This window comes from Takifugu rubripes, chromosome 21 (assembly GCF_901000725.2).
Source record: "Takifugu rubripes chromosome 21, fTakRub1.2, whole genome shotgun sequence".
NCBI classification, from domain to species: Eukaryota; Metazoa; Chordata; class Actinopteri; order Tetraodontiformes; family Tetraodontidae; genus Takifugu; species Takifugu rubripes.
Window position 1 is genome coordinate 17439751 of NC_042305.1, and position 134499 is coordinate 17574249.

At 44.6% G+C, this 134499-nt stretch overlaps 15 protein-coding genes, 1 long non-coding RNA gene and 1 other non-coding gene across 35 annotated transcripts in view; 12 read left to right on the forward strand and 5 right to left on the reverse strand.

Moving 5' to 3' along the window:
* Positions 1-3912: 3912 nt before the first annotated feature.
* Positions 3913-8007, forward strand: cdk7 (cyclin-dependent kinase 7). The gene is made up of 12 exons (XM_003975045.3): positions 3913-4052; positions 4255-4314; positions 4397-4430; positions 4527-4594; positions 4682-4750; positions 5460-5570; positions 5650-5768; positions 5935-6034; positions 6127-6213; positions 6295-6444; positions 6553-6691; positions 7574-8007. The coding sequence occupies exons 1-12, from the start codon at positions 3987-3989 to the stop codon at positions 7603-7605; spliced, it is 1035 nt and encodes a 344-aa protein (XP_003975094.1). The 5' UTR covers positions 3913-3986; the 3' UTR covers positions 7606-8007.
* A 1797-nt stretch (positions 8008-9804) lies between these two features.
* serinc5 (serine incorporator 5) lies at positions 9805-24405 on the forward strand. Its single transcript, XM_003975044.3, has 12 exons — positions 9805-10004; positions 17444-17611; positions 19008-19186; positions 19293-19375; positions 19535-19628; positions 20001-20212; positions 20298-20390; positions 21126-21249; positions 21823-21892; positions 22046-22082; positions 22475-22619; positions 22899-24405. The coding sequence occupies exons 1-12, from the start codon at positions 9978-9980 to the stop codon at positions 23041-23043; spliced, it is 1377 nt and encodes a 458-aa protein (XP_003975093.1). The 5' UTR covers positions 9805-9977; the 3' UTR covers positions 23044-24405.
* On the reverse strand, positions 24398-30972 carry thbs4a (thrombospondin 4a). Its single transcript, XM_011615880.2, has 23 exons — positions 30714-30972; positions 29941-30138; positions 29612-29859; positions 29444-29546; positions 29277-29368; positions 28936-28987; positions 28646-28848; positions 28399-28536; positions 28242-28322; positions 28013-28165; positions 27802-27906; positions 27619-27726; positions 27366-27525; positions 26507-26625; positions 26392-26444; positions 26229-26313; positions 26053-26149; positions 25799-25977; positions 25663-25711; positions 25350-25546; positions 25074-25246; positions 24855-24994; positions 24398-24779 (listed from the first exon to the last, which is right to left on the reverse strand). Exons 1-23 carry the CDS (start codon positions 30793-30795, stop codon positions 24736-24738), a joined length of 2859 nt encoding a protein of 952 aa, XP_011614182.2. The 5' UTR covers positions 30796-30972; the 3' UTR covers positions 24398-24735.
* A 414-nt stretch (positions 30973-31386) lies between these two features.
* Positions 31387-35930, forward strand: mtx3 (metaxin 3). Of its 4 annotated transcripts, XM_003975141.3 has the most exons (10): positions 31387-31513; positions 32268-32337; positions 32459-32535; positions 32623-32715; positions 32789-32971; positions 33431-33507; positions 33688-33845; positions 34022-34110; positions 34256-35673; positions 35758-35930. In XM_003975141.3, the coding sequence occupies exons 1-9, from the start codon at positions 31397-31399 to the stop codon at positions 34349-34351; spliced, it is 960 nt and encodes a 319-aa protein (XP_003975190.2). In that variant the 5' UTR covers positions 31387-31396; the 3' UTR covers positions 34352-35673; positions 35758-35930. The 4 variants fall into 4 exon arrangements, with proteins under 4 accessions (XP_003975190.2, XP_011614179.2, XP_011614181.2 ...); XM_011615877.2 differs by lacking the exon at positions 35758-35930 and having other exon boundaries at positions 34022-34145; positions 34256-35425; XM_029829180.1 differs by lacking the exons at positions 31387-31513; positions 35758-35930 and adding an exon at positions 31520-31809 and having other exon boundaries at positions 34256-35425.
* Positions 35931-36248: 318 nt separating this feature from the next.
* cmya5 (cardiomyopathy associated 5) lies at positions 36249-44468 on the reverse strand. Its single transcript, XM_029829179.1, has 14 exons — positions 44200-44468; positions 42882-43521; positions 40144-42729; positions 39153-39248; positions 38862-39080; positions 38770-38792; positions 38463-38584; positions 38263-38397; positions 38027-38173; positions 37755-37902; positions 37538-37671; positions 37328-37445; positions 37084-37260; positions 36249-36994 (listed from the first exon to the last, which is right to left on the reverse strand). The coding sequence occupies exons 1-14, from the start codon at positions 44304-44306 to the stop codon at positions 36742-36744; spliced, it is 4905 nt and encodes a 1634-aa protein (XP_029685039.1). The 5' UTR covers positions 44307-44468; the 3' UTR covers positions 36249-36741.
* A 634-nt stretch (positions 44469-45102) lies between these two features.
* tent2 (terminal nucleotidyltransferase 2) lies at positions 45103-50075 on the reverse strand. 4 transcript variants are annotated; one of them, XM_029830134.1, is made up of 14 exons: positions 49997-50075; positions 49543-49680; positions 49166-49276; positions 48647-48875; positions 48286-48561; positions 48140-48197; positions 47893-47959; positions 47740-47816; positions 47533-47661; positions 47410-47453; positions 47167-47303; positions 46499-46590; positions 46329-46408; positions 45103-46241 (listed from the first exon to the last, which is right to left on the reverse strand). In XM_029830134.1, exons 2-14 carry the CDS (start codon positions 49644-49646, stop codon positions 46155-46157), a joined length of 1491 nt encoding a protein of 496 aa, XP_029685994.1. In that variant the 5' UTR covers positions 49647-49680; positions 49997-50075; the 3' UTR covers positions 45103-46154. The 4 variants fall into 4 exon arrangements, with proteins under 4 accessions (XP_029685994.1, XP_029685995.1, XP_029685993.1 ...); XM_029830135.1 differs by lacking the exon at positions 49997-50075 and having other exon boundaries at positions 48286-48374; positions 48447-48561; positions 49543-49989; XM_029830133.1 differs by lacking the exon at positions 49997-50075 and having other exon boundaries at positions 47575-47661; positions 49543-49989.
* Positions 50076-50773: 698 nt separating this feature from the next.
* On the forward strand, positions 50774-67103 carry homer1b (homer scaffold protein 1b). Of its 4 annotated transcripts, XM_029829329.1 has the most exons (10): positions 50774-50995; positions 51136-51544; positions 55590-55746; positions 56802-56933; positions 58189-58281; positions 59826-59974; positions 64029-64185; positions 64275-64385; positions 64468-64548; positions 64668-67103. In XM_029829329.1, exons 2-10 carry the CDS (start codon positions 51540-51542, stop codon positions 64857-64859), a joined length of 1077 nt encoding a protein of 358 aa, XP_029685189.1. In that variant the 5' UTR covers positions 50774-50995; positions 51136-51539; the 3' UTR covers positions 64860-67103. The 4 variants fall into 4 exon arrangements, with proteins under 4 accessions (XP_029685189.1, XP_029685188.1, XP_003975188.1 ...); XM_029829328.1 differs by lacking the exon at positions 50774-50995 and having other exon boundaries at positions 51014-51544; XM_029829330.1 differs by lacking the exons at positions 50774-50995; positions 51136-51544 and adding an exon at positions 55085-55453.
* Positions 67104-67225: 122 nt separating this feature from the next.
* Positions 67226-75791, reverse strand: LOC101073993 (junction-mediating and -regulatory protein-like). The gene is made up of 10 exons (XM_029829327.1): positions 74246-75791; positions 73226-73399; positions 71405-71555; positions 70484-70653; positions 70239-70404; positions 69899-70068; positions 69723-69806; positions 69543-69635; positions 68897-69431; positions 67226-68809 (listed from the first exon to the last, which is right to left on the reverse strand). Exons 1-10 carry the CDS (start codon positions 75047-75049, stop codon positions 68502-68504), a joined length of 2655 nt encoding a protein of 884 aa, XP_029685187.1. The 5' UTR covers positions 75050-75791; the 3' UTR covers positions 67226-68501.
* Positions 72201-72272, forward strand: trnaq-cug (transfer RNA glutamine (anticodon CUG)). Its single transcript has one exon. It is a non-coding gene; the product is annotated as a tRNA-Gln (tRNA).
* Positions 75792-76712: 921 nt separating the features above from the next.
* Positions 76713-79076, forward strand: cenph (centromere protein H). The gene is made up of 10 exons (XM_003975043.3): positions 76713-76992; positions 77376-77495; positions 77628-77683; positions 77763-77808; positions 77892-77960; positions 78036-78092; positions 78180-78243; positions 78536-78587; positions 78671-78831; positions 78921-79076. Exons 2-10 carry the CDS (start codon positions 77395-77397, stop codon positions 79011-79013), a joined length of 699 nt encoding a protein of 232 aa, XP_003975092.1. The 5' UTR covers positions 76713-76992; positions 77376-77394; the 3' UTR covers positions 79014-79076.
* Positions 79077-79117: 41 nt separating this feature from the next.
* On the forward strand, positions 79118-81785 carry dimt1l (DIM1 dimethyladenosine transferase 1-like (S. cerevisiae)). Its single transcript, XM_003975042.3, has 12 exons — positions 79118-79316; positions 79753-79826; positions 79940-80026; positions 80277-80338; positions 80414-80507; positions 80584-80633; positions 80703-80826; positions 80904-80996; positions 81082-81146; positions 81222-81285; positions 81358-81464; positions 81542-81785. The coding sequence occupies exons 1-12, from the start codon at positions 79259-79261 to the stop codon at positions 81582-81584; spliced, it is 921 nt and encodes a 306-aa protein (XP_003975091.1). The 5' UTR covers positions 79118-79258; the 3' UTR covers positions 81585-81785.
* Positions 81786-81858: 73 nt separating this feature from the next.
* Positions 81859-93310, reverse strand: kif2a (kinesin family member 2a). Of its 2 annotated transcripts, XM_011615871.2 has the most exons (21): positions 93104-93310; positions 90279-90373; positions 90011-90133; positions 89193-89247; positions 88688-88804; positions 87279-87379; positions 87109-87204; positions 86974-87028; positions 86691-86853; positions 86499-86589; positions 86358-86421; positions 86187-86278; positions 85973-86115; positions 85676-85880; positions 85472-85582; positions 84397-84464; positions 84077-84202; positions 83250-83397; positions 82959-83060; positions 82735-82870; positions 81859-82641 (listed from the first exon to the last, which is right to left on the reverse strand). In XM_011615871.2, the coding sequence occupies exons 1-21, from the start codon at positions 93162-93164 to the stop codon at positions 82556-82558; spliced, it is 2238 nt and encodes a 745-aa protein (XP_011614173.1). In that variant the 5' UTR covers positions 93165-93310; the 3' UTR covers positions 81859-82555. The 2 variants fall into 2 exon arrangements, with proteins under 2 accessions (XP_011614173.1, XP_011614174.1); XM_011615872.2 differs by lacking the exon at positions 84077-84202 and having other exon boundaries at positions 93104-93309.
* A 6701-nt stretch (positions 93311-100011) lies between these two features.
* unc45b (unc-45 myosin chaperone B) lies at positions 100012-107088 on the forward strand. Of its 2 annotated transcripts, XM_029830248.1 has the most exons (21): positions 100012-100124; positions 100658-100819; positions 100897-100933; positions 101052-101227; positions 101339-101428; positions 101501-101668; positions 101781-101946; positions 102100-102270; positions 102364-102535; positions 102642-102942; positions 103119-103213; positions 103335-103476; positions 103561-103701; positions 105193-105320; positions 105433-105499; positions 105578-105691; positions 105828-105943; positions 106051-106168; positions 106265-106420; positions 106600-106879; positions 106969-107088. In XM_029830248.1, the coding sequence occupies exons 2-20, from the start codon at positions 100658-100660 to the stop codon at positions 106870-106872; spliced, it is 2793 nt and encodes a 930-aa protein (XP_029686108.1). In that variant the 5' UTR covers positions 100012-100124; the 3' UTR covers positions 106873-106879; positions 106969-107088. The 2 variants fall into 2 exon arrangements, with proteins under 2 accessions (XP_029686108.1, XP_003975185.1); XM_003975136.3 differs by having other exon boundaries at positions 106600-107088.
* A 506-nt stretch (positions 107089-107594) lies between these two features.
* On the forward strand, positions 107595-110070 carry LOC115247680 (uncharacterized). Its single transcript, XR_003886779.1, has 3 exons — positions 107595-107804; positions 109663-109761; positions 109874-110070. It is a non-coding gene; the product is annotated as an uncharacterized lncRNA (long non-coding RNA).
* Positions 110071-114682: 4612 nt separating this feature from the next.
* On the forward strand, positions 114683-115402 carry LOC115247679 (protein unc-45 homolog B-like). Of its 2 annotated transcripts, XM_029830256.1 has the most exons (3): positions 114683-114734; positions 114914-115193; positions 115283-115402. In XM_029830256.1, the coding sequence occupies exons 1-2, from the start codon at positions 114687-114689 to the stop codon at positions 115184-115186; spliced, it is 321 nt and encodes a 106-aa protein (XP_029686116.1). In that variant the 5' UTR covers positions 114683-114686; the 3' UTR covers positions 115187-115193; positions 115283-115402. The 2 variants fall into 2 exon arrangements, with proteins under 2 accessions (XP_029686116.1, XP_029686115.1); XM_029830255.1 differs by having other exon boundaries at positions 114914-115402.
* A 502-nt stretch (positions 115403-115904) lies between these two features.
* Positions 115905-120596, forward strand: LOC105418048 (uncharacterized). 5 transcript variants are annotated; one of them, XM_029830254.1, is made up of 10 exons: positions 115905-116118; positions 117976-118074; positions 118160-118417; positions 118658-118684; positions 118770-118829; positions 119254-119277; positions 119365-119418; positions 119624-119778; positions 119860-119908; positions 119990-120596. In XM_029830254.1, the coding sequence occupies exons 2-9, from the start codon at positions 118023-118025 to the stop codon at positions 119866-119868; spliced, it is 639 nt and encodes a 212-aa protein (XP_029686114.1). In that variant the 5' UTR covers positions 115905-116118; positions 117976-118022; the 3' UTR covers positions 119869-119908; positions 119990-120596. The 5 variants fall into 5 exon arrangements, with proteins under 5 accessions (XP_029686114.1, XP_029686110.1, XP_029686112.1 ...); XM_029830250.1 differs by having other exon boundaries at positions 115907-116118; positions 119624-119767; XM_029830252.1 differs by having other exon boundaries at positions 115912-116118; positions 118187-118417; positions 119624-119767.
* Positions 120597-120659: 63 nt separating this feature from the next.
* Positions 120660-134499, forward strand: part of pip5k1bb (phosphatidylinositol-4-phosphate 5-kinase, type I, beta b) — a 19101-nt gene continuing 5261 nt past the window's right edge. The window contains exons 1-8 of one of the 3 annotated variants that reach the window (XM_011615868.2): positions 120660-120867; positions 127046-127150; positions 127233-127298; positions 127750-127880; positions 129876-129993; positions 131197-131349; positions 131459-131758; positions 134231-134433. In XM_011615868.2, coding sequence (XP_011614170.1) covers positions 127233-127298; positions 127750-127880; positions 129876-129993; positions 131197-131349; positions 131459-131758; positions 134231-134433 — 971 coding nt within the window. In that variant the 5' untranslated portion in view covers positions 120660-120867; positions 127046-127150. Of the gene's footprint in view, positions 120868-124378; positions 126609-127045; positions 127151-127232; positions 127299-127749; positions 127881-129875; positions 129994-131196; positions 131350-131458; positions 131759-134230; positions 134434-134499 lie in introns of those variants that run through there. The other 2 variants (XM_011615867.2, XM_029830249.1) reach the window with 2 other exon arrangements.

Consider the following 134499-nt stretch of genomic DNA (forward strand, 5'->3'; position numbering starts at 1 on the left):
AAGAGACAGTGGTGCAGGGCAACGCTGCTGTCTGAACGGTCTAAAGATCCGGATGATCCCTTCATCTCTGCTCATTGCTACAGGAAATCTCCTGCATCATTCATGTTCATCAAGTTCATCATAAGAGCTGCCGCTCTTCCCAAATCGGGCCCAATTTTTCCTTTTTTCTCTCTCTCTTTCACTCCAGACGGAGAGCTGCCCTCATTCCTTCATCTCTCCTTGTCTTTTTGCCTGGAAGATTCCCTCAAGTAGAACACAAAGTAAACGCTTCCCCAGCCTTGATTTATAAGCTCAGCAGTGAAACCCACTCGAAATAGACTTTTACATTCACGTAGCGGCAGTTCTCCTCTCGTCATTGTTGAAAGACCGAGGGCTGAACGCTGGAGATTTAATTAATAAATGCTTTTAAATGTTAAAGAAGAAGAAACACGCAGACAGGAAGAAACTAGAGACCCTGAAGGTGGCTGTCAATTGGCTTTGTGATGAAAAACATCAGCAAGAGGGGGACGATAGAAAAATAACACACTCATATTCATGACTGAGCCTCAACACTTGACTGCGCCGAGAAAAAAGAGCAGCGGAAGACAACGTGCTAACCTTCAGCTGACATTGCAAGCAGGAGAGACTCACGGTTAATCAATGGAGGGCTTTTCTCGGGGAGTCCACTAATCTCACAGGGCGGCGAGCGGGTTCATCAGAGCTGGGGGACCCCTGGGATTGACCGAGGTAATGGGGTTGGCTCTGTGCGTGCACGTGGGCGCGCGTGCGAAGCAACAAGGATTCCAGGCATTTGGATAGCATAGGCCTGCACGCTCACCTGTGCCAGAAATACTGAGGCGTGCTTAAAGAAACAACAAATGTATGTAAGTGTGTTTGTGTGTGCAGGAGTGAGGGCATCGCTGACAGAGCGAGAAGTTAATGGGACGTGTGACAGCATCGATTTCTGCGGCCTCTGTGATCTGGCTGGGTTAATGAAGTAAATGACATCTTGGATAGCGCTCCGCTGAGGCTATATCCAGCTCCTGATACACTCAGATAAACTACCGTGGCTTCCTCTTCCCCCTCATGTACCGTCCAAATGCAACAAGGCTGAGCGATCTGATATCTCCAGTGGCTGAAAATCATATTGTCCATTTGCCATCCGAACCCTTCAACTGTTCCTATTCTTTTAATCCTGCGAATTGCAGCGGGAACAACACGGGCGTACCAGCTGCAGACTGACATCCAGGAGAGCCACTCGAATATGCAGCCATGCTTGTAATTCCAGACACAAACAAAATGAAGAGAAAGCGCTATCACAACACTTTGCTCTCCCCTTTTTTGAACCCAGACTGAGATTTATCTTTAACGAGAGCCATAATGATGTCTGAGAGGAAACGCCGACAGGAACAAAACAACAACAATGCAGATGGGAGCTAAGGCAACAACAAAGACAGCCCTAAATGCAGTTGTCTGCGGACACCCCGCTGGCTCTGTCTACATGAAGAAATGACACTGCACCCATCCCCCTTCTACTTATAGGGATATTATCATAATGTTGTCTCTGTATGAGCCCAGCTATCAAGAGAGCTCATCTAGAAATCCTCCACTGGCCCCTGTGTGTGCTGATGCCTCAGATGCTGAGGGGAGACAGTTGTGAACAAAACAAATACCGCCCTAATATTTATTCAAGCTGACAGCTCTGGCATCTAACAATGCAGCCCAGAACCGACGGTGCCAGTTTAATGCATCTCAGACTTTTGGTAGTAATGATTGTCCTTCTGTTTGTCCTCCCCCTTTCCATTTGCCTTGCAGAAACCGTCTGCAAATGTGAAATGCAATACTTTCTTTTAGGCCCTGATGCCTTTCTGGAGTGTCAGGACAAGTCCACACCCTGCCTTATATAACTATATTTGAGGTGTGTGTGTGTGTGTGTGTGTTTGGGGGGGGCAGGAAAAGATATAATAGATTAGAATTATAAACGCAATTACCAATAAGTGAATAGTTCTCAAGAACCGATATTGTTTGTTACAGTTTATGTGAAACTTCACACCTCAAACATCCACCCTGCAACATCCTGTTGTGTTATAACTGTGCATGTGGTCAGATACAGCTGCAGCCTGTGTGTGTACACGTGTGTGTGAGACAGCTCGAGCGAGTCAGAAGCAGACACACCGAGGAAAACTCCCTAGCTGACAGAATGTTTCCTCTTCCTCTATGACTGTGTACATTAAAGCTTAGGAGAATAATGCACATCTCCACGCTTGCACTTTGATCACAATAACGCTGATTCATTATTCACATTCATCCTTTTTACATTCTGCCCCATTGTTGTTGTTTTTTTACAGATGCGTTTCTGTTGTGAACCATGTAATGATATGTTAAAAGATGGATATTTTCAATGGATGGATGGATGGATAGATGGATGGATGGATGGATGGATGGATGGATGGATGGATGGATGGATGGATGGATGGATGGATGGATGGATGGATGGATGGATGGATGGATGGATGGATGGATGGATGCTAAAATAGAGCGTGTGACCAGCTGGTCCCATCTTCTGTCTTTATCACAGCTGCACAATCAGCGTACGGTGTTTCTGACGTGCACGTAGCCACAAACTTCACAGCCACAAACTTCGCACAGAAACACACGATAAAGGTCGCTCCTGACTGACCAGAATTTTATTGTTTACACTGAGCGAACACTGGTCCGTGCGAAGCCCTTCCTTAGCGGCAGGATGTGGTGGGGTGACACAACACCCATTTCCTACCAGTTTGATAAACAGCCCTGCGGTTTCACTCTCCACCTGCCCGTCAACAGAAGCACATGCACACACCAGCTCGACGGGATCAGCGTCTGCTGATGTGACATACAGCGTAACCAGTGAGTTACTGTGCACAGTGTCACTGTGTTTTCAGGAGATTTATTGTGACAAACTGTAAAAATGCCGCAAGAATCATTTATGTATCCATAACTCAGCTGTCAGGCTCATCATCCGCATGGGCTGATAGGAATGAGCACAAGAACGCCCTCAAATCATATCAGAATTAGTGCAGGACATCAATGTGTCACATTTGTTTTAGAGCCAGTGGTGTAAGCAGGTCTCTCCTCTCCTCTCCTCCTCTCTCCTCTCCTCTCCTCTCCTCTCCTCTCCTCTCCTCTCCTCTCCTCTCCTCTCCTCTCCTCTCCTCTCCTCTCCTCTCCTCTCCTCTCCTCTCCTCTCCTCTCCTCTCCTCTCATTGCATGGTTGCATGGGCACATACAATTCTGTCATTCACATCTGTGACCTGTCAAGATATGAATGTGCATCTCTTGTATTAGGCCTGCTGATCCTTCACACTTCTCTTGTCAAACTTAACATTAAAATAAGGAGAAAGAGACAGAGACAGAGAGAGAGAGAGCGAAAGAGGGTCAAAGGAGAGGAGCCATGCCTAATCCTGAGGGATGTGAGGGTATCTGCTGTGTATGGAGATGGGATGTAGGGATGTGCTCAGTGTTGCATGGATCAGAGAATCTTCCTAACTGTCAGAAGAGACTCCCAGGAGACTGGTGTCAAACTTCAAACTACAAAAAAATGTGGAGAAAAAAAAGCAACAGAAGCAGAAAGTATTTTATAACTAGTGCATATAACTAGTGCATCATGATTAATAAATGAATAAATGAATAAAGAACATCTTGATTACTTTATGACAAATGTTGGAGGATTTTCAGTAATTAATGTCATTTGTTGGGGTGTGGTGTGAATTTTAAAAAATGAAATATATCACAAACACTTTTGTTATTTTGATAGTTGGATTTTTTTTTTAAATTATTTTAAAGGGTTAATAGTTATAAGGAAACGGAGACTACAGGGCTTCGACAGCTTTTAACATTATGAGTAATTCTTAAGTATACTCAGTAGATGGCAGTGTTGCTCAGGATAGCCCCTTTGTTTGACCCGGAAACAGTATCTGAGGCCCTTTAACAGGTCCGGAAGTACCAGCAAATAACAGTTAGCCATCATGGCGCTTGATGTAAAGTCCAGATCCAAGCGTTACGAGAAACTTGATTTCTTGGGAGAAGGTCAGGTGCGTAGAGATCAACATCACAATTTTCTGACCCATTTTCGGTCCCGTTTTACGAACTAGATGTTCCTGTTGGATGTTTGGATGTAGGCAAGATTAGCTTGTTATTGTCAACAAAGCTTTGCTATGCTCACACACTCGCTGGTAATGGAAATAAAGATGCTCTGTGGTCGTGGACATAATAATAAGTGTTTCTTTTCTTCAGTTTGCCACAGTATATAAAGCCAGGGATAAAACCACCGATACTATAGTTGCTATTAAAAAGGTAACTACAATTTACTCTGAACTTTTGTTGGCATTTCTTTGTGATGGTCATGTCAAATACTGTCATTCTTCCTTTCTTGTAGATTAAAGTTGGCCACAGAACAGAGGCAAAAGATGGTACATTTTCATTAGTGATCTTTAATTGATGAATTTTTTTTAAAGTTTTTGATTTACAAAACACTGTTGTCATCTACTCTTGTCATGAATGATCAGGTATTAACAGGACTGCTCTGAGAGAGATCAAACTCTTGCAGGAACTGCATCATCCAAACATTATTGGGGTAGGCACCTTATGGAAGCACATCTTCTCTTCAGCAGTATATTTCTTCTCATTTTCCCTAAGACTTTAATGAACTGTGTATTTCTAGCTGCTGGATGCCTTTGGACACAAATCCAACATCAGCCTGGTGTTTGATTTCATGGAAACAGACCTGGAGGTTTGTATTATAATGATTACACTAATTCGTGTTTGAAACAACAGATTTTTTATTTTACCTTACTAATAATAAAGTGAAAAATCACATGTTTACATTTAGCTCTGTTGAGTTTTATTCAAAAAGATGGATAGACGGGTGTGCTGTTAAAAAATAGTCTTCCAGTATTGGTTTGATAGCAATCCACAGAAGAACTGAAACATTTCATAAGTACAAGGTCAAATGTCATACTGAGCAGTAGATAATGCAATCAGCCCCAAATGCAGCAGTGTAAGTGCTGTCGTCTATTAGACGCATCAAGGAGGTTACTAAGGCCTCCCTGTACTTTCCACCTTTTCCTTCGTGCGGTTTCAACGTACCAAGACGCCAGATGGATGCCTACCACACATCCAGCAGCCTCTAATGGGACCATTTAAATGGAATAAGTGTGCTTTAAAAAGAAAAAAATCAATAATGTTCCACTCAGGGCTCTCACAGTGAAAGGATACCATTAGTGTCTGCCAGATTACAGTCATGAGGATGACACATGATGCTCACCTTGTTACTGGTGCTAAATTTCTATTTTTGCTCCACACCCTTCAGAGATTTGCCTGTATTGAGTTTGTCAGTGACTAAATTTTAATTTTTTTTTTCTGAGTGGGTTATTGTAATCTTCATACCTCATATTCCACCTAATTTCAATACTTAATCCTACTTTCCTATTTCTTCCAAGGTGGTCATAAAAGACACAAGCCTAGTTTTGACTCCGGCTAATATCAAAGCCTACATCCTCATGACTCTTCAGGGATTAGAGTATATGCACCAACACTGGGTCCTACACAGGGTAAGAACACTTGAAATCCCAGCACATCTGCTCCTGGGCACAGACAGAAATGAACAGTTTGAGATTTTGTATTTTCCAGGATCTGAAGCCCAATAATCTGTTGTTAGACGGCAATGGCATTTTGAAGTTGGCTGATTTTGGATTAGCGAAAGCGTTTGGGAGCCCAAACAGAGTTTACACGCATCAAGTTGTTACAAGGTCTGTGTTTTTTAGTCCTGCTTAATTTATTAGAACACAGGCAGACTGTAATGCAATTTAGTATAAAACAGAAGTCCATTCATTTCTGTTTGTAAAGATGCCTGTGACAAAGTGACTCTGTTTTGAGACTTGTAACCTGAACCCTGGTTATTTGTCATTATCCCAGGTGGTACCGCTCCCCTGAACTCCTGTTTGGGGCCAGAATGTATGGTGTGGGTGTTGATATGTGGGCAGTGGGGTGCATCCTGGCTGAATTACTGCTGCGGGTAACAACCTTTACGACAGAGATAACGTGTGTTCCCCGTGCAGAGATGCACTCTTGCTAACGCTATAGCTCTGCATTTCTCCTTGGGTATAGCTACCGTTTCTTGCTGGAGACTCAGACCTTGACCAGCTGACTAAGATCTTCGAGGCTCTGGGGACAGCCACGGAAGAGTCATGGCCTGTTAGTTTCGCCATTTCTTTTTCTCCACTGTTAATTTTTTTCACATGTGGGAGTCATTGCAAATGCTGAATATTTTTGCAGGGTGTTAGCAGTTTACCAGACTACGTGTCCTTCAAAATATTTCCTGGCACGCCACTGGAACATATCTTCAGTGCAGCTGGTGATGACTTACTTGAGCTTCTACAAGGCCTCTTCACCTTTAACCCTTTGATGAGGACCACAGCAACACAGGTAAACCCAACATTAATATGAAATATTTACATATCTTTGTTTTTTAGATATACATTCGGGAAATGAGTGAATGTTTTAGCACGACTTTGACTGTGTTCTAATCTCCAGGCACTAAAGATGAAGTATTTCAGTAATCGACCTGGTCCCACTCCTGGGCCTCAGCTTCCCCGACCCAACTGTTCCGTTGAGGCTCTAAGAGAGAAGGAACCTGTAGGACTCAAGAGGAAAATAGAAGGCTTGGACTCAAGTAATTCACCCATTTGTTACATGCACGTAGCCGAATACAATACGGACCACAGAAACCCATTATTTTTATCATATACCCTATTTTCAGGACTATAATGCTGGTAAGCTAAAGCCACACCGCTTGATGGGTTGTTGGAGCACTACAGCCACCGTAGTCAGAAGCCTCACAGAGTCACACACACTGTGCTTCAACATAATATTATGGTGTGTGTGTGTGTAAGATCCCAAAATGGCAGCTGTTAAGAGAAATGCTTATGAAGCAGATTTCAAACTCAAGGCTATCGGTGACCCAGTAGAACATGGGAATAGATCATGAGTGAATGAATTAAGTTTGACTTAATACTGTTTTTAGCAGGTAAGAGAGAAAAATATGTTACAGCTGAGAATTTCAGGACGTTCCATTCAACCCAAAATGTCCTTAATAGAATATTTTCAACCTCACAAACTGTTCCTGCTGTCTTCCTGTTTAAACACACTACACCCCGAAATCTTCTCTGGCGTTTGATGGAACTGTGCGATTCAAAGGGTGTTGGGTCTATGTTTAACTCCAGTTAGAAGCTCAGAACTTGGTAGAACCCACACACATATGTGCAGATCATTTAGTGGATTGTGGTGTGGTTTGTTGTGCTGAAGTATACAGTGTTATTGGGAGGTTCAAAGCAATTCCAGCTCCTCCTGTGGTGTGGAAAATACATGCTTTGAGTCTACCCAGTACTCAGCACTGCAGATCATTACAGAGAGAATTTCCATGTACTCAGTGGCTGGAAACTTTAGTGTTTAGCAGATTGCTCGTAATGGCTTGGTTCTGATTTTGCTGGATGAGAATGGCATTTGAAAGTGCTTATTTTAAAAAAAATAATGATAGTTTTACTTTTGTTTTCAGGTTTGATGATGAAGAAGAAGCTCATTTTTTGACAAGATGGGAAATCACCCTCTACCGTGCGTCCCAGCCTTCCTCGTCACTCAGGACTGTCTGCTGAAAGGAAAAGAAAACCAAAACCAGCAGAGGGGGGAAAAAAATGGCGTTTTCTTCAGGACATTGTAGAGATTGTAGCTGTGAGTCGGTGTAGACTTCCTAGACAAGATGCTACTGAGCATTCCACGGAGCGCCGTGCGGGACTTTTCAGTGCCGTTGGCTCGTGTCTTTCTGCAGTGTCCGTGATGCCGAAGCTCCGGAAGCTTGTTGGAACATTTCTATTTATGTGAATTTTGAGAAGAGCCAAGTTTGAATGATTCCTCTTATGTATTTCTTTTGTATGTTTGATCAATAAATGCTGCAAAGGAAGACGTTCCAGCGGATGTCGGAACGTTCAAGAATCTGAAACGAGCTTTTTGAAACTACAACAGCTACGTTCCTCCCTATGCAGGTAGAATTCCTGAAGGCGTCCGGACTGTCAGTTAAGTCTCACTTGACTGTCATTCCGTGTAAGGTGGCGTGTGGTTTGACACACGAGTGTCCGTGTGCCAGCGGGCGTATCTGTCTTCCATCCTCAACGTGACTGTGATCCAACGCAGTTTGACATGTGGAAGGTCTGATGCTGCGGCGGCGTTTGGCCGTGTTATTGGTCCTGTCGGAACTGATCAGAGGGAGGAGGCATATTGCAGCTCAAAAGCACAGCCTCAGATTTCCTCGTTGCGATCTCTTTTTTTTTTCTTCCTGCAGGCTGAGACAGACTCTCATCATTTGTTCTGCATCTGAGTTTGAAAACCAAAATCCTACGGTTTTCCCTTTGGCAGCTGTGACCACAGACTTCAGCAATCAGACTATTAAGTAATTGCAAAAATACAACTAAGAGGAAATAACTGTGTCTGTTGGCAGTCTGGCTGCAAATGTGCAGTTTCATCAACTGATTCTGGCCAGGAAATCCACTGCTGGCACAAACCCAGAGAGCACAAGGTGTGTGTGCAAAACCTGGTACCCTGGTACCACAGAACGTGGGCTGAACTGAGTGAGTGAGTGGGATATGGTGCTGAACTAAAAATATAACGGTTAAGCTTCCACAAAACAACATTCAACAAGAGCTGAGTGCTGTACGCAGCTTTACTAAATGCTGAGGAAATAATGATAAATGACATCGCTATACAAATAACACTGGAAGACATAGAGGCCACTTTCACTATTCTCAACTGTCTAACATTTTAATTATTTCAACCACTAAAATGTCTTTTGCTGAAATGCTTCTTTCCATTTCCATTTCCATCACGGGTACAAGTGGCCGAAATGAGCTCCCTCCGTAGGGTGGCTGGGCTCTCCCTTAGAGATAGGGTGAGAAGCTCGGAGTAGAGCCGCTGCTCCTCCGCGTTGAGAGGAGCCAGATGAGGTGGCTTGGGAGAGGGAAGTCTGGGCCTCTCTGCTTAGGCTGCTGCCCCCGCGACCCGACCCCGGATAAGCGGTAGAGGATGGATGGATGGTTCTTTCCATTAGTCTTCTAATAGAGGCTGTATTTTCATATTGCTATCATATTTAGAAGTAGCTTACTCTTGTTTATTGCTTCATTTTTTCCACATAGTCTCGCTTAGAATGATCAAAATCACATTTTTTCAGCCTATTAAAATTTCGTTGTGGGATTTTTATGCAGCCCAACACATTCCATGATGAAAATTCAAATAGTTTATGTTTGGGATTTTCTTCATTTATGTTTGACGCCTTACCTGTAACGGGCCTGGGTTTTACTGTAGTTTTAATGATTAATCGTTTCTTCTATTTAGGGTCAGGCCGGATGCATTAAAATTACAGTAGGTAGGGTAACGCTGCAGTTTTAGGCTAGAGGCGGGGCTAAGAAAAGACCCCCTATCGGATACACGTGGAATTACAACCACGTATCCAAGGTAGTTTTCTACGTCAACTGGACTGGGTTTCTTCTCTTGAAGACGTTTCGCCTTCTACCCAGAAGGCTTCTTCAATTCTGATTACAACCACGCTATTTGTAAATAAGTCTGTAATCCACTAACTTCATAACATGTCTTATCTTGGATTTTATTACGTATATTTTATTCGAATCGTGCTGCTTTACACAACACCCCTCGTAAAAAATGTGAAAACAAAAAAAAAACTACCTACCCCTCTTCCTACCAACCTGGGGTAGGAAGAGAGAGATGCGGAGCAGGGAGAGGAGATGGAGGCCAGGCAGGGGGGAGGAGGTGGAGGAAGAGGAGGAGGAAAAGGAAGAGGAAGAGGACGAGGACGACTGTGCAGTCTGACGAGGACGAGCGCGTTGTTTCTGTGACGGTGGGGACCGACGAAGCAGCGAGCTCCGGACCGATCTGATCCCTTCTCTCCCACCAGGATGTGCACTCCGTGTTGCCTCTCTCAGGTGAGGAGAGCTGTCCTGATTCTATGCCCTGTTTTTGGTGCCGTTGGCGGCTGCCGATGGTTCCGTTTGGGTGTTAGACCGCAGCTTTGGGCTAAGTCGAATTATCCAGCCGTCTTAACTGTTCTTTCCCCCATCGATATCTGCAGCCACGTCACTGACAGCTTATTTCCACATACGTTTGTCGTCATATGTGTTCCAGGACCAGGACGAGCGTTTGTTCGGGTTGAAGGAAAAATAAGTTCTCTGTTTTGGCTGCAGGGAGACAAAGAGATTAGCTGCTGTCAGCTACAGCGGCGAACATCTACCTGCATGTCTTCTTTACAGATGTGTGCGACCGAAGTGTAAAAAGCATGAATCGATTAATGCGATTGCTTCTCTCCATCTCTTTCTCTTTTTTTTTAATTTTCTTGAGCCTAATTCGTTTGAATGACCTCGGGGGTCATCAAGTTCCCCAGTTTATAGGAAAACTTGAGGCCAGCACAAATTGCTAACTAATGTTAGCAATCACGTCGCATTTTCTGAAGGATTATTTGATGTCGGGAAATACGGTATTTACAATTCTTGTAGCGCATGGGATATGAGAGGTGCTTTATTTTGTCTACAATGTTTATGATTATGCTTATACATGGACTTACAAAGTAAAACAAAATGGGTTCTTTACTACAGTATTGCTATCGTAATTACTGTTCATTTCTTCATATAATTTGGTACTTCGATTAGATTAATGTGTTTTTTTCCTGGTAAATTAGCCTGTGGATTCTTCCAAGTGTCTTTTTCAAATAACAGATTGTTTGGGACCTTGAGGGCCCCATCGCTGAGCTGTTCTGGTCATGAACTTAATTACAGACACATCCCTCTTCTAAATAGAGCTTATTCCCATTTCCTGGGCTTTTCTGAGACAGGGAATGAAAGAAACGCGGAAGGATTACAAGTAAATGGAGGGGATACAATGAGACCACTTTTGTTGTGTAACTAGTGTGTTAATCCCTCTCAAATAGACCAATAAGTGTGGTTACCATAGTTATTGTAATTTAGAATTAATTGTGCCTGCACATGTGTGGCCATCTAATGGTCTCAGAGGCCCAAATGCAATGCACAACCACCTAATTTCCTCTTTGGCTTGGAGGTGGAAATTAACCATGGGTGGGTGTTGTTTGGATTGTATTTGGCGAGGCGAGCGGCACAATGCGGGAGAAGCTCACTTGCACTTTCTCTGCAGGATCGGGGATGTTTGCCATGTGGTGGTGGCTTTGGCTCCGTGGGGATCTGTGTCCCCAAGTGTTGGCTTCGAGTGTGCAACAGATTGGGGGATGCATCTAGATGCCCTTTTCATTTAGAGCCCTTCTGATAACATTTTCTCCATGAAAATGTGAAGCTGACTACTTTTGTCCATTCTGCCATCTAGTAAAAGTACCAGCCAGGAAAAAGCAGCTGTCACCATTGAGAGTTGGCTATTTTCAGCTTCCCACCAGGAATGTTGCTGCGCTCAGCAACAGCAGCGTGACTTAGTTTGTTGACATTGTTGGCAGCCAGTCATTGATTGTATCACGTTCTTAATTTGCCATACAGTAATGCTTTCTTCTCAGCCCCGGTCCGTGCCTCATCCGTAACCTTTGGACGTTAGGGTTGAATATTCCAATGTGATCCAATGTGAAATGTCTGCAGAGACTCATAAATCCTGCTGAAGGGGTCTGTTGAGTTGGGTTTTGGCAGGCAGTTGCTTAATAAAGTGACTAATTTGAAGAAAGAGCATACTTTAGCTTACACCACGATGTCTTGGTGTTCGACTGTCAGTCTGGCTTGGCCTCATGTTCCGGCCCTTCTTCCTGTGTTCTCTTTGGTCCACTTCCTGTGTGTATTCTTCTTTTGTCCTCCTGCTATTGTTTCACTCCTGCTCTGGACTGCAGCTCTTCTCTGTACCTCCGCTCCTAGGTTCTTTTTGTTGGTAGTAGCTAGGGCCTGTGTTTGCACAGCAAGAATGGAAAAGACACCCCTTTGTGTATAGGAAACAGAGAAGCGATACATTTTTGCTGCGTGTATACAGCTGCCTAGCTGTAGAGACAATGGGGGAGTTGTCAGTCGCAGTAACAGAGAAGCTTGAGTAGGACTTGGTTCTGGAACTCTGCCTGACTGAACGTAAACCTGACAAAGAACCTGGCTAATTCTTTTTTAAGATTATGTCTGTGCCTTTCTCACTGTATCGGTCCAGGCTGTGGTTTGTCTGCTCTGCTCGACAATGCGGAGTTGTTGAAATGTGAGATCAGTAGGTGTGTCTGCAGTTTCGGCTCATATGTTGTTTGTCAGGCTTCATCTTGGAGGAAACATTGAAGTGTGTTAATAAGATGGAAGAAAGACGTCGTTGAGTGATTCGGGACAGGGTTTACAGATATGAATGACTGAAATTATTCGGGTCACATTCTTGTCGCCAGGTTGCTTCGACTGGGCTCATCAACTCGGTCACAAGACTCGTCTGACTGTACTGGAATACCTGCTCGCTAAAAAACAGGAAGGGTGCACTGGCCAGTGGAATGTTCCACTTGTTTGCAGATGTAACCTGAAAATCTGAAATTTTATGATTATTGATGTTTGTAAAAGAATACCGAATAATTATTTCAATAAATTGGGTATAATTTTCTGTATTAATCCAAATTTGGCCCAGATCACTTCTGTATCTTTTCATTCTTATTAGTTGTGGTGATTTTGTGGTCGACCTCATTTTGAAACTGGTGTGTTTACATTGCGTAAGTTCTTACTTCTGCTGTGTTCCAGGGATAATCGCCATCTTTTTAGTTGTTTTCTGTAAAATCCTGCAATTATTTGCATTACTGTACGACTAAGGGTGGTACATAATGAGGGAGGACGTTAAATCTGTGAAATGATCATCAGTCATCAGTGTAGTAAGTGTAACCATGTGTTGATGTGGTTTTAGGTTCGTCTGCATATTGGACCGACGTTATCATCATGATTACTGATTAAACTGCCGGCTGCAGCCTTGCACTGGCATGGAGTCTTGTTCTGAATGGTGTCTGACCACAGATGTTTTACAAACAGCTGTATATTGGCCTGTTAGCTAGCATTTAATTTTGTTGTGGAGAAATCCTATTTGTCTGTCAGATGAGAGTGGAAATAAAGATGATTCAGATCGGAGAAACAAAAATGTGACTATTGTATTTGAGATCTTGATGACACTGGTCAGAGAGTGCAATGCAGTCTGGGTGAGAGTGCTCTGAGGTGCAGTAATCTCAGAGCTTTTATCCTTGTCTTCCCACATAACCTTGGTCTTTACCCAGAACTGGCCAAACAATGGTACCACTTGGATGCAGTTGTCAAACATTGTAACAAATCTCTTTATCTCAGAACATTTCGTGAAAGTTCGCACTCGTCTACATTCTGGAATGTGTAATCTGTACATGGACTTTTTCCACAGTCACAGATATCCAGCTACATCTGTCTAAAGCTAAACCACTTGCACTTCCAACTAAAATATGGTTTCTAACAGCTATAATTTTACTCTAATTTCATTCCGATCTTTCCTTTTTATTAAGAAAGTTTAATGTTGCTGGCAGCGCTGAAGCTGAATATTGCTCATATTGTGTCCTTTAGCAGGACAAACATGGAGGCCAAGTATACGTTAAAAAAAGAAATCCACTCTTCTGAAACCAGTGCGAACGGCTGCTAATTCCAGAGCTGCTTTTCCCCCCAGAGGGGCCAGTTCACTCTGATTTGTCCAGGGAAAGCCGACTCTTGTTTGCTGCGAGCAATAGTGTGACCTGACCCCTTGAACAGCTGGGAAGCAGCCAGGAATTGGGGAGTTAAGGCACAACTGATTTATGGAAAAGGGCAACTGGAGATGACGGGGAAATGGTGAAAAGCAGAACATCGCCTATTTTCCATTGAGGAACAATTTTCATTTAGCTGGGGTTTTGAAAATCTTTGGGACACTTTCACCACAAAAAACTTTCCCTGAATATAGTATTTAGTAGGGAATTAGAGACTTTTCAGATTCCCTGGAATTCTTGAGGGACAGGGCTGTGTGCTGGAAAAGAGTGGTTGGTAAAAGACACTTGTAGCACTACGCATGTCCACACACCCAGATTTTTAAGTCAGCATGTGGTTGCAACTATGTTTATTTCCATTATTCACTTCTTAAAATTGAGCCAAAGAAGAGACGTTATGACATTTACACCACTGTTGATGTTGACAACTCAAAATAACTGATGTTGGGGCTAAACATGGAGTCCGCAGCACTGAATCAGTCATGAAAAATGGAAAGATGGAAATCTCGTCGAAAAAATGCCTTAATAGATCTCCAAGTTGGGGGTGGGTGAGGGGACAGAACAAAATCAGAGTATATCCAAGATTCAGATGTGAATGTTATGCTTTAAATTAGGTAAAGTGTGGCAATGGCATTATTTCTTGTAGCATGTTCTAATCTTTTATAAAAACACTTGAGTGACTGCAGACACGGTAACCACCTTCTCTCATGCTGATCCACCCCTTTAGTTGACAGGGGAATGGGTGGGTCACTCATGAAGTGGGTGGGGTCAGAAGGGGTTGCCGTGGATACTCTCTTTGTATATCTGTATACCTCTGGTATTGTACATTCCAACTCTGTGGACTGTCCTGACGACACATTTCATGACATCTCGGTCGTTAAAAATCATGAAATCATCTTTTCCCCCTTCCTCTTGTGCATGCAGCAGAGACAAAGGCGTCCAAGACAAAATGAGAGACGCTAAAAGTGTCTGCTGACGCGCTGTCTTGAAGACAAATATTGATGGTAGCTTTATGCAGAAAGCAGAATGTATTAAGATTTTAGTGGGTGTCTGAGCCTGTATCGCTGAACATGTGTGTAAGGGCCAAGTCCCAGACAAAAACTTTATCATTGTGTAAATATTTTAATTTCCTTGGTTAATTATAGGTCTCGGGGCTTGTCTTACTAACAAGGGCTGTATGCGAGAGTATTAAGGTCACCCATGAGGGAAAATAATGAGAGGAAACAGATTTTATTTTTAAATGACAAACTTCACAAAGTTAAAATGTTGAGGATAAAGCCGAGCTATAATGGCAAGAAAATTGCAGAATGTAAAAAAAAAAAAAAAGTCAGCAAAATGTCGTTTTTTGTATTTTGACAAACAGAAGGCAGGTTTCGGGTTTCCACAAACGATAATAAAATGTTTTCACATCAATAAGGGGTACAAAATGTAGACAATCAATGGAGAGATATTTGCTCAGTATAATGGGGTTATTTTCCCTTACCCTCCCCCTCAACTGCCAAACAGGAAGCTACAAATGGGAAGCAAACTTCAGTATTGTGTTCTCATCACAGTCTCTGTAGTGGAAATTTCATGCTCATATACACTCTGTAATTAGGCTGTTATTTGCTCGCACATTCATATGTGTAAGATTAAAAGAACAGCCTCTCCTATGAAACTCACAATCTCTTATCTTCTCCTTGACTGGAGAAGATAAACACAGCAAGCACATTCCCAGAAAGGGCTCCAGGAGAATTAGTCAAAATAACACGGCTACATGCAGGTAGGTCTGAAACCAGCATGTTGAACATAAGGCCAAGGCAACATGCTCTGTATAAATAGACAAAATCCAGACGAGTTGAAACAGAAACAAGTGTACGTGGACGAGTGAGTGAGGACAAGTTAGGTTAAAGAAAGGTCAAAGGTCTTCTGTCATGGTGGACAATGATGCATAAACTGTATATACGATGAATGTGACCCAGACCTACTTAGTCCGTGTGCTTGAAAAGACTCCGAAGCTTTGTGATTTGTGTTGCAAATAAAGGTTAAGTGTTGCTACGCTGAAACTATCTGGCCCAGTGTGGCGCAACAATACCCGTTCATGGTAATGGCCAGAAACAGAAGTAAGAGATTTTTAATGGGTTGATAAATGTAACTTAGTTTACAGTTAAACATCTGGGACCTGAGTTTGGGAGGTAAAGTATTCACAATTTGCTTTGTGAGGCAGTCACGAATGTAACCTAGCTTAAAACCATTACCGGTAATCCCCTGCAGCTTTACACACAGTGAAGCATTTGTTTATTTCCACTGTTTGATGGTCAATCTGATATAACCCGCATAGTTGTTAAATCGTTAAGATAATTCTTTTCCTCTGAGTTGAAGCAGATTTGGCTGCTCAAAAGAATTCCGCCGCTCTAATCGGTCGGCATCCCAAACGGAGGACAGCCGTGCACGGCCATGTGTTCCCAGATGAAGCGTGATCCCGACCGTGTGCCCGCTTGGATCAGCCAGTCGGCAGCGTAACGCACATTAGCGACATCTGGAGCGGAACGCATCAATTCGACAGCTCTGTGAAGCAGCCATACTCGGCTCTACATTCTTGCCAGAATTTGCAGGCTTGAGACAGATTCTAGGCACTTTCTCTGCGTAGTAAACTATTGATTTGTGAAGATGCATTAACTGGCTTAGAGAGAGCAAGTGATGGTTTTAGCAAAAGCTTTCATTCCCTTCATGTTTCTTCCATCCAGTGTTTCCCAGTCCCGCTGTGCTCCCCAAACCACATCCTATTTTAAATTTTTTCGTACATTATCTAAATTTACCCTCCTGTATTATTACGCCGTCGGCTTTTTTCATAGCAGCTTTTGTGAGTCCGAAGAATAAGGTTGTTTTACCAAGTTGGAGCGTTAAAAACCAAGATGCGTTTAAAACCAGGCGTGGTCTTTTGGACGGTGGTCAGTCATTCTGTAGGGCACCACGCTTCAGCTGTACGCCACAACAGAGGGCGTAGAGCCCGGAGCAGCGTGTGTGTTCTGCTCCTCTGGTTGCAGTGGTGGGTTGGACAGCATCTCTAATTATGGACCCGTTCCTTATCCCATAAATATAACACTGGCCCTGTCTTTCTGAGGCAGTCTGAGTATGAGCTCCCATCCTTGTGTCTGTGTGTGTGTGTGTGTGTGTGTGTTTAAGTGTGTGTGTGTGTGTGTATGTGTGTGTGTGTCCTCCCACAATGCTCAACACTGGAAGACAAGATCACCAGCCACTCTGAAGGGGGTGGGTTTTGATTCCTTGTGATCAAAACCAAAGAGTAAACAACAGGAAGTTTTCATGCTGGCTTCAAGAGGAACGTTGAACCTTTGGGGGGGGGAAAATAGGAACCGGATACTGTTGCACTTCATATTTTCCGCCACGGTTGCAGCCTTTTATGAGACTTTTGTGCTGTATACTAAAACTTGCCGTCCTATATGTCGTGTTTTCAGTTTAGTATGTGTCTCGATGTAAAACCCGACAGTTACGCTGACTTTTGTGCCGTTATTAAACATTTCACGGTCCCGTCTATAAAGCCCAACACATTTACCTCATATCCGCCTTCTCCGTTATGCCGAGGCTTCATAAATATGATTGTTGGGTTTATTTCTGATTTCGTATGGTCTGAAATGTTTTGTGTCTGGTCTCCTTTCCTGGCAGGTGGCCTGCTGCTGCGGCTCGGCGGCCTGCTCGTGCTGCTGCAACTGCTGCCCCAAGATCAAGCAGTCAACGGGTACCCGAGTCATGTACGCCCTTTATTTCCTGCTGGTCACCGTCACCTGCGTCGTCATGATGTCCCCGACTGTGGAGCAGGTCATCAAAACGCACGTGAGTGACACGAAATTGACTGTTGGTCCCTTTTAAATACAGCAACAGCCTCGGTTCTATGTTTCTGATACCGGTATATGTCACTAGTGTGCCTTTGTGTTGGTAACCGGATAGGTACATGCTGTTTTTAGTCCTAATTGGCTACACGCAGCAGTTACCGTGGTGATTTGGATGTCTTTGTGGTGATCAGAGCCCCTGAGGTGTTCAAACTACCTCAAGAGGTGGCAGAGATGCCCAAGCATTTTGAATACATATGTAAATTAACTGTGTCAGAGACGCTTTTAATGAATAGAACAGGGCGTGTGCATGTTTAGAGAGGAACTGGATCTTGATGTTTGCGCTCATGTTTCCAGGTTCTTCTCAGTGTGCCAGTGTCGGTAGATGACAAGGAATAAAACGGTTTCTAGAGCAAAGAGACGAATGGCTTCTGATCGTCCCCGCTGAGTTACAGCACACAGACGGTGGACTGTCGGCCATACAGGCGGCACAGTGTGAAGTCCCAGCTAAAAGAGCAGTCATTGTGCCTACAAGAGAGCTGTTCTTTTCTGGAGAGATTTACAGCCATCTGAAACAGTCAGCCTTTTTCCTTCTTAGTCGCTTACACCATGGACATGCTAATAAGGCCCTCAACGTGTGACAAAGGCACAAAAATAGGCTTTTTTTTATACACACCATGCTGTGGTCTGGCCCTGGAGTGTGCTGCACGCTGATGTGATGACAACTCAATCTGCTAGCATCTCACTGGCGTGCACGGAAGGTCAGACTGGAGGTATGAAACACTTTATAAATGGTGTGAAACACTTTATAAATATCCAAGTTGAATCGAACCAGCGACTATAAGTTACCAAATATGCGTAGGCCACTCAGAATATTTCTTTACGGAATGCGGATCACAGATTCGTAGTTGTCAGTCTGTCCCTGAGCCACTCGAGCGCTAACAATTTTCTGTTGAAGGTCACATTCGTGTTCTTATCTCCTCTCTGGGTTTTTGATGCTGCTCAACTGTGATTGGGGGGGGAGTCCCAGCACATTTCTTGCTCTCTTGCGTGTTCCCTCTCTCCCTCTTACAGCTTTTCTTTCATTCCCAGTCCCCCTGACTTACTGACAAAAGGCAGTTAATTTATTCATCAGCGTCTTTTGTTTGGGCACACTGACAGTTGGTTGTACGGCCCCTCTAACAGCCTGTAGAAAAAGCGGGATAAAAAGGGGCTCCGCGGAGAGAAAGAGGGCCTGTTGTTGCAGCCTGTTCGGCCTTTTTGCTCCTTTAGAGGCGTGACGTCCAGAAAAGCCAGAATCGGCTCCTCTGCTTCGGTGCTCTAAATCAACACGAGCGGTTCTTTTCTCCGGCGCCGGTATAATTTGACGAAGGTGTCGTCTGATTCTGATTTGCCCTCAGATCCCTTTCTACGATGTGATGTGTGAGAAGCTGAACGCTGGGGAGAACTGCAAGGCTCTGGTGGGTTACTCGGCCGTCTATAAGGTGTGCTTCGGCATGTCCTGCTTCTTCCTCTTCTTCTGCATCTTCACCATACGCGTCAACAGCAGCAGAGGCTGGAGGGCCGCCGTGCATAATGGGTAAGATTGGTGGTTTTAGATTTAGAACTTCTACTGCTGCAGTATTTTAGATACATTATGTGAAATAAAAGGTGGCCTGTGGTTTTATTATGAATTTCTGTGTCAGATTCTGGCTGCTGAAGTTTATTGGACTGGTGGCGTGCTGCGCTGGAGGCTTTTTCCTCCCAGAGGAGGAAAAATTCCTGGAAGGTAAATGGATTTAGCTCTATAATGTATCATGAGTATAACGCGGTAGCCAACGCGGTGTTTATAGTGAACCTATCCATCCGCACAAGTGTCAATCTAGAGAACAGGAAGTCCCTTCTGTGGTGTGTGACGGCGTCTTTTTCCCTCCGTCCACTGCCACAGTGTGGCGCTATGTAGGCGCCGTCTGCGGGTTCCTTTTCCTCCTCATCCAGCTCATGCTGTTGGTGGAGTTTGCCCACAGGTGGAACACAAACTGGTGAGATCATCATGTTTTCTATCCACTCTTATCTCATGTTCCACCCTGTAACTCACAGTTGTTGTATTTACTGGGAGTCTGGGGAGGACGAAATCATCAATGCTGTGCACACACACACACACACACACAGACATGATTCACCCAATTCTTCATAAACCCTGAATTTCCCCAACAGGCGAAATATGATTCATTTTCTCTTTTTTCTAAACTTTTCTTTAGGCCACTGGTTCCCTTGTCAGTTTTCCTTTGCTTCTCCTTGTGCTCTCTGGATCTTCCTTTACTCCTTATTTGATTTGCTTCGCCCCCGCTCACGTTATGTCTCTCCCCCTCTCTCCTGTTTGTTTCCTCTCGCTCTTGTCTCCCTGTGTGCAGGAGTTCGGGAGTGAAGTATAACCGCCTGTGGTATGCAGCTCTGGCGTTTGTGACTTTAATGCTCTTCACCGCCGCCGTCGGAGCCATAGTATTTATGAGCGTGTACTACACCGATCGCGAAGCCTGCTTATATAACAAGATCTTTCTGGGCCTCAATGGCAGCCTGTGTCTCATCGTATCCATGCTGGCCATCTCCCCGTGGATACAAAAACGTAAGTGCTGGCATTAAGGTGGTGTGTTGGGCGTGCGTCTCCAGTGTAGACGGTTCTAATCATTTGTTTAAATCTGTGTCTCTAGTACAACCCACATCAGGCCTGCTGCAGCCAGGAGTCATCAGCGTGTACGTCATGTATCTCACCTTCTCCGCCTTCACCAGTAAACCGGCGGAAAGTAAGTAGTCACGGGCTGAAACCGCTCCTTATCCCCTCTATAGTGCACACCATGTATCCCACAATGCATTGCTCCCTATCCAGCAGTATATCCCATCATCCTTTGTGGCTGCACAACATGATGATAAATATTGAATCATAATTAAGGTACTTATGAAGGGCATAGTGGCACATCAGCAAACAAACCATCACGGAGTGTTTTGCATTTCTGAACCAGTAAAAACAAATGAAAACTACTCACTCGGCACCATCGCTGTGTTGCATATTTATTATTCTATCACGCTATGACTCAAAGGGATATTTTTCTAGACTATGCTGTCTATATTGAGGAGGAAATAGGGAAGTTTATGTGCAGCTGGTGCAGCTGTGGACACTTTTGATCGCAAACCAACCGACAGTTAAAAACTGAAAACAGGATGTGAATTTTAAATAAAAGATGTAATTCTGAACACAAACTAATACGCAGTGATTCAAGTACAGGTCTGTTCTGACTATGTTCTGTGCCCGGAGGATAAGGTGATGCAGAGATCTTGTGTAACTGATAACGTAACGGTTGTGTCAATCATAGCTGTCGGGGAAATTGTCCTCGTTTACCTGCTGGGGGCCGTACACGGTTATCTGGCCAGTTCTCCTCCTTGCTGTTGCTAACGCACCACCGAAATACAAACCGACTGTCTGCCTCTTTCCTTCCTGCTCCTTCACCTCCTCCGTCTCTGTCTGCACGCTCTTCGTCCAGCTGTGGAGAGGGACGGTGTGAACACAACTGTGTGCGTGTTCCCCTTAAACTCGGAGGAGGGCGACAAGCAAATCGTGACTGCCGTGGGAACCGTTATCCTCTTTGGCTGCGTCCTTTACTCTTGGTAAGAGACCCAAGTTTTAGCGGTGCTAAATCGTTCTTTCTTGTTTTTTGAGAAGAACTGTGGCAGGTTGTTCGAGCTTTGTTCTGTAATATCTGAACACCTCTGGCACAGACATACATTGCTACTATGCTTGTGTGTGTGCATGTTTTATTCATCTCCCTTATTAGCATAAACCTCATTGTTTTGCATCTTGTATTATTAATCACAGGGAAGGAAACCCCCCACTGACACATTAACCTTGTCTCCAAGAGTGTAGACATTGTACATCCACTGCACACCTCTTGTTTCTACATGCAACCACATCGTTTTATATTATGGTCTGGAGACTGTTTGGAGGCTGCAGTCCAAACCCACGACCAGCAGCTGTGTTAGATGTGACGTGGATTTATGCCGGGCTCTAGTGACTAACAGGGCGTTGTTGTGACTAGAACTTTGGCTCGCTTCTTTTATTTCACATTTGTCCACATGTCTCCCATCGAGAGGAGGCATTATCTACACATTCTAGAGCAGAAGGAACTAGACTCTGAGTGTAAATCACAGTGTTCTTCCCTTTCATTTGCCTTTCTGCTCCAGCCTGACGTCAACCTCTAAACGGAGCTCTGCAGCGCTCCGAGTGTATAGGAACAGTGAGCCGGAGAATGAGGTGAACACACAACTCTTTATGTCTCACAGGCTGATTTGGTAAACGCATGAAACAGGACTGACAAATGTACCTAGCTCCCATTTAAACCTTATTTTTAATATGCTCTGATATCTGTATTCCGTTAATAACTTGTGTGTTTTCTTTATCTGGCAGAGAGCTCGCTGGTGCTTCTGTTTTGGAGACGACACAGGTAGAGAAAATAGATTCCTCGACCCCCCCCCCCAGCTTTTCTCAGTGCACACATTAATTCCTCACTAGTGTTTGCACACAGAACAGATATGCTCATTACTATTCCTCAGCCAGATCGAAGATGGGGAGAAAGTATTGGTCAGCAAACACAGATGATGTCACTGTTACTAGGACGTTTGTATGACACGTCAAAGCTGTGCCAAAGCCGAAGGATTGTGGGTGGACTCATACTGCCCCCTGTCGGTGGAGAACACATAGATATCAGAACAAAAATGGTGCATATCATCACTACGCCGTATATTAAACACAGACGTAGCTCGGGGGGGGTATAGTTTTTGCCTATTTTTCATTCGAGCAGTTTTCCCAGCATCCGTCTACAATTTCTCTTTCAAGATGACTACGATGAGGAGAAGACCGGTTCCGGCCAGAACGTGTTGTATGATGAGAGGGAGGGAACCATCTACAGCTACTCGTACTTCCATTTTGTCTTCTTCTTGGGATCCCTCTACGTAATGATGACAGTCACCAACTGGTTCCAGTAAGAGTCACTCCTGGCATTCAGTACCATTCAAGTCCTTTACCCGTCTGCCTGTCCTGATATTTAAATGTATAATTATGTATATATTATATTTATATTCATTAGTACCCAGCAACCTGGCTGTTGTCGCTAGTGAGGATTTTTTAGCATGTTTGTAGGAAATATAGACTTCTAAAACCTGCAAGAATTCATTTGTGTTGATTTCCTTCTGCTTCAAAAGAGACCGAAAAGCCACCCATATATAGACTGATCAAAGATTTTGCTCCATTTTGTTCTCAGCTATGATAATCACAAGATTGAGAAGCTGTTGGATGGAAGCTGGTCAGTGTTCTGGATAAAGATGGCCTCCTGCTGGGTCTGCCTCATCCTCTACATTTGCACCCTGGTTGCTCCGTTGGTATGCCCGAAGCGCTTCGAGGCCTAGCCGCAGCCTCGCTAGCCGCAGCCTCGCTAGCTCAGCAGGCTACTCTGATTATGATGTGTCCAAACACAATCTTTTACTACCTTCAGCTGTCAAAACTGTGGATCTTTTGTTGCCCTTTGTTTTATAAAGTAGTTGTGGAGGTTTTTTTACAATGTCTGCCTGTTACCAACATGTAGCTGGTAATTTGATCTTTTCTAACCTCCATTTACTTCTGGGGATTTTTTTTAAATTCTTAATGGTTTATATTACGTACAGAATGACCAGCCCTTTCTTTGTTTATTTCAGCTTGATGGTTTTTTTTGTGCAGTTCAGTCATGAAGTTCCTGCAATTTTCTTGGACAAATGTATTTGTAATTCATCATATTATGACCATAACTGTATTTATTTAAGTGATGTAAAGTGAACCAGATTTGTCCCTAACTTTGTCTTTAAACTCATGTCTCAGGCCCTTATGTAAGCTGTATGTGTTATATACATTTATATTTATGTTGCATCCTTTTGTAGAAGCTTTCCTATGCAACAAAACAAGCTTGTTTGTTTGTCCAATTCTCTAAACTCCCAGTGTTGTGACAGTTTGGATCACAAAGATTTTAATAATGTTAGTGCTCTCTTTGGGATAACTTTTTTTAGTGAAATCTACGTGTTTTCTACACCATTTCATGACTGATGTACGCGGCGGCGCTCTGAATAAACCTGCCTTACTGTGTGTAACCCTCATCTGAGCGGAGCGCCACCTCTCTGGAAGAGCTGCAGGGGCACAACTGAAGGACTTTTGCCAAAGGTAGTCAAAATACAACGTAATCCTCAGATTGTCCAGCCATTTTGCATGTACAGACGCTTAAATCCGCTCTTTTCTGTACAGTTCTAAAGGTGTCTTGTTTTTGTTAATTGTATTGGTTCATAAAGGTGGTCACACAAGTGTTTTTAGTCAACACTGGATGTTGAGTTCACTGCCGAATTAAAGTTATTAGAAAGGCTGTCACCTGTTTGTGTAATAGATGTTTTCTATTTTATAAAAAAATACAATATGTTGCACATCATCAGCCTCATTCGTCATCGATAAATTAGTCTGTTACGACTATATTCCTAAAATACCTGTGATGATTTACATGCTTTATGTATCTGCAAATATTCTTTTTTTAAGCTTGTGTCTTCTTTTTAATGATTGCTATTAATGTGGAAGTTGCTGGTGTTCTTAAACCATAAAAGAATGTTACATCATGTAGAAGGACCGATTATGGAGGATTGGTGTAATCCTAACAATCAGAAGGTTGCTTTTTATTTTTGGTTTTTAAGTTGAGCTTCTGTTGTGGCTGCTATTACATTTCACTCTGCAAACTTTAATAAAAACCACTCAGAGTTCTGCCATCTTTATTTTTTCATCATATGATAAACATGATGGTGCGTAAAGAATTAGGTTTTAGGTGCTTGTTTAGCTTTTCTTCGTATTCTAGTACAGCAACACTCGTGTTGCACTGAGAAGAGAAGATTTACGATTATACTGCTTCATCTTTATGCTGTGGGTTTATATGAAATGCGCTGGCTTCAGTTACACGCCTGAAGTCAATAATGCCCGTTGTTGCGCTTCCTAAAAGCCTTCGACTCGGATAATGTGCCATCATTATTGCGTTTCAGTAAAAATCTTTCCGTTTCGGTAACCTTCATCTTTGCTGCTGCTGCTGGAGCAGCGCCTCACTGTGCGTCCTGGGCATCCTGGTAGTCTTCAGGAATTTGATCTGAAAGAGAGGCATCTTGTAAGCGGACTCGGACATCGGGACTCCTGAACTGTGGGGAAACGTGCAGCCTCTCACCGTTGCAACGGTACTTCAGATTGGACCAGATTATGTTCTCCTGACTGAAGCAGAACACTCCCAGCCTGCCGCCTCTCATGCTGGTGTCAATAATCACCCCGGTGTCTGCCACCAAATCTGAACCCTCAAAGAAGCGAACCCTGGCACACACACACACACACACACACCTCGATCAGCTGAGGGTCTTCACCTCTTGAGTGCTGCTGTGTCTGGTTGTACCTGATGTATCCAATCTGCGGCCTGTGCTGGAGGATCCAACGGTAGGAGACTTTGTCCTTCCATCCAACGTTTCTGGGGTCCTTCCACAACAGACGGACCTGCTCGGGGGTGTCCCCCGTGTGCCAGAGGGAGTTTCGCAGATATTGTCCAGGACCCGTTTTGGATTTCACAACCTAGCGGTGAAGATCAACGGAGCAAAAAGGACGAGGATGAAATGTGGAAATCAGGAAATCGTGAAAGGATCACGGGAGATCTTTTCTAAACGCGGGTGTTTGCCTTGAGCTGTATTCCCGGCTCGGCGACGGCCCTGAATGGTGCACCCTGCCAGTACGTTTGCTCTGTCTGTTTCCACATCACCACATAAAAGGAAGAGGAGTCCTGGTAGCCGAAGATGAAGCCAGCGTAGTCATCGTCTGTTACGGTGTTCACGTGGAACGTTCCCTCAAAGTCAACGCCGCTGAAAGCCGTGTATCCTATAGAAAACACGCGTGCGTGTGGGGACAAGTTCATTGTACAATTTACAGCAGTCAGAGAGATAATAAGTCTCTTCAATTGGAAAATAATGATGTATGGGTCATTTGGGGCTCACCTATAGCGAGGCCGGGGTCAGAGTTCATGGTCTGAACAATCTCCATACCCTGTTGGGGCAAAAGAGAAGCTGGAAGTAAATGGAACCCCTCACAGACACTAGCCTAACAAGGGAATATACGTTGAATCTTGTCCACCTGATTGAGGACCACCCAGTTGGGGTCGATCTGGGAGTCTCCCTCCGGGTCCAGCACCACGGTCTGGTAGGCCCTGAAGTCGGTCAGGGTGATCTCTGCGTTCTCTGGGCAGTGGTCGATGACGTCGATGACGCTGTCTTTGTCAAAGTCCCCTTCGCACTCGTCTCCAACCTTGTTCACTTTAACACGACACCGTGTCAATGTTCAGACGACTCGCTGCACATGCACGTACACACCCAGAACGTGACACTAACTGTCTGAGTCCTTTTGGTCCGGGTTAACGACCAGCCTGCAGTTGTCATCCTTGTCCAGTACGCCGTCATTATCGTCATCGTCGTCACATTCATCTCCCTGTCGAGGCAGAAAACGGCGTTTGCATTCGTCTGAACACCGACTCCTAATATCAAATACGGAATATCAAATACGGAACCATTCCGTCCTTGTCTGTGTCCAGCTGAGAGGAGTTGATGGCATCGGGACAGTTGTCCTTGCTGTCCTGGTGGCCGTCGCCGTCCCTAACATTAACAAAAAACACCAAAACCTTATTAATGCACAGATATATTCGCACCAGAGTTCACGACCTTGACCTCTACCTGTCTATATTGTCATCGCAGGTGTCCCCGACAAGGTCGTCATCTGAGTCCGACTGTAGTTAAAGCAGAGTCAGAGTTCTGACTGTTTCAGCTTGTTATGGATGTCGCTGCTCACCTGGTTGGAGTTTGATATGTCAGGGCAGCTGTCGCAGGCGTCTCCCACCCCATCCTGGTCCCTGTCTGTCTGCTCAGGGTTCGGAACGCGTGGGCAGTTGTCCTGATTGTTCGGCAAGCCTGGGAATTTAAAAGAGTTTGACAAAAACACAACCTGCAGCCTCGGCCTGTCAAGCGCTTCACCAGATGGCAGCATTTTGTTAAGAGGGGAAATATTTTCCATCAGCAATTCGCGCCTGGCAGAGGCTGGCTGTGGAAAAAGAGAGCTTTTAGAGAGGAAGCAGACATCAGCGGACAATCAAGCGCTTGGAGCCCCGTCAAAGCGGAGCAACGGGAATTCGCTGCTCTGAAAACTAGTGTGATTGTATTTAGGTGAAGAAAAGGCAAAAACAACTTAAAAAAAAAAAGTTTGTGTCCAGTGGAACAAATGACAGGCTCTGAAGTTCAATTAAAAAAGAGAAACGTTCCGAGCCAGCACTGGGAACAGTTCAGCATTCACTTTTTTTCCTTTAATGATGCTTGAGTTGTTTCCCAGAAAGCCAATGGCTGAACTGCTGGATGATGTGAACCGCAAAGAGGCAAAAAAAAGAATACCTGGATGTTCCAGCAGCTGCTGTCACGCCATGTTTTTCAGCAAGCGGATCGTAAATGCGGTGTTCTTGTCTAGACTGTCCCAACAGACTGTGGTTTGGAAAACCCTCAGACACAGTAATGTTTAATGTAATTATCAGCCATTAGGATGTTGCTGCTCCATCCCACCGATGACCGATCCACCTTAGTGGCCATCGTGACCACGGACATGAGCCGATCTATAGCAGTGTCACCATGACGATGATGGGGACACGTCAACGTTGACTTACCGTCCCCGTCCTTGTCGTCATCGCAATCGTCCCCGAGCCCATCCTGGTCAGTGTCCTTCTGGGAGGGGTTTTTAACGTTTCTGCAGTTGTCACAGGCGTCGCCATGGACGTCCTGGTCGCTGTTTTTTTGGTCCACATTGGGGACAAGCCAGCAATTGTCCTGTGGCAGACAAATTAAACACAGTTTGGATTCGTGGCTCCATCAGGAACCCACAACCACTGCAGACGGGCCCTTCGGATTGAATTGACCTACATCTTTGTTAATGACGCCATCGTTGTCCGCGTCCTCATCACAGGCGTCACCCATCCCGTCTCCGTCCGCGTCCTCTTGCCCAGAGTTTGGAACAAATACGCAGTTGTCCTAGAGACAACACAGCACACGTCTTTTCACACCGTGAGGAGCAAAGCTTGTGGAGATTCCAGATGGAAGCAGTACCTGCTGGCAGGATTTGTCTCTGCATTGGGGATTCTGGTCCGGATAACCATCAATATCTGTATCCTTACCACATTCATAGCCATTGCCCGCCCACCCAATGCCACACTGACACACACACACACACACACACACACACACACACACAAAAACAAAGTAAAATGAAAGTAAATGTGGAATGTTACTCATTGGAGATTTTGTTCTAAATCCATACCATACAGCTGATGCTGCCGTCTCTCTCCAGGATGCACACGGCGTTGGCGCCGCAGGGGCTGGGTCGCCCGTCGGGGCAAAACCTGGCGTTCTGGCAGCCCCTGGTCTGGTTGCCCGTGAAGCCAGTTTTACAGTCTCCGCAGCGGAAGGAGCCCTGGTGAAGACAACCCAGACTGAGAAAGGAGGGCTCGTCTTTAATGACATCCATCGTCTGGTCAACGTGGCGTTACCATGGTGTTGTAGCAGTGTGAGTTTGCAGTGCAGCCTCCGTTCTCAGGTGGACCCAAACACTCGTCTATATCCTCACACACCTGAAGGGAAAAGCACAGGATCAGAGTTATCCGTCAAATAATTCAGAGGTAGGAGGCGGTTGGTGCATCGCTGTACCTGCTTCTGGGACTTTGCGTAGTGCACCCCCACTCCAGTTAACTCTGGACCAGTGTATCCCAGTGGGCAGCTCCCACAGCGAAAACCTGGGGCAGTATTCACGCAGGTGACACCGGGGAAGCAGGGGCCAAACTGGCACTGACACACACACCCACACACAAACACACACACACGCGTGCAGACACACACGTTACTTTGTTGGATCATCAGGGGCTGTTCCAGCAACACAAGTGCCACGCGTGTCTACCTCATCTACGTCATCACAGCGCTTCCCATCTCCTGTAAATCCGTCTGGACAGGGGGCGCACCGGAACCCCCCAGACTCCGCAGGGATACACAGGTTCTGTCTGAAGCAGGTGCCAGGTGGGCACTTGGTCAGAGGCTGAGGGTTCAAAGTGCCCGTCCCTGGACTTGGAGGTGGACCTGGGTCTGTTGGATCTCCTTTGATACCTGTGGGCACAGAAAGACAGAAAGATACAATAATCCTGTTTAATTTAAATGATGTGCACGTGAGCTGCCTGTTCAAGTGTTGCTTACCACAGGCGAGACACTCTGCGATGGTGTTCCTCAGTAAATTTGTCTCCTTTATCTGCATCGGTGGGAAAATCGTTGCAGAAATGTTCATCTCAACTCACATACTCTTCATATTGGGAGACCTGTCTTAGATTATGCTGAGCTAAGCACAGATTCGGCCCCGACTGGCCCCCACAAACTGAAATGGATTTTTTCACAGTCAGTGTCTGAACATAGTGGAGGGGAAAAGCGTCATTATGGGATTAGACTTCTAGAACTTGTCGAAATGTTGAAATTATGATTTCAATTTAATCCATTTAATGCAGCTGGGATATTTCCTGAAACGAAACACCAAACCAGATCACCTGCAGCAGGAGCAGCTCCTTCATCTCAGCGAACATGCTCTTCAGCTCCTCGACGGTGGCCTGGTCGTGCATCACCCGGGTTCCCAGGACGTCTGGGGGAAACAACAAGGGTCAGGTTAAAATGCGTGTGATGTAATGTTGACCGGCAGGTCTCTCCGTGTTCTGACCCAGCAGCTGCAGAGGTTGAACCTGATCCATGTTACAGTCCTGCAGGGTGGCCACGTTGTCGATGGTGTCCTCGATGACAAGTTTCAGATCCGTCAGTTTATCCTGAAATGGGAAAAGAAGACAGACGAATCAGCTGCTCGCAATATTGATCCTACGAACACGCTCACCTGTCCAACTATCGGTAGGGTCCTGAGAGCCACCGTGTTTGGGCCTGGTGGCAGAGCCCCGAATGCAGCCGGCAGATCGTTCAAAGTGTGCACCAGCCTGCAGTCGACGTAGATTTTGAGGCGAGGTGGGCCACGCTGAAGGCCGCTGGCGTGGAGCATCACGTGGTGGTCTCGGCCGTCTGCCAGGGAGGCGTGATTAAAGCTGGTGGTGGCTAATCTGCCATCGGTCTTCTGGTACCCGAGAGTCACTGGCAGCGGGGAACAGGAAGATTGAGAAACAGACGGAAGACAAACGTGGACAGAGAGATGAGGTCACCGGCGCAGGTCACCTTTGCTCAGCTTGGCCTGTACACTGAGCTCCAGGTACTTGCTGTTGTCTTTAGGGTTGACGAAGCTGTAGAGAGAAGTGGGCGCCCTACTCTGGAGCTTGAATGAAGACAGGAGGAAAGCCTCATTTCTCCCTTTGTTCTTCAGGCTTCCCTGGAGTAAGTCTGGCAGGCAGCCCGGGGAGTACAGCAGGTCGTACACTGCAGGGAGAAAAAGCCTGTTATCGGAGTCGTGGAAAAAGCTTTAAAAGCCACTGAAAGTCTCATCTGCCGCACTATAAAGGTGCTCACTCTTACGTAGTCGAGGAGAATGTTAACAATAACTGGCAGGACGCAGTGAATAGCTGCTGCTGAGTCAGAGCACGTCCATCCTTCGTTATTTGGGATGTTGTGCGAGCGCATGTTCTCATTAGCATCACGCTGTGTTTTATAGAGTGGCAGATGTGGAGTTGGAGACTTTTTTCCACTGGAACAAACGCACTACCTCACACCTACATGGAGGGAAATATTCACACTTCATGCAGCCCAATAATTACAAAGGTCCAGAAACCGTTGCTCAGATCTCAAGGCAACTTTAAACAGGGCTTTTCTCAGATGGTTGTGAATGATCTTTCTTTTTCTGACGGCCACTGCCAAATGGCCACTAAATCATATAAAGGGATTCTTATTAATTGCAGTTTTATAAAGATTTCCCTGAACAGCATAAAAGTGGAGCCTATTATTGAATCAGATATGTTTGTTTGATGGTGATGAGGAGTTTCTCAGAAGGTACTTACCGATGCCTTGAGCTGTGACAGTGAGTGCCAGCTGTTGCATGAGCAGAGTCAGAGCTGCAGCTTTTGCCCACACGCACATCATCAGAGCTTCAGTCTGAGACACACTTCAAAAGAAGCTGCGCTCCTGATGAAAAGAGCAGAGTTTCCACCTGTGGCTTTGCAAGAAAAGCCAAGAAAAAAGGTGTCTAATCCAGCAGGGCGATGAAACAAAATCTCAGCAGAGGTGAGATGGTGATGTTGCCGCTGCTGCAGCTTTTAAAGCAGAGAGGAGTGGCTCTGTAAGGTAGTTGCGAAAGTTGTACAGTGCAGGGACTGTTATTTTTTTTTCGTGGGAGTGTCCCCACTGGTATTACATTTCAATCAAAAGATCATTTTTCTTTTTCTCTCAGGAGTCCGTCTTTCTGTGATCTCCTGGAGTCTGTCCAAACAGGGTTTAACCTTCAACAGTCTGACTGACAGCAATCAGCAATTACCGTACAAAAAAAAACCCTTTATGCTGATATGAGTTACATTAGTATATCTTTGACTGGGCTGCCATATATACCATAAATACAGTGAAGTCAAAAAAGGTCACCCTGGCCTGGAGGTTTATCTTCACAAAAGAAATCGTGAAAATTAGGACACATTCCTTTAATGTTGTTTTTTAACTCATTTGTTGTGGGGTTTTTTTTAGTCTTCCGCACATGGAGCTGCTGACGTCATCAGCTGTGAATGGAATCATGGCGGCCGCCATGGAGCTGCGATGCTGGGGAGGAGGCTGGGGTTTGCCCTCTGTCCACGCCGAGTCCCTGGTAGTTCTGGTAACGTTGGCATTTGCTTTTCATTGGGAATCATATATATGAGCCGATCTACTGGACTACCAGCGCGACGAAACGCTCCTTTTCCTGTTTTCGTGACGGGTTGTGCGCGTTTCTGCTTAGCTTGCATGCTAACTTCACGGTGCAGCGGTGCGCTCTTGTTTACCTCCATGTGCGGGACAGAAAATGATGTTGGGTGTCAAGATTGCTCATTTGTCGACTCTTTCTTCCTGTCTTGTTTATGCGTGAGCAGAAGTCAGAAATGATTTCCACAGCTAGTCAAAATGAGCTCCTTCAAGGTCAGATCCAGTTAAATTTGTGCATTCTTTAAATAGTTAGCTCTCAGTAGTGGTGCAGGTAGTGTTAACGCTGTAGAATAATTAGCTTGTTTGTTTGTTTGTTTGTTGGTGCTTTGCTTGGTTTTAATTATATTTCTGTCCCAGCATGGCACCATAGTTCCGGGTTCTACCACAAGGTGACACTGATAAATGTTGAGGTTGTGAAAGTTGGTTTCTGAAAGTGACTGCAAAATCTGCAAAAAAACAAGTATATAATTGATGAAATGGTGAAAAATAAAGCTGCTTCAGGTCAGCGGTACAACCAACCAACCAACCAACCCAAGTGTTCACGATGTAAAAGTAAAGTGAAGCTTTAAACGGCAGCTACATGTCGTTTACCTCATCATAACATTATTGGATATCATGCTTTTATCAGCTGTAGGACTAATGCATTGAATTAAATGTGGATTTTGCTTCAGGCTTATGCCAAATTTTCTGGGGCCAAAGTCACAGTTTCTCCAATAGACTGGACATGGAAAACTCTAACAGGTGGGCTGTAGCTTCCTCTAACTTATGGTTATTGCTTATGTTGCATATTCCATCTAGAGCTTCCTTCATGCTCTTAAATGATTTACAAAAAATTGAGTTATGAATTGTTATTGACCTGCAGCAACAGTCCCAGAGTTGTTTTGTGGAGAGGATACAGTTCAAGAAGCTACACCGATTCTCAACTTCCTGAGGAAGCAGGTGAGACACAAAGCTGTTCAGTGGTCATCACTTATGTTTGATTGTTGCATCTGTTATAACAATATTTATTGTTGTGTGTTTTTTTAGAGGTTTAATGCAGACTATGAGCTGACAGCCAGAGAAGGAGCAGACACTATGGCATACATTGCTTTAATTGATGAGAAACTACGACCAGCGATGGTAGTTTTACTGTCTTTCGTTGCTTGATGGTGTTTAACGTTGTTATTCAGAGCCACATCTCTGCGTTCCACAGTTGCACACTTTCTGGGTGGATGCAGAAAACTACATCAACGTGACGCGGCCTTGGTTTGCGTCACACTCGCCTTTCCCACTTAACTTTGTGGTCCCTTGTCGCCACGCCAACGCCGCCTTCTCTCGCATCCTTTTGACCAAAGGAGAGGCGCCCTTGCAGAGAATCACTGAGGTGGAGGCAAAGGTAAACGCCGCTTTGGTCTGTGCCATGAAACGTTCAGTGTCATCTTTTTCTCACTGTAAATCACGGTTCTAATCCAGTCCGAAGAGGGCTGCAGGTCCAGCAGCTTTTCTTTCCTACCATCCATCCCATCATTTCTTTTCTACATCGCAGGAGACGGCAGGTAGGTCAGAAAACCCGGTTGGATTTCTGCCCTGATTGGAATGGATTGAGGAACCCTGTTGTAGTTTGCTTCATATAACCTTGTGCTATTATTTGCATATGACCCAAAAGCTTTGAGGTATATTTTAAGTGCAAACTCGTGTCAAGATGAAGTCCTTCACCGGCCCTTGAGCCAGTCCTCCGTAATCCATCCGGGTTTTCGGAGCATCTACCTGCTGGGAAAGAATACCTGCAGCGCTGCGGCCCTGGAGGAGCGGATTGAGGAGCCCTACTGTAAATCACTGCTGTTTTCTGCCGTAGATTTACAGTGATGCTAAAGAGTGCCTGAATCTCCTCTCCTACCGGCTGGGATCTGCTAACTACTTCTTTGGCAAAGCGTGAGTCATTGCTTGTAAAGTGTTCTTTTAAAGCACCACAGTTGACTTTGGGAAGGCTGAGCCACAACGATTATTCCAAAGAACTTGGAAATAAACCATATCCAGAAGTAGAAATCACATGACTGTGTTATTTTGCACGTGCATTGACAGAACTGCTTGTGTTTCCGTCCGTTGGTGCAGGCCCTCCAGCTTGGACGCCTTTGTGTTTGGCTTTGTGGCTCCGCTTTACAAAGCCAGTCTGCCCAGCAGCACTCTGCAGCGACACCTCCAACAGCTGGAGAACATCACACGCTTCTGTGACAACATCCTCGCAGTATACTTCAGCTCCGGCCGCCCCAGTAAGTCGGCCGCACCCACGGGAAATATTCCCGCCTTTTTCCGACACGTGTGTGGGTAGCGTCATCGGTGTTTTCTTATCTTTGTTTCACCGCACGTCTGCTCTCTGGACCTGCTCACTAATCACTTGCTGTTCTTGCCTCTTCTCTTCTGGCCCTTCCTCCACATCTGTCTCCAGGTTCTCCACAATCTGTCCAAGGAACCAAGGATGCCAACCTCCAAAAATTAACACAGCTTGTAAATAAAGAGTCCAACTTGATAGAAAAGGTGCCTCTGCTTTCCTATAACTCCATGGCTTTATGGTAGCGTTTGTCATATTTACATCACATTGCCATCATTCAGATAATTTAGACCTCCATATACTGTTCTATGTGTGTTATAGATGTTTTATATTATCCTGCCTGTATTACAGATGGATGACAACCTCCGCAGCAGCCCCCAGCACAAATCTCACCGACCGGATCCCAAACCCAGTCTGGCCAGTGGGAAGAGCTCTACGCCTGCCTGACCCCCCCCTCCGGCAGCCATGATGCAGCTTTATGAATGTAGAAACAACCTCTAGGTGAAGTGTTGGTACAAAGCGCTGTACATATATAACAAAAAGGAGTATAATTATATCAGAGAATAATTTATAAAAAGACTGAAGTTGACAGTGACTGATGGAAAAGTGCAAGTGTGAAGGGTTTTTATGGAGGCTGAGTGTGTGTTTGTGGTTGACGGAAGGTTTTATTGGTTGGTCAAAAGCAGATTTAAAGGTAATTTTATTGAACACATCTTTGTTTCCTCATGGTAGATGTGTCCTCATAGTAGTAGTAAAACAAGCATTTGTGAATCAAGTAATGATAAAGTCTACCTAATCTCTCCAGTTTCTAAAGCTGTGTTTTCCTCAGTCCTCTGATTGTGCTGGTTTTTCCTCATCAACCAGTAAACAGACCAGTATTTTGTCTCTTTCTGCAGCCCAGCAGCACTTTCTGATGTACAGAATTGTATAGTTGTAAATAATCCTGATCCAAATGAGCGCAGTTGTTGTCTTTTCCTTTTAACGGGCTGATAACTTGTTAATTATCTTTGCACGCTGCGTTGAAGATGACAGCATGTTAATCGCAGCCCAGCACGTCTTTCATCACTTTCAAATCCGTCCGATCGCGTCTTTTGTTGCCTCGTTTTCCCACAGCCGTTGTGCACTTATTGTGTTTTTAAGCGGCGTTATCATTGCCCATGCCTGGTTCAAAATCTGTGATTTATGTTGAAAATGTTTCTTTAGCTGCCTTCTTCCCATTTAATTTAAGATTCAAAATTAAATTTTGGCATTTTGCTTGTATTATTCCAATTGATGCTTACATTTGTTAAAGTGACTGACAGGGTGAAATTAAGTGTGTGTGTGTGTGTGTGTGTGTGCGTGTGTGTGTGTGTGTGTGTGTGCGCGTGTGCGCTTGATAAATTGTCTTATTTGTGTTACACTGCCTCATCTTGGCCACATTTTTGTACATACATATACACGTGATACCAAACTATACGCTATATCGAATATTTACCTCTTGTTTGTGCTATGAAATAAACTTGTATGATGTTGAGAAAGCCAGTTCTCTCACAGTAATTTCGCTGGGGGAATTCTTTAACAAGGTTCCAGTAAAAGCAAAGTGTAGCCAGAATCACTATTCCCAGCAGGAATTGCCCAACTCTGATTGTGTGATTGTGATTGTGTGATCCGCTATTTGGATGCTGGGAGAAAAAGAGGGCCCTTTGTTTGACCTTCGACGTGGAAAAAATGAGAGCAAGGAGGCTGGAGGAACGTGCCCCCACATCCTTAGTCATGTGGGGGCGTTGAAGGTGGGGTAAGAAAACCATGAATGTGACAGACTTGTAGACTTTTCTTGCAAATATGTAAAAAATATATAATTGTCGACTCTATAGCATGCTGGGATGAAATGAATCAACTGGTCTGACCACTGCAGTGAAAAAGGATCCAGTAGATCACACAGAAGCCAGTGATACACTCTCCTGTACTTTGAGCGCAGTTTTGTCTGTTTCTTTGGGAAAAGGTACATCTTCTACACAATCTACAATAAAATGTGATTTATAACTTGTTGCTGATAGAAAGGACTCATTTATTTTTATGCCTCAACTTAACAACTGGGGAGTCTTCACTACTGATTTATAGCTGTTGTGGTAATAACTTTTATTACATTTTTGGTGTTTGGCTGAAAACATCTGGAGCGTTTTGAGCCAATGTTGCATGTAACGGAGTGACGACTCCCTCTAGTGGTAGATATGCGCTATAACACAAGACTGCCATCGTGCAAAAATTAAAATAATGTTCATTCAGCTCAGAGACGGGTTTACAGGACAATAATAACTCAATCAAATCTACTCATAGTTATTTACATAAATTCACAATGTGCAAGTTTAAAGTGCCACAGTTTTTTCTGTATTTCGTTTTCTTGCCGGGTGCTGTAATAAATGTGACTTGGATGCATTCAGATTATTCACCCACATGGCCTTCCAAGACAAGGAGATAACTAAATAGCAAAACATTACAAAAAGGGTTAAATTGTAACATATCTATGGTTACTTTCATGAAATTAATCCATTCCACTTCTGCCCCGACAAAATAAAAATTTAAAGCACATTTCCATTTGTGTGTTTTAGACATATTCCTTAGACTGAATCTGTTTTTAATATTTACAATTTAATATCCATTGAGCAAAACAACTAGACTTTCACAAAAGTTTCTACATTTAATAGAACATTCATGGGTTGAGTTTGACCTCCGTTTTAGCCGAACCCACAAATAGCCGCACGTTTTCCTCCAGGGTGGATCTCATTATAACGAAATTACCTTTAAAGTCAATATGTCCAACATGAACTGTAAACACTGTTTTGAAGCAGACTGCAGAACTAGCTGTTCTTAATAAAGTCTGGCATCTTCAGGACCAGGCTGACCTCCAGGCTGCCCGGCATCTCCAGGGCCAGGGCAGGGTGACATGGCTGAGTAAATTGCTGGCAGAAGGTGCCTAACAGCTGACCACTTTGAGCGTTGTAGAAAGACAGGCGGCCGAGCTGGTAATCAAGAAGGGTGCCCACTCGCTCAGGCGTCTCAGTCACAAACAAACTGGACTGAATATTGATGTGCAGCAACTGGTATCTGCAGCTGAGAGCGAGAAACAGTAAAGAAATATGAAATGAGTCCAGAATGCTTGTGGGAAATAGAGGAAAGTTTGGAACTGGATGAATACACACCCTGACATTGTAGGAACACACTGCAAACACCAAGACAGGCGGTTTTCTCCTAATGGACTGCTTCTGCTGGCTTTGCTGTACGCCACCCCGAGCCGGTAAGCTGTGCTCCTCGAAACAATGGTCTCCCAGTAGTAACGCCCTCGCGGCAACAGCAGCTCACCCAGGATGGAGGGACACCTGGACACATAATCAGATTTAAATGTGACCGGGGACAGAAAGGTAGTGAGGGAAGACTGAAGCTCACTCTCCGTCTGCAGGTACGGCGTTCCCAGGCGCGTCGTCACAGTAGTGCAGGGTGGTCTGATCCACTGACAGCTCCAGAGCAGGGTGAGCCGAGTCTTTGAGCAGCTGGAACTTTGTCCCTGAAATGAATTAAAAGTGGCCTTGTGATGAAATTGAAATGGTCTTTGTGTTAAAAAAAAAACGGTACAAATACAGGCGTGAGGTTTGTCACCTTTGGTGGAAATGAGAGCAGCTTCGCTCTGTTCGCTCGTTCCAGCCTCGTTCACGGCTTTGATGTAGAACAAGTAGTTTTCCTCTGGCTGCAGCAGAACCTTCTGCTCGCAGCTTCTGATGCCCGAGATCGACCTGTGAGCGTTTGGCACCGCTGTGATGGCTGAATGATGTCACGAATGACCAGTGGAATACATAATAACCCAAAATGCTCTCACCGGAGGCCCTCTCCCTCTAGTTCATACTGGCGGCAGTACTCTAAGATGTAACTCTGCTCAGGAAGTTGTTCTGATGAGCTCCACCGCAGCGTGGCGGAATCCCACATGACGGTACAGTGCTCTGTATCAATCACCGGCACGGACGGAGCTGCCCAATAAGTTGTGATGACCAGTGAATGACAAATAAGACGATCAGTTCCATTAAAAGGAGCTATTTGCTACATTTTAAGGTGGAAAATGGTGATCTTGTGGAGTAATATGAGTGAACTGACCGGTTCTAAAGGCCAGTTTATCACTGGGCAGCGAGCAGCCGGTGTAGTTCACAGCCATCACCCACACCTTGTACACCTTGTCGGGCTCCAGCTCCTCCAGGACACAGTAGCTCTCCTTCACGGTCACACGATACTCCTCTGACACAACTGCGGGCCACAGCAGCCAAAGCCAGTTGACATCTTGACATCTCCTGAAATATTTGGCCACCATTTCCATGGTTGTGGTTTGCGTTTACCTCCGTGCGGGTCCTCCATGCAGTAGACCTGAAAGCAGTCTATGACATCACCAGGGCTGACCCTCCAGTAAACGGTGACACTGGTGCTGGTGGCTGAGCCCATCTCCTGGGGCTGCAGCCTAGGGCGCTGAGGAACTGAGGAACACAGCAGAAGGTGAACGTATGTTTCTGCGGGGGGGTGTCTGACATATGGAACCCACCTGGAACACCTCTGCGTGCAAGATGAGAGCTGGATGTGTTGCCCTTAGCATAGTCTTCAAAGAGCATCAGTACCTTTGGGCCCAGCTCCAGTGATGTAGCAGAGTCCAAAGCAGCTTTGAGCCTGAACACCACAGGATTGGAACGCTGGTAATCACCACTCTACAATCTTATTATCTATATTTGATCCTTGAACTCAATGTGCAGTAGAACACTGGCATGCTTCGTCTTTAGGTGTAGCTGCAGATGTTTCAGTATCGACTTCTTAGTAAAACCACAGTTCTTGGAATGGTTTCGCTGAAATGTTACCTTGCATGAATGTCTCCAGGTGTCTGATGGGAGAAGAGAAGTGATCAGGTTTGGAACAGATCCCGATGGTTGGCTGGATCAATAGCACTCACCCTGGCTTCGGTTTCAGCCTCCCTGGCTGTGGTCTCCAAAGTTGCCTTTGCAGAGCCGACGTTCTCCTGGAAGGAGACGATCTGGTCGTATATCTGCTCCAGCTTGGCCTTCTTCTCCTCCTCCATGCTGACCGACATGTCGTTGTACTGCTCCATCACTAGAGCCATCATCTCCTCGTTCTGGGCCTGCACCGCTGCCTCCGTCTCCGTGCACTGCTCCTGGGCGGGTACATGAACATAAGTGTATTATGGGAACAGACACATTCAATACTGAGCATTCGACGCCTTTACCTCTACGGAGTTATACGCCAGTTCCAGTTCCGACACCAGATCCTCAACATTCTCTGACCTCTCCTGCAGCTCAGAGATCCAGTCGCTCAGCTTCTCCTGGTAAAGCAAGTAAAGTATATTCTGACCAAAATGAACTCTGTTCCGAAAGATTAAGAGGTGAATGAGGCATGACATGATAACTGGTCGGCTGAGTCCACATAGTTATTAAACATAAACACACACGATCTGCAGGAGCATAATTAATTAATTCTTATAGTTAATTAATCATCACCAAAATCATACAGAAGTCTGAAACTTTTGTGTTAAAAATGTGTTTTAAAAACTAAACACAGGCTTTTAAAAACAAAAACTCATACGCGCTTTGAGCTGGTGTCCCCCCCAGGAGGTGTTCCCCCCGGGGAGCACATTAGGACATGGTTCCTTTAATTTATGATTTGATTTGTGTTGATTAATATGTTAGTCTTAAGGTCTAAGCACTCCCCTTCCTGATGGACCACATCTAAGTGGGTCAAACTGAGGACATCCTGAAAAGTACCCTCTGTCAGTGTCAGAAAACAGGTGTGTGTCTGTGCGTGTAAGTGTGTGTGTGTGTGTAAGTATGTGAGAGAGAGAGGAAGCTACTGTGTGTCAAATGTACACTGAGTTATGTCAGTCATAAACAACAACTTTGCCAACAGGTGAATAACCCACAAACATCACCGAGAGCAGATCATGTGTCACTCAGACGATGTCACACTGGACCTTTCAAGTGACTAAAGCAGAGTATTACATCATAACCTGTGAATGTGCTTGGCTACAGACTGGTAGCACTTTGAGAGGATGTAACCCGCCTGCGTTCTCAGGTGTCCAAATAACACCTGGATTCTGGAAAAGCTTCCCAGCAGAATGTTGCTCTGGGAAGAGCTGATTATTTGTGTCATGTGGCGCTCAGTAGAATAAACATGGTGAACACATCACTGTTTCACTGACATCCTACAATGTGGCGTTTTACCTTGATTTCCTCATAGGCAGCATCAACGTCTGTCACGTTATGGTTGCGATGCTCCTCGGATGCGCGGTCGTCCTTTGAAAGCAGATCTCCACAGGTGAAACAGAACCAGTCCAAACCCTGAAGTTCAGCAGCCAGTCGGGCCTGTCGCTCCTCCTCAGCATCAAAGATTTCATAGTCGTCCTCGATGTGCTCTTCTTCTGGCGACAAATCAAAGCTCCCTTTCTCTGGCTCTGGTTCGGGCTCTGGTTCCTCTGCATCTCTCTGCGGTTCCTCTTCACACATCTCTTTTGCCTCCTGCTCACCTATCACCTCGTAGTCGAGCTCCTCAGCGTTCACCTCTGGAGATTCTGGAGCCACCTCCTCTGGCTCCATCTTTCCTTCTTTAGTCTCTGGACTCGGGCGTTCTTCATCGACGGGTCCCTCTGTGATGTCTCCCACCTCGCTTGTCTCCACCTCTTCCCCTTCCCCTTCGTGTTTTCCTTCCGTGTCCTCCACCAGCAGTCCAGATAGATCCTCCTGGGCAGTAAAACTCCGCAAAGAGGGGGAGACACCCTCGTACTGTTCCCGCTCGACCTTCTCCTGGTCGGAGATTGAGTCTTCAGTAGGTGCTGGAGGGGAGAAGTGAGTCTTTTCCTCGTGACCATCGTTGGGCTTTACCTCCAGCTGAGGTTCTGTTCCATCATCTGGTAACTGTGGAATCGCTGTGTCCATGGTAACACATGGGGGTGTGAGGTCTCTACATTTGCTGTCGTCTGTGGTCACCTCCGGGACATGACTAATCTCTATGTCCATCTCTACGGCCTGTCCTTTGGGGACAAGGAGGACAAAGTCTTCAGCTGCTTTCTTCTTCTGAACAGTCCTTCTATCATCATCTGTGGTTTTTTCCTTTTTGCCTTCAGGTATCAGTGTTGTTTGGGCTGTTGGTGTGCCGGCCGTTGCCGACTCTTCCTCTGGGCGTGGTTTGGATTCACACAGGTTCCTCTCTGAACATCGCCCTGCTTCTTCTGACGTCGCAGGTTTGCTCGCTACGCTCTCGCCGTGATCTTCTGTCTCCCGCTCGACCTCCATAAGAATCTCCTGCTCCAGGCTCTGGGCGTCACATGTTTCTCCTGCTGTTTGATCGCCTCTTCCCTCCGTGTTTCCTGCCTCCTGAAGATCAGCATGAACTTCACTCTGAATCTCTCCTTTATTCACAGGTTTGTCATTTACCTCCACGAAAGCTCTCGCGCCGCGCTCAGACGGGACTTCGACGTTACGAAATGCCGCTGCTTCTTTTCCCTCAGGTGGAGATTCGGCTGAATGTTCTGTGGCAGGGACGGCAGCGGGTTCCTGTCCAGAGGTTATCAGGTTCTGAGTGGTGACCACGGCCTCGGCGCCAGCAGCTGCCTCTCCAGGTTCTGCCCCAATGCCCTCCTCTGTGCCTTTTATGACATCCTGCTCCATTATTTCTTGGGTCTGAGGTAACAGATCGCTGTGTATAGACGCCGCTTGTTCTTCTCTCTGATGCTCCCTTTTCTCATCTTTACAGCTGATTGCTTGAGTTGTAAGAGACGCCTGACCGGTGCTGCTCTCGGAATTCTCAGTCTGATCTTTTCTAACTTCACATTTTACCGTCTCATCCCCCACTATCGATTCCCGAATCGATTTTTCTCTCTTGCTCTCTTTCTCTATCTTTTCCGTCATTTGTTCCGCCCGCTCCTCAACCACGGCTGCTCTTGGATCTTCCTCTCTGTCTCTCACATTGATGTCCTGCTCCTTTGTCTCCTCCATCTTTCTCCTCAGCTCATCTCCATCTTTTGGCACTCTTGCTAAACATCCCGTCATTTCGAATTTACTCTGGGCCCACATCATCCTCCCCTCCCTCCCGTCCTCCACTGTTTCTGGTGGAACCTCCACGGTTGGGGTTTCGTCCTTTAAGATGAACTTCTCCAGGTATCCATCTGCCTCCTCTGAGTCTGACAGTCGCCTCTTACTCACCTTCTCAGAAGCCACGCTCTCTGACTCGGAGTGCTCTTCGTCGCTTTTCCTCCTTTCTCCCACAGCGTCCTCATAGAGGTCTGAGTACATGAAGGACATGGCAGTAGGCTCCTCCAGCAGGATGGGATCAATAATCTTAGGAGGTCCGGGGGAGATATAAATGGGTGTAAGGGTGGTTTCTTCAGTCTCAAACAGCACTGAACCACTTTCCTTTGCAGACCTCTGGCTCTCCCGCCTGGATCTCATCCCTGCTCCACACGCCGCCTCAAACTCCCTCTGCTGCAGGGCATCAGCAGGAGCTCCTTCTCCATAGAAGACCTCATCTAGATGTTCGCCCACTATGTCCACATCCGAAACAATGACAAACGAGTCCTCTGATGCAGGGAGGCTGTCTTCGGCTGTCTCCTTCGCGGGCTTCGGCTCCTCTGTTGCAACTTTTGCTGCGAGCTGTCCCGTCTCCCGATCCTCCAGAGCTTGTTCCCCAGGACCGACCACATCAACCAGGGTAAACTTCTCAAAGTAGTCGATGTCGTTAGCGCCGTCGTTCTCAGTCAGCGCACGTCTGAGCTCCGTGTCAGCAGAAGGCTGAGAAGACTGCTGTTCTGGGGGCTGAGAAGCAACGTGACAGTCAGGCAGTGAACATAAGGAAGATGTTTATTGGTATGTAAACATAAACATGTCAGATCAGCCTGTCATAATGTACACGAAGAACGTAGAGGAAACGTTAAACTCTCAAGTCAAACAGAGAAAAAAGCGATTACCTCTTGACGTGCCGGTGTTTCCTCGTCCTGCAGGACATGGTTCTGTGGCTGCGTCCACTCTTGGTTTCGAGACTTGATCTTTGGAGTCTGGTCCAAGTAAGACAAATTGTCCTGCAGCTCCGTGCTCTCCTCCTCATCTACAGTGGGCAGTTTGGTGGGCACTCTGATGTTGAGAATCTCGTAACCCTCTGAAATCAGACTGAACAGCTGCTGGTCTTTGTTTTTGATTTTCTCCAAGTCCGGCTCTGCTTCAGGTTTCTCCTCAGCGATGTTGGGAACAGAAACCTCCCTCATCTCCAGTCTCTCCACTCCCAGGGCCGAGGCCGATTTGGAACTGCCTGGACGGCTCAGCCTGTCCGCCAGCCTGCTGCTCCTGCCCCCAGATCTTATCCTCCTGCGGGCTACCTTTTCCTCGTCAAAGACAATCGTGATCTTCCCGGCTGCTCCGGAGCCGTCCATGCTGTAGGCTTCAGAGATGGAGCTGGTGTCGGAAGCCCAGGGGGTCGAGCACCGGCTGGAAGCTGTCTCCCAAACAATACCGCTGTCCTCACTCTGAACAGTTACCATGGAGAACGATGGATCCACCATTAGACACTGAAATTTGGGTTTCACGGTTGGGTCCTGCACAGCTTCTCTCAGGCTGCAGGAGAGAGCAGTGACAAAATTAGAGGAAGGAGAGAAGGCTGTTTGTGAGGTTTCTGGGAGGAAGAAGACGAGTAAACAATTTTGCTGCAAGGGGAGATCCCTTTGGCGCAAGTCGCTGAAATACAAACTGAGAACACCCCAATGAATCAAATCAAAACCACCGACCCTTGAGAGAACTCGAGGCACTGAGGGATCAGCATTGAAGGGGTGTCTGGTGTCGGGCTGCGAATCTGAGTGATGATCTGAAAAAATAACGATGAAAAGCACCTCGAGCCCCCCCCCCCCCCGCATGCGATTGCACTATTGCAACATGACAAGGTCAGGATGCATCAGCCCTATAAATTTAGACAAGTATTTATATTACGCAGCGAAGAAGAGCCTTTACATTTGTTGGTAAATTTAGTCACTTTTGTTGGTTAATTTAGTTTATTAAATATCAAAATAAAAGATTGTGCGTTGCATCGTGTGGCTTCATCTCGTCACGTTTCACACCCTACTGACAGACGTACAGCTGGGATTCATGAATTAATTTAAATGGTAAAAATGAAACCATATCTGTGCCTGGATCAGCTGCTGTCATGTTTAAAAAAAATGGTTTCAGAGGTTCTAGTCATATCACAAACCAACATGTCACTTCATGCTAAACAAAATACAGATTTATTGTGTCAGATACCTATTTTGCAGTTCCTCTACTTCGTCATCATCGTCCTGGCTGGCGGCCTCGGAAGCCTCGCATGGAAACTCCGTGACCTCCGAGTCCAAACTGTCACATTCCTCCATCTTCCGAACAATCCTGGCTCCCTGTTCTCTGCAACACGTCCCTCCGCTGTATTTCAAAGTCTTCTGAATGTTTTCCAATACTCTGATTTCGAAGACTTTAGCACGCCCGTTTCTCTCATTCTAAGTTGGGAGCTGTGCATCTGACTCAGCGGGGGCACGGAAATAGACCAGGCAAAGGAGGGGAGTGGTGACAGAACGGGACAACGCAGTGGCAGAGTTGGATGGGACATATTTGTAAGTAAAACAAACTCACAAGAGAAGAAAACCCTTTTGAGCATATCAATAAAAGCTTGGCTTCAGATTTTGCCTTCAGGCTTAAGCTGTGCTACTGGCTAACCAGCCAGTGTAGCTTTAAGATCAAAATTCCCAGATAGGTTAAATATAGGCCGTGTACTGAAACAGGACCCCCGGCAGCAGAGGCAACATTAACACAGGCAACATGACTAGCACAGCAAACATCTGCACTGGACAGAAGGAATCCAACTCCCCCCGAAAGACCGATTCTTGCAGCTCTGAAATGATTTTGTTTTCTTGTTAGAAATGAAAATTGGGAGATATGAAAACTATTTTACCAGTAGGTGGCGCTACGAGCTGGAAATGACGTGAGGTTGCGCTTTGCGGGCAACTTTCAGTCAAAGGTTAAAAAGGTTAGATGCTTATTTGCTGCGAGACCAGAATACAAGAGAAATTTACTGAGTGGGGAACTGAAATTTGCATTATTGGAGGAACGTCATGGAATAAAAGTAACTTTTCTGTGTAGAGTGTCTCCATAACATAAATTATCTCCCTATTCATCTTTTTTCTCTTTCAAATGATGCATTTATTTTTTTTATGATTAGACAAATTGATACATCTTAACTATTTGGTCAAATGTCTCTCAAGCACTCGACCCACCTAACCTGACATCTCCAAACGGGAAGAATCATTTATTATGATTTTTGGCAACGTATAAATATATTTAATAATTGTCTGGAAAAAGCCAATATACTCAAAAACGGCCAAATGTTAATTTCTTAAAATGAATACTTAAAAGCAATGTACAAAATTTACTGAGACTTAGAAAGAAAATGGAAATGTATGGAAATGAACCATGGAAGATAACAGAAAACATTATCCAACGACATGGGCCATACGTGGCTAATCAACTGGAAAAAGAAAACAACAGAACACAGATAAGGATAATGTGGAAGAGCACAGCCCTCGTTTGACCACCGCAGAGTCACTGAAATAACAAAAGTAACTTTAACATTTTAGTGGCCAGAAGAACTTACAACTGATGATCAAAAGTGAGTATTTGGTGCTGCTAAAGAAATTAGCACTTTAATTAACAGCATGTTAACGTCAAAGAAGCAAAGTAAAATACATTTATAGCGGAGACCTGTACTGTGTATAACGCAGGTGGGTAATTCTCCCATAAACCCGAACCCAGGTGGATTCCACTTCAGGCAGCTTCAAATAGCAGCATTCTGTGTAGAGTGGAGCAGTTACTTTAACAGTTCCTCATTTTCCAAAAAGCAAAACAAAAGCGGCAGTAAGGAGATCCGTGTTGCACCATTAATAACGGCGAGCGTCTTTAACCTCGTTAAAAAAGGCCGCTTCATTTCACAGCCTTCTGGTGCACAAACACTATATACACGTGGCCAAAACGCAGAAGTCTTTTTCTGAGATTCTGCCACACTGTTTACAGTCCAACCATGCTCGAGGCAGCCAGGGTCACTTTGTGTTGGTGGTGGGAGCAGAGAGGGAGGACTCCTCATTCCAAACGCATCCCAAAGGTCTCTGTGATCCTGGGCACAAGCCTGTCTTGAGGTAGAAGACCCAATCAGCTCGTCCAAATGCAGGAACCCCTCACCTCATGGATGACTCCTTAGTAATAATATCTCTGATTGGAAGGATGGAGTTCAAATCCCTCCGTTGTTTGAGGATATGAAATGACTGCAAAGACAAAGAGGCCAGAAGGATTAGAAAGAGCTCATATGTGGACCACAGAGGACGAGAGGAACAACAGTTGTTGCCCTGTACCTCAGCAAACTGAGCTCTGATGGCATCAAACTTGGCCTTCTCGTGGACTGCTCGGGCCACGTTGTTTCTTTCAAACGGCTCTGAAACAGACGATTACTGCATTACCATACTGTATGTTCCCCACAACGCCGTGTCGATTGTGAAGTTGTTCAACGCAGTATAATTGGTACCTTCCACGCAAATGTATTTGTTTTTCCACTGTTGAGAATTGGTCTTAGGCAGCACTTGGGCCTCTCGGACAGAGATCACATATTTATCCCATCTGCAAAATACCAAACATGAACTGGTTAAAAAAAGTCAAATGTTATCTGGTAGTGTAGTGTTGTGATATGGGATATTGATTGCGTATCCAAGGTAACGTTAGCAGTAATAAAAGAAGCCCAGTAACAATAATTGTGTCACTTAAATAAGGCTAAATATTATACAATACACAACTGCTACCACCACATCAAGGTATAAAAAATGCGACAGAACTCAGCCTTCCATCTTCAATGTTACTGATTACTGACATTTTGCACTTAACAGTTGTGAAAGTCAAAATATACCTGAAATAAATCCTTTTACAGTTTCTGTAGTTGGACTTGAATATTGTGATTACGGAGTAGCAAGTAAACAAACGTGGCCCACAGAGGGGTAGTGGGACTTCATATTTATGTCAGCTAAGGCCAAAGTTCCCACCTGCTCCTGTCCTTCAGCCAGAAACATGAAACAAGAGTAGAAGATGCAACGCAGGAGAGGCTGAGAGTTTGGCCGGAGAAGCGACACAAGATAAGGAATGGAAGTGAAAAATAATCTGGTCCAGGAACCGTGGGTGGATTCTCAAATCCAGAGGAGATACCTGAAATGTATGGCATAGTACTCGAGAAAGCCAAGAAGCAGTTCTCCCAGGGGTGCCTGGTTTCTTGAGATGTAGGGTGGGATACGTTTGGGTCCTTCTGGAACCAGGTCAACATCAACGAAGGGATTAAAACACTCCTGAATATTGAGGCAGAGGACAAACAGACCAAGACTAAGAACAGATGCTTTCAAAGGTGGATAAAACAAAGCGATGCGGACTAATTTTAGTTTGAAAAACACCTACTGGGTAGTCCATCTGTAGGGAAGGTATGACTGGCTCTTTACGGGCTGCAGGGGAAAGCAGATGAGATTCAAAAGACTCGAAGAAGTAGAGAGAAGTTGTCTGTATATTTGTGCTTGGACTGACTCTGAAGGTAGTTCAGCACCATCAGCACCAGTGTGTAGCTACTTAATGTCCCTTTACTGGCGTCATTGATTTGATGATGCCGTGCCCATTTCTTCACGACCAGGATCATTGGTTTTATCCTTCGATCGGCTGAAAAACAAAGTCAAACAATGAAGAAAAACCCCAAACTTTTCCACTGTCCCTGCTTTAAAGATGACTCTCACCCACCGTAAGAGTAGGCCCTCAGAAGGAACGTGTTCCTGATGCCCACCGTGTTGTTGACATTCAGATCAAACTCCAAATTACTGAAGATGTTAAAAATGAGTGTAATCAGTGTCCAGTCTGTCTTAGTCTCATAAAGTATTTTTATTTTCTTCCTACCTGCCTTTCTCTCTGAACCTGAGGATTGGCACTTTGGCTCTGATCAGCTGGGTCTTCTCTATATACACTGGGAGCAAAGAAAATAACACTTAAGATCATCTCTCTTTCTTCAAGACAGAAACTTTTGTTTCGGTAAATGGCTCCACCTAGCGGCCTCTACGGGGAACAGACAATGTTTGGGGAGAACAGGTTGGTTGTATCCCGCTGGTAATTTAGAAAATTAGAAATGGCTGGTATAAATACTCACACAGTCCTCCAAACAACCTCTGGAGAACAGGCAGCACTTGCAGTGGATTGGGTCTTTTCTGAAACAAAAACAAATGGTTTCATGTAACGGACTAGTGACATACTTAAATCGTTTTGATTGTGATGGCGTGAAGCAGCTTTGCTCACATTTCCCTTGATCACCAAACACAGATCGGCATCACTGCTCCTGCAGCCTAACTCATTCATCGAAGAGCCAGTCAAGTAGAGCCGTGCGACTGGGAAAAACACACTGGGCGAGTCATTTTCCCGGCTATAATCCTGAAATGGACAGAGGATTCCAAACCCACCTGCATAAACACGGTTGATGTCTTGCTGCAGTCGGGATCGGCACATCTCCTTTCGGGCCAAATCCGAAGGTTGCTGCCGACATGCCTCAAAGAGCTCCACAATCTGGTCGCTTAACTAAGACAAGAGACACGTGCACGTTGACCACATCAATTTTTTGTGCCCGTCAACTGGTGCTTAAACCCTTCAGAATATAAAGTACCTTGTCCTTAGCGTAGATCTGTGAGCTTGTTGGGCTTTCTGGAGGGTGGGGACGGGAATACGGACTGGAATAGTAACGGTCATAATCTAATCTTGATGAACTCGCCACCGCTCGGTCTGGCTGATTAGGGGGAGGCATCCGTATGACAGGCGGGCTCATAAATGGATGTGAAGTGGAATCAAGGCGTGGGTGCTTCACAACATGGGGGCTATAATCACTGTTCTGCCTCCTAGAAGAAGCATAATCATAATCATAATAATAATAATAACATTAGATCTATATCGATCTTTCAGTCACAAGATGAACTTTTGGATTGTGATAAACCTCAGCCTCATTTCCACCAACCCAAATCTTTCACCTTTGTAAATAAATTCTTGGAAGTGAAAGTTCCTAATGTTGATGGAAAAGTAGCTGATGTTTATGGGCGTAATTAATTCTGCTTCTCACATTAGCATGAAATCTCTAGAAATACCGGAGAGGAGTTTCAAGGTCACACACAGAAATTAAGGCATTACAAACTTGCGCCTGTTGTTCATCGGTGGTGTCTGGGAAGGAAGGCCTGGAAAGGTGGTTGGTGGTCGGGGCTTCCATTCATAAACTGGGAATCTATCTTGGCCAGGAAGCTGGAAACTAGTAAAAAGACAAAAACATATTAATGAACACAGCTTTAAAGTGAACCTGTACGGTCAATGGCAATGCACTCAGGACTGTGCAAATTTCAGCTTTATATTAATAAAAACCTGCGGTTACTAGACATTTGATGAAGGGAAATGACTAGAAAAATGCAATATGAAGTATAGTCAAGCCCGAAACCTTGGCTTTGCTGCTACTCTATTTCTTATCTAAACAGCTGCAGTATATACAGACAAAAATATTTCGAAGATGCAACTGCTCACCTGTTGACACCGTCCAGATTGGGGTACCGGGGCACGGGAGGTGGCGGGTACGAGCCATTTCTGTGGGCTGGCCGCCCACCTGCTCCGCAGTTGTAAGGTAACATGTTGGGTTTCTTCAGTAAACCGGCATCGACTCCGCTGATTTCAAGTACAAACATCACAAAGCTACTTCAGATTCCAACCTCGGGAATGAAACGACTCATCTGGGGATTGCGTAAACAACTACAGCCAATTCCTGACACAAATGCAACGCTCGCCTGGGACATGGAAACATGTTGTCAACCAAGCGTGACCAAAGGCTAACTCACGTTAGCACTGGCGTTAACGAGTTAGCCCGGGAGTTTAACCAGCCATAACAACACCCGGAGGCAAAAAAAAAACAACTAACTACGTGTTGCTGGGGAGTAGGTAAAGAGCATGTCGCTAAAAATCGTCCGTATCCTCCGACACTTACCAAACAATACAAGTTGTAAACAGAGTCTGTGTTGCTAGATTTCCGAATCACATACTTCCGCATTATGATATGACGTAATAGACGTTCTTAAAGGGGCCGCAGCCTTTATTCGAATTATCGTTTTCACTCTAAATTGTTATATTTTAATTTAGAATTAAAATAATTAATTCTTTATTCCCGAGTTTGATCATTTAATGTCCTTGGAGGAGTGGGACAAACCCAGTAATAACATCCTATTAGCAGCGGTTACAATCAATGTTATTTGTGGTCTGTGCATTAGATATATATATATATATATTGTTTTATTTTATTATATTCAGTTTATCCTTCTTCAAAACCTCGCCATTTATATTAATGATAAATCCATTTTGCTCTGTGCTTGCATGCGACGACAGTTTAATTATTTTCGCTGTGCATTGATGTTAATGAAATATTGACTAATTCCACGTGGACGCGCTGTATTGTAGCGGAAGAAATATGGACAAAATAAGGAAGAGCTTTGGTGGAACGTTTTAAGTTTCCTACAGTTTTGGAGTCCAATCCCCAACAGAATTTCCATAAAACAACCAAGCATCAAATGACATTAGTCCCCTGAGCAATGGGTGACGTCACTGCGGAGGACGGTGCCGTGACGTATGCACTTCAATACCTTCAGCGAAGTGAGTGGGAGGGAAACGCATGCATCAGCCAGATGTGGAGCCGTTTGAGGGGGCTGGGTGTGCGGTGAGGGGGCTTGTAGATCGGCTTCCATCAATAAAGCCTATAGATCCGTCCGTGTGTAGTTGCAACATGAGAACGTTGAGATATATTTTTTGCTTTGATCATGCGACTCAATAGAAAAAAATACATTAAATGACGTTTCTGAAAGGGGAGATGCGGTATTCCATCAGGAGGGAAAAAATCATATCCAAATGAAATACCAGCTTCACCATGGAAGTGGTAACTGGTGATACCGAATGTGTGCAGCAGGAGCAGCAGCGGGGAAAAAAGCAATAATAGGTTAGACGGGTGGAAAGAGTGGGGGTGTAGCATGAGTTTATGGTAATGAGAGAGGAGAGAGAGGGGGAGAGCAGGCGGTGCGAGTGGACTGTGTGCTGCTGTTCGTTATCTATTGGCTAAATGAGGTTTGTCTTTCCCAGTTCAAGCAGCAGGGCTTCTCCACCCCTCCAGTGAGGAGCTGTAATTTCCGCGACAAGAGCGGCGCGCCTGCCGGATCTCCACCAGGCACCGTGCTGGATCTCCCACCGCGCTGCTGCTGCTGCCTCTCCATCACCGAGCCATCACAGCTCAAGGTCTGGGAGAAGATTCGGTCTCCGTGTCATGTGCGCAGCGACATGTGTGGGTGATTTCATGCGGTGACAGCGGAGGGGAATGGAGCGCTTGTCATCAAATTCCTGCAGACGCACCGACGGTGATGCGTTAGAAGCGGCCGTGTAGAGATCCGGGAGACCTTCATACGCAGCAGTCCGCGCAAAAGACTCGTTTTCTAGTTGCAAGTGGAAAGGATCAATCAGGTGTCGCCTTTTTTTGGTCAGCCACAACAATGGGGTAAGTGTGCTCATCTTCATCAAATCCACCACCACCCTCATCATCACCCCGCTGTCCAGTTCCATTTTTGTCTGTAGCAGCCACAGAGGGTATAAACTTCCCTGTTGTGACCATCCCACAGCATCCATGGCTGTATATTGAACCGCACGTCTCCTTCAGACATGAGATTCGTTTTAGACCTGGTGGTCAATGTCATTCAGCTCCAGCTTTAATTCTGGGGTGTATAGAATCCCTTTATTTGTTCATGGACTCTCTCTGCATATTGACGGACTGGTCAAACCCACGAGCCTCAGCGTGCCGACACAGATGCTGGTGCAAATGCCGTCCCCCAACTTTTGGGATTAAGCCGTGGGTTAATGTGCGGTGATTCCCAAACTAACGGCGAGTCCCGGAGTGCTCTTTGGCTTCATCACCAACAGGAATCAAAAGCCAAAGCGTCCTACAACAATAATGAGTGAACAAAGATGCTCGTTGCCCCTCAGCCCTTCTGCTTAGGCCCACTCCCCACCTACATTACAGACAGTTATGTAATTCTAAAGCAAACAAGCAGTTTAGCCTAAGGATTTCTTACAAGAGTGCGACAGTTGCACCCAATGGAACCAACATCCTGGTCCGATTCTGTGATCCAAAACACAAATAAGTGAATTGAAAGCAATATTATAGCTACAATTCTTCGCAAGTGTCAGAAAGTGGCTTCACCCTGTCTGTCCTCAGCCTCCATCAGTAGCCCGCATATGGCCACTGTTCACCTGTATCCCTCCTAACTTCACACTCAGCGGTCCCTGCCCCCCACTAAGCCTGTTGTCCATTAGCCGCCGTCTCCAACACCTCATTGTGATTAATTGCACAGCAGGAGTTTAACAATATGGCACAAGGCCCGGTGTGGTTTCGAGGCATCAGCCCAAACTCCTGCATTAACTATTTAAAATACACTGGGGGCAGCTCCCACTCTGCCCTCCTACATTGTGGGAAGCAACATCATTCAGCAGTCTCCCACTTAGCTTCAGCTCTCCGCCAGACTCGGCCATACTGGTGACTAAGTTAGTGTTACGCAACCGCCTCAATGACTCAATTGATCTGCATTTGCACGAGTTGTAAACTCAGTCGAGAGCACCCAGTTTGGAATATGTGCAAACACAGATGAGAGGAAGGGACGCAGACCTGTTTTCTAGCTGCGTATCTGGAAATCACGGCACACGGAGACTCGTTTTCTCGCACTTCCGGCCCCGTTATTGTCGGCACTTAGAGCTGGTAATGGCAGAAAGAGCATTAGTATTGGATGAGGAGGGGAGATCCGTATCACAGTCCCGACTGGTGCATTTTTAGTTCTGTGAGCAAATTTAATAATTGCACGGCTTCAGTTTCTCCCTCTGTGTGTGTGCCTATGTGTGTGTGAGTGTGTGTGTGTGTGTGTGTGTGCAGGAGAGAGAGAGTTTCCAGGTCATCCAATCTGTTCCCACTAGACAGAGCAACAGGGAGCTCTCCCCTTAATGACCAATCTCCACTTTAAATAAGACCCACCTTGCTGCTCTGCTTCATAGATTTAATCAGAAGCTCTGAAACCAAAGACAACTGTCAGAGTGAGGAAGAGTGATGAATAATATTTAACTTTGTTTTAATTATACTGGGCTCTTACTGGCAGAGTAGCAGATACAGCTGCAGGGCTGAGGTGGAAATAAGTAGAAAATGAATTCTGCCTTTTGACCTCAGCGTGTCTTTATCAATAAATCCAAATCCTTAGGTAGATACACACTAATAAAGGAATAGATGTGAGGTTACTATATAGGCTGCTGGGATAAATCCAGACGCACATCTAAAGACTTTATTAAACCCTTCTAGTATCACCTCCACCATTGTAAGAGGTCATTTTCAACAATATATAAAAGGATACAACACACCATTGTAATTTGTAGTGCTCCTTCCCTCTTTATCATTGTGTCTTTGCTAACGATGCCTCAGAAATTGTTGGAAATCGTCACCAGCCAGTTATTTTCTGACATTTCACAGCTTGTTGTGATGTTCCCGGAGTCGGATTTGACTGAGCTGTGCAGTTCAGAGTTTCTCCGACCCTTTATCTTCTCCTCTACGCACATCCTCATCTACATTTATCACCTCCTCCACACTCTCCTCATGTCTCCCTTCTTCTCTCACTTCACCACGCTCCCTCCCTCCCTCAATTTGTGCCTGCCTTCTCGCGCTTTCTTAACATTTGCTTTCCATCACTCGCCTTTGTGTCTCGTCGTACATTTTATATGCTAACCGTTTCCCTCTTCCTCTTCCCTGTCGTTAATTTCCCCCTCCTACTTTATCAGCTGCTGAAATTGCACTGTTGCTCTCACTCTTTCTGCTCTTGCCTTCCTTCTTTTCCTCTTCTCCCCAGATCACCCTGTGTAGTAAAACCAGCAGTTGCTTTTTTGGAATTGTGGACAACCTGCATGCTAGCATCTCTGTAGTATAAAAGGATCAGCATATTCTAAAAGCCAGGCTGAGACTCTTGAGGCCAGACTCAATGTTGAATTTAAAAAAGGAACATCTGTATATGAGGGAAATTTATATGGAAGTATGTAAGGGATTGTGATAGCGCCATAACATTCCTTCATCTCCGCCGTCATTCGAAAGTTCACTTGTAGGTGTCGACGGTGCTTTTTTTTTTTTTTTTTGACAGCTCGTGGGTGTCATTTTGGAAGAACTTCTTCTGGCGAAGCCAACGTTGTAAATATTCAAAGCAGAACACGACTGTGTTGGTTGTAACCGTCGCGTTTGCCACAGCGCCCGAAAATTATGCAACGACAAATGATATCAGTTGCCAAGCAGCTCTTGCACACATTCGTACGGACAAGCCGCTGCTGTGCAGTGTGTGTCTGGGGGTTGGGGGGGGAGTCGGACTCAGTCCTGCCACTTCTACTGCTGTCAGTGATTATGATAATTCACACACAACACTCCACAAGCGGCTTTGTGGAGCAACATTTATCATCCCAGATTTGCTCTGACTTTCCACAGTCGCCACGTCCCCCCATCATCTGCTTTCTTTTTCCTGTCTGCCCTTCTCCCCTTCCCTGGGCTTTTTTCTTTCTTTCCTTAGTCTCGGCTAATCACACTCAGGAGGGGTGCCGCTGCTGAATTTTAATATTCATTTATACAGCGAGGCTTTGATGTCCCCCCATCACCCCCTCAGTGCAGTGTAAGCACTTCTGTATCTCCTGTTCTGCCAGCATTGCCAACCCAGAATATCTCCCTCTGCACCCTGCATTCATATTGTCTGTGTATGTGTGTGTGTGTGTGTGTGGGGGGGGGGGGGGGGGTGCATGTGTGTGTGCCTGTGTTCACTATAGTAATTACCCCAAATGCCCACAATCGTGGAGTATGAATGGACAGACGGGTGGATAAGACGCGATGAAGGGGTGACTGAATGGTCAAAACGGGGGTGGGCTCTTACTTAATCTCCCACGGTAACGGGAACGATGTGGTCAGAGTGGATCACGGCATCGATTCGTGTCATCAAGCCACGTGCGGTCACACCAGTGTCAGACGGTGAAGGTGTGCACCTGTGCTGGGGCGTGTGTGTGTGTGTGTGTAGACACTGCAGCTCTACGGGGTGTGTTTTGGAGAGCTAAGCGTGGCCAACTGTCTATATTTAGACTTAAGTTCTCTCCTTCCCCCCGCCTTCTGTGACCCTCGCTCGGCACTGCAGGCATTCCCATATCGGAGCATTGGGAGACGGCGCTGCCTCACACAGGAAGACAGCTTGGAGTAGCTGCTGGTTGAGTTCAGGTTCACGTTTAGAGGAGAAATGTTGGAAAGAGTTTGATTCAAGGTTCATTTTCAGTAGCTTGTCTACGATGCGCATAGGAGAATGAGTACATAGCCCCCTGTAGGAGCTCTCTTTCTAAGGCTTAACCATGGAGGATGGTGAGCTGGTAATCAGGTTGCCAGGACAATCAGACTCCCCCATAGGCAGCAGGAGATCCAGTGCCGGTGCTGGTTTTGGGGAGACGCTGATCCTGCGGCACAAAGAGGTTCACAACTTCTTCTTTGTACCGTTTAGGGAACAGCCCATCTACAGCACGAGGGCCCACGTCTTCCAGATCGATCCCAACACCAAGAAGAACTGGCTGCCCACCAGCAAGCATGCCGTCACCGTCTCCTACTTCTACGACAGTACGCGCAATGTCTACCGCATCATCAGCCTGGACGGCACCAAGGTGAGCGGCTCATTGTTGGTGTGCTATTTTAGCAGCTCACCTGCCAACGCTCCCTCTCTGCATATCGAACATCCTTCATTAACATGTCAGATGGCCTTCCAGGTGTTGAGGTGTCCTACGGAATACCGACAGCGTTAATAAGCCTGCGGCCGAATGCGGCGCAGGGAGCGGGCTCTAAAAGAGCTCACGGTCGCAGCCCGTCCCAAGCTCATGTTTCACTGCGTGTATTTATGCAGCTACTGTATTTGTGTGTCCCTGTTGGGTTGTGTTTGGATTTCATACTCAACACTTTATATTTATATTTCTGCATATTCTTGTGAGACAGCCGGAGTTTGTATTCCGTGTGGGGGTTTTTTTTTTGGGGGGGGGGGGGGGGGGGGTTGTGCTCAGTCTTGAACTATTGAGTAAAACACAATCACTCCACGCCACCCTTCCCAAACTCATCATTATTTATTGATTTACCTCCCCATCACAACCCGACCCCCCACACCAACATTACACAACTCTGCAAATTGATCAACCATTAATTACTTCTCCATTAGTACATTTTCTCCATTAATAAAGCAGAGATGCCATCTGGTATTTTTGTATATGTAAAAAGAGACTTTTCTTTGTTGTCAACCGATGCAACCGAGCCAATTTTTAGCCCAAACAAGAATTATTAAACTCCATATTTAACCAATACGAGTCCAAGTACAATAAATAAGTGGTTGTAATTAAACAGAATATTCACAACTGCCTATTTAATCAAATTAATATATATTGCAGTATCTTACTCGCACACATCTGATGGACCAAGATGATTTTCATCTAATGTCCTGATTTGAATTAAAGATCTTTATCCAAATGCACAAAAGGCAAATTTAATTTGAAATCCATTTGCCTCTTCAACTGACCGGCCTATGGCTCTTGCACGCGCGCGCACACACACACACACACACACACACACACACACACACACACACACACACAGAAATACATCCACGAACCACTGCAATAGTAAAAGTAATAAAGTTAATTTAATGTGTATTATGTGGGTTACTGCTGTCCCACAGGCAATAATCAACAGCACCATCAGTCCCAACATGACGTTCACGAAGACCTCACAGAAGTTTGGTCAGTGGGCAGACAGCCGAGCAAACACTGTCTACGGCCTGGGGTTCTCCACCGAGCATCACCTAACCAAGGTACGCACACACAGGCACACATGCACGCACACGTGTGCCGCACAGGCTTGCTCCGTTTCCGTTTGATTTCATGAAAACTGAGGCATGATGTGACATCACAGTGAAATTTCCAGAGCTGATTTTACAACTGAATTGTATCAACACGTCAAGATAAATTCTGTTGGGTGGTCTTGATGTATATTACTACAGTGGAGGATCGTCAGGACACGTGGGAGAGGCATCGGTCAAGCGCGGCAGCAGCGGAAATGCATGATAATTGGCTAATAATGTGTAACATTGGGATTTCTGGACAGATGAAAAGTGACAAACGTTTCAATTTGCGTCCCCAGTGACAGCAACAAATTATCGGCGTGCGCGGATGACGGGAGAACATCGGAGATAAACGTCAAGCCAAATCTGGTTTTCAGAAAGTGTTTCAGATTGAACTTGAGACAGAGTAAAAGAAACTTTTTCCAATTGGGATGCTGCCTCCGTGATGATTTCCCACATTTCCTCCGTTTAAAGCAGAAGTAATCTGATTAACTTCACACATAACTGCAGTACTGACCCGCCTCCAGCAAGTAGACTGAAAACTCCTGCATTTTGATCTCTATAGCAAAGCTGTAATAGTGCACTAAAGACAAATTACATTGAATTACTTGTAACTTCACTAATGGCGGGCCAGCTACAGCAGACGTGTCAATTTAATTTCCTAACCACTCAGCCCTCTGCAGTACTGAATTACACTGTATCACTGGGAGTAGCACTGGCATTTAACCATAGCCTTAAGGGAGTTTGTGTGCCGGTTCTGTATGTATTATGTTTACTCAAAGACCTTAGATGAACTCACCCCTCTGCTCCAGGCGGCAGCGAGGTAACTTCGCTGTCACTGAAAGTCAGGCGGGGACCAACTAGCTGATACAATTCTGAGTAAACAGAAGGAAACAGAACTGTTAAGATGCAAAGGCTGCATATAGACACATGTCTGCGATACACAGGTGACAAACACATGTTGACCTATTTAGCTCGTATTTCTTACTGAAGCATTATGGGTAACGGCCTTTTTCAAGTTCAGCTCTGGGTCATTATTGGCAACAGCTTCTGCTTGTCCTCTCTCTGGCTTCATGGTTGACCTGTTCCATGCTGATCTGAGTGTGTGTGTGAGTGTGTGAGAGAGCGAGCACATACTTCCATTCACATACCCTAAGCCCTTGCTAAACAGATTAACCGCATTATTGTATGAATTATTCACACTGATGTTCGCGTCTGTGTCCAGTTTGCAGAGAAGTTTGCTGAGTATAAGGAAGCAGCGAGACTCGCTAAAGAGAAGAGTCAGGAAAAGTCGGAAATGGCCAAATCTCCCTCCCAGGTAGGTTCGGGTTGTGTATAATGAACAGTGGGTAGGCGTGGGTTCACTTTGAGATTAAGGCCGTCATCAAACAAGAGGTTGTCACCTTCAGAAAGCAAGAAAATGGAAAAAGAGAAAAGTATTTATCAACCCATAATTCAAACCCATCCATCCATCCATCCATCCATCTGAAATCAATACACATTTTTGGGCAATTCCCATCAAATACTTCAAGTACAATGAAAGGGAAAGGAATAAATGTTATATTAATTATCCCACATGTGAGGCCCATTTATTTGTTTGGGGCAATAACAGTGTGTTTAGAGCATGTGTAGCTGCATCTGAGAAAATTAGCTTCTTTCCGCAGAGAATCCCCAAGAGAAATTTGTCCTTTAATCTAAAGGATGTTTCGAAGGCTCCGTGTCCTCAGATGTTCATTATGGAGATGAGCGGAGCAGCCCCCCTGCTGCACGGCACTCTATTACTAATAATGCTGCTACTCACATGGGAGAAATAGTGCACCACCTTTAGAATCGCCCCAACGGAGGGGATTTTTTTAATGAATCCAAATGGACATGGCTGAAGGCTGAAGCCCAGAACATTGTACTGTAGGGGTGAAAAATCAAGTTTATTTTATCCAAATGAATACACAGATGAAACCCTAAGGCCCATCCTGTTTTTGTTTACTCTCTTGTCTTCTGGTAGAATTGCACAGCTTTGGTTTAATGAGATGTCTCTCACATAATTCTGGGTCTGCACGGGCTATAAAGACAACCATTAATCTTGTTTGCTGCAGATTTTATAATGGTCTCTTCAGGCCTCCATGTATGTTCAAGTTCTCAAGAAAGATGCTTTAATTTCTAGGGCAAGAGCGTTCTAGATGTGAGCGACAGCTTCGTTATTATCTCTTCATCGCGGCGTCTGTAAAGGCAACAAGTGAACATTTTGTCCACACTCTTGATGTGTTCGAACCAGGAAACAAGGACAAGCGTGAGGTTATTTATGTGAGTTTAACATGGGGTAAACACGTCCAGCTGTTTGGGTAAGATTGGGGGTGTGTTAGTGGTCTGTAGTGGTCAGCAAGTCCTGGTCTTATAGGACTTAAAGGACCTGCCGTTAACAATTTAGCACCAGACTCCAGAGCAAGCCTTCAGGGGTCTGTTGAGCCCACGCCTCAAAGGGTCAGGGCCATTCTGGCAGGAAAGCAGGTACCAATATAACATTATGGGGGTAATATTGTTGACATATATATGTGCTGCTTTATTAATTCATTCATTTGAATGTCTGACACTGGCAAATGCCAGGAGTGTATAGTTTACTGGCAATGCCACAAATATCCAATTTTAACATCCGAACCTGCCCCCTCTGGCCATATGCTCATATGCCTCACAATTCCAATGCATCAAGTGGAAGGTGACCTTGTCTGTTCTTAACAAACTGCGTCTACGTCTGATGATTACAGCTTGTTTTCCAATCACGACTACTGCCTAGTGAATAAATATTTAAACACTTTGATGTTAGTTGGAAAGTGAAATGAGCTCCTCAACCCTTTTTTGCACACGCAGGAGTCTCCAGGAGGGGAGCTCTCATCACCTTTGACCCCGGTGACGCCACCAATGGAAAACATCAACGGCACTGATGAAATCTGTGATACCACCCCCAATTCGGACTCCCTCCCAGGACCAGCACAGAATGCACTGGCATTTGCACACAGGTACATTTCACCTCACGATGTGTTCACTGTCGCGCGTTAATGTTTGCTGCAGGACAGAATTTACAGTGTGACCCTATAAAGCCCCACAGTCATATTTGGCGTGGACGTAGACACAGACAGCGTGTAAAACAGGCGCGCTTAACCAGCGATAACATCTGTACATGTTCCATAGAAGCTGGATAGTGAACTCGCTCTATTCACTCTTGTCTCGTTTTTCCTCTCTAGGGAAGAGTTTAAGACTTGTCGCGTCTGCTCTTTCTGATAACCACGATGCGATTACAAGTCCTGACTACCACGATGTCATAGCTGCCCAAATCACAGCTCAGGTCCTATCAGAATTATCAAACCCTGATTTTAGGCCACCTCCAGGGATGAGGGTCTTTTATTTGTACAAAACATAAAACCTGATGCATTTGTTTCTAATCGCTGAGCAGTGTCCCGTTGCTTGCGACAGATGGAGCATGTGATATGTGACGGGCGGAAAACTTTCTCTTTTAAGAGTTTCAGCACAAGATGTAACTTTGTTTCTCAGAAATGGGGAAAGTTGAGTCCCTATTGTCCAGACTGAGCATGCTTGTTGAGTATACATGCAGCATTTTTGATCTAATGTTTGCCTACTATGATGCAATAAGACATCTATGCATGCATCTCTATAGCTGTACACATTTTTCTTTTCTTTGGGTTCTCCTAACACAGGTAATTTTTTAAATGGACACCCGCTATCCTTTGTAATATGCAGATTCATGTACGGTTCGTGTAAGAGGAAGAGGAAATATGTAAATGTGTTTGACTCATGTAATGTCTCTTTGGAGAGGTGTGGTGGTGAGGTGCATCAGTTTAAAAAAGCTGTGGATGAAGCATTTATGTAAGACTTATATAACATATTGTGGGAGGCAGAGAAAGAGCAAGACTGACACACTGTGTGGATGCATGTGTCTGTCTCTGTGCGTGTGTCAGGAACTGAGAAGAGAGAGAGGAACCGAGCGGAGCTTTGTTCAAAATCTGTAGATGAATCAGCCACCAGCCGCACAAAATCTAAATAAATGGAACAGGAGGGCACGGACAATCAGTTTGACTCATTTAAGAAAGTGATCATTTCTTCTGCTGGAAAGGAAATGAACTATTCTACCACTGTCACCCTTGTACATCTAGGTCCTTTCATTTGTAAAAACTCTGTAATCTTGTGCTGGTCCTTTCACGTTTTTTTCTCTCTGTATACAATTAAGAATTAAAAATATAAATCAATTACTGCATTGTTTTGATTAACTATGCATGCCTGGGAGGAGTCCCGGTGTTAAAGGTCATTACAAACGCCTTTAGACCTGTGTGTTTGATTCGGTTATCTGAGCAACGGAGCTTAAAGTGGCTCGGCTGCTAAAGCTGAGGCTACGCAGATGTGAGCATGCAGAGCGGTGATGTGAGAAGGATGTAGAGAGGACTCCCACAGCCTGCTGCAGCATTGCTGGCGAGGTGTCTATTAATGCTGCATGCGTGGGTGACGGGGGTTGACTCTCAGCATTGGCGATGACAGCGAGGACACAACGAGCCAGCCTCTTATTTTCTCAGAGGCATAGGTAGGAAGAGAGCTTTATCTATTCCACCCCTTTTCAATGTATAGTCCTACAGAGTCGTCCGCTTCGGTTTGGTCTATTGACACCTGCGCGCTTTTTCCTCGCCGGTGCGATGGGCTTGGTTTGTGTCTTGCCTCTCTTCCCTGAATTGTAGTAGATGTTCATACTGTGGTGTGCGTGCAACACTGCTGCTTTGTGTAGGCAGACTTGTGGGCGTAGAGGGCAGAGATAAGATGGGATGGAGCTCTGTGCAGAGCTGTACTAGGTGGGTGTGTTTGGCAGGCTTGCACTTGTCTTTGTGAATGATTTTTTGAACATAGGAGGACATTTCTTGGAATTGCGTCGGCTGTAGGATGTGTAGGGCGCGTCTCGTGAAACGTTGGCTTCTGCGTTTATCTTCTGTAGATGGGAATGTTTACACACTCGAGTGCAACGGAAAGTGAAAACTAAGCATATTTGTGATGGCGCTTGCAAACCAGAGCTGAAGGAAGCCTCTGACACAGAAAGAACTTGCAAAAATTGACACCGGCACTCTGAAATGTCCTGCTGTGAGGCAACAGCGCTAACCGCACGCCGCTGTTCTGTTAATAAGCCCGCTCTTCTTGTGTTAGAGGTTAAGGGCATCTGTCAGTGGGGATGCGGTTGACTTGTGTGAACCTGGGCGACATCATCTGTTCCTACAGTGCTGCCATGGCAACTGGTCTGGCTCCATGTTTTCTGTGAAGTGCTTTGAGCGAGAAAGAACGTAGCGCACACATACACACACACAAGATGGCAAAACCTTTGGTTTTGTTTCATGCTCAGTAGCTTTATTGAGACTAGAAGAAAGAAAAATATGGCTGTGAAGTCGTAAAACCACAGAAAAACCAGAAGAGCCAGGTGTTTTCCGGCCATGATGTCGAACAGAGAACATGTCCAAGTCCCCCATCCACTTGAATCCCCACACATACTTCTGATTCAAAAGATAAGCCTAACTTAAAAAAAAAAAAAAGACTTCTAGAGATGTCAAACTGCAGTTTTTAAATCAAATAATCCAAGCTGGTATAAACACCACTACCTCACCTTTAACCTCACAACATTGTCACCTCGGTAATTTCGGCTCCTGCGTGACAAGCGTATATAATCCTCGGCAACTCTAGATCGTCTCTAACTAAGAGAAATTGAGGCAGTAATTCCCAGTCAGCATCGCCGGTGCAGTCCGGTGACACGGCAGCAGCAAACTTACCCCTCGCCTCTCGCACACGTTCAGCTCTGCTCGTCCAGCCGGGACGGCGTCCAGGCGCTCTGGTGGAGCCTTTCAGAAAGGTCATTCAATGGAGACAAAACATCAGTGTCACAACAACTCACGGGCTTTCTCTCTCTCTCACGCCGTTCGCTGCCCTGCGCTTTCTCCGTCTTCACATCCTGGCGTCTCGCTCGCTCTCCTGCTCGCCGAGCTGGCGTGCGGGGTTTATACATCAGCGGGGCTACGTACTGTGGCGACAGCGCTGCTTCGTGTGTGTGTGTGCGTGGTTGTGTGTCAGGTTTTATGTGCCTGTGTAGGATGAAGTGTCGTCTCCCTCCTCGCTATGCGTCACTCTAGCAGACACACTTGCACTCACAGAGGGGGTGGCTGTTGTGTAAGAGGCGAGGGCGCCGTGGGAGACCTGTGTGAATTAGATCTGGGCTTTCTCGTGTTCACTTCACAGAGCGGCTGTTATAGCATAGTGGTGCGCGAGAGTAGATACGCGATCGATCGGTGAGGGGGTGGATCAAAAGTGAAAGCGTCATTGTGGGTCATACGCAGCCTGTTCCCTCCCCGAGCATGCTCAGTGTTCTTTATTTGTTTCCTAGTACGATGGAATAAATCATTTTCATTACATTATGTGACCAGTATAACGAAGGTGGGTGGGTGTAGCTTTTTGAATTTTCCACACGTTTTATGGGTCCAAGGATCTCGTTACACTCTCTGTGACGAAGGCCCACATTGCCTTTGGTCAAAATCTCTTTCGCTTTGCTGCAGCAAATGACTGGAACCCTCCACAAAATGCTCTCAAATGATCAACCTTCCCATCTTTTCATGCATTTAAGCAGAAACTAGTATTTACTAGATTGTCTTCAACTCCCCTGTCTCTATGGAAATATCCATGCATCCTGGATTATTGTATTTTATTGTATGTTTCCTGTAATTGCCCCGGCCACATATACATATTTGTCTTCTGCCAACCGTTTCCACGTTTGAATGCCCTTGTGTAATGAAAATTCAATCTCTTCTACTATATCTCTCTTTTATCTACTCATGTGTAAGTATCAAAGGGATCAGATTAGGCTCCAGACAGTCGGGGATATAATTCCAGTTTACAACCTGTGTGGTCACAGCTGCTTCCACAGACAATTTGAGTGGCCTCCATAGTTTTAATTTAAGTGCTGGAGCAAAGGAAAAGTATTGATTTAGGCATTGGGACCAGTACTTGTTGTGATATGCTGGTGTGTCCCTGTTGCAGCCCCACCATGACAAAACATTGGGAGGCCGAGCTGGAGGCACTGAAAGGCAACAATGCCAAGTTAACAGCAGCTCTTCTGGAGTCCACCGCCAATGTCAAACAGTGGAAACAGCAACTGGCTGCCTACCAGGAGGAGGCTGAGAGATTACACAAAAGGGTGATGTTTCATTTGTTTCACGTGCGATCGATTCGTTTGATCAGATTCAAACGCCCCATTTGGGAAACTCAAACATTTTGTCTTTCTAGGTGACAGAACTCGAGTGCCAGAGCAACCAGACCCCAGCGATCAAATCTCAGAAGACTGAACTCAACCAAACTATAGAGGAGCTCGAAAACGCTCTAAGGGATAAAGAAGAGGTGCGTTACTTGCATATTGCCCTTGCGGTAATACCCTCCCCCCATTTTGCCTCATCTTATACTGTATTTATATACGCTTTAGGAAATGGAAAAGCTGAAAGAGGAATTGGAAAACATGAATGACCTGATGGAGCAGAAAGACACCCTAACCCAGAAACTTGAGGTGTGTGTTAAGGTGTATTAATAAAATGATGGGTTTTTCCAAAGATTGAATGCTTTTCTATGTGAATCTTCTCACCTTATAATGACACAAACCTTCCTGCAATGTGACCGGTTCCCCAGGAGACAGAGCTGCGCAGCCGGGTGCTGGAGGAGCAGCTGTCGGGGGCAGAGCAGCGGCTGGAGGACAACCAGGAGGAGCAGGAGAATTTCAGGAAGAGTCTCCGGACACTTTTGGAGTTGCTGGATGGCAAGATCTTTGAGCTGACGGAGCTCAGAGACACCCTGGCTCGGCTCATAGAGGAGGCCAGCTAGAGAGGTGGAGCTGACTAATCCTCACAGACAGAGCCATATGACCCCCCATCACCCCACTGAAACACGCAGACAAAACCATCAACACTAATGCCACTCACCCCCCCCCCCCCCCCCTCCACCCCCCCCCTCCACACACACACACACACACACTGCCCCAATTCTGATTCTGGTCATAAAGGGCAGCTAATCCCCCGTTTTTTAACCTTGCAGGCATCAAACTCCCAATTTTCAAAGAATTCTAAAATGTAGGCTACCTCATCTTGCCTTCTGATTGGCTGGGATAGGAGTAATATTGGATGAAATGTAGTCCTGTTTCAAGATGCTTATCGCGGAACAATGTTAGCGCCCCGTAACCGCCTACACGCTCACAAAGGGTTAACTGGGAACCTGTGCGTCAGTGCCACCTGCTGTTTGAGTAATGGGCTGCAACATAGCTCACAGCCTCCCAAAATCCCAGACACATGCCCTCCTTTCTTCCTCCGTAACTGTCCCCAGAAGGAAATGAGGCAAGTCGTGTGGACATATTTGCTGTTAAGCCTCAGAGAACTCTGCCAAAGCTGCCAAATCTGCCCTAATTATTTTCCTGTAACTAGCAGATGCTTTGATCCAAAGTGACTTACACAGAGAAGTTCTGATCAGCGGAAATGGGAACTATCAGAGGAGACAGAGAACCTCCCAATGAACGGGTCTTACCTAACGGTCTGTGGCGGCGGGACTGCCGCCGCCCTGCTGCCGAGGACGCGAGGAGGCTGTCCAGGAAATGACATTCACTTGACTTCCCTAAAACAAAAGTCCTTCACAACCACATTTCAATCTCGACCCGATTGACACATTTTGAATCTTCCAGATGAATTGTTCACGCCACATAGAAATTCTACAGGCCGCTTGTCTTCATTATAGTTGGGACGCGAGACTTCCCGTATCCAGACTGCTTCCACCTTCACAGACAGCTGACCTGTCTTCCTGCCTAAGTCAGAGTGGTGCGTTTCCCAGGACAAGGCCTGACCTTATGTATAGCATGTGCCTTCAAAGCACATATACATGGATACGTGTCTGTATATAATGTGTGTGAGTGTTTTGTGCTTGCTGTGAGAGGAAGATCCCGGTTCCGGCCGACACACGCATCGAACGGTTCCAGGCAGGCTCGGTACGACGTCTCTATCAGGTACTCTACTCAGCGGACTCCTGCAGACAGGCCACTCACACCTGATCCCACCACCCCCGCCCCTTATTTAGCAGAAAGCGTGCCGCTGTTGACCGCTAACCTGTGTGGCAGCCCTGTGCGGAAGACGTTGAAGGGCTCGTGGCGTTCTCTCCATGCTCAGAAATCTCCAACTGTCAGTGAAGCTAACCACAGATTTGCAGGTCGACTATTTAACTGCAACCGGTCTCTGTCCTGTAACGCTTGATGGAAGACTTAGGGAAGAACAGCAGGACCTGCGCTGTAAAGGCCATTACGCAAATGCAGAGGCTTATTGTTGTGTATTAACCCATGAGAACTATTAGAGTTGTTACAGATTATCTGGTATGTAGACAGGCAACACAAAACCCCCTAAAAACCTTATATTCAAACCATTAAACCCACACAAAAGACATTTTTTGACCACTGTATGTGTAAAGCAGCTCATGTAATCCAAAACTGCATCCAAACAAAACTCTTTTTCAAACCCCTAAAGTTCATACAAGTATAATAATCTCGAAAGAAAATGGTTTTCTTTAGTTGAGCACCCCATTTGCACATAGATAGAACACTTTTGTAATTATATACACTATATAGAGATTTACATCCACTACTAGCACAGTGTAAATTAATTAACATTTCAGTTATTTACACAGGTTAATACACTGGAATAAAACCAATGCAAAGGTAAAGGTGACTCTCTTTTTTCCTTTTGGTTTTACTTTGACACTCGAATGGCGGAGTGAGACTGTCTTGATATGCTATTGTTGACGATTGCCTTTGTACAGTAGTGGATAAGAGGCTTTTCATTCTCCTGTTTTGTAATTTATGCTAATTAAATATAGGTATTATAATTGTATCTAGAGGTATGAGAATACTGGCAATATTTTTGAATATTTAAAAGTAATTTTGAACTTATGATATTAAAGAGGTACCTCAGGCTAACGTGGTATTTGATTCGTGAGAATTGTGTGTTTGCAAGTGGAAGGATCTCCTGAATCCTGGTGAAAAAACGAAAAACTTTGCTGGTGCTTCAGTCAAATTAAATTCTTTGATGATGAAAACTTCTAGACTCATAATTCACCTCTGCACTGAAGAATACTGTTTTATATTTCAATACACAGAGCGAAATTCAGAGCGAGCAAAGTGCTTTTGTCCTTTTTTTAAAAAACACAGTGAGACAACTTCTGAGTTATTTGCATGAGGCTTTATTCAAATACTGGGGGGATCGTGTAAATAAAGAGATTTCAATAAATGAGGGTGGCGCTACCTGTGGCAGTCCTCATTATTAGGAATTGCCATCATCACCCATTTGTTTCCCCTTTTTGTATTTGTCTGTATTGACAAGAAAGACAAGAAAGAGGGAAAAACATCTTTGCATGGCTGCTTTTAAAACAGAGTACATGTTTCCCAGTTCTTAGCTTAGCATCTATAGTCCCCTTTTTGGGTTTGTTTGGGTGTAAAGTGGGGACCAGTGAGGTGAGGCTGTGGGTTCGTGCGTGCGCGGGCACGCTCGCTGAATAACCGGCCTCCTGCTGCGTGTTTCTGCCCACCGGGTGATGCAGAGTGCAGAGGAGAGAGAGTGAAAAAGATGGCAGAGGACACCGCATCAATCACCAGCGCCCACGGAGGCTCCCTATAGTGCCGAGAGATTCACGCCTCCCCCTAATCAGCCATCGTTCAAACAACCGTGGCCGTGACTTTCCCACATTAAAAGTTTGGGAATCACCGACCAAGTCAGCCCACACTTGAAACACAGAGATCACGAGTGCTGACGCCATCTCCATCCTCTTAAAGAAACACTCCAACGCGAGCTGGTACTCAGAGATGCTGAGACGTGGCGCCACATAATAAACCTCTGCGGCCACCAGGCGGGGCGGGAACAGACGGCAGAGGACATGAGTGGAGGACAGCCATGACGGCAGGATGCTATCACACCCAGAGTATCACCAGTATGGATGATGGTGTAATGGTTTACAAGCTGGCCTGTCAATCCACTCCCTCTGGGATCTTCATTTGGGATTTATAGTGGCACGCACAGCCCTAGATGATAAACCATTCATAAGTGTATCATATGTATATTAAATGTTTTGTTTCTTGCGATAAATGTGTTATGAGTAGCTCTGGGTAGCTCCCTAATAATGGGGGGGACAAGCATGGATGCACTAAATCTACAGAAGTACAAATAAAAACACAAATATTCTCCTTGGTGGTGAAGAATGGAGTGACAAGTGGAGAGACTGGACACAGACTTGGTGAATTTGGTGATACTGTTGATGCTTGTCAGGACTCATGTCAGGACAGTTGTCCTTGGGCGGATGTTTGTGCTCGACAGCGGGAGAATAATGGTGTGCTTGGTTCTCGTCTGTAAAGTTCACCGCAGAGCAGCACAGGAGGGTGTGTGAAGTGCCGTGAGGAGTGGCGGCATCGGTGTTTTATCTGTTGTGATCGAGCCGTGTGGACTAGCTGTCCCAGTCTGGACCAGCTGGCCCCTCGTCTTCCGAGTCAGACTCGGGTGACGCCTCCTTGATGCGACGCAGGGCCTCGTGGATGCTCCTGGTCAGGGCGTCAGCGGAGGTCAGGAGGTCGGCGTGGTCCTTTTTCTCCTTCCTAGGGACGCGCCGTAGTTTGACCCCCTTACGTATCTGAACCAAGATGCTGTTGGGGTCGTCGTCACCTTTCGCAGGGGGGAGGGCCCTCTGTTCCACTTTTCTCAGGTGAAAGCTGCCTCTTTTTAGGGAGGCTAGAACCTCGTCCATGGGGGAGCTCACTGGATCAGAGAGGGAAAAAAAGCCTTTTAATAAAGTCACGGGCTAATAAAGTCACAGAGTTCCCCTTCCCCAAACGGATCCTTTACCTCTTCTACTACTTGAGTCAAACTCTGGGGTCTTCCTCAGCTTTTTCCGGGCGCTAACCAGCTGACTGCTGTCAAAGAAGCGGGGGATAAATGGACCAAGTGGGGAGAGGGGGACATCTCCGGAAGCATTCTTCCTCTCTCCTTTCTTGCCCCACTGAGGTGGTTTCGTGGCTGGAGACACGTCTTCCTTTATAGGTAAAGGAGGTGGTGGCGGAGGTGGGGGAGGCGGTGAGATGGGGGAACCCAGGAGCGAGGAGAGCGAGCACGGAGAGCAGGAGGAGTCAGCAGGACTTGGTACCGGCAGGGGAGGAAGAGACGCTGCGCGAGATGTGACAGGCTGAGTGGTGAGCGTGGTGCTGGGCTCCGTCTGTACGCTCGTACTAAGACACAGCGGCGGGCCCTGCAGCTGGACACGAGCCGCGTCCACACAGTCCTCCGTCGCACCACCGATTTGGACGCTCCTTCCGTGGTCTCTTCTCCTGGTGTGGGAGGAGCGCAGCCGAGTGGACTTCAGAATCACCTGACCTGGATACCGCTGGAGAAAAGTGCAGAGTGGGCGACAGTAGCCAGTAATAATAATCATACTGAAAGCACAAACTACTACCAATAATAATAATAATCCTTACATTAATAGGAGGCCACTTACCTGTTTAAAAGTCCGAAGTCTGTCCAAAGTTCTTTGTCTCTCCTGACTGACTCTGCTATTTTTTCTGGCTTCATCCTCCTCCTCATTTTTCATCTGAAAAGGTTTGAATTCATGGCCGGAGTGAGTCACAGAGGTAAAGCATTCAGGCACGCGGTCGCATCATTCTAAGGAACCCTCTACCTGGAGCAGTTGCTGGGATATGGAGCCCTGGTGGACGCTTTGACGTTTCTGCTCTTTCTGAGTGTGGTTGGACACGCAGACCTCCTGCAGGAGCGGAACAGAGGCAGTGATCTGTGAAGCATCGCCAAATTCCAACAACGCAAAGGGGTGTGAAATGTGTCGAAATGAAATTTTACCTTCTTGTTCCTCAGATAGGAGCGCTTGGCAATGATGCGCCCTCTTCTTGCCTCCAGCTGTCGAGCGCCGGCCTGAAGTCTGCGGAGCTCCTCCCTCTCTTCGGCGTCCTCCTCTGTTATGTAATCTGCGCTTTCAAAGGTGTCATAGTAGACTACCTCGTCCTGGCGCTCTGCAAATGCACGCACGTGCACACACGTGCACAGACACACAAGAAAAACAGTGCACATTTGTAATGGAAGGAGTGATATTTGTGCGACCTGTCAAAACTCCCTCAAAGATGAGGACGATACACTTTAATAGGTTTTATCTTACGTTATCTCTGAACTTATGTTAAAGTACCCAAGATCTGCCTGTGGATGCTGTCGAGCTGAGCAGCGAGGAGAAGCTCTTCACACTGCAGGATTTCTGCCTGGATGTCGTACAGCTGCAGCTGCAGCTCATAATACTGCGATTCCATGAGGTCTAAGAGGGCCATCGCGTCCTCACTGCTACACAGACTCTGCATCTGAGAGGACCAGACGGGAAGAAGTCAACAGGAAACTGCGTTTGTGTACGACTGTTTGCTATGACGCCTTCGGCCACACCTGCTCTCGAAGCGCGTGTTTCCTCTGGTCCAGACAGATCTCCCTGGCTCTCTGCAGCTGCAGCGTTTCCTTCGCGACGGAATAGCGGAGTCGCTCCATGCGCTCCACGGCCGCTGTCCACGACGATTTGCCAAACTTACGCTGGTCCACCTTCATGCGCTCGTACACGCCTGCACAAACACAAGCAGAAGAAATTGATTGAAGGTAAAAATCACTGACCACGGACACAATTCGTTTGTTGTCGACTTTAAGCACACAGGACTTTTATTCTGCGTGCACAGAGCGACATCTATTGGCAGATTGTGAGCATTGTATCTTGGTTTTACCCGTTCAATTTTAAACTCTTTTTCTTCAGACATGTTTTCCCCAAATATTCCATTTATATATATATTTATAAATATCCATTTTTTTAAATTCACTAAGATGTTTGCCTTCTTTCAGGGTTACATTCGATCCTCCCATAGTTTTGAATGATGTGAATTCTGGAATCCCAATAAGAATTATATGGATATGTTAAAAATTTCCATATAAAATCATTCACAAAGAGGTCTGTTGATGGAGTTGACTTATAGTTTTGGAGGTTTATTTTGATTTCCATCCTCAGGTGAACGGCTGTAATTGTCGGGTTTCCCTTTAGAACGTGTCTTGTTTGGATGAAGTGGATGAATGAGCAGAGGCCTGTGCAGGAGTAACTCTGCGCATTGACGATCTGCTGGCAGAGCCCTTGGATCAATTGGCTGCCCTTGTTGTGCAGCTATTACTCTGAAAGCAAATCTGTCTGCACAGCTTCATGAAGACCAAATCACATTAGTCTAAAATCACACTAGGGTCAATAGTGGGCCACTGTCTGATGCTGCACGTGTGCATTCCTATACTGCATTGTTGATCTGTCCCCCACAGGGGAGATGATAAATGAAATACCTTTCTGAGCTTTTGCAGTGATCTCAAAGTATTTTACAGTAAACTCCTGGATATTGAGGACTGCCTCCTGAGCTTTCTTCTGCCAGTCAAAGTCCTCCTTTTTGAGCGTTTCAATCCGCCTTGGGCCCAGGTAGTCGTTCTCCAAGGAAATCTGATGAGGATATTTTAGGAGACGGTAAAAACCAGCAGCTCAAACAAAGTAATAAATATAATATAATAAACATTCTTTAAAATGGCTTTACTATGAGGGAAATCTTTCAGGGACGCATCGCTGCAGAGTAGAATTCAGTGCGCTGTGAATGAAGGAATGGTTTAAGTTGCTCCAGGCTCTGAAAAACTGGTTAGGTCAGAAAAGTCTCACCCACATTCAAATTTACATACTTCTGTACAAGATGAGTGATGCAGATCAGAGCATGCTATAAAAGTTAGGAGAGAATTGAATGCATATGTAGCCTTGACACATTTCTAATTCATTTCTGTTTCTAATTCAGCGCTGACGTTTCGCACTTTGAAGGAGCTGATTCTTTAGATGTTTGTGGCCTCCTTGCACATCCCATAAATTGAGCTATATCCAGTAATCCCCTATATATCTCAGAATTGTGTCACTTTCCATTATCAGTGTGATAAACACAAACTAATACGATAACACACAAGAGATTACGTGGAGTTGAAACGGACATTCTTTAGGGAGGTTGTAATGACAGACAGCTTTGAAACAGAAAGTCATGTGGTCTAGGCTATAAATAACAGGAAGTGTGAGTTCAAGGCGTGTCAGTTCCATCCCAGCACCATGAGGGGTTCCATGGTGTAATGGTTAGCACTCTGGACTCTGAATCCAGCGATCCGAGTTCAAATCTCGGTGGAACCTGCTAATTTTGCAATTACAAATAAAAAAAGAATGGAAATGAATTGTAATGACAACAGAATCGGGCTCTTGTCTATAGCATTACACTTCTATAAAGAGGTGAACCATCTTGTTACATAATGACTTAATTCTCACTGCAATTAAATCAATTCAGGTCAGTTGTTTACCCTGTAAAACTTAATTTGTGATTTGATAAGTGTTAAGAAAGTGTACATCAGATCCCTCATCTTGTCCCAGTGTTCCTATTCATCCAACCGTATCAAAGGGTTGTACTCAGTTACATCCTGTCACTGATAGAGGGCCTCTTATTATCTTCCAGTTCATCCCGTGTCAGTGCAAAATGAAAGGTTATCGCATGACATTTTCAGCGCGAGAGCGCTAAAAGTGAAGCAAGTGGGTAAAAAAGAGAGAATGTTTAAGGTTTTCCTTCTTTTACTGTCTATTGCACTTGTATCTAACCCACAGTTTCTTAAAATGCCCTGCGGTGTTCTGTCATGATGCTCTGTGTCCTGCAGGCCTGGTAGACCCAGCGCAGGAACTTTAGAGGGCCACATGCATGACTAATTCATGTTCATGTGAGAATGCAGGAAACTGGAGATGGTGACGCTCCTGTCCAGCAGAGGTATGTAAAGCCACTCAGCTTCCAACCTCCGCCATCCAAAAATGTTCCAGCCATTGTGAACAGGGACAGGAAGACAGCCAGGAAGATCTTTCCACCCAGCCTGCTCTATTGATGAGTGCTGCATAGTAACTGGAACCTTATTATACTGATGTGCACTGTGTGAGTCAGAGAGCTAAATTTAAATGCGCCAAGACATTGTCAATTTTATAACAACCAGCCTGTTTCCTCTCTTACTGAAAAAGACAAATTACCACTCTCTTCTCATTTTTTTGCTAACCTTGACCCAGACACATAAGATAATCAAATTATTTGCTCCTCTTTTCTTTGTTTTTACCTTTATCTGCTGTCTGCGTAGCATGGCCAGCTCTCTCATGTCTCTGAACGGCTGCAGCAGGTACTGGTACAGCTGTGTGGAGGCCTCCAGCAGGCCACCATAAGCCTGGTCCTCCTCCTCGTACAGCTGCAGCAGCTCCACCATGCTGTCCGTTGTCTTGTGCTTCTCCAGCAGCTGTGTCAAAAGATACAGAGAGGAGATGAATACTACAACACGGTGAGTAACAGTAGCAACCAACTGCGATACAAAGTTAGAGTTGAATAACAGTGACTGATAAACCAAATCATGGACCACTAGATGCTCTGGTTGGATGAAAGGAGTAAACATAACTCGTCTCCCTACAGATGGTTGAGCACAGTCTTTTCAGCTGTGGGGAACAGGATCAATACACACATTTTTGCTGGTCTGTACAATCCTGCAGGCCACAAAAATAGCCATTAACTCTGGGCTCGAATGGAGTGAGAGGATCAATAGGCCACTGTGTCTGTGTGTGAGGGAGTGTGTGTATGTGCGTGTGTAAAGCCCAGTATATATCATTTTACCAGTACATTAGCACATACTAAAAATACAATTAAGCAGCAGTGGAATAAATAAGGACAGTCAATGTTTACTGACTGTAATGGTGGATCGTCTGTTTATATTACAACTATCTGCCACTGGTTCCTTAAAAGGCCAGAAGCATGTAGACAGTGGGAATTATCTCTACTGTTTCAGGTCAGATAACAAATGTTTAAAGCTGGACTATGAGAGTAGGACTACATTCCACAGAGGGATTATTTACTGTTACCATCTCATACTACATGCTTCCTTCTTTGGGATTAAAGACCCTGAAACATGTTCATGTATTCATGTCTAATTCCCAGGGATGTTAGATTATCAGGATATTGATTGATGGATTGAACCTTTTCAGTAGACTTAAGATCACTTGAGTGGAATAAGTCATCCTACTATGGTACTATGGAATGCTTATTAAACTACACCAAGCAAAGCAGACAATAATCAGGCTGGGATGAAGTTCACCTCGTGTAGGTGCCATGTTGCACGGTTCAACGCCTCTTCGTGCCCGGATTGTCTCAGCTCGCTCAGACTCTCATAGTACTCATCGGGGTCGTCGTTTTCTGTAAAAAGAACCTGAGAGAGGATCTTCCAGCTGCATGTGTCGAGCGCATGACCTAAGTACACCTGCAAGCGGTGGCAAAGTTCATCCATTTCGGTCTCTGTTACTTCTGCGGGGCCAAATAGGACTGTCCACATCCCCGCTGGTTCTTCAGGAAACGCAGGGAGGCAGGGCTCCAGGTCCGAATTCACCGAGCACAACTGCTGGTGGACGGCCCTGAGGTCCTGGAAGGAGAAGAGACCAGCCCAGCTGCAGTCCTCTCTACTCAGACTGTCCAGTTCTTCCAAGTCCAAGCTGTCCAGTGAAGGGGACGGCTGGTCATCGGACAATGGTTTTAAGACCTCAATATCAGGACTAAGGGGGGAGGCTGGTGATTTTGACGGCTTTTTGCTGGTTGCTGATGCGGATTTAATGCTGGAGCTGCAGCCTTTAGTCTCAGCATCCCTCACTCCTCTGGCAGGGCTCTTAGATACTTTATCCCTGATGGGACTGTCGGGACATTTTGTTTTGTCCACATCCAGCACCAAAGGCTCCCTGACCAAGCTTCTCCTCTGCACGGTCCTGTTGTGACAGGTGATCGCAAATTTGCCCTCCACTTCATTCCAGGCCACTATAAAAACAAATTTGTGTCTTTCCTTCTCCTCGAACGCATTCGGGCGGACGGCAACCCACCCCAACTCCAAATTATCCTCCATTGCGAAGGACATTTCTGCAAAGTGACTGACGGAAGGAAGAGAACGCTGCAGAAGCGAATATCGCAGCTATGTCCGGCAAAAACAAAACAACAACAACAACAAACAAATAGTTGGTGTTCTTCCTGGCGAGGGTTTTAATGAAGGACTATCCTCCTTCGCTCAAGCAGCGGATTATTTGGTGCAGCGCGCCGTCTCTGCACATCTCCTGCCCACCTGCTCTGAGCCCAGATGTATAGTTGCTACAGTAGGCGTTAATATTGGCGTTCCGACCACACGGGACTCGACCATGACGCACAACATGAGACCGTCGTGTGTTTACCAGGTCCTGCGGTGGTGCCGACCAGCTGCGCTCCGTCACTCCCGACCTGTCTCCAGAAGATGCCCCTTCCCATCATTAAGTGGCGTCCTAAATTGTCCTGCGTCGTCTTCATGAAATACGCTGAAACTGTGGGGAAACCGCCACAGATAACCCTGCCCAACTGCGGAGTCCGGTGTGAATTTAGCATCCAAACTCATCACAACACCATGGTGGTCTTCGTCGAAATCACACAGGATACGCAAAATAATGGTGATGCCTTCACGTACGGGGAAAGAATATCGGAATGTCCTCTTTTAACCGGTCACCGACAGCCTCTTGCTGTTTTGTCGCTATTGTCTTCAGCCATGTCGGTTGCATTTTGATCGTGCATAGCAGAAATAGTCAGAATCAAGCAATTTCGTTTAAATGCTATGCAAAAATATGTGTCATGGCATAAGCGTCTAAAGTCCTCAAAGGCAACAAAACACTCAATTTGACCAGAGCACGCCAGGACGTGGTGACGTTGTGCCTGGGAACTGAGGGGTGTTTTGCAATTTGTCCTGCAGAATGCAGCATCAACATTTGTGCCTCACCAACAGCCTTCAAAAGTGGCATTGTAAAAATTGTCATATTATTCATTACATGCCTGGATAAATTTATAAAGCATGACGCAATAAACAAACTACGTCTGCTTTGCAACAATGTTGTGTGTAAATGAGGTAACTCTTTCTTTACGCTGGATAGCATAGGATATTTGTGATTTAGATTAAACCATTTTAGGTAGAAGGCCAGTATACGCCTTCAATTTAAGCATTTTATCTTGATGAAATGATTACAGGAAAATTTTAGACGACAAGAAAGAATATGTGCTAAGGATCTTTATTTGTCCTCAATAATGACGAGATGTTTTTTTTTGTCATTCTTCAGTAAACAGGTCTAAATGGCAGAGGTTGTTGTGTTTGTAATGTTGCACTAACTGGATTTTTTTTAATAAATAATAATTATGAAATTATAAAGCCAACGAGTTCAAGTTGATCATTTGATTTGTTTTTTGTTCGTAATAACCATCATGGTGTCATTCACATTTTATTATCTTCTATTTACAGATCAGTGACCCAAGATCAATCAATTTGGATAAGAGCGCATTATAATGAAACTGCAGAACATAAAGGCCATGCAAGGTAAAGTTCCCCTCTCTCGTCCTAGAGGTGTGTGCAATATGTATTACAATTTAACTCTATTTATATAGCGTCTATTGAAATAAGTAAAAACTTTCTAGCCGCAGCAAATTAGTATTGTACTGTATGGTTTTTTGCGGCTGTTCTTTTTCCTAATTAAACACGTACATCCTCCTGACCCACAGGTGGCGCTGCAGTTGATCCCGGGAGCCCGACAAAACGTCACTTCCTGGCGGGGAGCCGATCCGACTGTTTGAAAGCGAGATGTAAATAACAGAGATGACCGATTAAAACAGGATAAAATAACGATATTGCTAAATAGTTTGTAAAGGTTCTATTTGTGTCATCTGGTAAATATACAATCAAACTTTGAGTCCTATAGTAATAAAAAGTTAACACTGACAGATTGTCAGAGTAACGCCGCCTATAACGAGAAGAAACTTTAAATTATTAGGTTTCTCTTGATTCGGCTGTATAAGGTAAGGTTATTATTATTATTATTATTATTATTACAATTTTTGTTCATAGTTGATAAAGAACCCCGTTTTTGCCAACCACGGATTATATTTATGTCTAAACTCAGTCTAACCTATCGAGTTAAGCCTGTCTGAACAATAACTAAAATGTACAGGTTGTCTTAAGAACACTTTTATGCAAAACAGACGCATTTACAACGCTTTTTTACTGCTGTCAAAAGAAAACAATGTGTCGTTATCGCAAACGTTTGATCTCGGTACTTTGAATAGACTGGAGTGTATGCAGTGTTATTTTGCATGGCAGTATAATATCGGTGTAGTTTTTCCTGCTGTGTTGATCAACCCATTGCATCCAATTCTGCATCCAGGTCTGTTTTATCTTTTAGGCACTTAATTTGATATTTAATGGACCCAGCTGATGATATGGAGCACCACAGAGTGGAGACTGTGGTTCTAAATGATGACACCGGTGGACATCAGGATGCCTCCCCTCCAGACATGCTGAGGTTCCTCCAAAGACTCTATTTAACACCTTCATTCCTGTTTTCTTTACATTTAAGTAGGCACTAATTTAAAACTGAATGACCATTTAGATAAACTGTCGTCATAGTAAATAGGGAACCTTTTTGTCTTTGCAGAATAAAAGAACAGATGACCAACCAGTGCTTTGAGATGGCAGTACAACTCATTGCAGGTATATGACTGGGATCTTGGGATCTTTGCATCTTTTATGTAAATCACACAGAGCATTAATTTCCAGTTTCTCCTAAAAGGAAAAAATAAAAGATCTTGCAGCACATCTGAAGCTGAAAGAGAGTTGTGAGTGATTCAGAGTTGCCCACTGACCTGAAATACTGTGATACTGTTATCTTTATTTTGGTACTATTTCCTAAATGTTACAGGCCAGATTATACTGCTGAGATAGAGAGAGTCAAGACCCTTCATTTTAACAGCATATTGGCACTACACAGGTAAGCTCCCATGTCACAGCAAAATGTTGAATAAAAGCAGTGGGGCCTTGTGGCAATTTAACTTGTGGTTCTCAGAATGCAGATTTGGCATGCGATTGGGGAAAAACTCAAACAAAGTGACCCAGAGGCAGAGTAAGTCACTTCCTGGAATAGTAAAAACATTGACAATGGTAATTTCAACATCTTCCACGGTGATTAAGGCATTTGTGTCTTTCTTAGTGCCCTGAAAGCTTTGAGTGATCGCTGCTTGGCTCTGTGTTCACACATTAAACAGCTACAACAAGTAAGCAGCCTCATCACCGTTTTCTGACAAACTGCATTTTAAAGCTACAAACAAATGTTCTTACCTGATCAGATAAAAGTTTTTTCAATTTAAGTCAATTTTCTAGTGCCTGTCGAGGCAATAGATTTGTAATGATCCTCCTTTTATGAACAAGCATATGAAATACAAATTAAACAATATCCTGCAAATTGCATCACTTTGTCGAGTTTAACATCTACATTTGAATGTTTTATGGATCGTCAAATTCTGTAATGTTGCAGTTTCTATCTAATAGAAAATATTTTGTTTACAGGAGTCAAAAGATCTTCAAGATGAAATTACAGAGATCCAGAAAAAGAGACTTGGTGCGCTTACAGCTTGGTGGCGTGGTGCGTATTTTCACTATTACTGTGGTTGTACAATTAATTGGATATTTACTTATGTGCAGAGATGAAACGGCTCACACATGAGAAAATGAAAGACATAGAAGAGCTGATGGCCAAGAAAGAGCATCCAGATAGAGAGAAGTACAAGGCTGCATTGGAGAAAGGCCAGTCAAACCTGGAGAAATACAAAAAGATGGCTGTCATGACTCAGAATGTCCTCAGGGTAAGTAATTTAAAAGGGTGAAAGAACCGAGAAGAAACGATCAACATGGTTCAGTGGAATGTCTTGTATTAATGCAAGTGTCTCTTCAGGGCATAATCTTGGCCTGTAAGATCAACTGGCTGGATGATCCTAAACTTCGAGACATTGCCATGACGCTGGAAGACTTGCCCATATCGGACTAGAAATAGTTCTGGTGTTTATTTTTGTGTGTGTGTATACTGTCAAATAAATAATAGTTTTTAAAACCGGTTTACAAGAAAATGTAGTTGCCCGCATTTCACCACTAGAGGGCGATATGAGACGAACAGGCCTGGATTGTTTTCGTGAAGAAGTAAACACGTGTTTACCAATGTTGTAGGACATAATTACAGCATTTCTCTCAAATTTAAGTTTTTGAGTAGCAAAACGGAAATAACCCGAGTCAAAAATGCCGAAAGTAAAGGCTGAGAAGAAAAGCAGGCAACATCAAGAAGTAAAGAACCAAGGTATGTTGTGGAAAGGGGTTAGCTTTAGCATAACTCAGCTGCCTGAGGGAAATAAGCTGTAAAATGTATTCTTTTTATTTATGTAGGGCTTTATTAAATGCTACTATTTGTGTACACCCAATTGAATAGATCCTAACATATATTCAATTGGAACAGGGGTAATCTGATTACACCGTAAAACCATATATACAATATCAATACCGGTGCTACAATAATCATATATAAAAAGATGTGACAACATTTGTGTATGTAAACCTGTGCAATAACAACTCGCCATTGCGCATCTAAATGAACGAGTGAGGCTGTGGGTAAACGGTGTTTATATTATTTCTGTATGGTTTTATTTTTGCAAATTACATTACAAAATGTGTCACGCATACATGTAACAAACCGTGATAATGATTAAATGATGGAGCCCAGAACATGTCTGTGACAGGTATCATGTTCAATACCGGCATTGGCCAACACATCCTGAAGAATCCCTTGATTGTCAATTCAATTATTGAGAAGGTATTCTCTGCTTCCCTCTGTTCTGACACACACACACACACACCTTTAAAACGTCGCTCTTGATAAACATCTGGTGCCACATTACATTAAAAAAACCTTTTTGTATCTTTCAGGCTGCATTGAGGCCCACAGATGTGGTTCTGGAGGTGGGACCTGGTACTGGTAACATGACAGTGAAACTGCTGGAAAAGGCTAAAAAGGTGACATTTTATAGCTTCAGAATTTAGTCTAAAGTAATTGTCAGGAACGATAATGGCTTTCAGATTTCAATGTGTTTTAGTGTCATATGCATTCAATTTAAGTGTTTTTAAAGAGCTTTGTAGAGATCACATTTAACCATATTAGGGGGAAAAAAAATATGCATATTTCTGCTTGCATTCTCACAAACATTGTGTTTTTATTCCACATATTCATGAAAAATAATCTCTAACTGAGAATGTTGATTTGCAGGTAGTGGCATGTGAGTTGGACTGCAGATTAGTGGCCGAACTTCAAAAAAGAGTGCAGTGCACGTGAGTGGAATCGGCAAAAGGGCGCAAGTTTAAATGAAAGAAAACGAAACGAACGAAAATCTTGTTCTTTACCAGACCGATGCAGAACAAGCTTCAAATATTGGTTGGAGATGTACTGAAAACGGATCTGCCCTTCTTTGACATCTGCGTGGCCAATTTACCGTATCAGGTAGCTCGGTTCCCCGTCATTACATTTGAATTCATTTTATGCACTATTTTAATCTCAACTTTTCCTAATTGTGCAGATTTCATCGCCATTTGTCTTCAAACTTCTGCTGCATCGGCCTTTCTTCAGGTTTGAGGAACAGCATAAACACTGTTTCTACCTTTACATGAGTTTGAAACTGGGTATCTATTTGTTCAGGTGTGCCGTGTTGATGTTCCAGAGAGAGTTTGCCATGCGGCTGGTGGCCCCCCCGGGGGACAAGCTCTACTGCCGACTGTCCATAAATACCCAGCTGTTGGCTCGGGTGGACCACCTCATGAAGGTGGGCGTGCACATTCTGACGTTTGCAGTGACGGTCAGCACGTCTTGTCTAACTGTTGACGTCTCGGCCTCGCTCAGGTAGGGAAGAATAATTTCCGTCCTCCACCGAAAGTGGAGTCGAGCGTTGTCAGAATAGAGCCCAAAAATCCGCCGCCTCCCATTAACTTCCAGGTGAGCTTCGCTTCGGCGACGAGAGGATAGTCGCTGATGTCGACAGAGTGTAGCTAACTAACACGCTTGGTCTTCTTTCTGAAAGGAGTGGGACGGCCTGGTCAGAATAGCCTTCGTAAGGAAAAACAAAACCCTCGGCGCGGCGTTCAAGTGAGTATTTAGCCTCCGAAAACGCTGCCGCCTTAACCCAGCATCCTGCTGTAATCGTTGCCGCCTGCTGTCCAGGTCCACGGCGGTAGAGCAGCTTCTGGAGAAGAACTACAGAATCCACTGCTCTCTCCACAACGTGGTGAGTCTTGGCAGCGTGTTCCGATGCCTCTGCAGGGCGACTTCGGGTGTAAACCCTTGTGCATCCTGACAGGAAGTCCCAGCAGACTTCAGTATCAGCAAGAAGATTGAGGGTGTTCTGCAAGAGGCAAGTTTCTCCGAGAAGAGAGCCAGGTCCATGGACATTGATGACTTCATGGTGTAGGTTCAACAGGCTTTATTCACGTACAAATTCAGTTTTGACATTCTGAATATTAAATCATGATTTATTTTTACAGGCTGCTTCATGCGTTTAATTCTGCAGGGATCCACTTTTCTTAAGCAGCAGAAAGCTGCAGAGTTGCCACGACGATCTCTCTTCCTAGATGAAAAAGGCTTCATGGAACTGGACATTTAAATGATAAACCCAACATGTAACCATTACAGTATATAGAAATTAAAACTCATATTGAGTTTGCGATATGCTGTATCCTCTGAGTACTGTTTCCTGGGACCTTCAAAATAAAGCTACACTTTCTACCAGTTTAAGTGCTTTAAAGTTAGAAAATGCATTTGTTCTAAATGAATTTAAGAGTTAGAACTGCAAGACAGGCCGTTCCATTGAAACATGACTCTTTATTTCTTTTTCCAACATACCTGGTGCAAACACCGAGCATCAGGACAGCAGGTCAGTGGTTTGAGCTACACAGTTAATAACCGCGTTTGTTTCTGTAACAAAGTGATTAAGTGGATCGGAGAACGGAGTTACCAAGATTCTTTTTATGTCTGTTGCCAGAGAACGACATGACGTGGAAACTACAGGAACAATCTTTTCAGGGTCAAAGTGGCTCCTTAACTGTTAATGCTGAGGGAGGAGTCGTCGTTAATCCACGGACCCAAAACACCAACGAAAAAAGGGAAAATAGCATATATATATATACACAATATATATATATAAGCCATTACAGAGAGCACATGCAGACACGTCAGTAACTACCAGAAAAGAAATGACCTTCAAGTTACGTCAAAAAAAGTTCAGCTGGGAGGATTAAAAAAAACATTTTAATAGAAAATAATTTACGAAAGAAAAAAAAGTCCCATTTGGGAAAAATACTAAACAAAAAAAATCTATTTCCCAAGTTCTGTAGTGAGACAGTGAGTCGGCGGGTCTGTTAGAGGAAACAAATGTAAATAACTCTGGTGTTACTTCAGTCTTTTTTCTTAATCGGTATTAAACGGCTGCCAGCGACGGTTGGAGTTGTGCCAAACATGTCGAGGTTCATTTCAGTCGGTGCTGCTCAGACACTCGTCTTCTAAAGCCCGCGTGGCTTCTTGGGGTTGATCTGTTTACTGGCCTGCTCCTCCTCCTGGAGCGCAGAGCGGAATAACTTCACTTTATCTGATGAGGGAAGGACAGAAGGGGAAAACGGCGCCGTTAGAGAACAACGTGGTGGAGCGGGGCCACGCCTGTGTCCTGGCGCGTCTGTCCTACCTCGGAGCTCGATGAGGATGTCGATCTTCTGATCCAGGATCTGTTCCAGCTGAGTTGCGTAGGACTCCACGTCATAATCCACCTCTTCTGTCATCTCCAGCAGCATCTTCTCATCCTCCAGCCACCGGATGGATTCCTGCACGTTTGAGTCAGCGGAACCAAGTCAGTTCTTGTTTAACTTGTTTAAAAGAGGTGAGCAGGGTGCGTTTGTTTAGTGTCCCGACCTGGAAAACTGCTCGGTGGTCTTCCAGGACCTGCTCCTCCATTTCTACCAACTGGGAGACCACCTCATGGAAGGTAAAGAGCTGGGGAGACACTTCCTCCTCCTGTGAGGTTAACAACAGCAGACATGGCTTTCAGGGACACATCTGTAATTTTTCACCAAAAAACCCCCCAAATTGTCCCGATTTCCCCTCTTGGATTGAAGTAAATTGGTGCTGATGATGTTTCAAGGATGAAACGGTGGCATTTTCGTGGCAGAACCATAGGTCAACCTTTAGATCCTACATCCTTACATTCTGTTCACAGAGTAGTTTGAGGTCATCTCTCTGTGGCGAGATACTCAGCCAGTTCTCGTCCATAACGTCCAGCTGGTTGACGGCGTGGATGTTGGGCCGAACGCCCTCGATTATTTGGTTGGGGACCACGGTCAGTTCCTTTACCCTGCAGAGAAAAACAAGCGAGCTGACGAAGATGGCGGGGGAACGACGGTCAACGTCTGGGTCAAACAAACAGTAAATGGAGGCAACGTAATGGCAGCAATGACATCATGCATGAGGACAGACGTTTGAACCTTGGTATCATAGTAACAGCCGGGGGGGGGGGGGGGGATTATTTGGATTGTGAGAGGATTAGGTGCTCAGTCCAATCAATCCTAATCTGATTATTGTTTTTAATTTATTTTTATGTACTAGACCAATTAATTCTATTCATTTGCCTCCTGTTGTTAAATGCCCTGTAAAATCAAAATAAAGTGTAATAGTTGCTGGGGCCCCGCCTCCAGCTGACATTACTGTAAACTTGATCCCATTCTTGATTCCCCATTCCTTGGGCTTCACACAAAGCAACTTAAAGACACACCCACGTGCACGGATGGATGTACCATTTGTCCTTCAGGACCTGGTGTCCACTGTTACATGCAGGCAAAGCAGAAAGTGGAAAGGCAGTGCATGGAGAGGAGGATGGGAAATATCATGCATGTGCAGAAGGATAAATGTAGAAAATAAAGGTTTTCACGCTAGTTGTGGTGATTAAATGTGCTAAAGCAAAGTCATGCAGGGAGCACATGCACCGAACGTGGCGCTGGAGATTAGTACTGAGTATTTCAGAGGAGGTGTTTGACCTGCTGGGAGAGGTAGCAGCAAAGTCATCGTACTCAAAGGTATTGGTAGGCGAGTGGTCAGGGCGACTCCCCTGACTGCCCTGGGAGAAGGGGATGTCCGATGGACTAATCCCAAACTCCTTCACTCTGCACGGCGGCACAGAGCAGGTGAAGGAAACAGAGCAGGAGACGAAGAGAAGTGAGACAAGAGTCAGACAGAGGGAGTAAGAGGACATTCACTACAGCTGGTTTCAGCCTGGGCAAAAACAAGCACCCAGGACCTAAAGAGCTCCCAGGACCTAAAGAGCCATTGTCCAGTCCGTAAATCAGCATATTCCCACCTGTTGGCGTAACGTAGTGTGTTCAGTGTGTTCTCGCACGATGTCATACCGGGGGAGATCGTTGCAATCTGAACAGAGAGAAATAATGAAACACTGTCAAAAGACGACATACGATCAAACCCACATTCTAAACCATATGTGTCAAACTCAAGGCCTGCAGGCCACATCCAGCCCATGAGATCATTTTATAGAGATCTATTTTATGTATTAATGGTCCTGCGCTATGATGCGCTAACACAGAAACTACAGATCCCACAATGCAGCGCAGCGTCTTCTGCTAGACAACCCTGAACCCAAAGTGAGTCCCTAACGATGGCAAAGAGAAGAGCTGATCCTGAAAACGGTCTCAAACCCGGTGAGAGGACGAGTACTTGTTTACTGTCAGTGCTGGTAAACCTGTGTCTTATTTATGGAGCTAATGTGGCTGTAATTAAGGAATTTAGTCTAAGACGGCACTACCAGACAAAACATCAGGATAAGCTGAAGAACCTGAACGCAGCACAGAAGCTACAGAAAGTGGAAGAGTTAGAGAAGAATCCGACATCCCAGCAGATGTTTTTTCACCAGAGCGAAATCCCAAAGTGAAGGGAGCGAGTTTGATCGTGGCAGATGAAGCGCCTTGATTTGTTTTTGCTTTAACGTTTGCTGAAAAGCACAAATTTGATTTATATATTCTGGGTTTTTTTCCCCAGCATGATCAAATCTTTATTTCCTATATAACTGATGGGTGACATTTTAGGTAAAGCAAATATTTCTAGATTTTTTAAGTTTAAATTTGCTTTTTCAAAAGTGGATAAGAGCAAAGAACATTGAATGTTTTGATGTGTTATTTTAATGTGGACATCAAAGCACTTCTTTTTATTTTTCAGGGTTTTTTAGCAGCTTTCTCATATTTCTAACTAGTGTAATTTTGACAGGAGATATTATAGACAGCAAAATACTTAATTAAAGTTTCAACTGATTTATTCTGGAATAAAGTTGGACGCCCTGCTCTAAACCGATGTCACATAAAAAAAATCTTAAAAAGCAAAACTCAGCGTGTGAAGAGAGCCTCCACTCAGGACTTGGAACTGACCATGCATGTGCGTGAATTCTCCCCAATGAAAGAGTCCCTGAGGACCTGGGTGAGTTTACTGGCTCTGAATGGAGTGTGGGCCTTGTTACGGCCAAGAGCCCTGATACATTCCTGAAACACAAACAGAGACAGATGGAGATGAAGGAGGTCCAGCGTTACCTTCAAAATAAACTGGCCAGGCTCCGGTCAGGTTCCGCTACCAACCTTTAGAGCCAGCAGGCTTTTATTAATCTCAGCTCCCTCCAGGCGGGTTTGGCGGTCGGCACTCGAAGTATCGGCCCCCCTCTCGTTTCCTGCAAGGTCGATCAGGGAGAACTTGCCGTGCATCTTGTCCTTCCTACGAAGAATTATCTGGAATACAGCGTGGCTGCGGGACGAATGGGCGTTGGCCGACGTCTGCCCCGATGTTCTGGACGGGACAAAAGAACGCACATACAGGAAGTGAATGTGGTGTTTATTTTAGCACTCGATGAAAACAACCCCTGACCTGAACGCTGATACCTGCAGCTGTTGCCCACTTCGATGAGTTTCAGGACATCTTCTGTGCACCGGACCTCCTTCTCTTGGAGCCCCACAACCTGAACTTGCTGTTTCCCGTCCTCCAGCACCCTCAGCTTGGCTTTACGGTTCAGAAGATCAAAGACCTAACGGCGCAGAACGCTCGGATTAAGACGCTCCCTCCAGCAAATGAAGCAATAAATGACATGTCACTTGCTTTTCCACTGTAGATTTCGAAGAAGGTAGAATAGACTTGTAGCTCCAGCTTCTTGTAGTTGGGCTTCTTCAACATGAGAAATACGTCCCGAGCTGAATGAGACGAAATGTAACACCGAAACGTTTTAAAATGTTTTATAAAATAAATAATAATCATAGTAATTTGTCTTACCAGCTAGTACATAAATTCCTTTGGAGCAGTCTTGGTTCTTGCCAGAGAAATCTCCACCCATGGTCTAAAACAAAGAGCAGGTTTTTATGAAGAGGCCCCTGAACTGGATTCGGAGATGATCTTGATTTGCATGTTGCTCACATGTGTTTTCCCACTGCCGGTCTGCCCATAAGCAAAGCATGTGGCCATGCCTCGGTCAAAAATGGTCTCTACTAGAGGTCTGGCAGTGAACCTGTGGCGGGAGATGGAGACAGAAGCAGCTCGCTTTGCACTTCAAACACTGAATCTTCCACGTGATGTTGGCCAACGGACGAGAAGTGTCTCATTACAAACCTGTAAACCATTTCATTAGTGGTGCTCTCGTCAAAAGCGTAGTCAAAACGGAAGGTCTGGTTCTCCAGGAAGCGGGTGAGGTCCACTTTTTGCTTAGGCTCATGAACCATTACCACATCCTTACTGGGAATGGTGATCACATCTAGGTCCTTCATAGATAACTCTGGAAAGCACCAGTTTGTAAAGTTACGCATCGTATTAGCGCTCATAAAAGATCTGAAACTGAAGGTGTCATGCAAGGTTTGGACATGTGACAAAAGCAGGTAACATCGGAAGACTTCACCTTTCTTATTGAGTGGACGCTTCCTTACACAGACACAAATTCTATGCTCTTCAATCTGCACCGTGCAACACATGACATCCGATTATTTCATTGTTGTTCAATATCAACAGAAGAGTATCTGACCCTTCAACTCACCACGTCAGTTGTGGTCAGGGGCCGGTAGTCTAGACTGGCTCGGAAATCTCGGATCATTTGCAGGATTTCATAGTTTGGAATTGTGGTGTCGATCTCCTGAAGAAGCACATAAAATGGCAAATTGAAAATACTTAAAATGAATCTACATCTATATTTACTTGACTATGCACCTGAGCTCTTTTCTCCCTGAGCTCCTGCTGCTGAAGCCGACGCCTTTCTCGCTTCTCCTGCAGTTTCTCCACCTCCTTTACACAGTTCGACTTCCTCCGCGCTGTCAAAAAGAAGAAAAAGCAAAATTCTACCAAATTGTGTGCACATAGAATTTTGATAAAAAGGACTTTTGTGTCACTCCCGACCCAAACCAAAGCGTCCTGCTCGCCCCATCTTTCCCCTCGGTTCTAACAGGGCCAGCAAGCGTTGGGTTCACATCAAGCGCAGCTACAAGAGCGCTACTTAAGCACAGAGGATAATGTGGCGGCCGTGACACGGCGCCTCCGGCACCATTCCAGCTGCTGTCACGACTTAAGCAACAAAAGCTTTTGCCTTACACGTTCAAACTGCTCTCCCTCCCAATACTGCTGAGACTACCACAGCTAAGCTATCCCTTTAATATTACTTGTCCAAATAAAATTAGAGATAGCCTCAAACCAAATAAAATAGTTTATTCCAACACTAAAGCACCGTAACAGATTAATGTTATTTCAGTCCATCACAACATGCTACTAATAAATAAGAAGAAAATAATGCATATTCACTGATTCACTGCATTTTCTTGCAGAATCTATAAAGAATTCTGCATAATTTTCACGACCCCAGCTCACTGCTAATGCCCCATCATCTGGCTACAACACTTGAACCGAAGCCCTGGAAAAATAGTCCCAGCCTCCTGCTACCAAAACCATTAAAGCACCAGAGGGATTAAAAAAACGGACTTAATCTGGGAGAGGAAGGTTGGGCCGGCCAGTATAAGGGATGGAAAGCTATAAAGACTGAAATGGGACAGATGTTTTTGGGGCGATGACGGGAGAAGCACAGCAGGCTCCTCTTTTACATCTCAGGTCTCCAGATGACACCGAACATCTGGGTGAATCAGCCTGACAGTTGGAGTGAGGAGCACTGGGCCTTTCCGCAGACTTTTCTATGTGGGTGACGCAGCGGAAACCAGCCGACAGCAGCGCCGTTTGCTGCGTATTGCTCATGAAGCCTGTCGGCAGGATGATGCATGTGTGCTACCACGGCTCTGAACAACATCTAGCACATGTTCTGGTTTAGCTCACATGTTCTGTTCTGTTCTAGCACACTCTGGTTCTACTGGAAACATGACAAGACCCATCAAGGGTGAGGAGCAGAGGAACATTCAAGTGATACATACAAAGAGGCCCAAACTCCTTTTTGGATACTAGGTGAGGTGAAGAGTCTGTGATAAACATGCAGTTAACAGAGAAACACAGACGAGAGAGGTTACAATCACATGCCTGATCATTAATCCTGCTTCAAATTATGCACAAACTTTTCATACATACGAAATAAAGCAAATAAAGCTAGAAAAGTTATGTTTAAAATGAAAGAATTGGGGTACCATTCTGGATCTGCTGTTGGGTCTGAGCCTGGGTGGTCTGTGCAGCCTGCTGGGGTGGAGGTGGGGGGGCAGGTTCTCCCTGCTGTGGCTGTGTGGCTCTGGCCCGGGTTGCTAGCGCTTCAAATGAAAGGTGAAGACCACAGACAGGGATGGAATACCTTTCAAACATCACTACATGACTTGTTTCAATGGCACAGGAAAGCACAGACACCAATGACTCCGTGAAGTTGGATCCAGACTTTGTCCAACACAATATGAGAGCATTCATGGATTTGGCAGATTCATTCAGTACTTATCAATAAACTGGACACTGGTTATACAGGGACAGGCTACGATATGTGCTGAAGGTAAAGTAACTGGACCAGACTGTTCCAAGATGTGTTTATTAAAATTCTATGATATATTAACAATAGAGAATTCCAAAATACTCTTATATTGTTGATCACTCACGTACATTTATGACTAAAGGTTGATTTAAATAATAAGTAAAAGCCATGGAACAAACCTCTATTTTCCCTGGATGGAGTGTCAGCCTTCGGAGGTGCTATTGTACGACGGTTCTAAAAATAAAATAAAAAAAGAGAATCAAAAAGTTATTAGAAATCAGGAATGGATCAAATGCTCTTTTTTCCACTCCCGTGCCTTCAAATGTGGGTCAGACCAGACAGACTCTTGAACACAGCCCCTTCTATTTGCTTTTCAACTTATTGGAAGATCCGCATTTGTGGACTACAGAGACAGGAGCAGAGACACCTGAGGACCAGATTAGGGTTTAGAACAGAAGGCTCTTCCTTCCACACCTGGCCTCAGAACACTTTCAGAACACTGGACTTGCTGAGTCAGAGAGATGTGAGTGAATTCTGTAAAAATAATGGTTCTACAGTGATCTCTGGACAGAAAAACAGATTGACCTGCATATCCCAACCCGACCTATGAGGCACCAGCACGTGTGGACCGAGAAGCATTACAGTGGTCAGCTACAAGGATCCAAGGTCCATAATGAGCAGCAGCAAATTGTAACCATCTGATTACCTGCGTTTACACACTAAATGTACTCTAGCTATAACGTGAATTAAGGCTCCAGTCACAGAACATTGCAATTAGCTGCTGTTGGTTCTGAATAAACAGGTAAGAATATTTAATTGGAAGGTATTGAGCTGATTCTTAGTCTTGTGACTATTGTGCTTACAGTGGTGGATAAAAGACACTTCACTGCTGCTCTCTACCTGTTCGTAGGTTATATGTACGTGCTCTCAATTCCATTATTCTGGGATGCAGATGTAGCTGCTGGAATTGTGAATATTGCTAAATGCTAATGCTCACCTTTGCAATCTTGCTGACCTTCACGCACGCAGGTGTGGGCGGGGGTGGGGTCTCCGGACTCGGAGGAATGTCCTCGATTGGGGCCACATCTGGGTTGAGTGCAAATATACTTTCCAGGTCAATCTGTGCAGATATATGGGGGAAGACATGAATGCGAATAAATCACGCCGGTGAAACATTCTCCTGCTTCCAGGCTAGTAATCAGTGACAATCAGTGTAATCTGATATGGTCCTGTGTGAGAATGGAACAGCCCCAATGTCCGTTTACCTCTTTTCCTTTTGTGTCTCCATTTTCTATCCACTCCACAGTGACACTCTCGTTCTCATCGTTCATTGACGTCACCATTGCCTGATGTATGCGCCCTGTAAAGGATCACACAGGACGCACGGACATCAGATAGGAATGCTAAAACCTCTTAAATACGGGCAGGAACGGGCAGATCCTGATCAGGGACGCAGCAGTGGACGAAAATTCAAACTATATTTGTAATAACAATGTAGATCGTGCAGGCTCAATACGGATGAAACCAGATCTTGGATGTTCAAATGAATACACAGCAGTATGAAGTGAGTCTGGGGAGAATTATTGCAGAGCTGCAGCGATAGGCGTCCCCCCCCCCCCCCCCGTCTGAGCAGGAACAACGCCGGCTGTAAAGAGCTGCTTCAGCTCTCCCATCTTTGTCCACAGACCTGTTCTCTAAATTCCCAGCACAACCCATGGAGACACCATGTTCCTGGATCCATTATTCAGAGCCTTACAGGCTTTTATTGTTCCCCAGCTCGTTTATTTACAGAACCTGCCAACGGTGGGACGGACAAATGCAAAAGTTCGTTTATTTTAATCGCCCCACACCACAGACGATGCTTGTATAATGGAGCAGCACTAGAGCTGAACAATTAATCGCAAAATAATGAAAAATCTAAATATGGGGGAGTGTAATAGCTCACCAACAAGTACCTGCTATCAAAGCCTGAAACAATCACATAGTTTTACCCAGAGGCAGCCAAATACAACTGTCTTATTTTAGTGCTTTGGGCAAGTTTACAGATGAGATATCAAGGTTTTAAAATGCAACTAAAATGTTTCAGGGCAGCATGCTGAATTCAGACATTTAAAAAATTATTTAGAAGAAAATTTGACAGCAAAAACATCAGGTTACATTTCAATTGACCTCTGAGGTCAGTTCAAAGCTACCGGCCGCTGGGTGGATACGATTTTAGGAAAACAAAATATAAAGATGGACAAATTATGAAGCGTAAATAATGATAACCACCGTATTTTTTAAAACCTAAATTGCCTTATAGGAAGGGTGTAAACCTTGAAGCATGTGATAGTGGGCTTTCATTTAGTTTTATTAGTTGTTAGATACCATAAAAATGGTGGAATGTTATTTTTGAGATAGTAACGCCTGAATCCTAGAAACATCGATGTAGGAGGGGAAACAACAGCCCCATCAAATACTTGACCTGATTGAGGAAAGACAGTCGGTTCCAGTAAACTGCTCCATCTGAACAGACTTAAAGGGTGTCAACAGTCACTGGAACAACGACTGTGTAACAGACACAAAGGAAAGCCAGACAGAGGAGTTCTTCCTGTTAATGGATTATTACTGTCCCAACAGGAAAGGTGAGAAAATACATGTAAATGGTGGTGGTGGTTTTCACAATTAGGATAATGAAAGAGACAGCTGCATTAATCCTTTACTGCATATTAATAAGAATCTCAATACCAGCCAAAGGAGAGATTTGTATAAAATGGTAGCTGAAGCAAGTCGGACGCTTGTGTTTCTTATAATAGACATCCACATCATTCCTATTAGACATGAACTGGGGATGTTAGTATGACAAAAAAGAAACAAATATTGAATTAAAGAAGATTGTAGCGCAAACTCAACGTTAGCTAAAGACAGGCTGGAGACAGAAAAATCCCAGTGAGAGTCATTCCCTTCAACATCCTGGGAGACATTTGCAACAGATGGGGCAGCGTCTAATAGCCTAAATCTAACTTGAATCTGACCCAGCTCTGCCACCACCCCCCCCCCCCCCCCCAGATGGAGAGCAATCCCTGATGTTGATGTGACATCAACTAGCAGAGCTCCATCTCCATCAGTCAACCGAGTATTGATCACTTTTGATCAAGGGACACTAAGGACAATTAAATTATTTATGATTACTCAAAAGCTTGTATTCCATCAAAAGCTTTCTGCTAAGTAGTATTTTATTACCAACGGTAATATAGCCTCAATACATCTTGTAGACCTGAAATGAATAATACATCAATGGAAGAGAGTGATATAACACTGAAGGAAGAATGAGCATGGAAGTAATAAGCTGCAATTTGATAATAATAGCGTTCATTCAGCATCATTAGGCAGCTCTTTATCCTTACACCTGGAATGTTGTTACATTTAAACTCTGATTCCCTATCATAATAAATAATCACACAGGGTTTGGAGTCACCTTCATCACTGAAATCTCAAGCTGCATATGTCCTGTAGATTCCATTATAAAAGCAGAAGATGCCGGTACAAGTGTTCTCTAGCAAAGGTGACCATTGACCCCATATAAAGATGACAAATATTAAACAATGCAATAATGATGAATAATAATGAAATAATCATCAATTCTCTGAATGGAAAAGGGTATGAACCAGCAAAACTAGTCTTTACTGACGTTCGCTGCATTCAGTATTGACCGTTAGCTAATCACAGGCTAATGTTGTTAGCTTGCTTAGCAATATAAGGATCATTGCTAAGTTTTAGCTGCAAACGTTTCAATGGTGCCACGAAACAATGCGAGTGTTATGTTCTTTATGTTTCGAGGTGAAATCGTTCGGTATTGTTTACTGACGAACAGAGAGACAATAAATATCTTTAGAAGTCGCATGGAAGCTAACTTGGCTAACAAAGGTAGTAGCTCATTCAAAGGCTCTGGCCATGTTGAAGCACTCCGCCCTGACAGAGACATAAACGGTATCTAAGCTAAGACTGCACCCAGAAACAACGGTTGCCATTGAACCCCAGCGCAGCAACAACGCTACTCAAACAACTTACAACACAAAATGAGAGAAGATCAGGCGTGATAAAGACGTACCATCACTCCGCTTTATCTCCACATAAGTACCAATAACAATCTTGCCAAAACCCGCCGCCATTCTACATTACTTTAACAATTAACGAAAGCAATAGTACAGGCTTATAATATGCCGGGTGAATGCAGGTTCTGGTGCTGGTTGACTGATGCAGCCAATAGAATGAGAATGAGGCTGTCGGTGCCTGATCGGTACCCGGAACAAAACCGGTTCCGTCCCAGACCGCTTTGCGCATGCGCAGGAACAAAACACTTTACGGCAGCTGTCGACCCCGGAAACAAACGATTCCAATCCACGTCGACGCATCCTTCTTTTAAAAAAAAAAAAAATTCTTATTAATTAATACTAATATTAATGGTTTATATATTTCTATAACCCAATATTACCGACCTTTCTCGTTCATGTATTTTACATTTAAAGTTGTTTTTAATAGTTTTGCGGTACAGCTGTACAATATCGCACAATACCATAAATATGCTTTGCAAAGACAGATTCCTCATCATACTTCGGTCTTGTGTTCAGTGAACGACCATCACCTGATGTTTAATTAGCTGGCTCATCGTGATAATGGCTGTCATCTACAAAAGCTCATCCCAACCACACATCCCAGAAGAGATTAGAGTGTTTAGGTCCAAATAAGTATTTACCTTTTTAGGGAAAGTCCTCAGGACTGTGTTATAGTTGGAAAGGTCATGACCCCAATCTATAAGGTGGCTTCTTTTACCCACATTTCAAAACCATCTCTGGCTCCGTTTTTATAGATATCTGGGAGTTCATTTGGATGGTCTGTTAGACTGGGACATTTATGTGTGTTCTTGCCTTCAGCAAAGACTACACAGACTCGTTTGGGGTTGAACCGGAAGCTTGTTTTGGTTGGATCAGGCTGTTGGAAAGTCTCCTCAGGTTCAACATGTCAAAAACTAACTTCATTTGAATACTAATTAGGATTAGGTAAACAGTTTGAGGGCTGCAATATTGGCATGTTGATGCTCTGCTCTGGTTTTTTTAACAGGTCTGGAAATCAAATATCAAAATAAGGTCTAAACTAGGCTTTTATAAGGTGGTAGGTACATCATTACTTTATACCCGTTGCTAACATCATAGAAACCCAAACATACACAACTGAATTTCATGAAGCGGAACACAGAATCGAGTCTTTTTTCTTACCTTTTTGCATTTTGTATTTCGTTCTATAGTTGCTGACAGGGATGGGCGTTAACCGATGCATCATTACAAATGTTTCGAAGTTGTAATAAAACGTAAAGCAGTGTAATACAGTATGTTGCTTTTAAATCAAAGCTCATTTGCTCTTTCATTTTGATATATTTAATCTCAAGTTTTTTTTAAATCCTTTAATCTTCAGAGAGATTAACCCAAAAAACAGGATGCAAAATTCCACAACAGATCAAATTGTGCTGTGGCACATTTATACAAATTTAAAACGTGAAAATGCTGCAAAAACCTGGAAATAAAAAGGAACAATAATATAATATAAAGCAAATCAAAGCATTTAATTCTCTTCATTCTTACAACTTTTTGTCAGAGCTGGATACTTGGAATCGTGTACAGGGAGCACAGTTCCGTGAGATTATTAGAATGAACTGCAGGGATGATCAGCGAGACGACTCCTGTAAATGTCTCGTTAATCATCACAGAGAATAGCTTCTAACAGAAACGTGCTACCAAACGGTTAGCCAGAGCTCGGGCATTACTTCAGGAAACAAGGGAGTCAACTGTGGCAACCTCGCCCAGAAAAAGTCAACAGAGCTGCCGTCGGCCCCTTGTGATGTGCTGCCTGTGTTTACGTCTCCAGAAGAGAAAATTAATGTAATAATGTGGCATTGGGATTAATAAAACACAACAGAAAAACAGTGTCTATCAGCGCTGAAGGGGCCCTCACTCTCCTACAGCGCCGCCTTCCTGTTCCCCATGTTCCCCTGTGATCCTTGGCCCCAGAGCCCTTCTGGCACAGCAGTTGTGGCCCCTGATCCTGGTATTCCTGTGCTGCTGCATGTGCCTCAGTGGAGGAGTTGTGTGAGCCCTGTTCTTAAAGCCTCTAATGCCATTTGTTAGTTATGCTATGTGTCAACATGGGATTTTATTGTAATTTTACACATAGAGTAAAAGTATTTTAAGGAATTCAACAAAATGAGTTTTTATATTTTTCTTTTATTTTAATTTGTTGCCTAATACTTTTTTTATGCACCTGGACATGTTCTATAATCCAGTTTAGTTCTACTGAGTATTTGTGTTTCAAGAAGATAGGAGCATTTTAAATGCATGAAACAACAAACACAAAGCCGAGCAAATCATATTCGAACCTTTAGAGTGTAGTACAGTGTGTGGGAAACTCATCAAATTTTGTATCGCTGCCACACAGATGCCGTTACAGGAAACCTCAAGCCCACGCTGTTTAATATCAAGCAACTTGTTGAGCATAATTTAGAGCAGTAATGAATTTTATTGGATTAAGGGTGTTGGATCGGGATCGGTCAGATTAAGAACTGGCCATTTCCTGTCAAGAGCAGCGTGTACGATGGAGCATTAATATATTGCTGCATTCTGGAATTAAGCCCTCATCGAGGACAGGGAGTCATTCTAATAGTAATGAGAACACATCATTTACATAACTTCATCTGTGCGTAGGAGGTTCAAGGAAATTATAACTGACACTGCGCTGTGGTTACCTTTAAAATATCAAATTTAGCACCAGACCTCATATGTGCGCAAACTGTCACAAGTTTTCTTCTTCAGGGCCCCCAAAATGGAAAACTAGAGAGAAAAGATGCTTAAAAAAGAGCAGAAACAATGATTAATAATCATAATTATAATGGAATAAGTTAAACTTGGTTGCAGACACGTTTCCTTCCTCACCTGAATGTTCTTCCTGGGCTCTTTTTTTCTTAAATACTGATGTTAAAATCCTGCCAAAGCTGGCGTAGGCCTGAAAATACTCTCCCAACCATAATATCCACACAATCAAAAGGACTTTAAAAAAAAAACGAAAAAGACGAGCATAATTTAAAATCAGCCAACTTTTAAACAATGTGCCGTTTGACAAAGTCAAATATTCTGTCTAATCTACCGGTTGAAACAGAAACCTAGAACCTTTAATAACCAGGTAAAATAATAATAATGTCAACCAGGTCAAAATGGTCATTCTAAATTCTAAATTATTGTTTGCCCAATAATAAATACAGCAAGACAAACGTCCAGGGCCCCATTCAGGAAATACTCAACCCTCCTCACACCTGTTTATGGCCCAGTTACCAGGATTTCCTGACTTAAAGACCTCATTATAACTAATAATATCTCTTCACTTGACCAATAGAGGGTTTGTTTTTAAAAGACAAATTCATTGTAGTGGAAGGGCGTGACAGGCAGCTCGCAAACATGTTACATTAAGATGCAAATGAAATACCTTCTAAATTTGCATAAAACGATTTTCAACCTAAACATTAGCATATGAAAAAGAGCTGTGTAAGACCACATACCGACGATATGACCCGAAAACGAGATATATACACGCAGAATGAACCGATTAACTGCCAACATGTTCGAACTTTCCTCTTTTTTTAAAAAGTTGATGACAAACCGCGAGGTGGCGGTAGTTCACCAGGAATAGAAAGTTTCCGGGATTTTACTGGGCTGTTACCTGGTGACTCAGTAGCACTTCTAAAGTCTCTAAAGTTTAGAACCACGTCCCCTGATCAAGCTGCACCTTTCGGTGTGTGTTTCATTCGGGTGCGACCCAAGGTGCCCGGTTAGTTCTTGTTTTAGTGTCAGGCTGGTTAGATTGTGACGTGTGCACAATGTGCTGCAGATACAGTGAGAGTAAAAAGTAGCGAGGCTGCCTTGCTGTGTGCCCCAGCAAGGCAGGCACCCCCACCCCCTCCATAACACAGTGGACAAACTGAGAAGCAACTTCAGCAACAGACTCCTGCAGCCTCGCTGCTCTGAGGAACGCTACAGGAAGTCATTCCTGCCGTCCGCCATCAGACTCTATTACTCATCCAAACCCAGCCAATAACAATAACTGTGTAATGTGCATGTGTAATTTCATTTCTATTTATTCTATATTTATGTATATATGCTTATAATGCTTATAATATGTATATATTATATTATGTATATATTATATATATATGCTTATAATATATGCTGTATATATGCTTATAACGTTCTAATCTTATCTGTATTTATTTATTCTGTTTCTATACTTTGTATAGGGTGCTACTACAATTCAATTTCCCCACGGGGATGAATGAAGTTAATCTTAATCTTAATCTTAATCTTTTTCTTGTGTTTTTCTGGGATTTCATTTGGTGACCCCCAATAGCTCTGATCAAACTGTAGGCTGTTGGTGTTTTCATCAGTGCACGGCTACCAGTGCCCGCGGTCGTGTGGGTATTGCCGGCCTCTGGGTGTTAGAATGGATTGTGTTTTTAAACTTGCGATTTTCTTAGATACTGTGTTCGCCGTGACATTGAACTTTCATACCCAGGCATATCCTCCTTATCACAGTGCACATTTTGAGTGTGTCCGTTCATGAATTACGGTGCCTGGGTAATTCTTGCTTCCTTATCTTGTTTCCGTAGTTACCACAGTTTACCACAATGCAAATTGTTATGAGTGTTTCATTCATGTGCATCAAGTCTGTAACCACACAGAACTACTCAAGCATAAATCCAGTGTCCTTTTAGCTTCGTAAAAGCCTCCAAGTAACTGTAGGTACATACAGTCTTACAGGCAGCTACTCAAACCACACATTCACGTTTTAAATGTGAGCAAAGGCTGGGTCATTTCTGATTTTTCTCAGAAATCTGCAGGAGGAGGCACACAGCTGCATCAGCCCACCGCATGACTCACCGTTGCTTATCACCAGATCTGACGCCTGCCAGGTCCTTGCAGCAGTTTCCTGTCTTCTTTCTTTCTTTTGCAGTGATCTGTTCAGGGCTTTTTAGATGTTAGCCACAGGATTATCTGTGCAGTTCAGTTGTTCATGGGTTATAATCCTCTAATTTAAACCATTTCCCCCCACATATATCACTTGGGCCAAGATTTCTGACCAATTTTATTCTCACCTAGAATCCTGCAGTAAACATTTCCTTCCTCTGTCATTCCCGTAAGACCTAGCCCCTTTTTTTTTTGCCTGTTGCCATCTACTCGGTGTTGTGGGGGAATGTCATTGAAGTTATTAACTTTTCCTGCCCTGAGACTGAGCACAGGCAGCTTTGTCTGCACAGAGGGATTGTTTGAGCCATAATGTGCTGGGCAGCCCTTCAGGGCAAATGAAGGGCTGCCTCAGAGGCTCAGCGGGAGGGCAAACTGCCAAAATCTGCTTCCTTTAACAGACATTTTGGTTGACTGTCAAAGAAGCTGTTCTGGCCACTTATTTTAACCCCTCTATTCAGGACATATCACCCAAAGTTCCATTGCCACTTGATAAAAGTGTTTTTGTGTATGAAGTGAAATGAATATTTTAAATTGATACCCTCATTGCTGAGAGGAAGATAATAGAATGGTATTAACAATTATATTTTACTTCTATTTTCTCTTGCAGCCATCTTGTGTTAAAATGGTGGATTGTTTGTATGTAGACAGATGTTTCACACTATCAGTGATAAAAATCACAAACTCACTTCCATTGTAATGACTCTGATTAAAACGGCGATGGATTGCTACATCAGTCATTTTATGGCTAAAATCTGAACCCAGTAATGTTAAAACATTCGTGAAACCTTTGGGAATTTAAGTACATTCGTTTCTACCTAATTACAAATAGGCCGACCGTGGTGATTATATAAAGTTATATAAATACCTGTAACTTCATTCTAACTCTCATTCTAATATATCCATATATGAACATATCAGACACTTTGCTTCTTCAACCAGGTCTATGTTCAACCACAAGTGTTCTCAACAGGATGCACTTATTCAGTTCACTTCTCCGTAAGATGTTTCGTGTTCTACCCCTTCAGCATTGTTTCCCTTTTTCTGAGATGAGCACAAACAAACAAGTTATCTCTTCTTTTCCTTTACTGGATCTTGTTTTAGCCACTTCACACTGCAGTGAAAGGCACCCACGTACGAGGAGGCTTTAGGAGACAAAACAGGAAAAAACAGCCACACATCAACAAACCAGAGTTCTGTCCCTGTTGTGCTCAAGGAACATATTTTAGTGAGCATTAAAACATTTCTGTAAGCACATTATTAGAGTTACGTAGTGACGGATTTCATTGGCACTGTTTCTCTTTTACTGTCGATGCTGTTTTCAAGTAAGTCAGTGCATTTTAAATGTGTATAAAGTATTGTTGCTTATTATTGTAGTGCTTTAACATTTCCTAACCTAAACCTTCTCAGCCTGTAAAGTGATTAAAATTGGGCATTATGTTTTTACTTGGTTTATGATCCATGCAAACACTAGACAGGTTTGTATAAATGATTCTCATCCTTTGTCGCTGATATGCACAGCAGACTGCTGCTTTGCTTTATTTTTCTTCTAGAAGCTCCCAGGTCTCTCTGGTTCCTACAGCTGTCGCCCTTTCACCCCAACACCCACCCAAGTATCAGGCTCTTTTACCTCCCTCCCTCTGTCAATTTGACATCAGGCAGTTGCCAGTAAGTTCTCAGCTGTCTGTGCCCTAAATAGACTTTATCAGGACCAGACCATCATGAGGGGGTACCGTTCACACTATTTATTGAATGAAAAAAGTTAATCTTTTAGCCATAAATAGAATATCAGGACACTTGAATGCAGACATTTCTTTACAACACAAGTAATTGTGAGTTGTCATGGCCTCTTGCTAAAGGTCATTCTTTGAGGAATTAGCTTATTGCATGAACCCTTAATTGCAATGGCTAGTCCAACGTGACACCCCCATCCAACCCCCCCACCCCAGTTAACTCCATTATAAATATCCATTGGGGAGTTGTTGGGGGGAATTTACAGAGGAGACAGGATTTTGTATTAACCCAGAGGTGGAGGATCATCTACACAGACAAACCGACACGAGCCCTAAGGTACAGTACACCCTCCCAAAGTCTTTTTATTGATTTAAATTTGGGTTGTACTGATATATATTGGGATAAAAACAGTGAGTGTGAGAGACGACCTTTCAGAGAAGCAGGGGAAAATGTTGTGCATGGCTGTGAGTGTAAGAACATGACCAAATAAGGTCTGAGGGGAGGCCATTTAAAGCTAGAGATAGCATGTGCATGGCCTTTTGCTTCAGAAGACTCAGACCTACCAGTCAGCCACAACAGTAAGAATAAAAAGATTTGTAATATTTGAAAATAATAGTATAATAACATATTAGGCTGACAAAATTGAAATGAAAATTGTCTGGATTGTATTTTAACGTTCATTTTTGTCAATAGATTGAAATATAGTACCGAATGTTTTTTGTTATTCCCATGAAAGTTGTGAATTAATTACATTTAAATACATCAGGAAGTCGCTTCTCCCGTATTAATCAAAATCAGTAGTGATGACATAAGAGACCCTAAAATTCAAGATTTTTTATACGGGAATTACTAATCTGTCTTCCCTCCAGATGGGAGACCCTGTCCAGTTAAAAGATGAGGGAAACAAACACTTCCAGGCTGGAGACATTGACAAGGCCATTGAGTGTTATTCTAGTGCCATTAAGGTGTGCCCTGACAAAAAAATGCTGGCTGTTATATACAGGAACAGGTCTGCATGCTACTTAAAAAAGGTAAGCCATTTGCATTGCATTTGATTAATTGCAAATCAAATGTAGTTCAAGTTCAAGGTTTTCTGTTTTTCTTAAAGGAAAAGTACAATAATGCAGCATCAGATGCATCTAAAGGTAAGGGATAAAATCAATACCAGACTTTAACCATTCTGGCCACCAAAAAGTTTTATTAAAAAAAATGGAACCGCAACAAAGTTGCCTTAAAATTGTTTTTTTAAAATGTCTTTTACAGCAATTGACGTTGACGCCGCAGATATTAAAGCTTTGTACCGGCGTTGCCAAGCTCTGGAGAAGCTGGGCAAACTGGACATGGCTTTCAAAGATGTGCAGCGATGCGCCACCCTTGAACCAAAGAACAGGACCTTTCTGGAGACCCTCCGTAGACTAGGCGCAGAAATCCAGGCCAAGGTCAGAATCACCATCACCATACATGCAACATTTGCCTTAGTTGAACAAGGAATCACGTGTGATTATGTGCGTATGAAAGAGTAATTAAGATTACCTGTAAACTCTCAACAGCTCAAGACAACATTTTCCACAGACTCGAGGGTACAGAACATGTTCGACATTCTCCTCGATGAGGAAATGGGAAAAGAAAATAAAGAAAAGGTAAGTGCACATCCTATTGCCTTTCCATTGATAGAATACCAGCGTTGACACTCTTAAACACTCGCTGTTTAGGCTGCCAACAACCTCATTGTGTTGGCCAGAGAGGATGCAGGAGCAGAGAGAATCTTCCAGAATAACGGGGTGCCTCTGCTGCTGAACCTGATCGCGACAGGCAAACCGGAGATGATCCTTGCTGCAGTTCGGACGTTGTCAGGAATGTGCACAGGACACAAAGCCCGGGTTAGCAAAGTTAAACTTCAGAACACTGAGCTAGTCTGCCGTCTCTGTCCCTCCATAGCTCTCATCCACATTTGCATTTTTTTTGTATTTGGCCTTATGCACCAATCAACAGGCCATGGCTATTCTTCACATGGTGGGCGTTGATAAGCTGTGCAGCGTCATGGCTATTGATGATGAGGAGATTGCGCTGGCGGCCTGCAACCTCTTCCAGTGCATCAATGACTCCCTCACAGGTGGAGACAAAAGGGAATATGGGAAAGAAGAAGCTTTGGTTTTGGGTGAGACAGAAAAATACTGCATTTAGCATTTATTAATGACTTCTTTTTGACATCTCCTACCCTTTCTATTCATGTTAGGAAAACAAAAAGTTGCAGCTATGCACACATTGGTGTTTTTTTATGGACACTATTATGTATTTTGTTCCATTACAGATGCATCTAAAGACCTTAAAACGATTCTTCTCTCTCTGCTGGAGATGGTTGCGAGTAAGAAGGTGTCTGGCCATGGCAGAGATCAAGCTCTGAATCTGCTGAGCAAGAATGTTCCTCGCAAAATCAGAAAAGAAAAAGACAATTCCCGCACCCTCTTTACTATTGATCATGGTGAGCCAGAAAGCTGCAGTCATTGCCTTCATGTAGACTGATCCTGCTTTTGCTATAAACTCTGAGGTGTGAGAATATTGGTTTGGTCTCCAGGTCTGAAGAAGATCCTCAAGGTGTGTGGCCAGGTCCCTGAACTTCCAGACCAGTTGCCGCTGACTGAGAATACGCAGCTGATTGCCAGTGTGCTCTTAAACAAGCTCTATGACGACCTCACCTGTGACCCCGAGAGAGCCAATTTCAAAGACATTTGTGAAGAATACATAAAGTATGTTTGTACAGCAGATGTTAGCAATCAGTCGAGCACCAGGTTGTACAAATACTGACCAACATCCATCTCTCAACACTACCAAATCCTTTTTAATTTCTTTCAGATCCAAAATTGACCCCAAAGACATGGACAAGACCATCCATGCAGTCAACACCATCTCAGGGTTGCTGCAGGGTCCTTTTGACGTTGGCAATGCTCTTGTGGGGCACCAAGGCATCATGGAGATGATGGTGGCGCTGTGCGGCTCCGAACGTGACGTGGACCAGATGGTTGCAGTCGAGGCACTGATCCACTCCTCCTCAAAGATGAGCCGTGCCAGCTTCTTCATCACCAACGGCGTATCGCTGCTCAAGGACATTTACAAGAAGACCAAGAACGAAAGGATCAAAATCCGTGCACTGGTGGTGAGTTTGCATAGGAGGGGACAGAAATGCCATTAACCCAAACAGTTCACTTCCCGTTTTGAGGAACCTTTGCTCTATGAACGATGCAGTCAGTTCCTATTAATAACTAATATTTCACAAGATTAACACGCAATTTGTAAAAAGTGTGGAACTGGTCTTATTCATGTCCTGTTTAGGGACTCTGTAAATTGGGGTCAGCCGGCGGTGATGATTACAGTTTAAGGCAATTTGCTGAAGGCTCCACAGAAAAACTGGCCAAGCAGTGCAGGAAGTAAGTATTTGCAAATCAACACAAAGACCTGTATGTAATATCACTTTAGAGTCAGTTTTAAGTCTTCTTTTAACAGTACATAACATAACTTCACAATAAATGTTTCTCTTTTTTGTCCTAGATGGCTTTGTAATCCTCAGATTGATACCAAGACAAGAAAATGGGCTATTGAGGGTCTTGCTTATCTGACTAACGATGCTGATGTGAAGGATGACTTTGTGGAGGATGAACTTGCTTTGAAAGCCATGTTTGAACTGGCCAAGGTCTGAAAATGTCAGCGCCGAAGAAACAAGAAGCGAGCGGATACGCTTTGACATTCACTGTTTTTTTTTTCTCTGTGTCTTTAGTCTAAGGACAAAACAATCCTATATGCAGTAGCTTGCACTCTGATTAACTGCACCAACAGTTACGACAAGAAGGAGATCATACCCGAGTTGGTTCAACTTGCAAAGTTCTCGAAACAGCACGTGCCTGAGCAACATCCAAAGGTAAAACACACAAGACTGAAACTTTTCGCAGACAGACTAAGAAAAAACATCCTCTCTCATAAGGGTGGAGCTTGTATGGGACAGTTTGTGTGTGCCTGTGAGTCATAGCTGGATCCTCTCACGGGTGCGGGACGGTTCTTCAACTCAACCTGCCTAGTGCACCACTCCCTCATGGCATGGTTGGCATTATTGCTGGCTGTGGGTGCTGGTGGGAATTTAGGTTGCCTCGACTCAGGCTGAGCAGGCCTGCTTGTCCGGTCTGTCCAGATGTGTGAGGAGATGTACAGGAGAAGTAAACTAAAAAAAAGACATTCAGGAATCTGCACTCCCCCCAGCCAGCACACGTAGATAAACAAAGGAATTTAGAGCAAGTATGATGTGGGTGGATTGGAGGTGGGGGAGGGGGGGCTTAAACGGTGCCCTCCTTCCTGTTCAATAACACATTTTTCTGTCCACTGATTTTAAATTCACATTAGACACCGAGGGGTTTTGGAGGAGGGGAAATGCCACTCAAGATGGTATTACCCCTCCTCCAAAATATCATCTTGAGTGGTGTGCCCATGACTCTTGGTGAGGTGGGGGGGTCCGTGCTCTGGAGTGCCCACACAAACTGTCCATTGAAGACCAAATTGGCTTTGGTCCAGTTGTATAGGCTTGTATACGTAGGTGTGCTGATAAGTATGTGTGTGTGACAGGGTGATGATCGTGCAGTGTGAGGACACACATGTGAGTGAATGGGTGTGATTTGGAGTGTGGATGCATAGGCTCTCTAATTTTGCCACCCCTCCTAGCGCTCTCCTGGGGGGCGGGGTCTGCAGAAGCCTTGGTCACTCTGATGGATGGTGGGCCCTGGGTTGGGGGGAGTGTGGGCCCTTGGACCAGTGGGACCTCTGGTCTGGATGGCTGACACCTGGGGTGTCTTGCTTCCAGGGGGTGGGGGTATGGTGTCCTGGTCTTACTAATCAGTGCACCAAGTGGCAGATGTAAACATACACACATTACACAGGCCTACACACCATATCTATAGATAGAGTTGTGCATAAAATATAAGTAATCGTGAAGACAAACTTTGGCTGCAGTGTCACACTTGTGAAAGGTTCACTGGGAGGCTAGAAGGCAGATTTCGTTTTTTATGGTTGCTTCTTTTCAATGTTGCTGTGGTCTGAATTGAATTATAAATACACATGTTTGTGAGACCATAGGGCCATATTTACAGTATATGTGTGGGAGGTTTGTTTTTGATTTGTTTCAGCCATTTCTTTTTGTATTGTGGATTTTGGCTTGTCTGGTACTTGTTTGGCTGCCGTGCTATCATGACACAGGATGGGTTAGTCGGGGCCCATCCTGCCACATAACAAAACTACATGACACATTCAGGCATTCAGTTCCCAGTTCTGCTCACGTCACTGAAAGAAAGAACAGGGGAGAAAAAAAGAAAAAAAGGTCATCAGGCATGTGCACAACTTGTTAACAAACTCTCTGTTTTCCCAGGACAAGAAAGACTTCATCGAGCAGAGAGTGAAAAGGCTGCTGAAAGCCGGAGTCACATCAGCTCTTGCCGTTATGGTCAAGGCTGACAACTCCATACTAACAGAGCAGACCAAAGAAATGTTAGCAAGGTATAAAAGCAAATGGTTCATAGTAATACAAAGCCTGCTGAGACATATCATTGTTTATGAATGACAATTATTTCTGTGTCAGCGGTTTTGGAATCTCATTTTTCTATTTCAGGGTTTTCTTGGCCCTGTCTGAGAACCCAAGAGATCGCGGCACCATTGTAGCAGAAGGTGGTGGAAAGGTAAATAGTCAAAGATGATCTTATGTCTTAACATTAGAAAAGATTCCTGAAACTAAAGTCAACTAACTCTGCCCACAGGCTTTGATACCGCTCGCTCTGGAGGGGACAGAAGCGGGGAAGGTGAAGGCCAGCCACGCCCTGGCAAAGATTGCCTCTATTTCAAATCCAGAGATTGCCTTTCCTGGTGAGAGGGTGAGCCATCTTATTCCCCTGCTTTAACTGTATTGACAGACCTATATGATGTTTTTGTGCCGTGACCTAATTTATCTGTGTTTTGGTCGCACTTCTGCTGACGACATAAAATTCTGTTGTATTTCTTGATTGCCAGGTGTATGAGGTGATTCGGCCGTTGGTTAGTCTTCTTCACACAGACAGAGATGGAAAGCAGAATTACGAAGCTCTGAGGGGCCTGACAAACTTGGCCGGTTTCAGCGAAAAGCTGCGGTACGATTAAACACATCTCCAAGCCACTCGCGAGGCCTCGAACGCTTCATGCAGAGGTCTTCTCTGCAGCGGGCAGGACTAACTGTAGGTTTTTGTCTGGGTTTTAGAGTGAAGATTGTGAAAGAGAGTGCTCTACCAGATATTGAAAGCTACATGTTCGAGCAACACGACCAGCTACGACAGGCTGCCACCGAGTGCATGTGCAACCTCGTCACATGTAAAGAGGTGCGAATGAACAACCGTTTCAAAAAGGGTTAGGGTTAGGGTTGAATAAATGTGCCCATCGAGTGTCAGTGTGGGTTTTAAAACTGTGTGTTTTAGGTCCAAGAACGCTTTCTGCAAGATGGAAATGATAGGTTGAAGCTGCTGGTGCTGCTTTGTGGTGAGGATGATGAAGGCCTTCAGACCGCCGCAGCAGGAGCTCTGGCTATGCTCACAGCTGTCCAGAAGAAGCTGTGCACCAAATTAACCACAGTGGTATGTAGATGCAGCGTTAGAGGTGTCCAAATATGATAGATACGTTAAAAGATATATAGCTCAGAGGCTCTAGGTCCCATGATGCCAGGTTGGGATTGTGCTGATAACCTTAGCATTGAACTTTGTAGATTTTCCACCATGCTTGAACAAAAACTAAGTGGTCAACCCTCTCCCGCCAGACATTGCAGTGGCTTGAGATCTTGCAGAGGTTGTGTCTCCACCACAATCCACAAATACAGCATCGCGGAATCGTGATTGTCTACAACATGCTGAACTCGGATGACAGCGAGCTGGCCAAAAAGCTGATCGAAAGTGAGATGCTGGAAATCCTGTCGGTGATAGGCAAAGCTGAGGACAGTCCCAAACGGCAGGAGGCCCTCGATGCCGCCCGCACCTGTCTGGTCAAAGCCATGGATCTTGGTCTCATCAAGCCATTCACCAACACATCCTGAAAAGCTGGTGACAGGAAACATTTTTACAACCTGCTACCAAATCTTTAAAGGTAGTCTGCTGAAATTGTCTTTCTTTTTTATATTTGTTTTGTATAGCAGCCGGTTGGGGGTAATTGGCTCACAAGAGGATGATGAAGCATCATGGAATATGGGGATTTTTTTGGTGCTGACCTGTAAATGAATAATTAATTTCTAATAAATCCATCATCCCAACACGAGGTGGACGTTATTATTTCAGGAAGAGGCTGATTTCAGCCCCGGAGTTGACGGGACGGGTAGGTTGTTCTGGTGGTGGGGGGATTTGCAAGGACGTGTTCCCAGCATGTAAGCTGGAGGAAGCTCTGGCACAACTCACACAGGGGGGAGTTGGGGATCAATGTCTTTAGGTGACAGACATGCTGAGTTTCTTTTGTAGACTAAAATATATCAGCTAATGGAACAAGATGAGTGGCTGACGTCAATTATTTGTTATATGTCTTCTCTTGCACAATCTGACCCCTGGAGCTCTTCCAAAGCCCACACATGTTCTTCCCTATCCATGGAAATTCTTAGCAGACATTAAACTGTGCCGTGAATGTTTGTGATCCTCAACATGTTGCCGCGTTATCAGTTTCTTATTTTAAAAAAGGAAATGATGAGTTCAAAGGCAGAACGTAAAATGAGAAAAGCACACAGATGGCTACATGCACCATTCTCCTTTCCTAATTTTCCACTTCCTCTCGAATGCCACCATGATACTATGAGACGTCTTCGGAAATAAGTCTTCAAACAATGTACTTCTGATACTGTTCTGATGAAAATGCATGCCTTTAGAAACGCGTGGACGGAATAGCCTTTTTGAGCCTCGCCGATTGTTGTCCATTGTTTACGCCGCCTTATTTGTAAAGAGAGGAACCGGCGTTGTCTTGACTTCTTTCTGCGCATTATCCACGGTAGGTGCTCTGCTATTAACATTATGGACTACTCATATTAAAATAATCAAAACTTTCTCCCCATAGCTGATCAAATTTCTATCAGTTCGGTCAGCCCGAAGGAATCTGGGAAACGGCGTGAAAACTTTGTTTAGTTAGTTAGTCACGGATTTTCGCGGGGCTGCAGCGGCGAACACGCACATGCTCAACCGGACTACGCGCGTCCCTAAGCTAAACTAATGCAAAGTTGTTTTTAAAAAACAATAACAAAGCCTAAAGCCTAAACCCGTAACCAACCCGTAACTAACAACCCACAGGGACCGGTAATTCCATTCATTCCAGAGCTTTCTCTCGTCTTCGGAGGTCAGTCATTAAATAAGCTGTTACTTATTTACAGTGATCCCTCGTTTATCGCGGGAGTTGCGTTCCAAAAATAACACGCGAAAAGTGAAATCCGTGAAGTAGTCAGCTTTATTTTTTAAAAAATTATTTTACAATGCAATACTGAACTATAGAATGAAATCAAAAATCAAAACCTGTTGCCACCTTCGATTATATTTGAGAACCGCAATGAACGACTCGCAAAAAAAACGCGATATAGCGAGGGATCACTGTATACATTTTAATCTTCGACCCCCACACAGAGAACTGTTACAGTATGTATGCACTTAAGGAAACACGAGGAATTAAATGAGGAGTTGCTTCCAAAATGAAGGACCGTGATTAATAACGCGTAACTTATAGTTTTATGACGCAGATCGCAAACAACCATTTTGAGATTTTGCAACTGGATCTTTGGCTAATAATGCCTGAAGCTGCACATGTATTTGCCATGTAAATCACAGTAGTTGCTATTATCGCGGTTGATAGAGGTAAGTCGGTTCTTGGGTATTTTGGTGCACAATTTGGCGCTTTGATGGATGGATGGATGTAGGAGGAAGTGGGGAATTCCCAACATCTCTCTCTACCCAGCCCCCCCATCAGCAGAAGGGTGTCCTTACATGAACCTGGTCCTGCTCAAGGTTTCTTCCTGTTAAAGGGGGGTTTTCCTTGCCACTGTTGCTTGTCTGGGGTTAGACCCTGGGATTCTGGAAAGCGCCTAGAAACAATCTTGATTGTAAAAGACGCTATATAAATAAAGATTGATTTGTGGTCATCTTCCTCATGGGCAGAACACGTCTTGAATTCAAAAACAGTATAAATAGGCACAATAGCAATAAATGGAATATATGTTAGTATTATTTTAGGCCACATATATAGTTTGAATAGTTTTATAGTTTGGTGTGGAAAGTGATTACATAAGGGGGGGGGGAATAAGGGATGGAGAAGTTTCCATCTACAAAGTGGAAGTTTTGATGTCGGTGTCACAAGGACCACAGCTGAGCACTGCTACAACCACCAGCTCATATAAGAAGACGTATATGACATATACCCCACCCACAGAGGTCATGGGGTGTTCTGACTGTCCGGGTCGCTTGAGGTTGTGGCAGACTAACAAACCCACTCACACACACTCGCTACATTGTTCTCCTGGCACATACCGATATATACAAGCACAGTCAGGGACAGAGTCTTGGTTTGTGTATTTCATTATTCACAGTTTTTTGTGGTGTGTAATGCAAAGTTTATTAGCTGTAACAATATTTATCTACATTGTTATTGTTACTCCCTCGCTTTTTGTCTATTTATATTTTGCTATCTATTTATTATTGTATCCTTTTTTCCCTGTTACTTTATATGTGCTTTATATAACAGTAATGCAAGCCTTAATTAAAGATGGCGGTCATTTTGTAGTTATGAAGAATAAATGACAATTACAATGATTCTATTTGCGAATGGGTTTCGTGACTAATTGGAAACAATTTAATGTCTTTGATAGGAAACCTGAATTACCTCCACTTTATAAAATAACAGTGGGAAGCAGAGATGTCGTTTTCAGGGTCCGAGAGGGATGAAAAACTGGTGCCAAACAAGAGCGGTAGGTGTTTGAAATTGACCAATATTCATCTGTTTCTGATAAATGACAGCATTTAATGTCACTTGTGTTAATGTCATTTGATCAGACAGTGTGTTGTTGTACGATCTTTTAGATAAAAGCAAGATTTTTTACTGCCATGACCTCGGATGCGCCAATAAGACCAAGTCTGTATTTTGTGGAGATGTCAACCTGCTCAAAGACACCCAAACCATTGAACATTGCAGAGGACCTCCAGAATTAAATCAAATCTGCCAGCAAGACTCTCGTGCCTATGTTAACACCACTGAAAATAGCTGTGAGTTTGAGGGAGTGAATCCGTACTTGCTGACCTCCGAGTGCACAAGTATTTCATGGTTTTTATTTAGCTTTTTCGAGCACACTTGCAGCTGAATTTCAAACTTGTGTTGACAGGAGTTTGTGTAGATTCTGAAAGAAACTGGGTAATTTGAGATTATTTGGTCAAGTCTCTCACGGCGAGGACATTTCTCCAAAATCGATTTTGCTCTCTCCCAATTTTTTTTAAATCTTTCACTTAAACAACCCAACATCTAATAATGAATATCTTGTTCTGTTCTAATTCAGACCTGGATCCCTGTAACTGGAGTGATGGTGAGTTTTTATCTGCACAGAGAGACAAGGACTGTTTATTTGTTTTAACTAGACCATTGATGAGAAACGTTGCTATCTCCTCTAGTTACTACTTTGCCATCACCGCTTTATAACAATAATGGAACAGATATTGGAGCTGGAGGAAGTAAGTTCTGCAAATTCAACACGTTGTCTCCTTGTGTCTAATTGTTTTTAATGCATAAGGGCTGTTTTTGCACACATCGGTGTGCATTTCATTTAAGTACAGTTGCAGCTCAGTCATATTTGTTCTGGTGCTGGGGCAACATTTACATCACATATTAAAGCATTTATCATTTGAGCTGTTGTTGAACTCTTTAGTTTCGTCCTGGATCTCAAGGGTCCACCAGAAAGTTGCTTTTCATCAGCTGCGTTTTGTTCACCCTGCAAAAACACTGGACTTTTTTTTTTTTTAAATCTTACGTGAATATTTTATTCCCTATTTGCTCAGTTGTAGAAAAAGTTTTTGGTGTCGGTTTGTCATTTTCCTTTCATCTTTTACTTAAACAGCAGAGCATCTATTAATGAATATCTTGTTTTTCATCATTCAGATTACACTTTAGGTGTCACCAATGGTGAGTATTTATCTGCCGGAGCAGAGACACCAGGACTGTATTTGTTTTAACCTGAAAATTGATCAGAAATATTGCTGTCACCTCTAGGTACTCAAACTCCCCCTGATAACACTGATGCAGTATATGGGCTCATTGGAGTAGGTGAGTTCTGCACATTGTCTCTTTATAATGTTTCATATTTTGTCCAATACTTTATCATTTAGTTTTTTATCCTGTGCGTCACCAAACCAATTGAACATGGCTTTTCATTATAATTGGTATTTGGTTTGTACTGCAATAAATCCTATTGCATTTATCGCGGATCCAAACATTAGTTTATGAACTCTTATGTGAATATTTTTTCCAGGTGGAATCGTCGTCATCGTCGTCATCGTCGTCGTCGTCGTCGTCCTTCTGATATGTTTCTTCATTTACCGGCGTTTAAAGAAAAAATGTAAAAACAACAACCGGAGAAGTGGGAGAAAACGAAACGAAACCAACGGGATTCCAAGTAATCATGATGTATTGTTCCTATTCACAATTTATTTGGATGCTGTATTATTTTAATTTTAATTTAATGCTGATCTATTTAATTGTTTTTAGTGGTACTAAGAAAACAAGTTGGCAATGGCAGCAATGGAACCGATTATGAGTTAGTGAATCAATAGTCCTTAATTGTGTGACAACATAGACATAAATATGCTAATTCTGAGATATCTTTGTGTTCTTCCAGGCCTGAAGGTGTCCATGAAGATGAGTTTATCCTCCCTGCACCTTCAAGTGGAGCTTGACATGATAATTTGACATTTCCTTTAGTTTATTACTGGAAGTCCGCATAATTTATCCATTAATAAGTCGTTTGAACCTAACATGTTTCAATTGCTTTATAGATTGATTGTAACGCTATATGACACAGTAAGAGACACAATAGAGCATAAGCTAGATGGAAATACTAAACATTCCGATAATGGCATTAAAGTCTTATTGCTTTTGTACCTTTTGAGGATCGCAGGATGGACTCTGCATAGGTTGCCAGTTCATTGTATTTTTAAATATTTAAGCATTTGTTACATTGGAAGTGCTCTGGCACCATCCCCTACGACCAGAACACCTGTCATTTTTTGTCTGCACTGGGTCTTGAACCCAGAACCTGCCAGAGCTCACTCACTCAAGCCCATGTTAAAATTTTAATATAAAAAGATGAAAATATTTATTTTTTAACTTATTTTGTAAAAGGGACCCTGAACCATTTGAAGAATTGCAGAATCTGGCTGTACTGGAACCCAGCAAAGCATTGATTGTACTGTATTTCGATAATAAATTGCTGCACCCCCCCCTTTTGCTCTGAAGATGGCGTCATTTCGTCGTGCGTGCAGGTTGTGGCCCACTGAATGGAATAATTGTGCATGTGAAGAGGCAGGGCTGCTCAGTGCAGGAGGGACATCTCAGTCGTTCGCAGCCTTTGGAAGAAACCAAGTGTCATTTTTGTTTTGTCAAGCAACCCGATGTTGAGAGGGAGCCTCGACTTCCAGAGGAAATCTATTATTTCCTGCGAGGGAAGCCACTGAGCCTGAAGAAAAGCCACAGTTCCACATCAGAAGAAGACGTCTGGTAATGTTTGTCTCGTGTGTTTTTATTTTAAATCAGTCTCAAAAACGGATGGGGTCCGAGTGTTTGGACGTCTGCCTTCCCGGAGGTCGCTGCGTCAGGTGTCGCGGCAGGTGCGAAAACTTGCAACGATGCAGGATTTTAGCGTCTATCGTGATTCCAACGTAACCCGAGCCAATATATGAAGTGAACAATAGTGAGACAGCATAAATGCGGGGGTGGGGGGGGTTCTTGGGACTGACACTGTTCCTCTTTGCGGCTGTCAACGTCGGCTCCAGCCTTTGCTGCATCATCATTTACCATTCGCTCCGTTTACACTCAACACCAAGTTTGCGGGGTCCTCCGCAGCAGCTCTCGCAGAGGTGAAATTAAATTTGGGTTTGCAACCCGGCGTGTTCATTGGTAACCCACACAAGCGTGTTGGAGGGGATTCGACCCATACCCGACACCAGAACGGTGAAAATGAATGGAGAGCTTTCCTTGTCAGCAGCTCTGTTAACACCTAACCTGCCCAGTTTAACCTTTAGTGCAGAGAACGCGCAGCAGGCACCTGCTGGATCTACAGCTCAGTCCCAGCAGCACAACCCCGATATGCTGGGAGAAAGACAGCTGCTTCCCAAAGTTGCCCTTTATGCGGGGAAAATATCTCTGTTGGTTTAACAATGAAGGGGTTTGATGTGACAAAGGCGTCATTTGAACATTCAGGTCGGTTGTTTTCTGTCAGACTGAAATGTGTAGAGTGTGAACAGCTGATTTGTGTCTGTATTCACCATCTGCAGCTCAATAATCTGGCCACAGACATGGTTTGAATATCGCACAGTTTGGGGTTTTTGTGTTATAATGCTTGGTTATTCAACACGTATAGTTCCCAGTTCTGCTGACGTCACTGAAAGAAAGAACAGGGGAGACAAAAAGAAAAAAGGTCATCAGGCATGTGCACAACTTGTTAACAAACTCTCTGTTTTCCCAGGACAAGAAAGACTTCATCGAGCAGAGAGTGAAAAGGCTGCTGAAAGCCGGAGTCACATCAGCTCTTGCCGTTATGGTCAAGGCTGACAACTCCATACTAACAGAGCAGACCAAAGAAATGTTAGCAAGGTATAAAAGCAAATGGTTCATAGTAATACAAAGCCTGCTGAGACATATCATTGTTTATGAATGACAATTATTTCTGTGTCAGCGGTTTTGGAATCTCATTTTTCTATTTCAGGGTTTTCTTGGCCCTGTCTGAGAACCCAAGAGATCGCGGCACCATTGTAGCAGAAGGTGGTGGAAAGGTAAATAGTCAAAGATGATCTTATGTCTTAACATTAGAAAAGATTCCTGAAACTAAAGTCAACTAACTCTGCCCACAGGCTTTGATACCGCTCGCTCTGGAGGGGACAGAAGCGGGGAAGGTGAAGGCCAGCCACGCCCTGGCAAAGATTGCCTCTATTTCAAATCCAGAGATTGCCTTTCCTGGTGAGAGGGTGAGCCATCTTATTCCCCTGCTTTAACTGTATTGACAGACCTATATGATGTTTTTGTGCCGTGACCTAATTTATCTGTGTTTTGGTCGCACTTCTGCTGACGACATAAAATTCTGTTGTATTTCTTGATTGCCAGGTGTATGAGGTGATTCGGCCGTTGGTTAGTCTTCTTCACACAGACAGAGATGGAAAGCAGAATTACGAAGCTCTGAGGGGCCTGACAAACTTGGCCGGTTTCAGCGAAAAGCTGCGGTACGATTAAACACATCTCCAAGCCACTCGCGAGGCCTCGAACGCTTCATGCAGAGGTCTTCTCTGCAGCGGGCAGGACTAACTGTAGGTTTTTGTCTGGGTTTTAGAGTGAAGATTGTGAAAGAGAGTGCTCTACCAGATATTGAAAGCTACATGTTCGAGCAACACGACCAGCTACGACAGGCTGCCACCGAGTGCATGTGCAACCTCGTCACATGTAAAGAGGTGCGAATGAACAACCGTTTCAAAAAGGGTTAGGGTTAGGGTTGAATAAATGCCCATCGAGTGTCAGTGTGGGTTTTAAAACTGTGTGTTTTAGGTCCAAGAACGCTTTCTGCAAGATGGAAATGATAGGTTGAAGCTGCTGGTGCTGCTTTGTGGTGAGGATGATGAAGGCCTTCAGACAGCTCTGGCTATGCTCACAGCTGTCCAGAAGAAGCTGTGCACCAAATTAACCACAGTGGTATGTAGATGCAGCGTTAGAGGTGTCCGAATATGATAGATACGTTAAAAGATATATAGCTCAGAGGCTCTAGGTCCCATGATGCCAGGTTGGGATTGTGCTGATAGCCTTAGCATTGAACTTTGTAGATTTTCCACCATGCTTGAACAAAAACTAAGTGGTCAACCCTCTCCCGCCAGACATTGCAGTGGCTTGAGATCTTGCAGAGGTTGTGTCTCCACCACAATCCACAAATACAGCATCGCGGAATCGTGATTGTCTACAACATGCTGAACTCGGATGACAGCGAGCTGGCCAAAAAGCTGATCGAAAGTGAGATGCTGGAAATCCTGTCGGTGATAGGCAAAGCTGAGGACAGTCCCAAACGGCAGGAGGCCCTCGATGCCGCCCGCACCTGTCTGGTCAAAGCCATGGATCTTGGTCTCATCAAGCCATTCACCAACACATCCTGAAAAGCTGGTGACAGGAAACATTTTTACAACCTGCTACCAAATCTTTAAAGGTAGTCTGCTGAAATTGTCTTTCTTTTTTATATTTGTTTTGTATAGCAGCCGGTTGGGGGTAATTGGCTCACAAGAGGATGATGAAGCATCATGGAATATGGGGATTTTTTTGGTGCTGACCTGTAAATGAATAATTAATTTCTAATAAATCCATCATCCCAACACGAGGTGGACGTTATTATTTCAGGAAGAGGCTGATTTCAGCCCCGGAGTTGACGGGACGGGTAGGTTGTTCTGGTGGTGGGGGGATTTGCAAGGACGTGTTCCCAGCATGTAAGCTGGAGGAAGCTCTGGCACAACTCACACAGGGGGGAGTTGGGGATCAATGTCTTTAGGTGACAGACATGCTGAGTTTCTTTTGTAGACTAAAATATATCAGCTAATGGAACAAGATGAGTGGCTGACGTCAATTATTTGTTATATGTCTTCTCTTGCACAATCTGACCCCTGGAGCTCTTCCAAAGCCCACACATGTTCTTCCCTATCCATGGAAATTCTTAGCAGACATTAAACTGTGCCGTGAATGTTTGTGATCCTCAACATGTTGCCGCGTTATCAGTTTCTTATTTTAAAAAAGGAAATGATGAGTTCAAAGGCAGAACGTAAAATGAGAAAAGCACACAGATGGCTACATGCACCATTCTCCTTTCCTAATTTTCCACTTCCTCTCGAATGCCACCATGATACTATGAGACGTCTTCGGAAATAAGTCTTCAAACAATGTACTTCTGATACTGTTCTGATGAAAATGCATGCCTTTAGAAACGCGTGGACGGAATAGCCTTTTTGAGCCTCGCCGATTGTTGTCCATTGTTTACGCCGCCTTATTTGTAAAGAGAGGAACCGGCGTTGTCTTGACTTCTTTCTGCGCATTATCCACGGTAGGTGCTCTGCTATTAACATTATGGACTACTCATATTAAAATAATCAAAACTTTCTCCCCATAGCTGATCAAATTTCTATCAGTTCGGTCAGCCCGAAGGAATCTGGGAAACGGCGTGAAAACTTTGTTTAGTTAGTTAGTCACGGATTTTCGCGGGGCTGCAGCGGCGAACACGCACATGCTCAACCGGACTACGCGCGTCCCTAAGCTAAACTAATGCAAAGTTGTTTTTAAAAAACAATAACAAAGCCTAAAGCCTAAACCCGTAACCAACCCGTAACTAACAACCCACAGGGACCGGTAATTCCATTCATTCCAGAGCTTTCTCTCGTCTTCGGAGGTCAGTCATTAAATAAGCTGTTACTTATTTACAGTGATCCCTCGTTTATCGCGGGAGTTGCGTTCCAAAAATAACACGCGAAAAGTGAAATCCGTGAAGTAGTCAGCTTTATTTTTTTAAAAAGTATTTTACAATGCAATACTGAACTATAGAATGAAATCAAAAATCAAAACCTGTTGCCACCTTCGATTATATTTGAGAACTGCAATGAACGACTCGCAAAAAAAACGCGATATAGCGAGGGATCACTGTATACATTTTAATCTTCGACCCCCACACAGAGAACTGTTACAGTATGTATGCACTTAAGGAAACACGAGGAATTAAATGAGGAGTTGCTTCCAAAATGAAGGACCGTGATTAATAACGCGTAACTTATAGTTTTATGACGCAGATCGCAAACAACCATTTTGAGATTTTGCAACTGGATCTTTGGCTAATAATGCCTGAAGCTGCACATGTATTTGCCATGTAAATCACAGTAGTTGCTATTATCGCGGTTGATAGAGGTAAGTCGGTTCTTGGGTATTTTGGTGCACAATTTGGCGCTTTGATGGATGGATGGATGTAGGAGGAAGTGGGGAATTCCCAACATCTCTCTCTACCCAGCCCCCCCATCAGCAGAAGGGTGTCCTTACATGAACCTGGTCCTGCTCAAGGTTTCTTCCTGTTAAAGGGGGGTTTTCCTTGCCACTGTTGCTTGTCTGGGGTTAGACCCTGGGATTCTGGAAAGCGCCTAGAAACAATCTTGATTGTAAAAGACGCTATATAAATAAAGATTGATTTGTGGTCATCTTCCTCATGGGCAGAACACGTCTTGAATTCAAAAACAGTATAAATAGGCACAATAGCAATAAATGGAATATATGTTAGTATTATTTTAGGCCACATATATAGTTTGAATAGTTTTATAGTTTGGTGTGGAAAGTGATTACATAAGGGGGGGGGAATAAGGGATGGAGAAGTTTCCATCTACAAAGTGGAAGTTTTGATGTCGGTGTCACAAGGACCACAGCTGAGCACTGCTACAACCACCAGCTCATATAAGAAGACGTATATGACATATACCCCACCCACAGAGGTCATGGGGTGTTCTGACTGTCCGGGTCGCTTGAGGTTGTGGCAGACTAACAAACCCACTCACACACACTCGCTACATTGTTCTCCTGGCACATACCGATATATACAAGCACAGTCAGGGACAGAGTCATGGTTTGTGTATTTCATTATTCACAGTTTTTTGTGGTGTGTAATGCAAAGTTTATTAGCTGTAACAATATTTATCTACATTGTTATTGTTACTCCCTCGCTTTTTGTCTATTTATATTTTGCTATCTATTTATTATTGTATCCTTTTTTCCCTGTTACTTTATATGTGCTTTATATAACAGTAATGCAAGCCTTAATTAAAGATGGCGGTCATTTTGTAGTTATGAAGAATAAATGACAATTACAATGATTCTATTCGCGAATGGGTTTCGTGACTAATTGGAAACAATTTAATGTCTTTGATAGGAAACCTGAATTACCTCCACTTTATAAAATAACAGTGGGAAGCAGAGATGTCGTTTTCAGGGTCCGAGAGGGATGAAAAACTGGTGCCAAACAAGAGCGGTAGGTGTTTGAAATTGACCAATATTCATCTGTTTCTGATAAATGACAGCATTTAATGTCACTTGTGTTAATGTCATTTGATCAGACAGTGTGTTGTTGTACGATCTTTTAGATAAAAGCAAGATTTTTTACTGCCATGACCTCGGATGCGCCAATAAGACCAAGTCTGTATTTTGTGGAGATGTCAACCTGCTCAAAGACACCCAAACCATTGAACATTGCAGAGGACCTCCAGAATTAAATCAAATCTGCCAGCAAGACTCTCGTGCCTATGTTAACACCACTGAAAATAGCTGTGAGTTTGAGGGAGTGAATTCGTACTTGCTGACCTCCGAGTGCACAGGTATTTCATGGTTTTTATTTAGCTTTTTCGAGCACACTTGCAGCTGAATTTCAAACTTGTGTTGACAGGAGTTTGTGTAGATTCTGAAAGAAACTGGGTAATTTGAGATTATTTGGTCAAGTCTCTCACGGCGAGGACATTTCTCCAAAATCGATTTTGCTCTCTCCCAATTTTTTTTTAAATCTTTCACTTAAACAACCCAACATCTAATAATGAATATCTTGTTCTGTTCTAATTCAGACCTGGATCCCTGTAACTGGAGTGATGGTGAGTTTTTATCTGCACAGAGAGACAAGGACTGTTTATTTGTTTTAACTAGACCATTGATGAGAAACGTTGCTATCTCCTCTAGTTACTACTTTGCCATCACCGCTTTATAACAATAATGGAACAGATATTGGAGCTGGAGGAAGTAAGTTCTGCAAATTCAACACGTTGTCTCCTTGTGTCTAATTGTTTTTAATGCATAAGGGCTGTTTTTGCACACATCGGTGTGCATTTCATTTAAGTACAGTTGCAGCTCAGTCATATTTGTTCTGGTGCTGGGGCAACATTTACATCACATATTAAAACATTTATCATTTGGGCTGTTGTTGAACTCTTTAGTTTCGTCCTGGATCTCAAGGGTCCACCAGAAAGTTGCTTTTCATCAGCTGCGTTTTGTTCACCCTGCAAAAACACTGGACTTTTTTTTTTTTTAAATCTTACGTGAATATTTTATTCCCTATTTGCTCAGTTGTAGAAAAAGTTTTTGGTGTCGGTTTGTCATTTTCCTTTCATCTTTTACTTAAACAGCAGAGCATCTATTAATGAATATCTTGTTTTTCATCATTCAGATTACACTTTAGGTGTCACCAATGGTGAGTATTTATCTGCCGGAGCAGAGACACCAGGACTGTATTTGTTTTAACCTGAAAATTGATCAGAAATATTGCTGTCACCTCTAGGTACTCAAACTCCCCCTGATAACACTGATGCAGTATATGGGCTCATTGGAGTAGGTGAGTTCTGCACATTGTCTCTTTATAATGTTTCATATTTTGTCCAATACTTTATCATTTAGTTTTTTATCCTGTGCGTCACCAAACCAATTGAACATGGCTTTTCATTATAATTGGTATTTGGTTTGTACTGCAATAAATCCTATTGCATTTATCGCGGATCCAAACATTAGTTTATGAACTCTTATGTGAATATTTTTTCCAGGTGGAATCGTCGTCATCGTCGTCATCGTCGTCGTCGTCGTCGTCCTTCTGATATGTTTCTTCATTTACCGGCGTTTAAAGAAAAAATGTAAAAACAACAACCGGAGAAGTGGGAGAAAACGAAACGAAACCAACGGGATTCCAAGTAATCATGATGTATTGTTCCTATTCACAATTTATTTGGATGCTGTATTATTTTAATTTTAATTTAATGCTGATCTATTTAATTGTTTTTAGTGGTACTAAGAAAACAAGTTGGCAATGGCAGCAATGGAACCGATTATGAGTTAGTGAATCAATAGTCCTTAATTGTGTGACAACATAGACATAAATATGCTAATTCTGAGATATCTTTGTGTTCTTCCAGGCCTGAAGGTGTCCATGAAGATGAGTTTATCCCCCCTGCACCTTCAAGTGGAGCTTGACATGATAATTTGACATTTCCTTTAGTTTATTACTGGAAGTCCGCATAATTTATCCATTAATAAGTCGTTTGAACCTAACATGTTTCAATTGCTTTATAGATTGATTGTAACGCTATATGACACAGTAAGAGACACAATAGAGCATAAGCTAGATGGAAATACTAAACATTCCGATAATGGCATTAAAGTCTTATTGCTTTTGTACCTTTTGAGGATCGCAGGATGGACTCTGCATAGGTTGCCAGTTCATTGTATTTTTAAATATTTAAGCATTTGTTACATTGGAAGTGCTCTGGCACCATCCCCTACGACCAGAACACCTGTCATTTTTTGTCTGCACTGGGTCTTGAACCCAGAACCTGCCAGAGCTCACTCACTCAAGCCCATGTTAAAATTTTAATATAAAAAGATGAAAATATTTATTTTTTAACTTATTTTGTAAAAGGGACCCTGAACCATTTGAAGAATTGCAGAATCTGGCTGTACTGGAACCCAGCAAAGCATTGATTGTACTGTATTTCGATAATAAATTGCTGTACCCCCACCTTTTGCTCTGAAGATGGCGTCATTTCGTCGTGCGTGCAGGTTGTGGCCCACTGAATGGAATAATTGTGCATGTGAAGAGGCAGGGCTGCTCAGTGCAGGAGGGACATCTCAGTCGTTCGCAGCCTTTGAAAGAAACCAAGTGTCATTTTTGTTTTGTCAAGCAACCCGATGTTGAGAGGGAGCCTCGACTTCCAGAGGAAATCTATTATTTCCTGCGAGGGAAGCCACTGAGCCTGAAGAAAAGCCACAGTTCCACATCAGAAGAAGACGTCTGGTAATGTTTGTCTCGTGTGTTTTTATTTTAAATCAGTCTCAAAAACGGATGGGGTCCGAGTGTTTGGACGTCTGCCTTCCCGGAGGTCGCTGCGTCAGGTGTCGCGGCAGGTGCGAAAACTTGCAACGATGCAGGATTTTAGCGTCTATCGTGATTCCAACGTAACCCGAGCCAATATATGAAGTGAACAATAGTGAGACAGCATAAATGCGGGGGTGGGGGGGTTCTTGGGACTGACACTGTTCCTCTTTGCGGCTGTCAACGTCGGCTCCAGCCTTTGCTGCATCATCATTCGCTCCGTTTACACTCAACACCAAGTTTGCGGGGTCCTCCGCAGCAGCTCTCGCAGAGGTGAAATTAAATTTGGGATTGCAACCCGGCGTGTTCATTGGTAACCCACACAAGCGTGTTGGAGGGGATTCGACCCATACCCGACACCAGAACGGTGAAAATGAATGGAGAGCTTTCCTTGTCAGCAGCTCTGTTAACACCTAACCTGCCCAGTTTAACCTTTAGTGCAGAGAACGCGCAGCAGGCACCTGCTGGATCTACAGCTCAGTCCCAGCAGCACAACCCCGATATGCTGGGAGAAAGACAGCTGCTTCCCAAAGTTGCCCTTTATGCGGGGAAAATATCTCTGTTGGTTTAACAATGAAGGGGTTTGATGTGACAAAGGCGTCATTTGAACATTCAGGTCGGTTGTTTTCTGTCAGACTGAAATGTGTAGAGTGTGAACAGCTGATTTGTGTCTGTATTCATTATCTGCAGCTCAATAATCTGGCCACAGACATGGTTTGAATATCGCACAGTTTGGGGTTTTTGTGTTATAATGCTTGGTTATTCAACACGTCACAGATGCTGGAATATTACTAAACTTGGATTGTTATCTGAGGCTGAATAAAGACTGACAGCGGTAACCCAAAGCTGACTCATTTCAAGGTTATTGGGTTTTCAGGAGAGTTGTTGAGAGCTGTTGGGCAAGAGAAGTTTTTTTTTCTTTCCTACAAACCAACTTCTTGTTTCCTCATTTGACTGGGAGGCAGCGTGTTTGGCCTAGATCGGGCAGGTTGATCAGCCTTGCACAGAGGATGTTTGAAAGGGAAAGCAGCTCACGCAAATGTCCCGCCGTCCCCGTGTGACTAACACCTGAGGCCCAGTGTTGGGCCGCTGCCCTTGTACTCATATGTGGCCTGTCAGGGCAGCGTTATGTGTATTATGTAACATTTTCCACCTGAGTAGCAGCAGGGCTGCCGTATCACACCACAGCCAAAACCATGTCACCACAAATTATACGCTGAGCTCCTTCGCTCTCGATTGCAGCGCCCCCAGAAAGCAGCGAACAAACTGTGATCAAAACTGTAATAATGGCTGTCGGTGTTACTAAAGAGACATCTGGTTAAGCCGATGTTATGGGTGATTTATATACTGTGGGGAGGTTGCGCAACAGCTTCGGGGGTTATTCAGCGGAGTCTTGTGATTTGGGGGTCAAAGGGCACAGCGATGCACCACGCTCTTGATGTGCCATCGACTGCTTATTAAGGAATGTAAACTAGCTCTCAGCACGTGCTCCCTCGGTCATGGTCGCCGAGGTGTGGTCATGTGTCAGCTCTGGATGTGCGTGACGAACTTCTGAGGCCGTTCTGGACCATCTCATGTTTGTGCAGTCAGACGAGCTCCCAAACTCTCGGTTGTTAGGTTCTAATGTGCCACGTTATGGCTGCAGTACATGGAAACCACACAAGAAGGGTTATTTGTCCAAGAGCTCTTCATCTTAATCAGACCATGGACTTCCTGAATTCCTGATTTACGGCCATAAATCTGCTTCCTCTTGCGGTTTTAGAGGAGCAAATAAAGGCTGACTGTAACTACTTGATACTTATTCTCCTTTTTTCGTTCACATGTTTTTGAGGTGATATTATATTGAGGGTCATTTCTGATAGACGTTTTAGATAGAGGTTTATTAAAAGAAAACACTTCAAATGCTTAAAAATGATCCTCAGTAGAGTAGACCAAATGAATACAGAAACTTTGGTCTGTGCAGTTCTACACCCTCCACTTCTCTTTTCAGCTGAGTCTATCTAAGCAAAGCATGGCTCTCTCTCCCTCTCTCTCTCTCTCTCTCTCTCTCTCTCTCTGTTATCGGGTTTATTGTCCTCATTCATTGCTCGGGCTGCACTCATGTCAGCACATACCTCGCAGCAGGCCTGCTGATCGTACTGGGAAGACAGACCCATGTGATTTTTGTAAATATGGGTGCCATGGTTGATGTTCACAAGACTTCTATGAAAATAAAACCTTGTTACAGCTGGTTTTTTTCCCATATTTGGAAGCAATGAAGACACTTTTCATTAAAATCTGCTCAGCTTTACCTGATCGATGAGAGAGGGACGTGTTTAGCTCAGAGGAGGCTGGGGAAATGCCACTAATGGTGTCGCTAGTTTACACAATCAGAGATATCATTTTTAATCGCTTATCTCTGCTCATTTCATCAAAAGGGCCCTTTAAAATCGCTAGAAACTGCAAGAAAGTCGCAGGTTTCTCCTGTGATTCAGCACAAAGGAGTCAATAAACCTTCACAGTCACTTAAATACATTCCAGAGGGTCCGTTAAATTTCCAACTAAATGCAGAGCTTACGCTTCCCATCATTATCATTGTGACCGTAATGAGGTCATAAAGTCTTCCTTCTCCCCAGCTAGTGCCAGACGGGCTCTGTGAAAGTACTTGTCTCACAGTTTGCTTTTCCTTTTACACTGTTTTCTCGGGCGGAGAGAAGCAGGCGGCTCGATTGGCCGGCATCCCGGCAGGAATTCGGGATATTCGGAGGTTGTTCCGCCTGTTGATAGTGGCGTTGTTGTTGTTGTTTTGGCTGCGCTCAACCGCCGCGCTCTCTGCCTGCATTTTCAGCGCTGGCGTTGACAATGCTTGACGGGGGCCCACTCAGGGGTCCATATAGGCTGCTGGAGCGGGTGAGTGGGAGAAAGACAGGATAACATGAAAGGTCAGGACGCGAGACAAAGATGGCTGAGTGATCATAACTGGGAGTAAACAGCAGAAGTCTGCTGACGTGAAATGTCCTGGTCTTTATCTCCCCCACCGTGTGATCACTAAATCCCCTTCACCAGCGTGACTGCGACTGTTAAAAACCGTGCACACTCGGACGCGGACGGCCCGTAAACCTGACAGTCACACTGGTGGCGAGGAAGGCCACATGACCTTTGGACACGGCGGGGCTAAGCGAAACCACCCTGGCTCCACTGGGATGGGCGAGTCATCTCATTTTTTTCATGAGCTCATGTTTTTCTTTGGTGGTGGCATCGCACGCTTGTGCACACGACACTGGCGGCTCACATATAATAAATCGGCTGTAATGAGCCCTCACGGCGGTGTAGCGTCGAACCAACAAGCCCCTCTCTCCCTCTGCGGTCCTGCTGGTCTTCATAAACTCGTCCCTCCCTGCTCCATTGTGCCCAGCCCCCCCACCCCCCACCCCCCACCCACCCGTCTCAGCCTGAGTTGAATCATGTGACTGTACAGAGAGAAGTTGACCTCCTCCTCGCTGCTTCTCATGCTGAGGGAAACATGCTGGACTTCTGTCCCATCTAGAACTAGTGGATCCGGCACTTGCATTCGGATCATGACAGAGTCCTGCTGAGTTGGGAGGTTCCGTGCTTTGGTGGCACACTCTTCATCATTCACACCACGAGTAAAAACAAGAAATCCAATCAAGGCTGCGGTCGCGCTGTTGTGCAGATTCTTTGCAATTTACACTTATTTTTGGTGTTTAAGGTTCTTGACGCACACAATCCTTGAAGATGAAATAAACCAGAACGTTTAGACGAGTCCAAACTGAAGCCATCCGGCTGTTTTCCCACATTATTTGCTGAAGTTTGGAAAAGCTGTGTATTTAAGATGTGTGGCTATGTTGACCGGGCTCGTGTTAAAACGTGCACTGTAAGCTCTGTTTGCTTTGTGTGTTTTTGCATTATTAGTTTAGCTACCATGTTTGAATTAGGCGGCACCATAGCAACACCCCTGAACGCAGCACGGCTGCTTGTTTTTCCTGTCTTCGAGATTGATGAGCAGGTAGCTGACAGTTCAGATTCAGTAGATCTGCGTTTTACCCCCGTCTGCTCCGTATCAGCAACATAGCTTCCGTACCAGGACTGTTTGGCTATTGTTTGACTTCCGGGGGAGCCGGGGTGGAGTACCGGAGCCATGTGAGCGATATCCCAGAAGAGCCTGAAGTGTATTAGAATTTGAGATCAGTGTACTTTACTCAGTCTGTCTCTCCTCTGTGTGTCATCGCAGTGATGCTACAGACACACAGAATATCGCTAAAGTGGTTTTTCATGTTTAATCTTGAAGGAACTCAAGTCTTGAACGATGCTGTTGTCCTTATATTTCTATACTACACATTTCCTCTTTATTTACATGTGGTAGTCATCCAGAAAACATCCACTCTCTGCTCTAGGCATTGATTTGACATGGGTGCATTTTCTATTTGCAGCCACAGAAGGTGTCTTGTTACTTACGCGTTACATTGTATGTTCACTGCGTTTTTACCCCCCCCCCCCCGGTGATACACTTTCAGTCGGTGGTATTTGCAAAGGGAGTGTTTGACAGCGGTGAGACGCTGAGGAAGATTCATCAATTTTCGTCCACGCGTTTGCTCTTTTATTGAGAGAGGAACAACAGATCGGCTGTTGTTCTCAGCCGGGAGGCCTCACGTGGATCGTTCTGGAAACAGTCTGTTTGAGAGGCTGTGAGCTCAAGAGGTCCAAACACTTCACTTTTAATGCTGACACATTCGCCAGAGGAGGATAAAAGAGGAAGGTCCTTTACAGCTCCTCAAGTTTACAGCAAGACATCATACAGGTTCAATAGGTCGCATGCTTCACACCTCTTGGTGAGGATAAATCTCCCCGTTTGTTGTAATGACTGGAGGGTTGAACACCACAGGTTGAGCCTTTTCCTGCATTTGCCACTGGCAACACATTTGAATGTAATGCAAATGTTGCTTCCTCAGAGGGAACTAGGCTGAATCATATGTAAAAGTGGTGGGGAAGGCGTGACTGTACGGGAGTAGCCAGAGAAGAACGTCAGTCCACCTATAATGCACATGTGTTGTGCTCTTTGTTGATAGCAACAGAGGGGCTGAGGCGTCAAAAAGGTGCCTGTTGGCAGATAGGAGTGTCTCCTGCATTCTTTTATTATCTGAACACGTCTGTGGGCCTTTTTTGTGTGCATACTTCATTCTAAAGACTATTTTTAAACGTGGCTGTAACATATTTAGTTCTCTTTTGGCAAAGAATTATAGCATACACTGATATGACTAAGAGACCTGACAATAACATTGTAGCTGGATGGCTTTGGAGGCTTCTGCTGCGCATGAATCATGCGTATTGTCAGGTTGGATGATAGTAATTGGTTAGGGATGTGATTGCTGGTTTCACAGCGAAGGACTGGAGGTGAGTGCACTGCAAGCTGTTCAGAGAAGTCGTACAGTAGGGAGGGTTCTTAGAGCTGCAGGTGCATTTATATGCAGGAGGAGTGGCGACTGCAGGCATGTCAGAGGGTCCAATTTTCTCGAGTAGGCCCCTCCTGTTCTCTCCGCATCCCACAATTACAGAGCGCACATTCAAGCAGAAGTGAGGAATTGTCTGGGATCGGTGCAGTAACACTGGGCAGCACGCGAGGAAACCAGACAGGCTGTTTTTGTGGACTCCGCAGTGAGCAGCAGGTCAGTTTCGGCCCCCCCGCTGTGCCTCCTCCATACTTGCCGCAATTTCCGAGGTGACATTTGTCCAACACACACGAGAGAAAGAGGAGGAACGTGACAGTAAATATTTAAGTGCGGCGCGCGTTCTTCTAGCCGTGGCCGCGCTGCTCGTCTAAACAAGGCCGTCGACGAGAGTTGGGTTGCGTTTTAGTCCCGAGCGACTGTCAGAGGTGCAGCTCAGCAGCGAGAGTTTAGAAAGAGAATGAATTGCCTCTCATAGCGGCCTCAGATTAGCAGCAGAATGATGTCATCGGCCTTCACCCTAACCCACTTCATCAAGGAGTCTTTGCTGGTGGGCACGTTCCCCTCCGTCCTCAGTCTGTCACAGCCCAGACGTGGCGTTTCAGCAGCAGCCTTTCGTGTTTTTAAAAGTGTGCGATCACTCTGCTCTTACGCAGAAGATTCCCCGAGAGATCCAGATCTCCCCGACGCTCGCTCGCGCCGACAATCAAGAGATGTCACCCTGATTGCCATCTGTCTGGTGCAGCGTTACCCTAAGCAAGGTAAGGTCTCTGCTCAAACGCCCACTGCCCTGTGGCTATTACCAGCTACTCACCGCCTCGTGTTGTGTGTCGTCTGTTGCAGATGTCGACCACAGCAGACGGGGTGGGGGCTCCGTGGAGCACGAGCAGAGAAAAAACATACAAAAAGGTAAAAAAAAGTCCACAAGGTCTTTACTTTTACGTCACATGAGTCCTTACAGACGCCCTTCTGCAGCACATCATGTCGTGGCTTTGGACAAGGATCAGTCACACTTTTTTTTTTTTCTAAACTCCAGACGTCACTTTTATGGGATTTCTTAACCTGCCGCCATTAAAATGTTTTCCACGGCGGCTGTTCAGGTTAAGACGGAACACTTGTCAATGGTGCGTTTGTGCTGCTCTCCCTCACAGCAGAAGTGCGAGTGTATTTATGGCGTTTTTTTCATGTTCAGAATTCACAAAACTGCTGTCCAAAGGTCACGGTTGTGAGACGTAAATGGACTCATTCTCCCATTTTTCTGCTGAACTCAGTGGCGTCTGATTATAATGGAGACAGCAGTGACAGTATTCTGTAACAGCCCGACTAATGTGACGCTTTCTCTCCCCATTTTCTAATCTAGACCACGTCATCGGCCTTGAAGGGTGCCATTCAGCTCGGTATTGGCTACACAGTGGGCAACCTCACCTCCAAGCCCGACAGAGATGTGCTTATGCAAGACTTCTACGTGGTGGAGAGCGTCTTTCTGCCCAGGTCAGTGTTCTACAGTACCGAGTTCAGACTAACCGCCGCCTGAGAGAAATTGACGGTGTTGAGTGTAACCACAGACGCGGTCTTTGCCAGTTTGTCCACTTAAATGTGACACGTCGGGGTGTGGAAAAAACAAAAACAAATAAAAAGTATTTCTGGAAAACCGGAACTTCCAGTCAAAACTTTGCTGCTGGGTAGAAATTACAACGTCGTCATCTATCAACAAAGCGAGTTTTGTCATGATGCGGGCATAAAACCATTCCGGATAATCCTGCCACAGAAGTGTGAAATCAGCTCACAGGGCGCCACTTCCTGCCGCCTGTCTGGCACGTCATCTCAGCCTGTCTTCACCTCCAACAAACATGATAATCCACAGCAGAAGCCGGGATTCTGCAGAGCAATATTCGCAGAAACATCAAAATAGAGCAGAGAATTTTTACAGTGTAATCTGGACAACAGTGCTAATTTGATTCCTGGCTGAGAACGCAGTCATGTGACCAGGAATTGGAGCCTTACTGGAAAAACCTGAGATTCGCCAGCAGGATATGCAAACTCGGCGCTGCTTATGCAAACCTGCTCTCCTTACACACCTGTAAAGTAAAATCCACGTCCAACATGACGTGTCTGGTGGCCGCAGAGCGACAAGTGTTGTTCTGATTTGCTTGGATCAGCGTGGAAGCTGCGTTCCTCCTGCCGTGTACGTGAACTGAGAGGGCAGGAAACGGCGCTTGAGGCCGAGCAGCAGAACAAAACCAAGACAAAACAGGGAGGACGGAGACAGATATCATGCCTTATCCTCTTCTTCTCTTCCTCTCAGTTACAGCGATTCTCTGTTCTCTGTTAGCAGACAAACGCGGGCTTCTGTCTTTGTAGCCGCTGTCAGAGGATCCGACAGAGTGATGGAGACGACTATTTAATGCTTCGTCCCTCCTTTTCTCTCCTCTCCTCCCCTTTTCTCTTTTTTTTCTGCTGCTCTCTGTGGGTTTTTCCCGCTGCTGTTTGTCCTCTGTCCTCTGTTTTAAAAGACTGGAAATTTTACATATAACTTCGACTCCCACACGCAGTTTTCTTTTGTTTGTTGGTAGTCAACACACACGCGCGCGCACACGCACACACACATGGCCGATTAGTTTGAAAGAAGCATTTCCAGGTGCTATTTCTGGCTTCATGCCTTCTTGTAAAGTGTGCATTATCATCACGGCCTGTCAGACAGTGGGGATAGATCGCTGTTGTTGATTTCCGTCTGTTGTTGTCACCGTGTGAGTGTTACACAGCAGCGCCAGACTCTTGTCTGTATCCTATTACAAGCACACAACAACGCATTAGCCTAGAAACCACCCGAGGACCTCGAAAAGGCCCCGAGTTATCAGGAATTAAACCACTTTTCAAGGTGCCCTGGAAACAAAACCCTTTATTAACCCAGTTGTTGTAGTTTCAGGGTCAGAGTGTTTCGCCGAGCGTTTATTTAATGAAAGTGTCCACGGTTGACTTGTCCACAGGAACAAATGTGCTCGCAAATGTGTAATAGTGTTCCGCCGCAGGCAGAGAGAAAACAGGCTTGTTCCGCGTGAGAAGGTCTCGTCTGACAGTTAAGCTAAAAAAACAATGAAATTATCAGGTTTTCTTCCATTTCGGCCTCGTTTTTGTTCTGCGTATGTGGGCATTGTTTAGGTCCAGTAATCAGAGCTGCCAGCAGTCTCCAGGCAAAGAACTGTATACAGGCCGGTCTGTCACCACCGTCCTGGTGAACTGTAGAGAGCTGCTCCACCCTTTACTGGTTGAGGTAGATTGTGGGGCCGCCACTGACAGTCAGTAATGTAGATATCAGGAAACAATGCTCACGTAAGGCTTCACCCCCCCCCCCCACCGCTGCTGCTCCTGCCATTGTTTTCTTGGAGGAGTGTCTCTGACTGTGACTTTGAATTGAAAGCTGGCTAAATCTTTGGTTTCTGTTTGAATGTATCTGATATTGATTGGAATGTTTCTCGCACATCCCAGCGAGGGAAGCAACCTGACCCCGGCACACCACTACCCCGACTTCCGCTTCAAGACCTACGCTCCCCTGGCTTTCCGCTACTTCAGAGATCTGTTTGGCATTAAACCAGATGATTACCTGGTAAGACTCAATTTTACCAATAAACATGTAGACAATGCTCTGCTCTTATGAGAAAAAAGTCCATCCTTCAAGGACGGGAAGGATTTTCAAATAAAATTAAGATGTTGTTTCGAACCAGATGTTATGTGAAGACTTTTTCCGATGAAAGCAGCCACGCTGGCTCGTCAGCAAGCTGCAGTTCAGTTGGCAACAACTTAGACTATTGATCTTTTTACTTCCTTTAGTGATAAAGTGATTTTTATTAAATAAAACATGCAGCGTTGTTCCAGCTAAATCTCCCGGATGGTTATGACCCACCCTATGACCGATCAAAAAAAGGTTATGGGGAACCTACTGAGCAGGAAATGAAATAGAGACGCGGGCGACAGCTGCTTATTGGAACTTTCAAAGCCATTAACAAAGAAACTGAAGCCAGATCACGGATCAGGAAACTTATTAAAAAACTGGCAGTGATAAATGTCAGCGGCTGCGTTCGGTTAGTGTTTAAAAGCCTCTAAGAGGTGCGTGTTTGCTAGACAAAGACTTCAGTGTGAAAGCTCTTCCGTAGTTTCACTCATGGCTCCTAATACTGTCCGTCTATCCTTGCTCAACAGTGTATACGATATAACTTAAAGCCTTTACAGGTTTTGCGATAATGTTTGTGAATGTTTATTATGACAGGACGTTATAATTAACATGTTCGAAAGAGACGCGATTTGAATATTAATCAAAGCAATCGGCATCAAGTCGGATTCTCCTTCCTTGGAGCTGGCGTGAACCTTTGAGACGGGCCTGAAAATTAAAGTTCTCACTTCCGGGTTGTGGTTTCCTCATTTTCCTGTTTTGGTTTGCACCCACAGTGCATCTATTCATAGAGCCTCAGTAGCCTTCAGACAACCTGGGGCGCAGCAGCGTCACACACCCTTGGAGGATGTGAGGAGAAGCGGTCTGCAGCCCGCAGAGGTGTTGTACCTCACTGGAACTCCTCTGTTCCAATGGGAGTGGCTCTGTGTACCCAGGTTATAAACCGGCCATTATAATAGCGTGTTGATCCTGTTACAGCATATAAAAGTTTAATGGAAGGCCCATAAAACCAGTAGAGCTGTGCTCCAACGACCACTGAAACCAATCTGATTGATGTGGCGTATTTAGATTTTTATTTCTTTCCTAAGCTCATGCGTATTTCTGCAGTGTTTGATGCTGAACCTGCTTCTCATTACTCAGTACTCTTTGGTAAATGAGCCCCTGATCGAGCTGACCAACCCGGGGGCCAGCGGATCTCTTTTCTACCTGACCAGCGATGACGAATTCATCATCAAAACCGTCCAGCACAAGGAGGCCAAGTTTCTCCAGAGGTTACTGCCTGGCTACTACATGGTGAGAGGAGCAGCACAGAACTCAGTTATTCAGAACTGAATCCTCCCTGCCGCCGTATGAGTTATTCCTTTATGGTCCCAGTAAATCAGCAATGTCTTTGACCTCACAGAACCTGAACCAAAACCCACGCACGCTGCTGCCCAAGTTCTACGGCCTGTACTGCATCCAGTCCGGAGGCATCAACATCCGACTGGTGGTGATGAACAACGTGCTGCCGCGCTGCGTCAAAATGCACCACAAATATGACCTGAAGGGATCCACCTACAAGAGAAGGGCTTCCAGGAAGGAGAGGGAGAAGGCTTGTCCCACGTTCAAAGACCTGGACTTCCAGGACATGCACGAAGAAGGGCTTTACTTCGACACGGAGACTTACAACAACCTGATGAAGACCCTCCAGAGAGACTGTCGGGTATGTTTTATTGGTGTTCCCCAGGCCGTTCGCGGAGAACGTCCCTTCGTTCTCTACTCAAACGTTCTGACCCGTGGGCAGACAGGGTCGTCAGGTCACGCCACATCAGGGTGGGATTGCTTTTAATCAGAGTAAAGAGACACCGAGTCGGCTGAAATTAGATATTTATCTAGTCTTTATATGTAATTTTGATATTGTTTACTCTCTGTTTTATATGACTGTTGTTTTTGTGGAGCCTTCCAGACCCTGGTTTAACCCCATGTTTACCAGTTATTGAACATCTGTTGTGTGGGGCCCAGTCACTCAGCCTCTGTCTGCCAGGAAATTCAAATATTACTGAATGAATGAGACAAGGTCCTGCTGAACCAGACCTGGGAACCCTAAATGCAACTATCCTGATGACTATGACCAGTTCCAGGTTAAATTCAACTGGGTTTACTAGGTATTAAATGGAAGAGTTACTGGTACTGAAGAGTGTGATGCTGTATTAGGTTGGAATTTTAAATAATAGAGGGTTTGGCTCTCTTCTATCTTCTTTTGAAAGACACCATTTTACCGTAGATTATCACTCATTAACTGGCACTGTTTTTATTTTCCATCCTGGGTTGGGAAATACGCGATTTACAGCGTCTGTGTTGGGAAAAGTGGTGCGCAATTCCAGCAAGGGTGCTCGCTGAAGGAGAGCAGCTGTCTTTCGGGCCCACATTTCTGTCTTACTCGCAGACTTTTGGGCTCTGACCTCACCAAGTGCTCCCTTTAGGCCGTCATAGTCGTCTAAAGGCTGATCTCCTCTATTGTGTCCCGTGTTTCCTCAAGCGGACAGCAGAAAGACATCCTCCCCTTCTGCTGTGTCAATGTTTGCTTAACCTGGCGATCGCCTCCCATTTACGACTGTGCCAAAACGCGTCCGAGTCACGCCTTTCCAACCTGGCCTGTGCGTGTTCATACCTCTGCGTGCCACATACTGCATGTGTAAATGTCGAATCCAGCGTTTTTGATGCGGCGGGTGGAGCCGGACGTGTTTGTGCGGCAGCTGTTAGATCCTCTCTGCCGCGGTTTGTTATTGTCACGGCTTCCTGCGCTCCCCTCCTGATCGGGAAGCGAAATGCCCTCTAAGCAGAATCGCTCTCCATTTCCATGAGTAAGCAGCTGACCCCGTCGCCCCCTGAGAGGCTGCAGCCCAAAACACACGGGATGGGGGGGGGGGGGGGGTCAGCAGAAGCCAAGTCAAAGCACGAAAGGGGGCATAGGAGGCAAAGAGGAAGCCAAATGTAATAAGGTCTCTAACGCAAACAGACTTTTGGTGTTTTTCCAACCTCGGAGGGTCACGATGTCTTTTTCTACAGGGATATTGGGGGTGGGAAAAGGGTGGGGGGGGGATGGGATGAAACAAAGTCAGTTGCATATTTCCGCTTATTCCTTTCCCTCTAAGTTACTCCACAGCCCCCCTGATACTCTCCAAATGCCAAAACAACACGCAACATTAATAATTCATGTCGAACCGCGCGGCGAGTGTGAGGCAGAAGGGAGAGTGTGTGTGTGTGTGTGTGTGTGTGTGTGTGTGTATGCACGTGTCCTGCGTCGTCGACGAGCGTTTTTTCTCCTGATTTACATCAGTGATCGTCACGTTCCTGCTGCTAATGGTGTTTATCCTTCAGACGGGAAGGTTGTTTCAGCTGAGGAAGGTCTTCATATCTGATTCAGGCTTTCCGCTGCACTCTCAAATGTTTCAGAAGAGCAGATAGAGGAGGATTTTGATATTACTCTCTGCTTTGGGGGGGTGGGGGGGTTAAAGAGGCACAGAAATGGCCCTCCGTAGGCTGCTGGCTGTACGCAGCTCTGGGGATGCTAATCACTGATATAGAAATGTCCCGGACAGAAGCTCCTCTGATTCTGTTTGTCTCCGTCTGTCTATTTTGTGGTCGCGCTTTCCAACGCAATTGTACGCGAGTCTGTCTTTACACACCAGCCGCGTTTGTTACGGTAAACTGCTGCTTCCGTCTGTTTGCTGCCACCTTGTAAACATTTACTCAGGTCTGGAGCTCAGCTCAGGTCACCAGATCTGCCTGGCTTCCCTGGCGCTGTCCCTCATCCCAGGCCCAGATGAGGAGCGAGCTGTTTTTACTGGAGACAAGGAGTCGCGGTCTCTGGGAAACTGGGTGGAAGGCTCCCTCAGACGGGTCAAAGTGTAACACTTGGCTCACTGTGGAGAAACACCGTGTTTATTTAGCTCCAAGCTGCTTTAAACAGAGATTTCCTTCTGCGAGCTCGCAGGCTTTGAGGCCTCGAGGCCAGTTTTGGTGATGAAAGTGGTTTGGGAGGGAAAAAGGTGTTTTTCAAAACATTTCATCACGATGTTATATTTACCGTGCGGGAGCTGAAGGGGGAGCGGGCCAGAGAAATTGCGAAATATCCTGTCCTCACAATCTGGTGTTTGTTCACACTGTTTTGGCTCCTTCTAACATGTTTTAGGTGCTGGAGAGCTTTAAGATCATGGACTACAGCCTCCTGCTGGGCGTGCACGTCCTGGACCAGAGCCACCGAGAGCGGGGAGAGCCCGCTCAGGCTGGGGGGGACAGCAAGAGACCCGTGGGCCAGAGGGTGCTCTACTCCACCGCCATGGAGTCCATCCAGGGAGACGGGAAGGCCGCCGAAGCCCTCACCACAGACGACACGTGAGTGAGCTCAGCAGGGGGGAAAACGCAGATTACGCGCACGTATTTGGGCAGACGCGCTCCGCC

Coding starts and splice junctions, on each gene's coding strand:
- cdk7 (XM_003975045.3), top strand. CDS start 3,987: ATGGCGCTTGATGTAAAGTCCAGATCCAAGCGTTACGAGAAACTTGAT. Junction 4,431..4,526: donor CAGAACAGAGGCAAAAGATG/GTACATTTTCAT, acceptor ATGAATGATCAG/GTATTAACAGGACTGCTCTG. Junction 5,769..5,934: donor ACGCATCAAGTTGTTACAAG/GTCTGTGTTTTT, acceptor TCATTATCCCAG/GTGGTACCGCTCCCCTGAAC.
- serinc5 (XM_003975044.3), top strand. CDS start 9,978: ATGTGCACTCCGTGTTGCCTCTCTCAG. Junction 19,376..19,534: donor GGAGGAAAAATTCCTGGAAG/GTAAATGGATTT, acceptor CCACTGCCACAG/TGTGGCGCTATGTAGGCGCC. Junction 20,213..20,297: donor CTCCCCGTGGATACAAAAAC/GTAAGTGCTGGC, acceptor CTGTGTCTCTAG/TACAACCCACATCAGGCCTG.
- thbs4a (XM_011615880.2), bottom strand. CDS start 30,795: ATGATGTGCGTGTGGGCAAAAGCTGCAGCTCTGACTCTGCTCATGCAA. Junction 25,547..25,662: donor TGACCCCGGCCTCGCTATAG/GTGAGCCCCAAA, acceptor TGTTTTCTATAG/GATACACGGCTTTCAGCGGC. Junction 24,780..24,854: donor TCTGAAGTACCGTTGCAACG/GTGAGAGGCTGC, acceptor CCTCTCTTTCAG/ATCAAATTCCTGAAGACTAC.
- mtx3 (XM_003975141.3), top strand. CDS start 31,397: ATGGAGCTGCTGACGTCATCAGCTGTGAATGGAATCATGGCGGCCGCC. Junction 31,514..32,267: donor CCGAGTCCCTGGTAGTTCTG/GTAACGTTGGCA, acceptor ATTTTGCTTCAG/GCTTATGCCAAATTTTCTGG. Junction 32,972..33,430: donor TCACTGAGGTGGAGGCAAAG/GTAAACGCCGCT, acceptor TTTCTGCCGTAG/ATTTACAGTGATGCTAAAGA.
- cmya5 (XM_029829179.1), bottom strand. CDS start 44,306: ATGGAGGAATGTGACAGTTTGGACTCGGAGGTCACGGAGTTTCCATGC. Junction 38,398..38,462: donor TGCACGCAGAGGTGTTCCAG/GTGGGTTCCATA, acceptor TGTGTTCCTCAG/TTCCTCAGCGCCCTAGGCTG. Junction 37,672..37,754: donor CTAGAGGGAGAGGGCCTCCG/GTGAGAGCATTT, acceptor AAACGCTCACAG/GTCGATCTCGGGCATCAGAA.
- tent2 (XM_029830132.1), bottom strand. CDS start 49,700: ATGTTTGTACTTGAAATCAGCGGAGTCGATGCCGGTTTACTGAAGAAA. Junction 48,876..49,165: donor CCGATGAACAACAGGCGCAA/GTTTGTAATGCC, acceptor TGCTTCTTCTAG/GAGGCAGAACAGTGATTATA. Junction 48,198..48,285: donor GTTTGGTGATCAAGGGAAAT/GTGAGCAAAGCT, acceptor TTTTTGTTTCAG/AAAAGACCCAATCCACTGCA.
- homer1b (XM_003975139.3), top strand. CDS start 55,444: ATGGAGGATGGTGAGCTGGTAATCAGGTTGCCAGGACAATCAGACTCC. Junction 55,747..56,801: donor TCAGCCTGGACGGCACCAAG/GTGAGCGGCTCA, acceptor GCTGTCCCACAG/GCAATAATCAACAGCACCAT. Junction 64,549..64,667: donor CCCTAACCCAGAAACTTGAG/GTGTGTGTTAAG, acceptor CCGGTTCCCCAG/GAGACAGAGCTGCGCAGCCG.
- LOC101073993 (XM_029829327.1), bottom strand. CDS start 75,049: ATGTCCTTCGCAATGGAGGATAATTTGGAGTTGGGGTGGGTTGCCGTC. Junction 71,556..73,225: donor TACGCAGACAGCAGATAAAG/GTAAAAACAAAG, acceptor TATCCTCATCAG/ATTTCCTTGGAGAACGACTA. Junction 70,405..70,483: donor AACACGCGCTTCGAGAGCAG/GTGTGGCCGAAG, acceptor TGGTCCTCTCAG/ATGCAGAGTCTGTGTAGCAG.
- cenph (XM_003975043.3), top strand. CDS start 77,395: ATGGACCCAGCTGATGATATGGAGCACCACAGAGTGGAGACTGTGGTT. Junction 77,809..77,891: donor TCTGAAGCTGAAAGAGAGTT/GTGAGTGATTCA, acceptor TAAATGTTACAG/GCCAGATTATACTGCTGAGA. Junction 77,961..78,035: donor AGCATATTGGCACTACACAG/GTAAGCTCCCAT, acceptor TGTGGTTCTCAG/AATGCAGATTTGGCATGCGA.
- dimt1l (XM_003975042.3), top strand. CDS start 79,259: ATGCCGAAAGTAAAGGCTGAGAAGAAAAGCAGGCAACATCAAGAAGTA. Junction 80,508..80,583: donor TGGCCAATTTACCGTATCAG/GTAGCTCGGTTC, acceptor CTAATTGTGCAG/ATTTCATCGCCATTTGTCTT. Junction 81,465..81,541: donor GACATTGATGACTTCATGGT/GTAGGTTCAACA, acceptor TTATTTTTACAG/GCTGCTTCATGCGTTTAATT.
- kif2a (XM_011615871.2), bottom strand. CDS start 93,164: ATGGCGGCGGGTTTTGGCAAGATTGTTATTGGTACTTATGTGGAGATA. Junction 90,374..93,103: donor GGAGATAAAGCGGAGTGATG/GTACGTCTTTAT, acceptor GATCCTTTACAG/GGCGCATACATCAGGCAATG. Junction 84,465..85,471: donor AGAATTCACGCACATGCATG/GTCAGTTCCAAG, acceptor CTCTCTGTTCAG/ATTGCAACGATCTCCCCCGG.
- unc45b (XM_003975136.3), top strand. CDS start 100,658: ATGGGAGACCCTGTCCAGTTAAAAGATGAGGGAAACAAACACTTCCAG. Junction 103,477..103,560: donor CCATGTTTGAACTGGCCAAG/GTCTGAAAATGT, acceptor CTGTGTCTTTAG/TCTAAGGACAAAACAATCCT. Junction 105,321..105,432: donor ACCAAAGAAATGTTAGCAAG/GTATAAAAGCAA, acceptor TTTCTATTTCAG/GGTTTTCTTGGCCCTGTCTG.
- LOC115247679 (XM_029830255.1), top strand. CDS start 114,687: ATGCTCACAGCTGTCCAGAAGAAGCTGTGCACCAAATTAACCACAGTG. Junction 114,735..114,913: donor GCACCAAATTAACCACAGTG/GTATGTAGATGC, acceptor CTCTCCCGCCAG/ACATTGCAGTGGCTTGAGAT.
- LOC105418048 (XM_029830250.1), top strand. CDS start 118,023: ATGTCGTTTTCAGGGTCCGAGAGGGATGAAAAACTGGTGCCAAACAAG. Junction 118,075..118,159: donor ACTGGTGCCAAACAAGAGCG/GTAGGTGTTTGA, acceptor TCATTTGATCAG/ACAGTGTGTTGTTGTACGAT. Junction 118,418..118,657: donor GCTGACCTCCGAGTGCACAG/GTATTTCATGGT, acceptor GTTCTAATTCAG/ACCTGGATCCCTGTAACTGG.